The 139,550-nt window shown below is 48.3% G+C and overlaps 3 protein-coding genes and 1 long non-coding RNA gene across 6 annotated transcripts in view; 2 read left to right on the top strand and 2 right to left on the bottom strand.

Moving 5' to 3' along the window:
• The first annotated feature begins 36,588 nt into the window (after positions 1–36,588).
• Positions 36,589–42,830, top strand: LOC144158015 (uncharacterized). Its single transcript, XR_013319940.1, has 3 exons — positions 36,589–37,220; positions 39,666–39,750; positions 42,233–42,830. It is a non-coding gene; the product is annotated as an uncharacterized LOC144158015 (long non-coding RNA).
• Positions 42,831–46,098: 3,268 nt separating this feature from the next.
• LOC144159687 (uncharacterized) lies at positions 46,099–47,607 on the bottom strand. Its single transcript, XM_077691333.1, has 2 exons — positions 47,450–47,607; positions 46,099–46,747 (listed from the first exon to the last, which is right to left on the bottom strand). Exons 1-2 carry the CDS (start codon positions 47,532–47,534, stop codon positions 46,215–46,217), a joined length of 618 nt encoding a protein of 205 aa, XP_077547459.1. The 5' UTR covers positions 47,535–47,607; the 3' UTR covers positions 46,099–46,214.
• Positions 47,608–47,767: 160 nt separating this feature from the next.
• LOC144159686 (protein FAM135A) lies at positions 47,768–121,576 on the top strand. Of its 3 annotated transcripts, none has more exons than XM_077691331.1 (21): positions 47,768–47,882; positions 55,120–55,229; positions 59,029–59,123; positions 62,170–62,309; positions 68,565–68,635; positions 69,314–69,487; positions 73,161–73,263; positions 73,387–73,534; positions 77,156–77,205; positions 78,997–79,068; positions 80,599–80,828; positions 88,565–88,737; positions 89,962–91,711; positions 92,438–92,497; positions 92,554–92,663; positions 94,706–94,797; positions 98,415–98,512; positions 105,397–105,548; positions 106,559–106,669; positions 107,639–107,755; positions 115,150–121,576. In XM_077691331.1, the coding sequence occupies exons 2-21, from the start codon at positions 55,153–55,155 to the stop codon at positions 115,353–115,355; spliced, it is 4,029 nt and encodes a 1,342-aa protein (XP_077547457.1). In that variant the 5' UTR covers positions 47,768–47,882; positions 55,120–55,152; the 3' UTR covers positions 115,356–121,576. The 3 variants fall into 3 exon arrangements, with proteins under 3 accessions (XP_077547457.1, XP_077547456.1, XP_077547458.1); XM_077691330.1 differs by lacking the exon at positions 47,768–47,882 and adding an exon at positions 53,866–54,229; XM_077691332.1 differs by lacking the exons at positions 47,768–47,882; positions 78,997–79,068 and adding an exon at positions 53,866–54,229.
• Positions 121,577–127,899: 6,323 nt separating this feature from the next.
• LOC144159688 (uncharacterized) overlaps positions 127,900–139,550 on the bottom strand; it is a 65,148-nt gene continuing 53,497 nt past the window's right edge. The window contains exons 13-15 of the mRNA XM_077691334.1: positions 138,576–138,686; positions 134,899–135,015; positions 127,900–128,447 (exon numbers count right to left, since the gene is read on the bottom strand). Of these exons, the coding sequence (XP_077547460.1) occupies positions 128,251–128,447; positions 134,899–135,015; positions 138,576–138,686 (425 nt within the window). The 3' untranslated portion in view covers positions 127,900–128,250. The remainder of the gene's footprint in view (positions 128,448–134,898; positions 135,016–138,575; positions 138,687–139,550) is intronic.

Raw genomic sequence — 139,550 nt, forward strand, 5'->3', positions numbered from 1 at the left:
ACACCACGGTTAAAAATGGCCCTTATAAGAGTCGTGTATGAGAGGGTCGAAATTCATTGTAGTTGATGCTGACTTTGCTTCTTAGTAAAGCTTTTAGCTTACGGAATAAAAAATAAAGCAGCGACTTGGACACGAATTTGTGTGGCGATGTCAAAGTTGAGCCATTGTAGATCATTATGGCATGTGCTTCTTTTTTTTTCTGCGGAAGGCTCACCCTTGCAAAAGGCTTCCGTAGAAAGCTCGGATTACATGTGTACGCCCAGCGACTTACTTTATCCTAGATTTTATTGTATACTTTGCATGTCGGGCACCGGGAGGGGGTCCTTATCAAAAGGGCTCTTTGAACAGAGCCCTTTTCACGAGCTGCTTGCCATAACGCGAGACAAATCAAGCACTACAAAAGAAATCAGGACGAAAGGTAAAATTTCGAGAGGATAAAAAGTTTTCAGAAGAAATAGCTTAAGTTTCGCGTCCTTTTATCCTAATTAAAAAGAAATCTATCCCACGACCGTTCTCGAATTCCCGTAATGCAAGTTTTTTTTTTAACATTTTGTTTTCTAAAGACCACTTTGTTACTGTCTAACGTCATAGCACTGCGCTTAGAAGAAAATCATATCACGGTCTATGCCAAAATGTCAGCACACCCTATTTTTTTGTTCACGACTGTTGCTTAGTAGTTTTTTTATATGCGATGAATACTTTAGCAAACCCCGGCGGATTCTTTTGGCACTGTTTCTCTGACAGCGCATTTTCGAAGCCGTTTTTAGATCCCGCCAGACCGTACAATGCTGCAACAAGCATTCCTGCCTCGGCAAAGTGCTTGAACACTAAGTGTGTACACAGGCAAAATCTTTCCAAACTACCAGCACTGGTGGCACAACTCGTGCGGGTCAACATTGTTTAGAGCAAAAAAATCTTTGGCATACTTCCACCATAACTTAATGATGTAAATAAACATTCCAGCGTTCTTTTATCAAAAATTTGCATTAAAGAAGGTTTTAAGAAATTAATCTCGGATTAAAAAAACGTCTTTGGCTAAGCTCAGCTAGCCCTGGATATGCAAAGCGAAAGCTTGGCTTAGCCTGGTTAAGTCTCGGTTTCACTTGACAAACCTTTGATTTAGTTGTAATTCCTACACTATTTGTCCAAAGCCTGCTTTTGTCTTCGGTTGTGGCCCCGCTTCCGCCGTTTTCTGAGCCTATCGGCTCCCTCTTGCTCAGTCTCCGACGCTAGCTTCGCGCGCTTGTAATTCCGGGCCCACCTGCAGTGAAGCAGCTCGCCGGCCGATATCCACAGGGTGGTCAGACACCACTTGCCGACGACGGCTCAAGGCCTCGAGCCCACGCACAACGCTCAGAGAAGACGGCACGGCCTCACTTTCAATCATGGCCAAGCTCGCATGCACGCGGCGAGTCACGTGGTCAGGCGCGGCACGGCTGCGGAGAGCGCATGCGCCAAGCCGGCAGTGGTGGTGACAGCGGCGAACGCAGAATTCGGCGGGGCCATAGAGTTTCTTAGTAAGTATACTAGAGAGGAAACTGCACCTTGTAAGCCATGTCGTCGTAGGGGTTCATGGGAAGACCCCCCTTTTTGGCTTGGGCTTGATTCTTAAGCGGTTTTTGGTATTTGCTTTCTTCACTATGCATTAACACGTTTACGAGATACGAGGAAGCCGAAATACTCCCTGTTCTGTGGTAGCCGTGTTTGGTGAAACAGCAGACAGTGCGTGATCTCACCTGAGGTTGGTCATGCCGCAGTGGAAGGACGACGAAAAGAAGAAACAAAACGTACAGCCGGTAAAACGCTTGTCTATAACAGCGACTTCAACTTCAACCAGCTACATCCGAAAACTGCCGAAACATACTCGTTCCAAACATGTCGGAGGCAAAAGCGAAGGGCTAAGTCTTCAGAATTCCGCAGTAGTTTTATTCAAATCCCGCTCCGGCGGGGCAGGATAGGGCTGAGAGTACGAACGCTGTGTTATAGACAAGCCTTTTACCGGCTGTACCTCGACGAAGACAAGATACGACCACGGGGATACGACAGATACGGGTGCTTGTATGCGTCCTATCTTGTCATCGTGCACGACTGTTTAACGTCACGTTTTCTTTTTTCTTGTTCAACTAGTTGGCGGTCGGTGCACCGGTTCACCCCGAAGGCAACGTTTTAATAGGCACGCTCAAAAAACTGTCCAAACTCTTCAAGCAACTTATTATTTGAAATATTGGTAAAATTAATAAAATCAGAGTTTTTAATGAGTTCCCCCCCCCCCCCCAAATATTAACCTTGTTCGTAACTATAACCTTGGCCTGCGGAATAGCAGGCACAACCGTTCCAGCAAAAAGACGCTTTACTTTTTTTTCCTTAGTTTTAAAACAGCCTGTTTTTATTTTCCACTTACATAATTGCACACTATTCTTAGCGTTTTTGTGGCACTTTGTTTAAATTTGCGGTCACTAAAACGTTTCAATCCAAGCCAATGATGAAACTAAGGCGAGCGCAATGTATAATGGCGGTCCATGACGACACAGACGGCCTTGATGTGAGCCGCATAGACGCTAGCGCCAGATTCCTCTCTAGTGTATATTGTAAGAAACTCTGTGGGCGGGGCTCGGTCTGGTGAGTCACGTGATGAGTTGCCAGGGATACGGCGCAGCTGCGGTCAAATGAATGTCAAATTTACCGCAACGGCGAAACCACTCGACGTGATTAGTAAGGCTTTGCTTTTAAAAAAATGGCTGTGGCTTAACTCAGTTATGCCTGGGTGTGCGTAGCGAGAGGTACGGTTAATGTTATTGTTTAGCTTGGTTCTCTGACTGTACGGCTACATCTTTATCGTTTAGCTTCGTACGTCTGAGAGTATAGGTTTGGTTGTTACCTAAGTTACTGTTCGATACGCCGAGCGCGTTCTTCTTCTGTCCCCGCAGCTCGTTGCCTCCTCCTGGTTTCATTCCGTCTTTGATCCGTGGCCCCGGCACGAGATGCCGAACTAGACGACGAACCATCCTCAACTGAATCCACTCTCCTGGGCGCTTCGTACTGACGACGTTTCTGGAAGCGTGCGGCTCGTTCTTCCTGCGTCTCCTCGGCTCTCTGCCTCCTCATGGTTCGCTCAGACGACGAACCCTGGCTTCTTTCAATCTCTCCGACTCATTTTCCACATCTGACGACGTATCCCACCGAGCCGCCCCTTCTATATATATATATTGTAGTGCCAAAGATTTGCCCACTTAGAGTATGCTATCAGGCACTGCGAAGGACGCACTATGCCCCGTGTGGGTATGCTCTGATACGGTGGCCATGGGCCATAATGGGTACGTAGTGAATGGGGACTGTAAAGACGACGAGGAGGTAGCACCGGCCTCGGAGAGAACGCGCCACGATATCTGATAGCTCGCTGCAACGTGATCATCGCTCCGGCTAGTCTCAGTGCCTACCTGAACACCGTCACCTGGAACGCTACCATTCCCTGCTAATAAACACCTCTTCAATATATATATTTATATATGATGCAACGCGAGCTCCTCCTCTGTTGTTGCACCGCGATTTCACCAGCTCCTCCTCTGACGTCATGCTAGATGGCGCGGCGAGCGGCGCTGCCAGCTGCGGCGGTTTCTAGGCAACCGCTCAGCTCACAGTGCGGCCACCGGCCACAGCGAAGCGGTGAGAATACGGCCATTGTAGCTCTCACAACAAAATCATAACTCATTCGACTCTTCGGAGCAGGGTGACCAATGAAACTAAGGTTACACATAATTTTGAACAAGGGCACTACATCTTCACGGAGGTAGTGCTGGGACTAGCCGTGTTTCTCGACATCATTCAATCTAAGTAGATGATCTCAAATCGGGGGTCGACGAATCCATTTGTGATGGAGAATCGGGGAAGGCACCGCTAAGTGCAGACAGTCTTTGCATGTCCCGCACACGGCCACTTGTCGAGTTAAAATTAGTGTGGGGCCATACAAAAGCAAACAAGTATGCAAGCACACAACGATACAAGCAAACAAACTAACTATATCTAGCTCAATAACCAACAAACGTCCACACATTAAAGCCTCGCGCTTCAAAAGGAACAAATGCGCACACACGAACGCGTCACACAATGGAAAGCCTCGCGCTTGTACATTAAAATGAGGAGATGAGGCCCTTGCTCCCTGAATTTGTCTACGTACAAGAAAAATCCACGAAACATTTGTCTTACAGCTGCGCTGTAAGACAAGAAATACGGCCGTTTCCTGTAACCATTCTATCAGAACGGTTACAAAAGACACACAGATTGTAGCGAGAACCGTTCTATCAGATTGGTTCTCTCTACAACCTGTACGTGTCTCCCTTCCCTACCCCTCCGGTTTTTTTTGCGCTACTTAATAACGATCACAGACGTGCCTTTAACAACCCAGGTTTCACTCTAAAGATCCAGTAGATTTTTCACTAATAAATTGGATCAACGCTCATTATTTTCTTTTTATCACTGTTACGGGGCTGTTTTTTTTTAAGTATCTTCCCTCGAGCGCATAACCATCCTGCGTGGGCGTACTTTGAGAACGTCTGGGAAACTTCCATCAAAGCACCCAGAATCCTATTTGTAAAGGAGCAACACTAAAAAAAAACGTTTGTAGAAACTACGAAACATGTGCGCACGCAGCTGTGCGCCTGTGAACGAGATCGGAAAAAGCCCGTGACAAGTGCATTGGTTTGCAACCAGTAGCTCGCCAAGAAAGAAAAAAATGTGTTTCATAGGTTTCTGAGCGGCGTCGACTCAAAAATGTGTTTCATAGGTTTCTGAGCGGCGTCGACTCAGAGTGCGGCTTGGGCGTCGCTTTCTGTGCTCACCAGGTAGCTGCGCCGTTTCTGCGACCTTCCGCTGATTCTACTTAAGTGACACCTGCTCAAGTTTATATACAACCGGTTTACGGCGCACGATTAGGGCTTTATACGACTTCTCCCGACTTCTTCATCTGTCCGTAAACCAAGATCCGCATGGCGTTTGGTTCATTGTGTGTTGTACCAGGGCAGAGCCGCATTGCTGCTCGGTTATAAAATAAACTCACGTCGATAGAGAATTTGCTGCGAGAGGCAACGCTGGCTGCTGAGCGCCCGACGACGCACTTTACCGGGCGGCAGTTGCGCCAGGATAGTTTCCTGCCCACGAGAGAACCTCAGCTACTCCCAACTGGCGGCGCTGTTCAAATACGCATCAGGGATCCAGTCAGCAGCACGCATGTATAAAATGGAACCTTGAGTCCTCGTTTTTTCTCCTTCATGGACAACAACAAGCCAGGGATTTTTTCCGTGTCGCTGCTTGTTTACGCGGTGTTCTCATTTCAACTTTGGGACCCTCGCAACGTTTCAGGGGCTGGTGAATTCCAAAGGGAGATGTCTGAGATGCCACTGAAAAACAGCGAGCACGTAGCAGAAGACGCGTACGTCGAGACCGTCGTGCGCATCAAAAGAGCCCCTCTCCACCGGTGGCGCTCTTTTCAGCGAGACAGCGGTATACGGGCGCAGTTGGGCGTGGAACGAGAACAGAATGAGCCTGCGTTGGAAGTTTTCTGGCTGTACATGCGCGCTTACTCGCCGCTTGGCACAAACAAAACATGCGTACACGTGGATAGAAAAAACAGTGAAGATGAGTATTTTTTTTCTTCGTGAATGGCTGCGGGGAAACGCTTCGTTCCGTAATATCGGTAGGAAAACGTACCAGTGCCTTCGATCGGCTCACTTCCATAGCACGAACTTGGTTAGCGTCCTTTTGACTTTTTGGTTTCCTTTATTTTCCATCATGCGCTTCATGAGCGCAGCAAAATGAGTCTGGACGGATGACGAGCGCTTTTGTACATGTACAACCCCTTCGTGAGGCTGTTACACCAAGCAACCGGTCAGTATACGTTCTTGGTACGCGAAATAACAAAACATAAAATGTTGTTTTAAGTTGCAGAAGCTTCCCAAAAAATGGTCCCCACCGCGCCCTGCGAAAGTGGATGTCCAGCAAAGCTGTTGTGAACCACTACAAAGGTATGTGATGTTTCTCGTCGTCTCGGCGGCCTTCTTGAGCGCGGTTTCTCTGGCGGCAAATGCTGTGTCCTGCCCAGCCTGACGCATGCGCTCGGTGTCTTGGGCAAGAACTGCTCTATCTAGTGAGACTAGTCCTGCCTAGCCTTCAAACATAATCTGCAAACATAATCTTTACCAGAAACACATGGTGAGGGGTGCCTCATTGTTCACAAGTGCCTTATCATCCATAATGCGGTTTCGATTCTGGTTTTGTGGTTTTTTTTAAACAAATACTGAGCTCCATGCTGTATGCCTGACTAGCCTGACGCATGCGTTCGGCGTCATAGGCGAGGACGTACGGGTCTTGCCTGGGTTTTTTGTTTATGACAAGAAGATTTCCGACCAACTACAACTAAACAGCTTCGCTGTAATATTAAATTCACTATCGAGCGATTTTCAGCTGAAGCTTGTGCGAAAACGCGGCACGGCAAGTGCCCGGCTAATTTTTTACAAGTTTACTGAAATTCACAGCGCCGAAGGTTCGTGAAATTTTTTGCCACAATTTGGGAAAAGGCGACCAAGGGTGGCTTTCTCCGAAGCAAAACCACTATTACCTTTGCGTAAGCTATACTTGTAAACGTGCGACGTAAACCCTCTCGCCAAATGTTTAAAGTGCGTCACAACTTGCGTCATAAAATGCGCCACAAAGGCCACAAAATTTGTGGCGTTTGGCTGCAGACTAGTGAAGGTCACGCTCGTTTCGCAACGTGCAGTGAATATGCCTCCTCGGAAAATGGAGCGTAAATATTACACGCCCTCCAACTATCTGCATTTCACGGGGCGTTATTTTTAAATTTAAACATATTGAATACCAGAGATGTCCCAATGCACAAGCTTAGATCCTGATTCGTCCAGAGCTTCGCTCAAGCAGAGTTTTCCCCCATTTCGACCAGAATTTTCCAGCTGACATGATTGTTTATTTACTTTACGTTCTATTCTTGATAAAAATGTTTCACCTTCCTCATTCAGTTTGGTCTGACGCCAGAGCAGCGCCACTCTTGCTGTGTTATCTGCTTCGACGTCACCTGTTTTCGAAGGGGGAGCTTCTTCATTGCCCCTTCGTATACCTCTTTTTTTTCTCTCCTTTTTTTCCCGGACTGAAAAACACGGTCCAGTTTCAATTCTTTATGTAGGCGCATTCGGCGAACCAAACACGATGGCTTTTCCTTTCTACGATTCCTGTTCCCTCCTTTTCCCAACGGTCGCGGCCGCTATTTCCAACGTTTCGTGTCGTGGGACGACTTAAGTTGTTTGGCACGCTTGCCTCCCGGCCTGTTTATTATTTCTGCGGCGTTTTCGCAATCGCCTGCCTTCGTAAGTGCACCACTTTCGCTTGCAAGTTGGTTTTCTTTTCAATCTACTGGAAACAATGCGGTAAAAAAGCGTCAATAAAAACTTGGGGAAAACGAGATACACCTGAAGCCAAAAGAGGAAACGAAGCAGTATTTTCCCTCGAAGAAGCGCGCTTGCAGGGGGGAGCTTTCACTTTGCTACTTTTGAGCCGCGAGCACGTATCAAAACTTACGGATACGAGAGGCACGCCCTTCCTCCTCCTCCGCGTACCTGGCCTCAGCAAACGGCTCATGCATTTTTCAAGCGTGTATCCACTAGCTTCGGGCGATGGCGAAACCTTAGGCGAGTTGTAACGAAAGTGTGAATTTGATCCAACGGAATCGGGATTGTCCTGAAAAGTGGACGCGTTCAGTCTAGATTAGGAATGCATGGAGCACGTAATGAACCTTTACGGGAATGATAAACAGAGCAAGCAATTGCATAGACTAGCACTGGCAGTTTGGCCCCAAGTGCATCGTGAATGGTTTTTTGTAGAGGTGCCAGGAACTTCGCGTGTTTTCGCCTCCCCTCAACATGTGAAACAAAGTATCGTGGGGAAGATGAGAGAAGAGGGCGAGAGAGAAAGAGAGCGAGTATTGGGTCGAAAAGAAAACAGCGACCACTACGGTATCCCGATGTGGGGTTGCAAAACGTTCCTAGAGAGCATGCGGATGAGTGGGTAAATGTTGGATAAAAAAGAAGGGGGGGGGGGGGGCGTAAGTAAAGCTCTATGGTAAAAATGCAAGGCGGAAGGAGAACATTTTAATATATCCGGCTTTAAAAGTTAAATTTGAGGAGCGCGATCGATCTGCCGAAAGGGTAATAAGTAGCAGTGGGTAATTTCCGGCTAAAGAACAGCCGAAAGGACTAAATAAAACCAGCTGCAACATGATTAGCCAGGCTACAGGTGAAGGGTCAAGTAGACTTCCGATAAACTTCGTCAAAATTTGTTAGGGTATCATAAAAACGTTTCACGTTGAAAGAACACCAATACCAATGACAAAAGAATGTTCCAAGAGCTTGTCAAACAGTGCACGTACTCCAGGAGTGAGTCTGATATCCCTAGTTATCATTCGGCTGTCATTGCAACACCCTATGCAAAGGTGAGACGCCTGTCTTGACAAGGCGGCGGCCATGCTTAGCACATAGAAGCACTGCTGCAATTACCCAGTCGCCAGCAGAGTTAATTGGCAACCTGGCTTCACGTAGAATATGTCATGCATGTTTCCCTACTCTTACTTTCTTCCTATTATCTTTTTTTATCTGATGACCTGAAGAGAATATTACTATGCGATGTTTGAAGCCCAGTCAAAAGCAGCGATGTGTACACCCATTAACTCGCAGGCAAGTGAGTGAGCGAATTCTTGTTGGTGAACGGGCGAACCTAACCTTGCAGAGATCGCCGGCAATCGCCCCGCCGCAGCAGCACAAAACTACGGCTCTCATTTAGGGCACACATGGAGATATACTAGTGATGCCGGGGGTCTGAAGCGGAGACAGGAAACGTGTGAATCCTGTAATGGAAGCAGATCTGCAGTGCTGCTGGTCTGCTCCCATTACAGGATTCACACACCCGTTTCTAAATGCTCTTTTGAATCAGATGGCCGCGACTGTTTGGTACTATGACTTGGCCCGTTTGTGGCACGCACTAGAAAAAAAGAAAATCTTTCACGTGGACCTTGACGTAAGCGCTCCTTTCTTTCTCTTGTGTTTCGTTTTAACATTACTTTGCTTGCTCTGTGCCACTAAAGCATTACCAAAAAGCCGAGGGTTCACTGACAGCCAACCTGTCACTCGCTGGAGAAAAGAAAAACCGGGACACGCTGAACCCTCCCAAGCAAAAACACCCCAGTCGCCCCGCATACGTATTTGCCTGAGCGATATTCAGGATATTATGCAGAACGGCTCAAAATTCACTGGTTTCTTCTTTTTTCCCTACAAAGACGCAGGACGGCAAGGCCCAAATATGAATGCAGAAAGGGGAAAGAAACGCAAACATGTTCGAGCTAAGCCCTTGTAATAACAGAAAATTCCGGGTTTCTGCGCCGAATCGAGCGACGCGGCAGCAGCCTTGGAAGCGGGGCGCAGAGACGAGGCTCGGGTACCTGCGGGAAGGCGACCTGGCCGGAACGGCTCGTGAAGCTACGAGTGGCATGAATGCGCCCTGCCGTCTGCCTCAGAGGTCGGAGCTCTCTGCTGGCGGCAGGGCGGGGGAAGAGAGCCGCGGCCCTTTGTTCCGGCTGCTGCGTGCTTCGGGCCAAATCACGCGCATCGAATATTCCCACTGTGGAAGATGTAGGCAACGCGAAAGAAAGAAAGGAACCGGATAGCTCGCGCACGCCCCTCTGAAATATAGGAACTTCCGGAATTGCGCGCTTGAGCTTTATATTTTAGTTTTCTTCTATAGCAGCTGTCAATGGTACAGCTCAGCATGGTAGGAAAAACAACCATACGCCCGCATTCGTCAGAGACTTCCCGCGTGTGAGGTCAATTTAGGGGATTTCTGGAGAAATTATTTAAAAACACGTGACTTCCTTAATATAAAAGGGCGTCCATCAAGGTGATTCTGATTTCACGCCCCCATCTGATCTGGCAGTAAGATTACAAAATTATGTTCCATGCACCAGCTGCATAATCGGTAAATGAAGCGCCCTGCGGTGACCAATTCTCAGCACGCCCTAAAATTTTGTAAACGCAGACTTCTTCGGTGTCCCTTTCGACTTGAGTCCCTGCGGCTTGAAATCGTGTCCGTGACCTAGTGTCCTACAGGAGAAATGAGGAAGAAAACCTACTGACAGGTACAACGTTGCGTGCAAGGTGTGCTGCTGCTGAGCTAGCGTTTAAGACAGAGGATAACGACGGTCGGAAACCGCAGTGCGCCACGCGAACAGCAGCGGAGGCTCCCTGTCTAAGGCAGAAAGACGTGGGTTCGATCCTGCAGGCCGCGGCGGCGAGAAGCGTAATGGCCGCGTTATTGGATAAGCTGTCGTCGTTGCTGTGGTTTTCGTTGTCCAGTACTGAAAATAGCCGACGCTATTGGCGGTGACAGCGACCACGGACGGCGCTGCGAAGCGCGCCTCCGGAGCCTTACTCCTCCGTGAGGTCGGCTTAGGGAGACTCGCATTTGTCGTCTGCTTCGCTCGGGCTCACTCTCCCTGATGTTTCTTTGCGCTCGGTTGACGTCTGATGCTTGTCCGCACCAGATTTTGCGTGTGCGTAACTTTTTGTCATAATAATAGACTAAAAATCGCATACACTAGCTCAAGGCGTGAGTTAAAGTACAGTTTTGGATACCGCTACGGAACAAACATTGCCGGCGTCGCCCCATACCTGGCGAAGCCGGTCCTGTGCGGAGCGCGAAGAGTCGGAGCTATAGGCTTCAGCTTCTGTCATTAAGCAATCTTTCGAACAAAGGGAAGAGCCAGCTGCTAGTAACCGACAACAGCGAAAATACAAGATCAAAACAAATGCCAGGCCTTCGGGGCTGTCGGTTTCGGCAGAAAGCATTACGATTCCCGGCAATCATATGTAAGGTAAAACAGTTTTCGCAACCTTGCCGAACGCTCGAAAGTATTGTATCACATCACTTTACGTTGTCATGGCATGAAAGTATGCGACGTGCATTATGTGCCGCAAAAACTGTAGGTTGAGTTCCAAATAACCCACTCTATGTATAGGCGCGTGCTGGTTTTATACCAGGCTTGTCACGTCTACGGTAAAGGTACAGCATGTTTTTTCAGACCTGGAGCGATATTTCGGTACATTTCCCACAGCCATATCTTCCCAATATTCAGATATACGTTATAGAAAAACTGCCCTAAGAGTAGGAGGAGCAGGAGGAGGAAGAGGAGAAAATATTGAACAGTAAGATCGAGCTGATTAGTGGGCCGGGTTCTCAGTCCAAGACAAGAGAGTGAGAGCAATTTTCTCCAATTAAAAACACGCCATCCCGATTAGACCAGGATTTGTTCTTTACGCCTCGAAGGGTTGAAAAACAATAAAGAGCTGCTTGGAAATATTCGATTTCTATATTTGTAATATATGTGTTGGAACTTTTTCCCGCGAGGACAAAGAAGTGGTTGTCGTGACTACAACACCTTCGGTAGGGGAAAAGAACTGCATTTACATCACATAACAAGCAGAACACGTCCGATCGCCGCCATCGTTCCTCATCGTCCTCTTCTACTCACATGTGCGACCACTTCTTTGTCCTCGCGGGAAAAAGTTCCAACAACCTCCCCCCACGGTGAAAAAAAAACAGTGATGCGTAGGGGATAGTCGTAGCCCTCGTCTTTGCGCCTGTACTTCCTCCAGCGCTGTGGTTTCCTGTATGGTCCGTGTAATGATTGCAGCGCCGATGACCCCCGTCTTGACGATGACCCCCCTCCCTTCTCGTGGCCTTGCTGGGTCTCCCCATCCGGTGTCGGAATGTTGGGGCGGCCTCCGCCGACGCCAACGAGTCGCACCCCTTTGTTGGGCCTCGCCGGCGGCTTTTGTGCGGCGTCGGGGGAGGCTTTCCTTTCATCTTGACCTTCGGGGACGGCCGGGGGGGAGCGGAGGTCAAAACTCTTTTTGGCATGTGCGCTGCTGTGGGGGAGAGAGAGAGAAAATGACCTTTATTAATAAATCCTGCGAGGGGGGCGGGATTCACCACGCAGGGCTTCACCGCCCCCGCCTACCCTGGGCCTCAAGGGGTACCCAGGACTTGGCTTCAGCTACTAGGGAGCGCTCCCCCAGCAGGAGGGTCTCCCGTTCGCTTCTGCCGGCCCAGGGCTTCCTCGAGCCGCTGGATCGCGTATAGTTGGTCGCCCTCATCCGTCGAGCGGATGCACTTCTCGATGTCCGGTGGTAGCGGGCCGGGGCCCCGCACACCCCGCACAGGTTCGTCACAGTTCCAAAGTATGTGGGCCAGGGTGGCCAGTTCCACCCCGCACACACAGCACACACCGTCGCCGGGAATGTCCGAGCACATGTGCCGGGCCAGTGCCGGCGTCAACACTGTCCCGACTTGTAGCTGTCTGAAGAGCACGCCCTCGTGCCTCCCCAGCCCCCGATGAGGGCCGGGAAGCTCGCGGCGTCCCTCCTTGTACCACGCCAGTATCTCACTGTAGCCGGCTAGGGGCTCCATGTTGTCTTCCGTCCGCAGGGCTTGGGCACGGGGGGGGCGTCGCGCGGTGCACGATTTCTCGCGCGACGGCGTCCGCGCCCTCGTTGCGGTTGGGCGTACCGCCGGGGAGGGCTCCGACGTGGGCCGGGAACCACCTCAGCGTTGTTACGGTCTCCTTTCCTCTCGGGAGGATTCTCGCAGCCGGTCTTCCGACGCGACCGCGGCTGTAGCCTGCCACGGCGGCTCGGGAGTCGCTGAGTATTGTAGTCATCTCTGGGCAGTTTCTTAGCGCCAGCGCTATGGCTGCCTCTTCTGCCTGTTCGCTCGTGGCCGCCCGGACGCTGCCGGCTGCCACCATCTCCCCGTCGGACGCCCTGACCGCCACGATTGCGTAGCGTCCCGGCTTACCGCCGTACGCCGCCGCGTCGACGTAGGCCGCCCGCTGGTCTTCCTTGTGCGCCTCCGCCAGGGCTCTCGCCCTCGCGAGTCTTCTCTCTTCGTTTCGTTCCGGATGCACGTTCCGCGGGAGCGGCGGCACCCTCAGTGATCTTGCTAGCTCTGCGGGCAGGTCCTCGCGATCTTCCCCGGTCGTCGTTGGACTCGCCCCGACGCTCTGCAGTATCATTCTTCCCGTCGCGGTCGTTCCGAGGCGGGCAATCTGCGCCGCCCGTTGGGCCTCCCCGATTTCCTCCAGGGAGTTATGTATGCCCAACTTTGCCAGGGCCGCGTTACTGGTACATTGCAGCAGTCCCAGCGCCGCCTTGTAGGAGCTCCTGATCGCCGCATTGATCTTGTCTCTTTCGTGTCTCCGCCACGCGTGGAAGGCTCCTACGTACGCGACGTGGCTCAGCACAAACGACTGCAGGAGGCGTAGGAGGTTTGCCTCCCGCATGCCGCTGTGCTTCGTGGATACCTGTTTGACGAGACGGGTGGCCACCCCAATCTTCGTCAGGAGCCGTTCCAGGGCCGTGTGATTGTCGCCCCCAGAGTCTAGGTGCATACCCAAGACTCTGAGGCCCTTAACGTGCGGGACTTCTGTACCGTCTGTTGTTCGAAGCACGATTTTCTCGGCCTCCCCTCCGACGGATTTTCTCCAGTATCCGGTCGGTGGCAGGATCAGGAGCTAGGACTTTTGTGGCGAGCAGCGCAGTCCCGTGCCCCGGAGGCAGTCTTCGACCGTGGCGATTGCCTCTTGTAACGAGTCCTCCATGTGCCCGACGGTTCCCCCCGTCGTCCATATCGTGATGTCGTCCGCATATATCGTGTGACGGATCTGCTGCATTTGCGACAGTCTCTCCGCCACGGGGATCATCACTGCGTTGAACAGGAACGGGGAGATTACCGCTCCTTGCGGGGTTCCGACGCTGCCCAGCTTGCGTTCGTCTAGGGTCAGGTGCCCGATCTGCAGGTTAGCCGTCCGGCCCGACAGAAAGGCTCTGATGTAATCGTACGAGCGCTTTCCCAGCCCGAGTTTCTCGATCTGTTGCAGTATCGCCGAGTGCTTCACATTGTCGAAGGCACTCTTTAGATCCAAGCCCAGGACCGCCCTCGCATCGGTCTTGTGGGGGGTCTCGAGCAGATCGTGTTGGAGGAGCAGCATCGCGTCTTGCGTGCTCAGCCGGGCCCGGAAGCCCAGCATGGACGGTGGGTACGCGCCGCTTCTCTCCATGTGCGGTTGCCATCTGTTGTTCAACACGTGCTCCAGTACTTTCCCCACGCACGACGTTAGGGAGATCGGGCGTAGGTTCTCGAGTCCCGGAGCTTTGTTGGGCTTGGGTATAAGTATCGTTTTGGCATGCTTCCATTGTTTGGGTAGCTCGCCTCTCCGCCAGCACTCGTTATAGTAGCCGGTCAGGGCCGTGATGGCTCCGTCACTCAAGTTTCTCAGGGCTTTGTTGCCGATCCCGTCGGGGCCGGCGGCCGACCTGCAGTTCAGCTCCTGTACCGCTCGGCGTACTTCCCACTCTTCTATGTCGGCGTCGAGCGCGGGGTTGTCGGGTCCGCCGTACTCGGGGTGCCGTGCTTGCTCGCCTTCGGGTAGGTATTGGTCGTTGAGGCGTTTCTTTACCTCATCCTCCCCGTGATTCTTGATGGCCACGTGCAGGATCTGCGCGAGTCTGTGCTGCTGGTAAGACTTGCTCGCCGTTTCGTCCCGCAGGCGCCGAAGCAGTTTCCACGTCTTGCCCGCGTGCAGCTGGCCGTCCGCTTCGTTACACACGGCGTGCCACTGCTGCTCGCAAAGCTTCCGGCTGTGGCGCTCGATTTCCCTGCCCAGCTGCGCGATTTTCTTTCGTAGCGCCCTGCTGTGCCTTCTCTGTTTCCACCTGCGCTGCAGAGATTGCCTCGCCTCCATCAGATGCGCGAGTCGGGAGTCCATGTTGGGTATCGACTCGTCGATCTCGATCTCGGTGCTCACACGCTCGACCGCGCTCGCTAGCCCTTCGGTCCACTTTCCTATGTCATCGATGACCGCCGGAGTTTCCTGCCGCCGGAAAGCCTCCCAGTCGGTGATCTTGTGCTTTCGCTTCGGTTCTTCACCCGCCTTGACCCGCAGGGGGATCTCCACTTCTATGATCTGGTGGTCGCTTCCCAGGTTCAACCCCGTGTTTCTCCAGCGGACGTCCCTCGCCTCCGCGAGATAGACGAAGGCGAGGTCCGGCGTGGTGTCCCTGGCCGTAGAGGTGCCGATTCGCGACGGCTGCTGCGGGTCCGAGATCAGCTCGAATTCCGCCGCCTCTGCCTCTTCGAGCAGGTTCCGTCCCTTGGCTGTCGTGCGGGGGTAGCCCAGCTCCTTGTGTGCCGAATTGAAGTCGCCCGCGACCAGCGCCAGCTTGCTTCCGATCTTCTTACGCGTCTTTTGAAAGAGGCTTCGGAACCTCTGGTTTCGGTGTTGTGGGTTACTGTAAGCGTTCACCAGGAAGATGGATTCTTGTTTCCTCCTGCCGATCACCACTTCGGTCGCACACAGCTCCAGCGCCGTGTCGCAGTCCAGGAACTTGTCCAGCTCGACGAGGGTTATGCCCCTGCGAACGAAGGTGCACACCCCCTGAGCCGCTCCCTTGGTGCTGCTCCGGGCGCTGGGTGGCACGGCTTGCACGTTGTAGCCCTGCAACTTCGGAGTTTGTTCCATATGCGTTTCCTGAATCATGATAACGTCCGGTGGCGTTGCCATTGAACGGATGTGTTGTTGCAGTACCGCTTTCCGACACCGGAAACCGTTGGCGTTCCAGTGCCAGATCTTCAACTTGGTGTTATTCTTGTCCATGATCGTTGACCATAGATCTCGTTGATCTGCGGTTGCCTTGGCTGAAAGCCCTTAGTTCCTCTCTCAGGAACTGGACAATGAAATCCTTCATTTCCTCGAATCGCGTTTCCATGCGCTCTTCGAATCTCGCAAATTCCTCTTTCATCTCCTGCTCCAGCCTGCCGATGCGGGCCTTGGTTGTGGCGCCCAGCCTATCGACCCGGTTGGACAGCTCCTCTATTCTCTGATCTTGCTTGTTTAGTCGCTTCTCGATCTTGCGGAATCTCGCACCGCAGTTCAGTTCACCTTGCGAGGCCGGTGCGGTAACCGACACCACCGATGCCGTTTCCTCCTCGCCTCCTTCGTTCATGGTCTCCTCTTCTCCATTCTCGGGTTCCACCTCGGAGATTTTCCTCGCCTTCTTCTGGCGGCTCGCGTCCTCCTCTCCTTGGGTCGCGCTCGTCGCAGCCACCGCCGCTGGCGTCAGCGTGGCCGGTCTTGGCGTCGATCCAAGTCGCCATTCCTCCGGCCTCTGCTGCGTGCTGAGTCTTGCGATCAGCTTCTGCTGTTGTTCGATCGTTGCTTGCAGCTGCCTTATCGTGCTCTCCAGCAGCTCCATTCTCGTTTCCGCGGGCGTCTTGCTCGCTTTCCTGGCCGGCGTCGCCGAGCGTTTCTGCCCCTTGGCAACCTCGGACCAGGCCACTTTGTTGTCACGTGATGAGCTGCGCGCGCCTTCGCGCCGCCCCTTCCGGCTTCCCGAGCGCCCGCGACTGGCGGAACGCTCTTCCCTCGAAGAGGAGCGGCCACGACTCGCGGAACGCCCCCTTTCCTTCTCTTCGGGGAATTGTTTTCGCGTCGGTAGTTCCGGGAGTTCGTCTTTCCTGGAGAACCTGACTTTACCCTCGTTCGCCGCCGGCTTCCTCGCCGCCATCTTGCGCTCGTGCTCCTTCTTCCTGACTTGGTAGGGGGTCTTGAATTTGTTGGGGCAGTTTCCCGTGCCCGTGGGATGCGGGCCTCCGCACAGTTTGCATCGGGGTTTGCACTCCTGCTCGTGCTCTGTACCCGGGTTCGCCTTGCCGCACGCAAAGCATACCGCCACGTACGGTCTCGGGCATACGTCTTTCCGGTGCCCCAACTGACCGCACGTTTTGCAGACCTCTTTGTGCTGGCGGTAAATCCTGCACTTGATCATTGCACCGCAATACTTCACGTAAGGCGGGACTTTGTCCCCCTTGAACAGTACGATCACCGAGAATGAATTCCCAATTCGGTGCGCTTCGAGCGCCGTGCCGTTGTATATGTTGACGATTTTCGTCCGGATCATCTCCGGCGATTCGCTCAGCGGAATGCCGCCGATCACTCCTTTCACAGTATTTTCGGGTGCCGCGGCGTACGCGAACACTTCGTAGTCCTGATCTCCGATTCGGAGACTGCGGATGGCCGCGTAGCGACTCACCCGATCCCCGCTCGGGGTGCTGATCACGATAATATTCTGGGCCACGTTAGGGCAAATCGTGTCCTCGTGCATCACCTCGGGACCGATTCCCGCCGCATTTGCGATCGCCTGTGCCATTACCGGCATCATCGTTTTGCCCACGATCAGACCCCCGCGAGGTCTAACCACAACGGTGCATTCGCCACGTGGCACGCTCGGCATGCGCGCTGCCCGAGCAAACTGTGCGTTAACTTTCTTAATCACTTGTGCCCGAGTTGGCTGGGTTGCCTTCTTACCGGGCTTGGTCGTCGGCGCTTGCTGCGGAGCGCCGGCGATGGTCGTACGCTTCTTGCCGCGCTGGGTAGCCACCACCCAGCCGGCGACGCTCTCTGAAGTCTCGTCGAACGAGGTTCCGGGGACGGAAATTGCCATCCGGCCCGAGCTGCGGTCCAAAACGGGCTGCGGGTCTTGAGCCGGCGTAGTGTCCATGTCGGGAAGGTCTGTCGACGACATTCCACCCGAGGCCGAGCCGCCGCCGCGGTCCGGCGTGGCCGATGTCGACGCTAAGCCTAGCGGGCCGGTTAGGCCTAGCTGGCTCGCCACGTTGACGGGCACTTAAATTGTCAAAAGTCCGTAAAAATCGACCGGACTCACCAAAATTTGGTATTGCCGTGTTCCGGACGTCAAGCTGGAACTGCCTGTAACGTTTTTGGAAAGCTGAGGCCGACTTGTCCGCAGATAATGGAGGGCGCGTGCTACGCCAACGTGCGTTCGTGCTTCGCATCGGCTCCGTCAATGCTGTGGGGGAGGCGGCATTGCTCGCGCCCTGCTCGCACACGCTTCGACGAGTTTGTTCGGAGCTGCGGCCCAGAGTGGTCGACTTGCTCCCGTGGCGGTTTCTGGGCGCCAGAGCCCCACGAATTTCTCGCCAACCGCGCGGCGGTTCGGCACACTTTTGGCCTCCGGGCCCCCACCAGTGATCGCGCCGCAATACCCCCTTGCGCGCTGCGGCGCCTTTTAATTTTAATCCAGTTTTCCTTGTCTTATGTTATGCTTCGTCGTCTCTTGTAAATACGTGTAAATAGACTTCTTTCTCTTCATCACCTACTGGCCTCGTCTCGTCATCGTCTCCTTCACCACCCTCCACGACGACACCAACCACCTTCACCAACGAACCAAACTTTACTGGCGCAGCCGACAGGATCGTGGATATCTTCGTCGCTTCAAGTGACGAGCTCGTGAACGAAGTGTGACCCAAAGGTGACCGCGAGAGTAGAAGAAAAAAGTCGTCTACACGCAAGGACAACGATGAAGCAGGGCGGCTGCGCGCCGCCTACGAGACAACGGATGAATTAGTTTTCCTGCCGGGGAAACTTCACTTCAGCACCTTCCGATCCCCGCGGGACGTGTGGGACTGACGTGTGTGGTGCAGCGGAGCGGCCGTATCATCGACGGTGAGTGGTCCGTCTCTGCACCTTTTCTTTTTTTTTGGTGGGACATCCTCATTGCCAGGGCCCACCATGGCTAGAGATTACGAACTGGAAGCCGAACGCGCAAAAACGCGAGAGCTGGAGCGGCTGGTAAGGTTGGCTGAAGCGGAATTCCTAGCGCGTCCGGGAAACGAGGACGTTGTGCGGCCGTGCTGCAGTTGTGGTCAGACAACACACTCGTCCGCTGACTGCCGCCGTTACCGCTATCTCGATCACGAAGCCAGTACACCCCCTCAGAGGGAACGGTGGGTTGAAGTAGCTGATTCCGAGGTAGGGGAAAGGCCGCGTCTGGTCACTGCGGCAGTGTCCGGAATCTCTAAAAGACGGCCACGCAAGGTGGGTAGCCGGCTGGTGGGGCGGAGGGTCACCACTAAGCCGTTCAAGCTAAAGCTCGACAGTGTCAATGAAATTGCGGCGTTGCGAAGGGTTTTCACCGCTGATAACCTGACCGGGCCAGCGAAATCTGTCTCACTGGCAGGAGATTCCTGTGAAATCGCGACCGCGAGCCCCACTGTTAATCCCACATCGAAGGCTAGTGTCGGCGACACCTCGTCTACACAGCCAAGGGTAGCGGAGTCGACAGGCCAGGCCAAGAGTCAGGCAGGCACGCTTGCCGCGAAGGCACGCGCCGGGAAGGAGGTGGCGGGCTTGGTCAGCGACTGTGCGGGTAAAGCCAAAAAGCCAGGCACCCAGGCGTCTCCGCTGAGATCCACGGCGGTAGGAGTAGAGGCGGTCGGTCAAACAGCCAACGCCCACCTGGGTGCTTCAAAACCTCTGCCGTATCATGACCGGCCCTGCCCAAAGGGTTTGCTCGGGGCAGACGCTACCGCGGACGGCTGCGGGGGTAAAGCTCCTGCAGGCACGGGGGCTGACGGCATAGTAAGGAGACAGGACGGTGGTGCCATGTCGAAAGACCCAGACTTGCACACCATTCAGCTTCCGTCCGCTCAAACTTGTTCTCGCGCCCGGGCATACCCACCAGTGCTCTCTTGCTTTGACAAGCCATTGTACAGGAGAAAAAGAGGCTTGCGTCGTGCACCGGGTGACTTCTTTGGTCCCCCCAGGCGTAGACGAAGCTCAGCAGCGTCGAACGTGGTTGACCACCGCACTGCTCGGAAATCCTTGCCTAATCATGCCCGAGCCTGCTCAAACGGGCTTCCCGTGGCAGTAGCTCCCTCGGACATTTGCGGTTGCGAAAAGACGGCAGGCACCGCGCCGGCGGTATGCAGTGGGTTCGATATGAGAACAAGGGTCGACAAAAGGGCAGCGGAAAACAACTTCGCATGCGCTGGGGGGGACGGGGTCAAACGCGTGCATGAGAAAGGAAGCGTCTTAAAGCTTCGGCTCGTGGTCATGCGTGTGGCTCTGACAGTGGGGACTTCCCCCACGGCTTGCAGAGGCGGATCACCTCACGCCTCCGCGAACTTGGAACATCGCAATTGGTGCAGCAACCAGGTGGACTCTCACCTCGAAGCTGCGCCCGATTAATCTGAGTGCTACTGGCGGAAGGAAAAACTGTGGTGAACGGATTGAACGCTCGTGCGCGGTTCATTCCGCTGCTGTTTTTTCTTGCCTGTGCTTTGGGCGGAGTGTAACGTTCACGCTGCGTTTTGTTGCTTTATTTTGCAGTTGCGTTGTACATTGGGCCGCCGTTTTCTCTTGTTTCTTCCCTTGTTCCCGCGAGTGAGCCCCACGTTTGCCTTTGTTGGTGTATCCCGCACGCGGGTATTTTGCTGGTTGCATGATGTGCCCCTGGAGTGTTATGCACCCTTTTTCTTTGATTTCTTTTGCACCCTTTTTGGTTGATTTCTTTTGCGTAGCCTTTACTGTGCGCTTTGCTCGCAGCGGAAATGTCGCTTGCATGCATGGAGTCCTCAAGGGATATTCCTCGCAGTTTTTTGTGTGTGTTTGTTTGGGTTACAGCGCTGTAATCACTTTGTTTTGGCGCCTGTAGTAGTCCAAGCAGTCCTGACACAGGCTTTTGATAGGGGAGCTGTAATGATTGCAGCGCCGATGACCCCCGTCTTGACGATGACCCCCCTCCCTTCTCGTGGCCTTGCTGGGTCTCCCCATCCGGTGTCGGAATGTTGGGGCGGCCTCCGCCGACGCCAACGAGTCGCAACCCTTTGTTGGGCCTCGCCGGCGGCTTTTGTGCGGCGTCGGGGGAGGCTTTCCTTTCATCTTGACCTTCGGGGACGGCCGGGGGGGAGCGGAGCAAGGCCACGAGAAGGGAGGGGGTCATCGTCAAGACGGGGGTCATCGGCGCTGCAATCATTACAGCTCCCCCATCAGAAGCCTGTGTCAGGACTGTTGGACTACTACAGGCACAAAACACAGTGATTACAGCGGCGTAACCCAACCAAGCAAACAAAAACCGCGAAGAATATCTCTTGAGGACTCAATGCGTGCAAGCGAAATTTTCGCGTGCGAGCAAAGCACAAAGTGAAGTGCTACGCCAAAGAAATCAAATAAACAGGGTGGAAAAGAAATCAAACAACAAGGGTGCATAACACTCCAGGGGCACATCATGCAACCAGCAAAATACCCGCGTGCGGGATACACCAACAAAGGCAAACGTGGGGCTCACTTGCGAGAACAAGGGAAGAAACAAGAGAAAACGGCGGCCCAGTGAACAACGCAACTGCAAAATAAAGCAACAAAACGCAGGGTGAACGTTACACTCCGCCCAAAGCACAGGCAAGAAAAAAACAGCAGCGGAATGAACCGCGCACGGGCGTTCAATCCGTTCACCACAGTTTTTCCTTCCGCCAGTAGCACTCAGATTAATCGGGCGCCGCTTCGAGGTGAGAGTCCACCTGGTTGCTGCACCAATTGCGATGTTCGGAGTTCGCCGAGGCGTGAGGTGATCTGCCTCTGCAAGCCGTGGGGGAAGTCCCCACTGTCAGAGCCGCACGCATGACCACGAGCCGAAGCTTTAAGACGCTTCCTTTCTCATGCACGCGTTTGACACTGTCCCCTCCAGCGCATGCAAAGTGGCTCTCCGCTGCCCCTTTGTCGACCCTTGCTCTCATTTGGGACCCTCGATTTACTGCTCCAGCGTTCGATGCTGTGAAGCTGCGCTTAGAGCTAGGCGACCCCGAAAGCTTGTACAGCGCAACACTGGAGCCATGGTCACAGCTGGTCGACGGCTTGTCAACGCTAATGAGCGCTGGCGGACCTCGCTGAGGACGCGTACCCGCCTGTGCGGACGGCGGCTCAGTGTCGTCCGAGTCCATGTCGCTCGTCGGGGCATCACCTGTCTGCGTTAGCCCTCTGGACACCGCCGCCGCTATGCCTGCCGGGTCTCCGCTACCGCAAATACCCGCGGGAGCTACTGCCGCCGGAAGCCCGTTTGAGCAGGATCGGGCACGCTTCCGCAAAGAACCGCGATCAGTGCGGCGGTCAACCAGGTTCGACGCAGCTGAGCCTCGTCTACTCTTAGGGGTACCAAATATGTCACCCGGCGAATTCCGCAAGCCTCTATTGCTCCCGGATAGTGGCTCGTCGAAGCAAGGGAACACCGGCGGGTATGCCTGGGCGCGAGCACAAGACTGTGCGGACGGGAGCTGCATGGCGCGCAAATCCGGGTTTCTCGCCAGGGCCCCACCGGCCGCTGTTCGTACTCTGCCGTCGGCCGTCGTGCCTGCTGCAGTTTTACCACCGCGAACTTCGGCGGCAGCGTCTGCCCCCAGCGAACCATTTGGGCATGGCCGGTCGTGATACGGCAGAGGTTTTGCAGCACCCAAGCGGGCGTTGACTGTCTGACCGACCGCCGCTACCTCTACCGCTGAAAATCTCCGGGCCTCGCCGGCGGCTTTTGTGCGGCGTCGGGGGAGGCTTTCCTTTCATCTTGACCTTCAGGGACGGCCGGGGGGGAGCGGAGGTCAAAACTCTTTTTGGCATGTGCGCTGCTGTGGGGGAGGCGGCATTGCTCGCGCCCTGCTCGCACACGCTTCGACGAGTTTGTTCGGAGCTGCGGCCCAGAGTGGTCGACTTGCTCCCGTGGCGGTTTCTGGGCGCCAGAGCCCCACGAATTTCTCGCCAACCGCGCGGCGGTTCGGCACATTTTTGGCCTCCGGGCCCCCACCAGTGATCGCGCCGCAATACCCCCTTGCGCGCTGCGGCGCCTTTTAATTTTAATCCAGTTTTCCTTGTCTTATGTTATGCTTCGTCGTCTCTTGTAAATACGTGTAAATAGACTTCTTTCTCTTCATCACCTACTGGCCTCGTCTCGTCATCGTCTCCTTCACCACCCTCCACGACGACACCAACCACCTTCACCAACGAACCAAACTTTACTGTCCGTTTCTAGTCGTTCCGAGCAAACGGTAGCACCGCTGACGGTTCTTCCGCCTGTATTTCCAGGTATGCCGAACAGCAGGAGAAGCCTTCATTCAGTTGCCGTTGCCCAGCTCTTTTCTTCGCGAGTGGAAGCTGTCATGGTCGTGGCGATGACCCCGATGTTTTCCAAGCACACCTTGAGCGACGCGAATCGTTTGTTCCACGTTTGTGCATCGGTACCGAGAGAGCTTATAGGCAAATCTTGCGATGGGGCGAATGTCGTTTTTCGGTCTTGTTTGTTCTTTTAATATTTGCTTCACCCACGTTCCGTAAGTTACCAATTCCTTTGATGCATATACATTCATGTCAGATGGACGCCACAACTGTCTTGGGGATTTTTCGTCAGAAGCGATGGCTACAATTCTGGCTCGGTTTTCGCTTGTTGCCGAATCTTGATTGGACCAGTGAATATTCTCCGCGCAGGCCACTTTATCATTCTTGTTGTCCGGGAAGCAGGAACATAACTTCGCAGTTGGATCCTTCCACCCACGCTTGCTACTGGCTGTTTCATAGTAGGTTGGTCTCTGGACGTCCCACACAACATTAGGACGTAGACCCTTTTCCGCACGTATGTCCGACTCTTCCTGTTCAGCTTTGACTGTAGCTGTCTAACTTCATGGACGTCGGTATCGGGGCTAGAGTTTTCAATGCCCAAGCCTTTGTCCTGGGTTGTAGGCGTTGAAATGCCCAGTGCTCAAACGGAGTTATTTGAAGGGATTTAGGAGGGGGGGGGGGGAGGTCTGGGGCATACCCACATTATGTGGCTCAGGTGGGCTCTTTCTGGGCAGAAGAGACAGGAGGGAGAGTAGAGGGAAGGGTAGATGAGGTGCACTTTAAGCACTAGGAGGGGGGGGGGATGTGCGGCCGTCAAAGCACGTAACAGTTTTTTTGTGTGTGTTGAAGGGGAAAAAACCAGAACATTTCAGTGCGGCGAGACTTCTGCGTGCGTTAAATATCCTCCCATGGCCGAAATTAATCCGTAGCCTTCTACTACGATGTTTTATAGGTGTGTATAACCCCCTAAAATTTCATCTAAAGTCTGAAGGGTGACATTGAACACGGTTGTCGATCTTCAAGTTCACCAAGCGGTAATCGCAGGAACCGTTCACGCGGAGGGGTCGTTCCCGCTTGTTCCTAGCACGAAGCGTGCGTGCACAGCTAGGTCTCCCCGTTAAATATGCCGCGTGCACTGAAGCCCGCCACGCTACCCAGGTGATCACGAAGTAGGACAGCCGCGTATTTAAAAACTTAAATTGGCGCTAACACGCATCAGCCCCGAGCGCCCCGTCTGCAGAATTAGGCACGCCGTAATGGATTACATTCACCTAATGTACACCGAAGTCCCTGACAAACGGCATTTGTGAATTTTGTTCCAGACAGACAGAAGAAAAAAAACTCCTCGAATTCGAGTCGTGACAGCGTGCTCAGCAGCACAGTTTTTTGCCAATGAGCTACCACTGTGGGCATAACTAATAAAGCATTTCTAATGCAATTCGGCAGCTCCACGATATGGCTCCAGAAAAGTTTGATAATGTAATTAAAACGTTATGGACTACGTTTCCCTTTTCATAAAGGATAACTTTTCAAAAGCGCTCTCGCTAAAAGTTGTACTCGGCTCAGAAGCGACGCAGGTGTCCGGTTACTGAAGAAGGGAAACATGGGCCTGCACACAGCGCGAAGAGGTAAAAAAAAAAAAGAATAATGCGAAAACATTTTACGCTTTGTTTTCTGCCTTCCGACATTCTTTGTTTCTTTGGCGCGGTTTGTCCATTCATTTGTTCGAAACCAAGGACCTTTTCAGCGCTTTGTTGTTCGTAGTGCGCTGACAAAGAGCTCGTCAACTAACTTACACGTAGCAGTGCCTGATTCATTCAGGGAGGATCGTGCACATTTCAGAAAGCACTTTTTTTACTGGTGTTGCCTCTTCCACAACATCATGCTCACTGGGGAAGCATTTTAGCTTGCTAGATTGTTACAACGGCGCAAGAAAACAAGGACGAAATAATAAGCGTCCTTGTTTTCTTGCGCCGTATTAACCATCAAGCATAATGTACAAACTCGCCCACAGCAAGCTTTCATCTTATCTTGTTCAAAATACCGCATGCTTTTTCAGCTACCCGGACGGATGTTGGCTCTTCACGACAATTTCGGCGCTGTCATTGGTGCGGTCCTCGAACCTCAAGATGATTCTACCAGCAGCCACAAATCACTCTACTTCGTTGAACACCGTGATTGGGCGCTACAAGGCGCTCAGCACGGGAGCAAGCGAAAGTTGCGACGTAAACCCGTTTCCGGCAGCCACCTTTCTTGTTTTGTCCTTCGGTGCCAGACGACACCACGGGGACGAGCGAATAGCTGCAATGGTCACGGTCAGGCGTTAGTAGTTGCTCGTTGATCGTCAGCCCTGCTCCCTTCTTTGGTATTACAAATGGTATTACAAACTGAGTGACAAATTCCCTTTGAATTGCAGTTTAGAAATGATTAATTTTCTACCCTATTGACCCGGGTGCCAGGAAGAAAACCTGTTGTTCCTGAGTCGCGATTCAGCATGCCTCCCGTGATTTAGCATTAGCTTAATCACACTTGGAAGTACTAAAGATTTATCCAAACATGGGGATGTCTGTTACACGGAGGCTTCGTGAGCGGCTGTAATGGCCTATAGGAGTAGCTACTTCGTGTTATTTGTATTAAAAGCTATGACTGATATAACAACCAGGCACACTTTCGCATGACACCTGCTGAGATCAAACTTCCCCTGGGTAAATGCAGTCTCTTAAGCAGTGTAACGCCACATAAATTGTTTGATAAAGCACCAGTTATGACCGTTCTGTGTAACCATAAACTGTTGTAATGCGCGTTTCTACGAGAGTAGTATAATCTTCCCGTAGAGGTCCACTTGTTGGCAGCATGCGGGAATTTGAAATTGCTTACAACTTTACTGGGAATTAACTAATCATGACAAATAAATGAAACTCTGTGTAATGGCATAACTATGCCATTACACAGAGTTTCATTTATTTGTCATGATTAGTTAATTCCCTTAGCGGCCATTGCGCTTTGATTTTTTTTTTTTCGAATTGGATCGATTGATACAAACATTCGACAGAAAGTTTGGTTGCTGCAAAGAGTGATCCGTTGACGGACCACAGAACACAGAAATTTTTTTGCATGAGCGATGCACAGTTTCGCTGTGGAAAGTTGTAAAGAGTTAACGGATCCCAAGGGCGCAGTATGACTGGCAACCTTATGCATCATTCGCCCATGTTCTGCTAACCTAGACAACTGAAATATTTCGCCATTATTTTCTGGAATCTTTCGAAGCAGGTGGCAGCTGCAGCTTTGTCGTCATATTGTCAGTTTGTCCTCAGAAGTAGCTGCGATTAGCAGCTGACTAATGTTGCTCTTTTTATGGCATTTCACGAAGCATGGTTGCTCAGGAGCTCCATAAAATGTCATCAAGAATGAATTGAGCCATCTTATGGAGGTTGCATCAACATAATAACTGTGCGAAGTACGGAACACCAGAAGAAGTAAACAACACAGGCGAAAACAGAAGTTGCATCAATCAGGTGTTTTGCATCTCAGCGCATCCAGGTGCTTTCCCGCGCATAGCGGCGAAAATGGGCTGATCGAGGGAGCAACTGCCGGCTCACCACGCAAGCCTAGGTCCGCCCGATAACTACAACGATCACCACCACAAGCCTGGGTCGCATTCTCATGCCGGTCTTGCTACAGCCGGCATGCTGAGTACGAAATGTTTTGCGGAATTATTATCTCGCGTTATTTTAGTCAGCTGATCGGTAGGTCAGTCGGTCAGTCAGTCAGTCAGACAGTCAGTCAGTTCATTTTATTTTTAACCTGTGTTTACAGCCAATACCGTTCTCCATAGCGAGCTATACTATTTACGTTCTTTTTTGTGTCTGTCTAACGTAGTCCCTGCCATGTTCTTTTCCCTAGGGCTCGAAATTCCTACACCCTCTTTTCTCTATTTCGCCGAGCATCAGAAGTCTTCAGGCTTCAAGCGCCACCTGTCGGCGCAGTGAAGAGTCTCCTCGTAGCTCAACACGCCGCAGACACAGCGCGCGGCGATCGATTAGCGATATGAGAGTTCTCGAGCGAGCCCGGTTAGCAGTAGCGCCTGGTACCGCGGCCGGCCGCTGCCGGGGCCCGCGGCCGGGGCTCGGGCAACCGAGGGCAGATCGAATCATCACCTGAGCTCGCGTTTTCGATTGTCCGGCTGCGCGCCCTCAACCGGAAGTTGATTTCCTTCGGGTGCGTTACACCATTCGGCCGGAACAATTCGCGGCGCTGGACCGCGCTGAAATGGAACCTGCCGGGGCGCGATGGAGGGCAATAGAGCCAGGTGTGCATGGCAGGGCCCCAGTGTGGGCACGGCGAACTGCGGTGTTTGCATGGTTCGTTCGGTAATCTATTCACCCATCATCTTAACTTAGTGCACGCGTTGGCCACATTGGACCCGCGCGAGCTGCCCACGGTACTATATTGCACACTTTTATCGCAGTAATCATAGGCTGCATCAGTAGTTTTCAGAGTATCCCTCTAGTAAACCCTCTACACTTCTTTCGCTTCATTTTTTAACACGAAGCTTTTCGTGGATGGGCGAAAGGGAAATCCGGAGGTCCCGTGCACGCAGAAAACGCATCCGGCGCAACTCCAGGCGCATTCGCGATAAAACCAGGCTGGAGAGGTATTAGAAGTAAGGGGAGATGTTCAGAATTCGCAGATCGGCTTGGGCGCACCGGAACGAGCGTAACAGTCTCCACCGCAGCAGAGTGCGCGCGCAGCGAGCTGTTGCATGAATCACCGCTCAGAAGGGACGGCGGTGGGGTGGGTGGAACGGCGTTGACATGGCAAACATCGGCCGCACCTTCCCCGCACGCAAAACGCCGGCCGCACGTTCCAGCTTGGCTGGTAATACGGAGTGGATGGGCGCGTTTTTCGTTTTTGCCAGGCTGGACAGTGCAGCAGTTGCAGCTTTAACACTGCCACACAGAATATCCTAGCGACAGTTAACGCCCCTTTTGAACCCGCTAATGAACGTGGCCGCAATGGAAACATGGGCTAGCGGAATAACGTTAGATGACGGCCAAATGGAAACGAGGAGTGTGACTACTGGGACGGCTGCCGATGGAGGGAAGCAAGCACGTTCCCTTTCCAATAAAGGCAGAGAGAGAGGGCGAGAAAGAAAAGTCACTTCAATGAGCTCGAAAGTGGGTGTGAAACCCAAGTCCGGGAATCCCTGTGTTACCCCAGCCGTCTCCGCGCTGGTCACCAGGAGAGCCTACTCCTCCAGCCGACATCTGGTCAACAACGTCTCCAACAGCTCAGGGGAGAAACGGGGTGAGAGATGCGGTAGGTCTGGGTTATTTACGAATTCTAGAAGTAATATTGCGCTCACTATGACCTACAACGCTCAGTAGTGTTCAGGCGAGTATATCGTCAAAGCAGTGACAATGGGCATATACGTTGGTATAAGGCTTCGTTCATTTTTGGGCGTTGTGCTCCTAATGCGTACTTGGTCTTAACCCCGGGTACCAGACAAAGGCTGTACAAAGCGATGAATGCTAGTGAACATTGCAGGTCATAGTGAGCGCGATAGTAAAGTTTGTAGGTGCCCAATTGGTGACAAAATTTATACTGAGCAGTGTACTGTGTGGGCAATAATAAATGCATTATAACTGGTTGTACGAAGGTGCCTGTTTGTAATTATTCCGGATACCTCCACTATGCCACGCCCCATAGCCAATGTGCAGCTTCGGCGCGTTGAACCGTCACAATGCGGAATTTTGAACTTTAGTTGTTTGAAGGGCGGATGACCAGACATAAAATAAACCAAATAAGTGAGTATAGCTAGGATCACTACACACAAAAAAAATTATAATAAATTTTATTTGTTGCGCTTGCCGCGTTTTGGCAGTATGAAGACAAATTACCAGGAACTAAATCATTCCCCATAGACATAGATACCCACGCACCACGAACACGCGCCGGCAGATTGGTGTCCCAGTTTTTTAAACTTGCTGTTATAAATTTTATAGCTGAAATTGTAATTGCGTAGTGCTAGATGTAATTTCTAAAACGTACAGTTCAGTTGTTCCCCTTTGAGATGCGTTACATATGCTTGGCCACTTAGTCTTTGTCCGTCCGTCCGTCCATCCGCACATTCGTTCGTTCATTTTTTTGTTTGGTGGAAGGGGGTTAATAAAGCGCACCAATTGTCTAAAAGATGCTTGCTGGATATTCCGTCGCGCACATGCACGACTGCGGGACTTTCCAGCGGGCCATAGATGAACGAAACTTGCTGGAGGTCTTTCCAGGGCCGGATAAACAGTGCCGAGGGCCCGGTTCATAACCCCCCCCCCCTTCCCCCATCTCTCTTGCTTTACCCTGTCATCATTCTTGAGACTTGACGCTTTTCATAATTCGCTTTAAAGAACACATGCCGTACGTATCTACTTGAGAAATCTCCGGAGTGTTTAAGAATAGTCTACTCTCTCGCAGAGCACGTGGAGAGAAGATAATCATCGGAATTGAACTATACCAGGAGACGAAGAAACATGGGCAGCATTAAGATTTGCCGGGCTAGTTGATTCACGCCGAAAGAAGGCCAAACTGCGCGAGAAGTTAACACGAAAGGGCGGGAACGTCAACACAGAGGCTGCACTTCCTCCTGTACAGACGGGGTAGCACGGCTTCTCCACTCAAGGGGACCGTGAGACTGCTGCTGAGCCCCAAACGGCTCCGGGAAGGTTACGTTTATTTGCACAAGACAACATTTATGAGGATCAGACGATATTCAATTGCAATCCCACTGGTGCTGGTCACTAACTGAACATTTTCGCCTTATGAATGCCTCCAATTCTAAAAAAGTAGTGATTTCAACTTTCCCCGCATACAGCATATATACGTATTGTTGACAGACCTTCGTATGAAGCATTTCACAAGTTAATCCTCCGTATCACATACCCAATGCCTGCGGTATCAATCACAGGATGGATGGTATATTGCCTTTGCCCTTTGTATCAGGCTCATATACTAGCCTGATACTAGCCAGCTTTACTGGACACTATGACCAATATCCCTTTAATCCGACCAGCTCATGTTTATTAGAAAACCCCGGTACTCTAAGTGGGTTGCACTAATCGCATAATTGCTCACGCTCTAACAAGTTGCCACCAGGGATATTAGCTGTGCGGCTATATATTACGAAATATGAATGCGTCGTTATCATAGCACCGAAATTTCGCTAATATGGCACAGAAGAAAATTCGAAATAATCGCTACAAAATTAAAACAAATGATCATTTGTGGATACACGTACTCTAATGATATAGCGCACATGATTCCATTTTGAATTCCCCAAATATTAAACCGGAACATTACAAATTCATTACACTGACCTCACAAGTACATTTTAACGAAAGCAGAGCTTCCTTTTTCAATCAATTTGTGTATTTAACTCCTTTGCTTCGTCAATATTCATCTTGTAAGCCCTTATTTGGTAGCATGAAAGTGCATGTCTGGTAGTATGTGTAGAGAGAGTGAAGAGGCCGACAGCCTTGCTGCAAGATCGAACGACTTCTTCTTCCTTTATTGCGTGCTCACGCGCAATCCCCTCCGCCCGCCCGCTTCGTCGTCCTCTTCTTCTGTAGTTAGGGCGCGTGGTATCTTCCACCGTCCCTTTGCCGCGGTAAACTCAACAGCATGTTCGCTGTTAGGAGGCATGTACATAAATGCGAGGGGGTATGTATTGTTTTTGCTAATTTTTATTTTGCCATATAATTATGTGTACACTGCTTTTCTGCATTGATAAATAAAAAGGCACAAAATCGTGCGAGCTACCGTCACCTCGTGTAGAGGAGGGCGCGGTCACCGTGACTGCATGGCCTATTAAAGCGAAACTACTTTGTATGCCTCACTGATGGCGTATTTCGTCGCCCCGTAGGCACTGCACGAGAGCCAACTCTGCTCGATGGGTGTCACAAACGATGGGGATAACAAGCAAAGGCTCCTCAAGAACAAAACGCTTCCCGTGTTGGGAATCGGAGCTGGGTTCCTCGCGTTGTCAAGCCGACGTCCATCCCGTTGCGCCACTCCGACACGGTCGAAGCAGTCTGGACTTTCGAATTTCACTTCAACTCAGGTAGCATGGGAGGAAGATTCGCGCTTTAACCATCTCTCTCTTATGAAAGGGACTTCGATTTTTTTGCGGTGCTCCCCAGAATTTGTGATGTTGGATGAATATTTGGTTGGGTTTGATTTAGTTTTATGCTGGTGGGTTTATTGTGATTGCTCATGTATACTAGTCACTGTAGCGCCACTGTACAGTTCGGGCAGAAGTACTCAAACATATAAATAATTATGATAATACTTAAATAACAATAATAATGATAATGATGTATATGATTATGCGTACGGTAGCTTATTTTTGCTCCCATAGGGAAAAAATAGTTCCGACGCCACTGCGAAAGGGAGAAACACAGACGACACTAAGAAGTGCAGTCCGCGTCGTATGTGTTTCTCCCATTCGACTTAACCTTTAGCGCCGCTTACCCTATGATATACAATACACAACACCTTCCCTCAAAAATCAGGGAGCGCATTCGTGAGAGAGAGAGAGAAAAACATCTTTATTTGCCCTTCTATAAAAGCTTCTGCGTTGCTGGGGGAAGGAGCTGCTGTTACCAGTCGCCCCCAAGAACTGCATTCGTGAAAGTGGCTTCCTCTGTTTGCTTCACCAATTTGGCAGGGCACGTTTTGGTTTCCTGCGTGCGAGCCCTGCCGAAGTAGACTGTACGCACATCCCTGCATTAAATACGCTACCAATAGTCTGGGTATTTTCTGATTTCATCCAGCAACAAAAATTTGTGCTCTCATTAGGCAGCTGTTCCATACAAACAGTGATATTACGTATATTGTATTGGCCGACTTAGCGTAAGAAATAATTTAAATGTTTTTTTATTTAATAGTTTTAATCATGCGAGGAGCTAAATCTTTTAGAAAAGGTGGCGCCTGTATAAAATGAGGTCGATACCGAACTTTCACAAAAAAATTTAAAAACACTCGAATAAAAAGTCATACACAATGCCATTTTGCACAGACCGTTCAATTTTAAACAGGTAATACATTTAAATTTTCGCAGACAATTGTAATTTTATAAAAGCAGTGCACGCATTCATATTGCACACGACTTTTCTAGTATTAACCTTCGGCATAAATTTACATTTTTACAAAACTTTTCTACTTAAACAGTGCACAAAATTTCAGTTTCGCAAAAATTCAACCTTGCCGGTCTGTACGAGATTTCGGCGCACGTTAAAGATCCCCAGGTGGTCAAAATTAATCCGGAGCTCTCCACTACGTCGCGCCTCATCGCCTGCATTGCGTCGGCGCGTTAAACCCTACAATCAATCAAAAATTACGTATTACCATATGTTCTCTTTGTATTCATCTTTTCAGAAAAGAAGTAAGGGTGTGTGCTATGGGGTACCTACCTTCATAATAACGATCATTCACACTTAGACGGAACACGGGAGTGCGTGGCTGCACTCAGCAGTGCCAACCTCTGCGTTGGTGGTGAGCCGGAAAACATATTGTGCTTTTTTTTTTGCTTTGCTTTTGAACAGCGCATGCTTGCGCCTTCTATGGGGAGAGGCACCAAAATCACGTACGTCTAACAACGAAGATGGTTGAACGTGAAGCTTTCTCGTGATGGATTCTTTGGTTGTCGTCCGAGTTTGGATTGAGTCTCGACCACGTCGAAATGGAGCAATCGGACAGACGCCGGCTTCACGACGCGAGGGACGCAAGTTCCATCCCGGCCACAGGAACGTTCTCGCCTTCCACTTCACCCACGATCACTCATCATCATCGTCAGAGAAAGTTGGCTTTCCTGCAGGACGTTATCGCGTTACAGACGCCATCATTGAGAACACTACAGCTTCGCTTTAGTAATGCACATTGTTTTTTCCCAGAACTTATTGACATTATCAGGCGAAAAGATATTTCTATCAAACGAGTGAATAGCGCGTCAGCGTATTCCTTTGCTACCAATGCCAGGCTCAAAAAATGAACTGTAGTTTAAACCAGGTGGCTTGAAGTTATGACCACGGCTAGGCTGCTGCGACGTGTTCTGCAGAACGTGGTCAATGCTCGGGTCACATGTGGGGACGCACGTCGTAGGGGTGATCTGTTCTTGCTTTACTGCACCAATCGTTGATGGCACAAAAGCACTAAACCATTTCAGCGCCGCAGGGTTTGTTCTCGTCGCTTACGGCCTCGGCGATGTCAATAGCGTTAGCGCCGGCAGCACGCGAGTAGCAGACGACGCGCGGCCGCCCCGATGACGTGATACCACGGCCGCTGGATGAAAGGCACACACGTTCAGCGGCCGTGCACACCGGGTGATACTCTCCGGTGCAACGTCTCCCTCCTGCGCGGTTAGGATGCTCTGTTAGTAGCTGCAGCCACGCACTCCTGTGTTCCCTCTAAGTATGATTGCCATAGTACTTTTTTACCCGCGTTTTCCTGCCTTTTGCTGGGATACTTGATGAGGTCCTTCAACAAATCCCAGTCCGGCTGCTGTCTGTGTCCATCGGCTGGGCCAGCTCCGTCACTCTACCCGATGCATGGTTTTGGGCGGGTGCAACATTTTTACCCCAGACTGAAGAACTGTCAGCTGACTTCAGGATTATGCACATTATGCAACGAACAGCATTTTCGAAGCATTCATTATAAAAATAGGTAATCTCTGTTTCCATCGGGGGAAATCAGCAGGAGGTTTAAACTTTTTCAAACTAAACCACGAAATCTGCCAATTTTTTTCCAGCCCTTTGAGGGGGGGCAGGGGGGGGGGGTCATTGGATCCCTTTGAACCATGAATAATCCACCCCATGCTGTCTCCGGCATTTCCGTCAAAACCTTCAGGGCACCGAATATTGCCGCAGGTTCAACGTCCGGGGCAGCTCTCTCAATTCATGGGTCGTGGTGCGGTCATACACACACTCCAGCATGTTGGGTTATACCACACACACGCGCGCACTCCCTTGCCCCCTCGTTTTTAAAGCAAAGCTTTCTACCTCTACCCCCCAAGGGTTTTTTCGCGACCGTTGGTGTCACCAGAAAACTCCCGCGAACAAATAAAAGAATTCACTGGAACCACCAGGAATCGAACCTGGAACTACTGGTATAACAAAGTGGGAGCTTGTTGTCTTACCGATTTAGCTACGAGCCCACGCAGAAACTTCGAAGAAAGGAGGTGCACTCACCAAGAACACTAACGTGTTTACCCTCTGCATCCTCGGTGAATGCAACGTGATAGCTTCACGCGACATCTCGCGCTGCTTTGCGCTCCATCCACGGCACGTCTAGCGGCCCTCGCATGTGCTAGGAGTTACAAAAATTAATGGAAGCTCACGCCAACGCATGAAATCTCTCTTCTAGTACGCCAATGTGCTAAAGCCTGTGGCCTCCACTATTCACGTAAAAAATCACAGCTCCTCGTTGTCCTCCCTGGCGCCAAACGACACACCAAGGGACACATTAGAATACCCTTTGATGGCCATGCCATCACTCCAAGCCACAGTATCATGATCCTGGGCCTACATCTCCAGGCCAACACCAAGCGTGGCGTATCTTTGCAGCGCCTCAAACACAGCATCAATCAAATCATGCACATGATCAAGCGAGTTGCCACCAAGAAGCCAGGCCTCAAGGAATCCGATACGTTTCGATTAAATTCAAGCATTTCTCTTCTCGAGAATCACTTACGTCTACCCCTGCTTTTATTCTCGGTGAGGAGGACATAAAGATGCTTTATATAATGATTAGAAAGGCGGTTGAGCAGGCCCTTCGTCTTCCCATGAGTGTGTCCACAGAGACGCTGCTTAGCACGGGGCTCCACAATACGGTGGAAGAGATGGTAGAGGGCCATCTTTCTAACCAGAAGTTTCGACCGAGCATAACTGGTCGTCGCATCCTTCACTAGGTTGGCCGGGCAGGACAGAATGTCACTCCGCTTGATATACTCCTGGAAGTTTGGCGACCCCTTATGAAAATGAACTTTTCCTTTCTGTTTACTTTGTGTCTCCTGCATGTTGACTGTGTGGCCTTTCTTTTGACTTTTCCTTTGTGTTACCTCTAGGACATAAGCAGGCTGTGTACTTTTTATAGACTGCCGGATAAACAGCCATGATGTTTTACCTTTATATGTACTATGGTAAAGACAAAGTTTAAATTTCTATACGAAGATTTTATTTCGGATGAGAGGTATAAAACTTTCAAAATGACTTGCTTTCTTCTCTTTCTGAGTTCCGCAATGCTATTGCCCATGTGTGTACTCAAGGCAAAATGAAGTCAAAAGACTTTGGCCTGTTTCCCCTGTGTTGCCTCTAGGACAAAGGCTGTAAGATAGAACTTGAATTTGCTGTCTTAATTCTTCTGTGTGCCGTAATGTTGCGTATGTATGTACTGAAGGCAAAATGAAGTCAAAAGACTGACTTATGTCTTTTGTGTTGCCTCTAGGACACTGGGAGGAAGGATAACTATTTGTTCTTTTTCTGAAGATTGTGCTTCCTCAAGTAAACATAAAGTCGAGCATGTAAGCCTTAATTATACTCGAAAGGTTAAGTTTTTCGGCTTGGCTAGAGATGGTAAGAAACAATGCCGATGGTTTGTGGAAATTCTGCAGCACTGTATACGTTATTTCGTGCTAGTAAGGTCTGATAAATTCGCAGAATTAATATTACCAACTGGTACGTTTGTATGAAACAGTGCCGTAAGAAGGATACATATTGAACGAGGCTGTTCGAAGTGCCTCGTCCCTCCCATTACGAAAAAAAAGTGGGAGGGAGAAGAATATACAGACCAGAAAAAGTAAAAAGAACACAAAAAGCCGAATAGAAAACGAAGCAATGAAAACAAAAACAACCTAAAAAGTGGCTTCCGATTGTCCTAGTCTGTGTTTTCCTTCAGGGTCGTTGTAAAATGGCTTATCCTTGCAACTAAATGCTGAAGCGGTGTACTGTTTATTGGGGTAGAGCTTGCGGTAGAAATATATTGCGACAGAAAAAAAAGGACACCGCCAGACGAGAGCAACAAGAGCAACAACAATGTCAAAATATAACCTAAGGCAGAAAACCTTCACTTAAAACACGGTGTAAAAAAAAAAAAAACGTCACTGAGCGGGTTTCGAACCACCGTCCTTTCAATCAGTAGGCGAGTACTTAACCTCCAAGCTACCAAAACAGTACACAATTAGGTCGTAAACCTAGGTGTAAATACTTGAGCTCACATAGTCTTGCTAAGCCTCCATTTGAGTGAATTGTTTGCCTGCGTGGATTTGACGCACGGTGCTTTTGTGTGCGTGCGTGAGTGCGTGCGTGCATGCGTGTGCGTGCGCGCGCTCGCGCGTGTGTGTGTGTGTGTGTGTGTGTGTGTGTGTGTGTGTGTGTGTGCGTGTGTGCGTGTGCGCGTGTGCGCGTGTGTTTGCGTTTGTCTGCGGGGAATAATTTTTTTATCCGGCCGTTCTGTTTGTGAAAAGCCCACAAACAGTGAAGGGTGAATGCTTGGACGCTGAACAAAACACAAAACAGTCAATCTAGATGTAGATGACGATGATAATAACTTCGTTTGTTAATCCATTTTTATTCGCTTTTGAGTAGCAACAACTTACGACAACAAAAGACGTTGCTCGCATCAAGAAAATATACTGCCATTATATATATGTTTGCTATTATCAACTTTAACAAAATACTATAATGGCGTCTGCCTAGTTTGCTTCAGGGGTGATGATGAAGGAAGAAAGTAACTGCTAAAACTCTATGACTGCTAGATAGCCAACTGTAGTAATAAGTCTAGTCTAGGCTAGCATATATGCAGTCATTGTTATAGGTGCGCAAGAAAAGACGTGGTTTGTTCGTTGTGCGTGGTTTTGGTGGTTTGTTTTCGATTTGCTGGTGTTACGTGAATTACTACGTGCTCCTCCTGCCGTAATATTACGTGTTAGTGCTCTTGTGCCACCTGAAACATCGTGAGTGCTGGCAAAGCGTCTGTGTCGTCGCCGTACTGCGCTGCTGTAGCAAACGCACATCGAGGTCGCCATTTGACAAGTTGTGCGTGCCTACGTGAATCAAGAGTCTCTACTGCAAGTACCAGTCTGTCGACGCGACGTGTGAAAAATGCTGCGTGTTCTGCCGTAAGTGATTGTTTATCGTGGTGCATGTTAAAATTTTATTACGCGTTGCCGCAGTGCTGTTTTGTTAAACGTGTTGAGTATATTCCTTGGTGTTCGGCTCGCCGCGCTTCTTTTATTGTAAATTACCGGCTGCGTCGGCGCGGTCATAATGAGCTTCCAGGAGCGGCGGCCAGTATGCTGTGTGAGTGATCGACCCCCTTGCCATTGCCGGCAACGAAAATATTATGCTGACGGCCCAGCGGCCGCCGCTTGGCTTGGGTGGATTCGACGCTAAAGCTTGTTGCATGAAAAAAAAAAGAAAAAAAAGAAAGAAAGAAAACTGTGTTAATGGTTGTAAAACAAAACGCCCACTCCCCGATTTCTTTTTTTTTTAGGAGGCAGTTGACCCACAGTATATTTTTTTACAGGACGTAGGCAGCTTAGCAATGTTCTAACGGGTAGTTTTCGTTTACGGGTAAAGAAATGCAAGGAGGCTGCATTACATTTGTAGTTATAATACGTAAGAGTTGCATATACGTTGAATTTTCAACATTTAAGCATTGCTAGCAACTTTATAAGTAGTACCACATGCACAAGGTCTTTAGGCAGTGAACATTTGACCAGATAATTGTTTAGACGTCGCAGCTTGAAAACATGCTGTTCCAGCCTGCATTGCTGGTGCAGTCACAGGGCAGCTTTCACTGTTTTAATGCAAGAAATTTTTCCACCTTCCTAAGCTCATCCAGCATCGTCATGATGAGACAGAAATTCTTGTGTGGTGTGACATTATTTGTAGCTGGCTTGCATAAATTGTGTTGACCGTAACATGTTGAGCATGGGTTAAACGTGTTTATTCTTACAAATATGCATGTGATGGGGATACAATCACGGTGCGAAAAAGATTAAACAGGGCGTGGGCTTGCCACCGTGCTCCTTCGCCATCCTGTTTTTTCGTTTCGTCAGCATTTCAACTTGCCTACCCCTTGGAGGTATTGGCACGCTGAGACGTTTACCATGTGCCTCAGAGAGAATTTTAATGGCGCCATGAAGACAAAATACAAGTTTGTGTTATTCGAAAGATTTCGTGTGGTATGGTGCCCCCAGCACTTGTCCAAATGCAAACGATGCTTTATTCACTGAGAAATTCATTAATTGAAGCTAAAATTTTGGTTTTCCCGCTAAATCGTGCATTTTCAGGGTCTGCAATGACATCACAGGAACCGACCGCTCTGCAGCCGATTGGGAAACCTTCTTTACCGTTAGTTAACCTAGATGGTGCCACCATACCGTGGCAAGCCGCTTTCTGCTTTTGTTTTGTTTTTACCGTATTTAAACGTGGCTTGTTTTTGTTCAGCGAGAAAATAATCGTTTCGTGAAACATAGTGCTCGCTCCACAAATATGGTCACGTAAGACACCGTTGCTTGTGTCAATCGGCCATTGTTGTCCGAGACAACCCCAAAGCCCCGCAGTCCTGTGCAGCTAAACCAAGCATAGTGCGTGCAGTACCAACAGCAGTACGCATCGGTACTTCTATGCTTATGTGGGCTTTCCTAACCTTTACTGTTGGTCCCACCATTCTTACTACTGTAAAAAGAATGTGCCCTAAATTGAAGCGCAAATAGTTCGTTCGGCAAGCTTATAGCCTCTGCCTAATTCGCGTTTGCTGTTGCCGCCCTCCGCTAACTACAGAGCTGGCTGGTATGACATAGGTTCTGTTGCGGGAAATGAGCTAGTGGGTCGCATGGCCATTTCCTTTGTTCCTAATTTGTAGCTTATTTGAGTGGAGTTTATGTTAAAAATGGTGTCAGCATGATTCTAGCAATGGAACCCTTTGAATGAACCAAACTTGTGTTTTCTCTTCATGGCTCCTTTAAAAGCCGTAACCACGTTTCACACCCTCTGGACCAGAGAATATGCTTGCACAGTGGAAATCTGGGGCCACAGATTTCTACCACCTAGGGATATTTAATAGGCTTAGTTTAACATTAATTCAGTGTAAGGATGCTTCTGTTCCTTTAAAGTATGGCTGAAAGCCTTGTAAGGATTGTAATGTATGTACAGTGCTCACGGATTGAAACGCGACACTGCAAGCGCGTGGCCTGCGCTACATGCAGCGCCGCCAGTGGACGCCCGTGGAAGCTAGGTGTTGCATTGTGGTATACCACGAGGATGAGAGTGTTTTGACCATAAGCTTGCTGCTTCCGGTTGCCAATAAGTGGGGCAGTGGTTCCCCGCAGCGACAGCGGCGTCCATGGACGGCGCTGCATGTATTGGCGGCCACGCGCTCGCAGTGTTGCGTTTCAATCAGTGAGCACTGTACTTATTTTTTAGCTTGAAAGAACTGAAGGGGCCTTTTTTGCACCTACAAAAAAGAAATTCTGTCATGTCCTGTCAGAGCGAGTATTTCACGGCATTATACCGCATATTTACGGCTTGTTTACTACTTGAACTTCCATTTTTTACAGGGCCAGGTGTTTGACATGGAGGATGTACGTTGTGAGCTACCAGAAGGATTGGCTGCCTCCTGTTTCTGTCTATCCTGCACGACCTGTAAGTGGAGTTCATTACGGCTGTGAAATGCATGAAAATCTCGATTTTGAAGGCTGAGAGAACATGAAAACATAGAAAACCATTGTGGCATTCTTGTGGTACCTTAGTGATATTAAGACATAAGAACATTGCAGAGATGGGGCAAAAAATAAGGAACCGATGAGGGTGAGAAACTTCCTGGCACCTTTCTTATTTTTTTTGTCGCATCAGGGCTGCGTCCTTGCTCCATGAATTAATTAATAACGACTGTGTCACCCTTGTTCACTGTGGTAGTTGCGTGGTACCCACAGACAGTGTGTGGGGATTTTTCTTCTACCGCCTATTACAGATGAACTAGATCTTTAGACCTCTACTCAAAAGTCATATTATGGATTACATTACATGAGTGAAACAATTCCATGCACCCAGAAATAGAATTTAGGTGAATTCACTTCAATGCCCTAGATGCAACTTGTGCCTAGCAGTGAAAAGGGTGTATTGCGTGCCTTTTTGCCACTGTGTTTCATGTAGTGTAATGAGTCTCACTGGCCATCGTAGCCCCCCCCCCGCCGAACAGCTACTTACTCTAGCAAATATAATGATGGTCCTAATTGTAGAAGGGTACCCGCCGCGGTGGCTCAGTGGCTAAGGCATTGCGCTGCTGAGCACGAGGTCGCGGGTTCGATTCCCGGCCGCGGCGGCTGCTTTTCTGATGGAGGCGAAAAGCAAAAAAATCCGTGTGTACGAGATTTCGCCGCACGATAAAGATCCCCAGGTGGTCAAAATTAATCCGGAGCCCTCCACTACGGCGCACCTCATCGCCTGCGTTGCGTCGGCGCGTTAAACCCTACAATCAATCAATTGTAGAAGGGTACTCAGCAATTGAAGAAAGAGCTGTGGGGGGTTCTGGTTTGTGTATCAGACTTTGTTTGGAATATTGTTATGTAGCCACGGATAATGCAGGGTTTTTGTAAAAATATAGATTATCGGAGCAAACTTGTGCTCCGCAGTAAACATAAAAAAACACAAACCTCGAAGGAGTCAGCAAAGGGACGTGCATGGATGAGCGTTGGCGAATTGAATGCTGCAGGGTTTCTTTTGCACTCATTCATTTAGATCGAGAACATTTTCAATAAAAAACAGGAAAAGCTAGGATAGGGATCTCAAAGCAACAAACACCCTTTCCATATCAAACAGGACTGCTGGTGCAGCATACAAAGGAAAAAGGGGAAAAAGACGGTTCCCTTAAAAAAGGATAAGATTGCAGGGTGTGGCCAGGTGCTTGTAACAAAACATTTTGTAAACAAATCAAATGGCGTGGTTGGGGGCAATATTATGATGTTTATAGTAGGAAAAACCTGCATTATTTCCGAACAGTATGAATGCTCTGTGTGCAAACATATGCAAAAATGCTTGTGTGTTTTTAGCATTTGAGTGCACGTTACAGAGTAGTCGGCTCAAGTTACTGCGGTAGCTTTCCTCATTGCTGGTAAGCATAAACCCTGAAATTAAATTTGCTGTATTCGACCGCTTTAACCCTTTCACTGTCACTGATGTCCTGGTTTGTCTTCGAATTTCTCCTCCACGTTGTCACTGACACACCGGTGCGTTTTCTGTTGTGCGTTGAAAAATTCGTGCCATGGTGCTAAGTTGGCGCACCTGCACTGTTTGTGCTATCTGTCAAATCTTTCTAGTAGCTTGTATTTTCACAAAGTACAGAGCGACCACGCCCAGCTTTCGCTGCTTGGGGGTCACTCCGTGCACTGTACATCTGTTGGGATGAGTGACCACGTGGCACGCGTGCAATGATGGGTGCAAGTGTGCTATCCACCACGTTTTTCTAGGGTTGTTTTTTATTTCTGTTCCTGTGTCTGCTACCCATCGACACAAGGAAATATAAGAAGTGAGGAGCCAACCTAGAGGTTGGTCAGTTCATGGTGATGTACATTTTGCTTTTTGTAAGCAAGCACAGACAAACAAACTAGACAATGCAAGTGCTGTCTCGTAAACGAAATGCACAATAAAACTGCTGCCTTTATAGGTTCCAAAGAACGCGTAGACACAAGCAACTACTCATGATGACGACTGATCAATGCCTGTCTTAGCATGTTCATGCAATGTTATGTTGCCTTCCCTGCCCCCCCCCCCCCGCCATATTGCTTTGTTCCCACAGTGCTGCTGCAATAATCTCATCTCAAATGTTCTTGCGAGGCTGTATAAATGCCCGTCATGAGGAGGCCATGAATCTAAACAGTACTTAGTTCTGGGTGCGTTGCCTATGTAACAGTATGTCATATTTGATGTTCGTAAGCTCATTAGTTAATTTATGTGGTCTAAATTTTGTGGCTAATTTTGCAACCTAGAAGTTGTACCTTCTCTTTCAGGATACTTGGTTCAGTTTTGTATGGGAACACTCCTTTATATTTATAAGCATAACCAGCAAATGTTTGAGACGTGTTTGTTTAAACCCCTTCATATGCGATCAATGCGTTTGTCATTTCAGGTTCAAGCGTGGCAGTGGCTATCCCGTCCTGTGAGGGGTAAAGATGAGGCGACACCTGGTGTGGCCGGCGGCAGCAGCACGTATGGATCCAACCTGAATAAAATAGTCAGGTTTGCAAGAGTCGTGTGATTCATGTGATTTTCGTCAGCTTGCTCTTACAGAAACAGCTGCAGCATGAAACAGTGACTGTGGAGCTGGCTGACATTTTCTACATGCAGCTGGCTGTTGGGCACTGTTATTTGACAGCATGCAAAGGGCACTCAAAAGGTGGAAGCTTGTGGGATACGTAGAGGACGGAAACATAAAGGATTCTTGGAGGACGCAGAAAGTCGGTGGCGAAATTTCAATACAGGGGACACACAAGGGACGAATGCGGTCTGTTGCCTTCAAGACATATAGGGGACACACAAAGGCCGTATGGTGTCTGTGTTGCCTTTGGGAGATAGACTGGACGCATGGAGGACGGAAACACACGGGACACTTGGAGTACGCAGAAAGTCGGTGGCGAAATTCCAACACAGAGGAAACACACAGGACGCACGCAGTCTGTTTCCTTCGGGACGCAGACTGTCTTTTGACTGGACATAGAAATTTTCATAAGGGACAAGAACTATAGATGCTTAGAAATACGAACCCCTCACACGACGAGAGTCGCCGACAAACACGGGCTCAAGCGCTCAACACCACCCTCGGCGGGGATCATGCAGTTATCTACACAGACACCTCAAAACATCGAAGGCAGCGGTACGGCATCATCGTTGCCAAATCCAGAACTAACCTCCTTCACTTTACCCTGACCTTTACAAAGAACAAAAAACTACCCTACGACTGATACAATCCAGTTCCTTCCCACACCCGACGCGTCTTCACCTAATGTACCCGAATCACTACAACACTGAATGTAAATTTTGCTCTGAAGTAGAAACACTCCGCTACATAATCGGGGTGTGCAACTTTAGCCCTCAGAACCCTCTTCTCTTTCCGTAAACTACCTAACAAGAGCAATGGAAGATGCTGCTATCCAGCCCCTCTCTGCCTACCCAGAATCAGCTCGTGAACAGAGCACAGACGGCGCCAACTGCATATGGGCTCCAGTGAAGAAGGAACCACTCCCCTGGGCAGCGCTCTGGGCCATTCAGAAATCCGAATAGAAGTATTTTCTCCTTCTTCTCTTCCTCCTCCACCTCCTTCGTATCTGCAGCCGATATCGCCGCCTCCGTCCCCGGCCGCAGCGACGGAGAAGTGAGATCTGCTAACACCTGCTACCTTTTATTTCATAAAAAAAATTTCCACTCATGCCCTTCACCAATACAACACAACAAGCCACCGTTCATCCATCATGCATTGATTTAACCTTACCAAGAATATCTCTTTGAAGTAATAAAGGGTGTGGTTAAGTGCATTTCACTTCTCTCTGGTTTCCCTAATGTAGAGCGACGTGATTGAATTTAAGTGAAGTCGCATGGGTAATTGTTTTGGGTGCCGGTTACAGCTTTGCTTTCCAACCACATTCACAGGGTGTATTGGCGCGATTTTTTTAACGTGCTAGCGTTATTAGGCTCATTTCTCGATTGTGCCGTGGACTGCCAGTCGTCCGCTATCAGCCGTGCTCATCAAACGTGCGCGGAAGCACGTCTTCAGTTCTAAAAGGAAACTATGACTGAGGCAGCCAGATACGAAGGATCACCGGAATCAGGACTTTCGAGCAGTGGCAATTAGATCGTGGAACGGATGAAAATGATACTTCGGCCGAGGCAAAAGAAAGGGTACGTGAACTGAGCTGGCGCTGCGCCTGCATACCCAAGTTCGTTCACGCCGTGTGTAGGCGCACGCTGGGCAGACATGGGCGCCAGCCGTGCCCGCAACTTATACGCCATCACCAAAGCGCAGCTACGACGACCTAAAATGATGCCAGCACCGACATAGTGTCACCTAGCTTAAAAAGGGGGAAAACGAATAACTCCAGGTTCTCAACAACTTAGGAAAGCCTACATTGTAACTAGAAACGAACTAAAATGTGCACCAATAAGAAAAAAAAACGAGTATATGGCGTCTAATTACAAGAACTTCAAAATAATAATTTTCGAGGTAGTGTCACCCGCGCAAGCTCCATACGGCAAACAGTGATTGGCGCCATGTGGGAAATATAATAAACTCTCAAAAATCAGCCAGCATGTGATTCCCGAAAAAAGTGACGTAAGGATCATAAACATGTCACTACAGAGAAGCGGCAGAGCCGACCTCACAACCGCCAAAGTAGAGGAAATCTTTGAACATTTCGCCCACACTGTAATACGCCTGTACAAGGGAAGTGAAGGAGTGACCGAGAAAATAATAAAACTTGTGCAGTCACTGATCATGAGCCGGATATCATACAGACTGCAGTACCAGAAACTACTTACCTGCACTGAAGGAAGCCAAATAAACAGGCTCATCAGGGCAGCCCTAACCTCCCTATTTTCACAATCACCGCAAGGGCCTTTAAATTGAGTCTTATACCTTTGAAGAAATCAGAGAAGCCACTCTCCAGCACAAAATGAGCGTCTGGGAAAAACAAAATGGGGACCGGTCATGCAAAATATGTCACACCTCAAAAAAAAAGAAAGAAAGAAGCTGGACACCACGATAGATATGCCACCGATCCGACAACTTTCCTTAAAATCGCTCCCCCCCCCCCCCCCCCCCCACTGAAAAACATGCATCCAACCTACGCAAGGACAGGGGACAAGCCAGGACCTAATTCCATTAAGGAAAGTTTGAAAACCATGAAAACCATTTTTTGTATTTCGTGCTTTTTGTTGTGTGCAACGTTGGTATAAAACTACAATGAAATTTAGCGATGTTGGTTGCGGAACTTTAGTTAACAAAGAAAAAATACTACTGTACAGACAACACCGTTTCTATACAACTACTTTTGGTTTCGCGTGACAATATACACGCGCCACTTTTTTATATATTTTGGTTCATAATAACTAGGACACCCTGTATATGTCAACACATGCATAATTATCAGAATAGCCGAAGCACTAATGACTGGTAGAGCTAATCTTTTGTTTACGTTTCAGACCAAAGTAAACAAACGTCTCAACTCTGTCTTCCGAAGTTCAATTAGACGCCGAGCTTTCCTGCCACACTATGCTTATAGATTTCTTCCGAATTTTCTTTAATTTTTTTTTCGAAAGCGAGATGTTGTAACATGCAAGGCATTTCTGTGTCTGTGGCACTGCTTCAGGGCCCATTCAATAATTTCACGGAGGCCTTGTCGACATTGCACGGCTTTCTGCAGCCCAAACGAAATTGAAAAAAAAAAAAAAAAAAGGAGGAGCGGGGGGTGGCTAGCATTGCGAGTTACTTATGTGTGTAATACCAGAGTCCTTCAATGCGTTTGAAGGACTCTGGTAATACTCACAAGTCGACGTTTCGCAGCTTTAGAAATTTCGATGGGCTTTGATAGCGTTTCTTGGAAATGCCACTTGCTATGAGATGGGCACCGAATGTGCTTGTCCAATCAACGCCCCGCGCGTGCTATTGCTGTGCTATAAGTGATGAACGAAGCCGCTACCCGTCGCTTAGTGTGTATCCACACCGTTCTGTACGGTTTTCAATCACGGTGTTAAATGCCCTGTGTATGCAGTACTTGAATTCGAACCGCAGGACGCCCAGATGCAAAGCCGAGGAAAACTGCGAGCAGATATGACGCAACGAGTACGAAGGGAACGTTATCGTGCGTGCCTGTTTGCCTTTGGAGAACGCAGCGGTTCCGATAACGAGGGCTACCGCTGCCGTGGCTACCTAAACAGTTGTGTACTTTCGCGGAAGGGGAGACCGTCATATTGGGGATAAAATAACGACACTGCCCAGACGAATAACGTTGTAAAAGACGTTTATTGGCACGAAACACACAACTTGGTTAATGTAAAAGAGCGTGCCATATGAACTCGCTTAAAATGGTGAAAATAGGTTCCTAGAAATTTTTTACTAATCAGTGCCGCACTGCCGTGAACGGTGGTAGTTCATGCGAAGACACCGGTCGATGCGGGACGTACCGGCTTGCTGCCGTCGAGGCCGGCCGCCAGTCTTCTTCCCTCGTGTAGCCCAAAGTGAACGGGACGTTGCTGTGGGCGAGAAAAGCTGGCCGCTTGGTACCCTCAAGTGGAGAGCTGTCCAGGGATCGCTTGGCGATTCTGGACGCTTCGTCGCTATGTTGCTGCAAGTTCTGTAACACGGCGGAGGAGGTGTAACGATTTGCCGCGTAGGCGGGCGGGTAGTAGGTGGGGTCGGGCCCGAAAAGGTCTGCAGAAGCGTAGTCGCCTTGAACGTCGTAGTCGTCCGTGCTTCCCGACATAAGATCGTCGACGACGTTGTGGTAGTACATTCCTTGAGCAGGAGCTAGTTCGTCTCGTGGCTGCTGCGAGCCGAGTTCTTCGAAAACATTCGCATCCGTGGTGTACGAATGGGGCTGAGAAGCTGCCGTGGTGTCTGGGGCGAAGACATCCAGCCTTGACGGCTCCGCGCCTGCATGAAGACAAGTTGCGGATAAACAACTCGCCTAAAACCTGGAATCATCTTAAAGCAACACCGTACGATGCTGTACTCCCCTTTCCGTACAGCGGGCGGAAGTTCACTTAAACGTTTACTTCCGACGGCGCAGATACATTTTGCGCCCCTGAATGAGCAAATTTCCTCTGCCGAATACCAGAGAATCAGCCCTAGGACGCCCCGTGCGTAGCAGCCGCTGCCCTCGGAAAAAAAAAAAAAAATGCTTGCTCAGGTAGCATTTGCGCATGTGCACTCACGTTACCCGATATTTCTCGACGCGTTATCATTTTCCGGGCGTGACGTTATGAGGCAAGGTTAATTAACACTGGGCAGCTAAGACATCGACGACGTTAACGAACAACTTAACGCACACATGACCAAGTCGTTGCAGCGGGGACTAGTCGTATAGTGAGTGAGCTTCGATCTTCGAGGGCGGAAGTATACACGCTTTCCGAACAAAATTTAAAAAAAAACTGATCTAGCGGAAGAACAATGCAATGAAGCAAGTACGAAACAGTCAAGCAGCACCAAATTTCTAATCGCATGGCATTCAAAGCAGATATTATCGAAAATTTTTTGGGCTTAATTCGGCAGTCATAGCTCCTATCATACGGCCGGCCATAAAAATCGCGAAAAACAAACGTATAGCAAACCCGAAATTAAAGCAGTGAAACTTACCCCGATTAAAAGAGGAAGGCCTCGCCACTGCGATTCCCAAACACGCTAACAGAACCAAAGGCTGAACTACAGCTGCGTATAACATTCTTGCTTGGCGGGGAATAGTCTAGGCGATCCAAACACCCAGCGTCCGACCAGCGCAGCCTCCGAGCCGAACTGCTATCTCTGCAGGAGCTTCTGCGACCGTCAGGCGATGGCGGCGGTTTTGTGATGCGCCCCCCTCGCAACACTTGCTTATATGGGCCTTTGTGGCCCGTCCAATGGGTTCGAGACTGTGATCAGCGATTCATCGATAAGGGAAAGCTGGCAAGTGGGCCTCACACAGTCAGCCTTGTGAGTCGACACTTTTCCGTCTCGTGCGTCGCTTGCCATTGACTGCGTGTTTCTGCTTCCGTCGACACTCGCTATCACGTGAGCACTTGACTCATTCCACGTGAGTAGTTGTACTGGGTACACAGAGTAGGGCATATTCTATCTTTGCACTGGGAAAATTGATTTCGTACTTCAGACACTCCTTCGAGCTAGTTTTGTGATCTTCGAATATGTTGCGTTGTCCTGCGCATGTCTCTCCCGTTCTCGGTTTTTTATCGCTAGCCAGCATATCTTGACGTGCGGGTAACCGACTAGCTAAACTTTCCCTTGAGAAGACGTTTTACGCTTTTAAGCAACACCTGGGCTACATGGCTATGTTTTCTCTCTTTCCATGACTGCTATGCGACGCTCCTTAACTTTGGATAAATTTAGGCCCCGTGGGAATTGGAATTTCGCGCTCGCAAGCGACAGCACTTGTAAATTGAATGCTTTCAAAGCCCATGTGCGCAAAATTTTGACCACCGTGGGATCAAAGTATTTTTTGAGCTACGACATGCCCCAGAGCTAGGCAAAGAAAACTGGCTAGGTGTATTTCCAGCTGGTTCTATCTGGACATTGACGGCTCCAGGTGTAAACACAAGTGGAGCCGGCTTCATAACCCCGGGTCCTCTTAACTGGCGTGCAATGCAGTCATTGCGGGCATGCAGCTGGCGAAGAAAGCCGATCATGGCGACGTCCCGTGTGAAAATGAATTTCGTTTCTCTCTCAAAAGCGAAACAGGCTCGTTCGTTCAAAAACGGACGAGAGTCGTTGATCAACTGATGACAACATAGTATGCGCGTGCTGCCCCTCCCGCAAAGGGAAAATTGGCACCCACCTGAAATTCAACAATAAGATTGATTATGAGGTTTCACGTGCCGAAGCTACACCTGGGTACTGGAGGTGCGCCGTAGTGGAGGGCTCCGGATTAATTTTGACCACCTGCAGGGGATCTTTAACGTGCGCCGAAATCTCGCCACACGGATGTTTTCGCTTTTCGCCTCCATCTGGAAAATTCGACCACAAAGGATTGTTACGCAGCTTTAAATTGTCTAAGGAATGTTTTATGGTTTATTTAGGTGCAATTACCACATCCAAGTTGAGCATAAAATACTGCGATGGTTTGGCTCTTTAATTTGGAAAGTATTTTCTGCTTGAGGCAGCGGGTCACGAGCGTTTCCGCATTTGAGTATAATGCGAATGCCATTCGGTATTCAAACGTACGTTCGACGAAAATTCGTCTGCTTGGGCACTGTACGAAGAAGCAGTAATGCAGCCACTGCAAGTCGAAAAGTTCAAGGACGTTTCGGCACCCGCACGGGTTCCGCAACGTCTTTGATCATTTTGAATTTGTCAATGACTGCATTATTTCTAATACCATTGAGTTATCTCCTAGGGCTCACATTTCGTTCCCATATTAAGGACTTTTTTCTCTCGATTTTTATGTACTTATAATAATGAAATGGATCAAAATCAACTGCGTACAACACCGAAGAGCAGGGTAAAACGCTAGGTATACTTGTCTTTGTCTTGAACAAAAGTACGATTACCATTAGGGGTGTTTCGCTTTTTCCTAGGGGGAGGGGGTTGAAAGGGGGTAAGGCGGGTCTTCCCCTAAGCATGGTTTTACAGCGAAGCTGTTAGCCTCTTGTTGGTCGGAAAATTTCGTGTCGTAAACAAGAAACCCAGGCAGGATCCAGCAGTTCTCGCCCAGGACGCCAAGCGCATGCGTCAGGCTATGAAGGACCAGCGCTCGCCGCCAGAGAAGCCCAGCGCAGTCTTTCTTTGCAATCATACGTGTGGCATGGAGATCAGTATTCTTAAAATACCCACAAAACAAGCATCGAAACCGCACGATAGATGATAAGGCGACTGTGAACAATGGGACCCCCCAATGTGTTCCTGCTAAAAACTAGGTCTGCAGCTGTTCGCCAAAATGGGGGAGAGCGTCATTCGAAGGCGAGCGCATGCGTCAGGCTCTGCCGCCAGAGAAACCCAGCGCCAGTGACTGGCCCATCGAGATGACGAGGAACATGTCGTACCCTCACACATCAGCATGTGTAGTGGTTTACAAAAGCTTCGCTGGACATCCACTTTCGCAGGGCGGGATGGCGGCCATTTTTTTTCCATCTTGCAAGGACTTTCCCGAAAACTGGTAGACTATGCCTATCGTGCCCGCCGCCTCCTATAGTTCATTACAGAATCTGCATGCGGCGCGCACTGTGGAGGCTACATTGCTGTTAACAGCCCGCCCACTGAGCGAGAATAGGCGCCGGGGCCTGGCGGTTCCACCTGGCCAGAGGGGAGAAGGAAACCTTTCAAGGCCCCCTCCTTCACAGTGAGTGGGGCGTGCTCAGTGTCGATCGCAATGTAGCCTCCACAGTGCTGCATGCAGCTTCTGAAATGAGACATGCTCCTAGTTGCGATGTTGTTGTTGTTGTTGCGCCTTTAGGTATATCGAGGAGGAAAAAAAAAGAAGACAGCTAGGATAGACAGAGAGAGAGAGAGAATGAAACGAAAAATATAGTTGGTACCGAGCTCAGTAATGCTCGGAGTCGGACTTGTTGGTGCAACATCTCTTGGAAGAAAATTGCGCTGGGTATTGCTCACAAAGACGGGCATCAAAAACGTACACTTTGACGTAAAGACGGAACACACTTGACGTGCATATGCTTTTGCCTCGTTTAGAATGAAATCAGCTGTCAGCATTAACGTCAGTCAGTGTCTTCACGTCAAAGAGTGCGTTTTTTTTGTGTGTGTGTGAGGCCGTCTTTGGGGGCAATACCCAGCGCAATTTCCTTCCAAAAGATGGTGGAGATCAATGACACAAAATCGTTCCATAATTGTGCGTCCATATATATGTACAAGACGCCGGAGCATACGCTTCACAAACATTTCTTTTTTTCTTGCAGTTCAGAGCATAGATTGGATTGGAAAAACATTTATTGTGCCTGTGGTTGAAGTCCAAGTTAAGATTTCAGACTTGGCCAGTGTCGTCCTCGCTGTCGCCACCAGGGTTAGAGGCCGTTACCGCCCGTTACCGGGCTGCGAAGTCTCCTGCCTGGCCAACGCCACGATGACCCGCTGGACGGCCTCGAGTTGGAGGTCTTGGTTGCCAGATCGCTTAGCCTCTTCAAAGGCGGGCGGAAGTCTTCCTGATGTAGAATCTTCTGGGAAGTTCAGACAGTCCCAGACGATGTGCTCAAGAGTCGCAGGGGCGTTGCGACACACCCTGCACGTACCGTCGGGGTGTGCCTCCGGAAAAATCTTGTGCATGAAAGCCGCGCTCATGACCGTTCGTGTTTGGAGCTGCCTATATATGACTGCCTGCTCCCTGCTCAGCCCTTTACAGGGCGGCGGGAGCAAGCGTCTGGCGAGCCGATAGGCCTTGGTTGTCTCGTTGAAGCTGGTCATTCGGTCTCTTGTACTGAACCACAAGTGATCACCACTTGACCCGGCGCGGTCCGTTAGTTCGCGCGCGCGGGTGTGTGCGGTTTCGTTATGGTTGGCGTTGGTGTCCGACACTTCCCCTGCGTGTGCCGGAAACCACTTTATTCTTGCCCTTTCCCGGTGTCTCGGTATCTCGTTTAAAATCTTCGTCTCAGCAGCAGAGACCCTGCCTCGGGCTCCCCCCAGCGAGGGGACCCGCTTGATTCCCCTCTGAACATATTAGTGTGAAACTCTATGCTCTGATTCTTTTTGTCGATGATGCCCAGGAACTCAAAGAATCAGAGCATAGAGTTTCATACTAATATGTTCAGAGGGGAATCAAGCGGGTCCCCTCGCTGGGGGGAGGTGTAGACTGCGCCTTGGGTTGTACTGGATACAAAATTATAGAGGACACGCAAACGAAGAGTTCGGTCGCAATGCTACAAACTGGCACTGCGACCGCGGAAAGGTTCTATTTTGTTCATTCTCGTCCTTTCTTTTTTTGTATGTGTTGCATATAAGTGCATGTGCATTCGTATATGAAACCGTAGGGGCTGGAACTATCACGGCTACCTCGGAGTACGCATGCGAGCAACACGTTCCAGACCGCTCGACCAACGGAGAAGCAGACGGAAGGGTGTGGTTTCTGGTGTACATAATTCACCAACGCCGTACGGGGTCGGACGTAACGCAGCAACCTACGTGTTGTTTTTTAATTGGCACCGCGTATCGTAAAACGGACCATTGCGAAAAGGTTGCAGGTTCATAGGGTGTCTGCATACTTTGGCTCCACCAGCCGTAACGTTTTTTTTTTTTCTGTGATGTTAAAACACTGTCGGACCTAAGTATAATTTCAAAAATTGCACGCCTCGGTCCGAGTCACCCTAGTTGAAACTGGGTTCGTTATTCCGGGAAGGGGCTAAACGGGAAAATACGGAACGGGAAGGTCGTTTTGTACCGGGTTGAAGCGGCACGGAACAAACGAGAATGTTCAAATGGGAACGGGTTCAAATAGGAACAGGCGAAATGGGAAAGGGCGAAAAGGGAAGGTCGTTTTGCGCCGGGTTGAAACGGGAGGGAACAAGCGGGAAGGGTGAAATGGGAATGTGTTCAAACGGGAACCTCCCTTAGCTGCCGACTCCTTTGCGCAAACCGTAGAATTTGCGCGGCGACGGCGTTGCCGCTTTCGGGCGAGCTCCCGTTGACGTTCGAGCCGACACAAAGTTGATTTCCCACCGGGGGAACTGGGTTTACTTTTTTAATGTTTATAACAAAAATTGTGGTTGATTCCTCTGTCATAGGAATCGGTAAAACACGAAAGTGAAAGGTGCAGCGAAATTTGCAGCTGAGCATGATTTGCAGGTCGGTGGCTATCTTGTGGGTGGGCTTGGCGAGCGACGTCCTGCTGGCGGGTTGCTTTGGCAAAGTTGTACTGGCGTCATTTCCGAGATGGATATGACGTCAGTGAAATCTTGGTGTTAAAATATAAAACCCGAAAACTAACAACCCTGAATATAACGTACTCTTTGGTTCTAAAGGTTGCTTCCCCGCAAGAAGACCCTATGTGCAGGAGTGCACCCTTTACAGGCCGCTTGCTTCGTTGTACTGGCGTCACTTCCGTGACGGATATGACGTCACTCAAATGTTTGTGTACCGGGGTGTGAAACACTTTTGTATTAAAAAAATGAAGGAAGCTCACACTAACGAATTTAAGGTAGCGGAGCTGTACGCAACCTTCACGACCATCACGAAGGTTTAAGTCCACGATTGCAGCCTATTTTCTTCTTCTTCGCTACCGCAACGTCCTTTACTTCATAATTTTTACTGTTAGTGTGAGCTTCTTCCATTTTTTTTAATTTTGAAGTGTTGATCATTGGACATCACCTTGGAGGAGCGTACGCTATGACGTGTCTTTCTTGTTCCGAGTAAGTGCTGCCACGATTACGGCTAAGCTGGAGTCTTATATCGTTCCGAGCAAATGTTGCCACGATTACGGTGAACGCTGGAGTTCTTTTTTTTTTTTTTTTTTTTGCCAATCTCCACACATCTTCGTAAGTGTGAAGGCTTGGCCTGACAAACGTGCCCGGGGACGCTGAGAGGCCGCCGCGAGGCTCGCGCACCCACGAGCGCTCGGCATTTTCTTTGATTTTTTTTTTAATTCCTTGCCGCGCGGGCGCCGCAATCTTGGCCAGTCTCCCTAAGTGGGCATGCTTGACTTGACAAACGTGCGCAGGTGACGCTGGGCGGTTATCGCGAGGCACGCACACATGAGCGCTAGTATGTTAACTTCCGGGCGGAAGTTAACATACTGGCCGCGAGGCCCTCGCTCACGTGCGCGAGCTCACGTGCACTCGGCAATTTCTTGGCATTTTTTGAACCGCGGACACGAAAAATTACGATTTGCTAAACAATTGTCAATGGAAAATTTTTGTACAAACAATTAAGTTGCATTTCTTACGCCACCCCATTTAGTAGGCATGAATAAAAATTATGAAAACTAATCTAGGAGTGAAGTTTAGAGCAATTGAATCCTGTGAATGCATGCATATGATCGGAAAACAAACACAGAGAATCCAGCCCGTTACTCAAGAACCGCCATGTTCCTATGCACGTTAGCTGATACAGTTGTCCGGTTGTCCAGCCTCTACAGCTGCAGTGACCCTGCCTGCTGTTTGAAAATGGCCGCTTTGTGCGATGCTATCAGAAACATTCGCACCGTTTGGTACTTTGTAAAGCAGGGTTGTCCTCCCGTACGGCCTGTAAAATTTGTGTCGTAGGTCCGAGTTGGTGTCTAAACTTCTTGGCTGTGTGGTTTGAGTGCTGTGCGCGCCACAGGAAGACGGAAGCCATGTCTGTTTCGGCGCCGGTCACTTTCGCAAGCTCTTGGCTTAGGCTTAAATCACTTTCGGCTGCTCTCCAGGGCAACGGTTCGTACTGCGAGCGCTTTCATGTGGCACGGCAAGAAATTTATATGGCTACCGTTCGTTGAGACTACTCGTCGTAAGTTCTTGACTCCGCATTTCCGCTCTGTATGTCCGTCCGGCGCACTTGTCGCCCTTGCTTTCGCGCAGTCTCCTACTGTTCATTTAATTGTTGTTCGTTTCCCTCGTTTCCTTTATTTCGGTACATGGCAAAATCTCTTATTATACGTTACATCTCACGAAATGTATTGTGTGTCAAGTCGTACACCACTTCCTGTGGCCAATCAAGCTGTTGTGCGCGTTTGGTAATGTACTGATTGAGTAACGTTGTCACCGGATGTTTCGGTGGTCACACCGAAAGCCACTAAATAAGTTTAGCTCTTAGTGGCGTGTTTTGTGGCTCTGGTCGTGCCGTTTCAGGTCGTATAATTATTATTGCTGTTTTACGGCATGCTGAACTGTTCGTGCATACTAGCGTAAGCGAAGTACGACGGCTTTTGTATGAAATACGGGCACAATTTTATCTCTGGGATCGTTTGAAACATATTGACCGGACACGCGTCTTCGCACTTGAGAAACGTTACTCCCATCCTGTGATCTCGTAAAGCTCTAATTTGGTGACCATAGCTTGCGTTCTTTTTCTTGATGTTATACTGCATGGAGCAAAATTAATTGTGGTATTAGTTATGTTCGCCTTGCTCGACAACTCGATACCGATAAAAAGTTACAATTCCAAAGCACCTGTCTTGTACCTTCCTATGGAACAAATGTGTCGTTGGAGTTGAGGTGCTTCCTTTGTTTTTCAACAGAACGAAAGAAAATTTCTGCAGAACAAATTTTCACCCATTCACGTATTTCCTGCGGAATGACGACTTTGGTGCCTTGTTGCGACACATACTTAATTCCTAGTGAGTTGAGTATCTTGCTTTCTCATGTGTTCAATTGCTGGGTTTCTTCTTTTGTGTCCAGAAATTAAACCTCAATGGTATAGGAAACCACGGTATGGCTGAACTGCAAGCAACGTTGGAGTTCTCCGTCGAGCTTTTTAAGTTCAGCAATGTTGACCTGTTTCAGCGAGGGTAAGTCTCTTGAATCTAAAGACAAATCTCAGGTTGCTCCCCTGGCATTACTGTACTGTTACATTGTGTGTGTGTTGTGCACCTTCCCTGAAGCTACCATAATCCATTTTTGTACTTCCTCAGTACAAAGTTCCGAATGGTCTGCATTCTGGTAACAACCAATGAAGACGAAGAAAGAGATGCGCACACAATGGAGCTGTTTTCTCAACCACGTGCTAGGGAGGGGCATGCAGTTACTTGTTTAGTGTTACTGCCACAGTTATTTTTTTTTTTTTTTCAAGGCTGCATGTGGCATGTGTATTTTTGCAGCCATTCGATGTGGCCAGTGCTGGATTTTTTGACTCGTGAGGCACATGAGGCCTTTGCCTTAATATGCCCTCCAGGCTTGACTGTCCGAAACAGTACTTCCGCTTATTCAGTGCCAAGCGGGCTACCAATCCTCAGTGGAGTACCTAAGTCTTTAAGTTGTGGTGAAGTGATGGCACAACCTGAAAAAAGGCTTTAGATTTAGGTGCCCTCATCAGGAGCTGCCGTGGAGTATTTGGGCAGTCTGTAATGAATGGGGACAATGTGCATTGCACCTTGGTTGGTCAGCGTTGTAGACCATGAAATACGAGCACAGTGTTCTGGGTAGAACCAGTTCTTTTAAATGAAGGGGTGGCCACCGTCTGCATATACGTTCTTCCCGCTCACTTTTTGTACTCTAGTAGCATCGTCATAATTGATAAAATGCACCCGTTTTAAATATCGCCACTGGCAGCATCTCAAGAAGCAACAGCAATGTGTGCCTGGCAATTGCATTAGTTGAACATGCCATACAGGTGGGAACTAGAGACTGAATTCAAATATTTCCGTACAAAACGGCTTCCCTGTGATAGTGTGGCTTTTTGGTAAAAGGAAAATGGTTGCGCCTAATGAGCGGTACAGCGGCGTGTGGTGCATTGTCGGGAATTCTTTCCGTGTAATCCCTTTGGTGCATGAATCCCTTTTGGCGCTGTGGCCATGTGGGGGCAAAGAACGTCGGGCGGTAAAAAAACAATTCTGCGCCCTCTGCTGTTACTGCTCCACCGCGTAGCCCAGGGCATGGGAAATCATAATTGAAACTTTTGGAAGTTTGCTGCTGTATCTTTTTTTCCTTTGCCCCTTTCTGTGTAAAGATATTTGGTTAACTGCCCAGCAATATTCTCATGTGACTGCTTTGAATTGAATGTGTATTACAGTAGCTGGTACTAGTTGAAGCCCTTTTTTGTTTGAAAGGGCCATGAAGACAAAATGAAAGCTTGCTTCATACACGTGATTGCCTTGTTCGGTAGCACTGGCACCACTTTTAACGTAAGCTTCACTCAAATAAGCTATATAACGAGGAAAACAGATTGTAGGCATGCAACTGACAAGCTACTTTTTCGCACTGAACCTATCATGTAGTTCATTGTGATTGGCTCGCAAAATCCAACAGAAATTAAACAAGGGTTATGGTCTTGCTGAATGAGCTTTTTTTTGCTTAAATTTTGTGCACATGCTTTTTATAGAAGTAAGAATGGTGGGGTAGACAATGAAAGTTATTGAATGAACGCGTAAGCATAGAAGCAGTTAGGGCGGTACCTTGCCGGCCGACTAACGCAGTTGTTGGGCTTGTCTGATACAACACTGGCCAACCGACATAAGTGGAACGGCCGCATGCATGACCCTGTTTGTCGAGTCATATCTGATGTTTCACGAAACAATTACAGTAATACCTAGTTAACTTTAAGTAGTAAAAACCAAGAAATATTTTTAGATAAGCGGATTTTCAAAATAAGCAAAGTTGCGCGAATCGCCATGAAATATCGAGTGCTTTGCAAAAAAGGCGCTACTATTTACTTACCTGTCGTGCTGGCTGCAACAGGAGTTCTCCGAAGAAAGGCTACGCTCCATTCAATTTTAAAGATGATAGTCTTTCTTGGGCTACTTAAACCCAGAAATTTTGGTCTGTCTGTATGTCTGTCTGTCTGTCCGTCTGTCTGTCTGTCTGTCTGTCTGTGACTCGATTCAGCCACCAGGCCAAAGTAAACTGCTTACTGCGCAATAGTCTTATATAGTCACAGCTAAATGTGCCCGTCTAATTCCGCTGTAATGTTCATACTTGTCAATATTGTTGAAGAACAACAAGACATTACGCATATATAAGACAACAAATTAATAGAGAAGTGATATTTGCAGCGTTCCTTTATAAAAAATCGTACATGTTTGATTTTGGCGAGATTAAATATTTCATCAACTGAAGAAAAAAATATCACTGCGCCGTCGCCTGCTGTCGCCCGCGCCATATAGCTTCAGGCGGCATTTGAAGAAATCAAGTGGCAACAGTTACGAAAGGTTCCACTAGATAGATTCCCCATTCCGCTTGGAACGCACGTGGGCTAGGGAAACGCAGTTCTATAAACGTTGAAGTAGGGTGCCTCGATTCACGCGCGTCTTTGCCGTACGGCAGCGTTGGCATCGAGACACCCAGTTTGGAGCAGTGGAACGCGGGAAATTTAAAATGATTTAAGCAAACCTTTGGCGTCTTTACCTTGGGAGGAGCGCGACGCAAGAGGAACAACATGATAGGTGAGCGGGAAAGCGAAGGGAGGCATTTACTTGGCAAAACTTGATAAAGGCTATCGTCTTTTGACGTCATTTGCAACAAAAGGAGCAGATGCGCGGCCAATTTTTTTTTTTTTTTTCCATCGCAAAAGGAATTTGCGCTCTCCATTGGGTTTTCCCCCGCACGACACACCTCTATCTTCTAGTACACTGCACCTCTGCCGCTGTGCGCATGTCTCTACCGTCACATGACGCACCACAAGGTTGCTTGACAGTTGATAGGCCTCTAGGCTCAGAATTAACGTTCGGGGAAAACATCGGCTTTGGGGTAGGCGCGGCTAAACGAGAAAAAAATCAAGGGACTTAGGTGTGGCACCATCGCGTGAATCTTGCGAAACAGTCCTCGGCGGTGAAATTTTCGTTCCGCTCTCAGTTAAGATTTCGACATATCCGCAGTTTGGCCTGAAACTACTTCGAAATAAAGGGCAACAAATACATGGGACGTATAGGAAATGGTTCGGTGCCGTGGAAAATTTTGACTTCGCCGATGTTTCGATTCGGGTTAATGAGGTGTTACTGTGCTATCAACTGCAACAAAAATACGTCAGGTTACAAGTCCGGTCAGAAGGAGAGGGCGAAGAGCGGTCCTGGAGCGGCATTGTTGTGCCATCTAGGAATGTAGATGATAAACGAGGCAACGAAGTGGACATCTGTGAGATGGTGGCAGTGCCGGTCGGCATACCATCCTTAGGTTTTACCTGCCTACCCTGGATTACTTATGTCACAAAACATACGATGCAGCAAAAGAATTGAGATTTTAGCCTCAATTGTATAATTTCTCAGTGAATAATGCATTGTTTGCTGCTGGACAAATGCTGAGTGTACTAATATAACACCAAATATTTTCAATAAAACACACATTTTCTCTTCGTAGCCCTTTAAACTTATACACCTAGTCTGAGTTGGCAAGATTTTGCTTTTAAATGTCAACATGTTCAAAAATAATACTGGGCATTCAATTGTCAGTTAAGTTGTTGCCCCTGCTTTTGAGATTGCAGCACTTGCTACTTTATGTGAGCTGTTTTTCTGCAGTTTACCATAGCGAATTTCATTTCAGTGATGCTATAATGGCTGCCTACCCAAAGAGGGCCGCAAAGACATCCTTGTGTGTTGACTGCAGAGCGATGACTAGTGCTTGTGCTGATGGCCCGCTGTGGCCTCTGTGCCCTTCCAGCTACTACCAGATACGGACGTGTCTCAGGGTGCCCCCGAGGCTCCCGGCCAAAGTGGAGGTCAGCCTGCCAAGAAACACCGTGATTCAAGGCTATGGTATGACTCTTTGTTTTCTTCACTTGATGTAGCACCGGTTGTGGGTGAAGTGGAGTAAAAAGCGTGCTGTGCAGTATTTGTCAAAGCTTTCTAGGTCAAGGAGAAACTGCACAGGCCCTAAAAAATTCAATGTACAAGCTTACGTTCTGAGCGAGGCTGAAATGTTTTATGCCAGAAAGCTAGAGGAAACACCTTTCCTTCTCACTATCATAAAATATTTTTGCCACAGTTAAAGGCAAAGCTTATTCTTTGAATTCTGTGTAATCCAGAAGGCTTATGTTTGGCCTAGAAAATTTTGACAAGGGGTGCACATCCCCTAAGCTACTTGTAGATGTTATCTGGTTCAACACAAAATGGACTAGTCGGGTGCAACGTACCATTTTTGTGAGAAACTTGCCCATGCCAAGCAGCTTAAGAGCATGTTCAGGGACCTGCAGTTGTGAAAATGTTTTTACTTGAGCAGAATACGAGTTCTCAAGGGGCTTCTGATGTTGAGCATTTGTTTCTGAGCAGTAACAAAAATGGGAAATAGAGGAGTGTAAAAGGTTGGAAAATGATGCTCTGTCCTTAGTAGCCTTCTGTCTACAAAGGATGCGTACGTGACTCCGGAGTGTCAAAGCATGATGGAAACAGGATAGGAGCTGCAAAGCAACAAACAAGAAGATTTTTCTGGTTTCTGTTTATGTTAAGAATCCTCTTTCACATTTTGCTGAAAGATGTGCATGTTATCGTCTTGTAGCTTGCAGGCACGATATACTCTGATGTGTTCTAATGCAGTGTGAGGTGTCATGACAGGTCAACATAGTTTATGGCAATACACCTTCTCTTGTATAGGGCATCGTCTCCTCCCTTTCTTCCTTCGAAAACGCACATCTACTTTGTAGGTGGTGCTAACAACTTTACCTAGTCCTTTTGAATGTTTTGCTGGTATTGATTACCCACAGTGCAGGCTAATTAAGATCTGTGGTATAAATGATTTGCACTTCAGGGATGAAACTACTGCCAAGGTACTAACTAGTTTAGTGGATAAGCTGAAAACAAATGCATTCGTAGCCAAGTTCAGCCTGTGGAACTTTACCTTTTAAGTGCGAATGCACTTTATAAGCGACCCCAAACCATCCACCGCCGGCGGCGGCGGCGGCGGCGTCGTCGGCGGCGTCCGCAGTGCTCCTCTATATTTAAAAAAGAAACAGCATCCGGCGCCAGGTTTCGATCCGAGGACTTTGCGGCCGCAGCGCGACGCACTACCGACTAAGCCACGGAAGCCACGCTGATATCAGTGTGAGTAACGCGCCTTATATCTTTAACGCATTCAAACTACGTCGTCAGCGGCGTGCGTTGGCGACTCAGCGGCGTTATAGCGGCTTGATAACTGCGTGGTGTACACGTGATACTACAAACCCGATGGAAGAGATGGAAGAGAAGGCGGTGAGGCGGTGGGCTGCGGGGGCCGAGCGCAAGCGCCGCAAGCGGGCCGACAACCGTGCATTCGCACTTTCACATTCTCCCCCTCGGGGAAATGCGGGGGAATTTTTTATTATGCACCAGGTAATCATAGTCATTCCGAATGGCAAGCCATGACTGACTGTCAAAGAAATGGCAAATTCTTGAATTTAACTCTTTTGCGACCGCCGGAAAATTGACAGATATTTAGGGGCAACAAAACATTTTTTTTTCTGCAAAAAAAATTGGTTAGACACTAATTACAGGAACGCAAAATGCAGATTATTTAACGGCCTTTCCAATAACGGCAGTTTTTTAAATGTTTTCATATATCATAGTTGGGAAAAAAAATAACATCAACATTTTTGTCAAGTTGTCAAAAAAAATTATAAAAAAGGAGTTGTGTATATCAAACCACCGGCAGTAGAAAACAATTAGAATATACATTTTGTTGGGAAACATTTCCACACCCAGGTGATTCAAATGCGTGCCAAAAATCACGTTGTTGCAAAAATGAAAACAAAGCTGATTTTGAAAGGCCATTTTCTGATCCAACTCCAAACAGCTTTACTTTTTTGAGCAACGCCTGGAACGCTATGAAAAGGCGTTCCCAAAGTATCGTTCTAATTGAACGATTTTGAATATGTGTGGTCGCGAAAGAGTTAGGGTGGCTCAAAAACAAGATATATTCAATTTTGGTTTGGGTTCTGGAATGTTTGCACACATTCAGCATTTTCTGAGTGGGGCACCTGTCATTTCGAGCATGGACTCAATGCACTTGTACTGAGGAATTTTTGGAATTTGTGTCAGCCCGAAATTTGTATCACCTATGATTGTGTCAGTGAAATTCCTTTGTGTCTAGGGTGACGCTTTCTTTGAAGCAATATTCATTGGTAAAAAGAAGTGATGTTAGGCTGGTATCATCTTCATGGCATGGTGATTTGCCAGTGAGATCATCACAAACAGTATTCGACACAAGTGATGAAATAACCTGGTTTTTGGCTGAAGGTTGCAAGCTGAAGGTTGCAAGCAAAGAAATTTCGACAGTTGCAAGTGCAGTCTGTTAGTAGTGAAAAATAATTTTAGTTTTATTCGCCAAGATGTGGGTCACGCAATTTTAACCCCAAGAGTGAATTTTGGGCTGTTCTAGTGTGGGGTGGATTTGGAGAAAGCCTTCTTCTGTTTCCTGTGCTTTGGCACTTTTTTCTGGACACCATGTTGCCTTTTGTGCTTGCCTCCATTTTCTCAAAAGTGATTGTTTGATTATGGCTTTTTTTAATGAATTCAAACAAACTATGTGAATGTTTTCTTCAGTGTTTCTTTCATTTGCTATGGACCTGTGTATTTGTTGTAGATAGAGGGGAAGGCCGGGAAGAGTGCACTGTTTCAGAAAAGAGGAGTTAATGAGATCTGCTAATCCACTAAAAGGCCCATTTGCAATCTGCCAAGTAGCACATTGTTTGCTGGCATTTAGTGGCAGTGTAGCAATTTGGCATCTGCTAGGCGCATGCTTGTGCACTGGGGCATGAGTCCACACTATTGAAGGGGGGCGAGGCTGTGAGCTGAGTGGGTTCACAATCGCCTCCCTCCTTTTCCCTGCCAGCTCTGCCCGTGGTGTTTCCTGCCTGCGTCGTCAATGGCACGGCTGTCAGCAAGACCTTTCAGATCCTGTACAAGAATGAAGAGGTCCACCTGAACGACACCGTGACGTTCAAGGTTCACACTCTGGTGGATGCTCACAGGGTCTGTTGCTCTCTTGCCTGGGGGGATCCTTTGAGGGTGCCGGGAAGACAATGCAACACTTTGCTTCGAGTAGGCAATTTTGTGCGACAGAGAATGTTAATTAACAATGTGTGTTTATATTGCAAATTTCAAATATCCCGCTTCCTTAAAAAATGCTGCAGGCTCTGCAACGTACTGCAGGGATCAGCCATAAATAAATGGGCAGTCGGCTTGCTGGCTTGATGCCGAGTGGCGTAGTTGGACTGGTTTGTGTTGAACAACTTGGGCGCACTTGACACGGGAATCCTCAGAGCTCCTTTGAGGTGACAGCAGGAGGATTACTTACTGACAGTTGTTAATATCAAGTGCTGTGGCACTGTTACAGGAGCCCTCCGGATTGTCTTCAGCTCTGGGGGTACCTGCCATTACATCGTGTTATTTTCGGGGTGTCGAACCGGAACCGAACTGAACCAAAAACTGAAACCGACCCGGTAGTTTTGCCGGAACAGAACCCGAACCCAAACCACTTTTTTTAAATGCTGAACCCGAACTGGAACTGAACTGAAAAAATAAATAATGGCTACCGGATTACGGCAAAACAGTTTGCTACCCGCTGTTGGTATTAGGCAGTCAATGCCATTCAGGCCTTTTTCTTTCACATACCATCAGCCTTGTACCTTTTCATGCACTTGTCCCTCCGGAGCAAAAAACGAGAACGTCAACATTTCGAGATTTCGACGCACCTTAAATATGCCCAAGTGGTTTAAATCACTCTGCCGCCCTGAAGCATAAGATGCAGCTGGGAGCAGAGGTGCAGCATCAGGACACCAAACGCGGTAATATTTTTGAAAGTGTGTTTCGAAGTATATAAACAACAAAAAAGAAAAGTCACCTCACATGGTTTTAAATTAGTATATGCAGAACAAGCAAAATCGAATAAGCAAAACACTAAAACGTGGATATTGATGTATGCACATCCTTTCCTTTGTCTGACCTTTCAAAACCAAATGTGTCATCAATGCAAAGGAGGCGAGTGCCATGGTTCCTGGTACAGTTGAACCCCTTTATAAGAGACACGTACCGGGGAGCAGTTTCTGTCTCTTATACGAGATGTCTCTTATAAACAGGGTACCATGTTTTCACTTACTAATCAGACCCTAGTTCAATGTGGGCACTTGTATTACTACAATAAGCTCAAAAGAACGTTACAGCATGTTTCAAAAGATTCATTCTAATTATTGTTTGGTCCCAGAATTTATGAAACTTTGTTTGCTTCATGACTGTATTTACACTGTTTTTTACAACCGATTCTACAAGCTTTTTTTCCTTTCCTTGTTTCTGGAAGATGAATCATAGGTGTTGAGTTAACAAGCCTGATGAATAGCCAGAGCGCACAGCTTCTTCCACTGTGTGCTCAGGCTATTCATTACGCTTGCAGGGCTCAACGTCTGCAGTGCTTCTGATTGGGAGCTACGTGAGTAGGAGAGCCCGCATGTGTGATCGCGCTCCATCCAATGAATGGCAGTAAGCTTCAGCTACTTCTGTCAGTTGCATTTCCATTGGCAGGTCTTCTCATTGTCATTTCATAGCTGACTGAACCACTTTGTGTTTGCTGAAGTTAAAATAAATAGCGACTGCACCTGTCTGTTGTCCACCTGTGTTTCCACAATGGAAGCAACTGCAATTAGTGACTGGTGGCACTGCATCTGAAGTTAAAATGTCTGTTAGAAGCGAGAGTATTGATTAAACTTCAAGGATGACTTGTCCCTTATAACCAATCTTCTACATCCAATGTCTGTTATAAAAGAGGTCGATTTAATGGGAAAGATAGGGCAGCCAACCATGTGGGTGAATAGTGTCTCTTATACCCATTTGTCTCTTACATCAGTGTCTCTTATAACGAGGTTCAGCTGTATAATCATTCATTTTTCAGGACAGTAGAACGGACAAGTTCGCTTTTTTAACAGGTAAAAATAATAATGGGTGTAGCAGGGAAAACTGTTAGCTTATGGTGAGTGCTTATTCCTTTTTCAAGAAACTGCGTTCGTCAACCTTCCAGACACTGTTTCGTCTTGGAAGAAAAACAGCACTAAAGCAGATAACGCATGCATGAAAGGCAGGCCTGTCCCACACTGTCCCGTCCAAACAGCACTCGTCCTTCATGCTTGTACTGCAGTTTGCAGCCCTGGTTTGTTTTTGTGGGGGTGGGGCACTTTTACACACTTCCCCTCTTGCTAATCTACTGCTACTGCTACTCATTCTTGAGGGGGAGTACTGCTGTCGACGAGTTAAAGACCTGAAAGTTCAATCTCGTGCTTCCCTCATCAAATTAGTAGGGGTGTGCGAATATCAATTTTTTAATATCGAAGCGAATTCGAATAATAAAAACAAAGTTCGAATCGAATCGAATATTTTTCGAATATTTTTCGAATACGAATACTTATTGTTTTTTGTAAAATTAAAGTTTTCACCATCTAGAGACACAAAAAGTGCAACTTTATTGCACAACAAATCATACAAAGTAAAATTAGGAATTACACAATACCATTGCACTCAACAGGTTAAGGTCTGCACTCACTTAAATGTTAACATGGAGAAAGGTTAACTGCTCGACATGTTCGGGGAGCAGTGACAACCTCCTGCTCCTCACGACTCCACCAGATACCGAAAGCAGCCGCTCACTTGAGACACTAGTGGCTGGCATGCCCGAGCCCGTGCACATTGCCGCGCGCTGATACAGTAAAATCTCGATGATACTAATCTCGCGGGACCGCGAAAAATATTCGTATCATCCGAAATTCGTATGAACCAACGCAGACCAAAACATTGAGCGCTGAAAATAGTTTTCGTTTATTTCTTCTCTTACTTTCGCGTGAAGAAATTCATGATTTTTTCTGCTTTTTTTAACCCCCATGTCGCAAAGCAGTCCTTTCTGGAGCACGTGAAGCTTCGCGCTCGTCTCCTCACTCGCTGTGCCCAAGCTCGCTACACGCCGCAACAGTCAAGTGTGAACCGCATGGTGCGTTTTTGCACGCGATTCGCTCGCCTCGGCTCTGCGAGCGCTGTATTTTCACGCCCGCATCGACGATTTCGCGCCCGCAGTAGCGCCTACATCGGTCAGAAAATGACCCACGACGCGAGCGGCAGAACGGAGGAGCCTGACTACTTGCGATGAGATCGAGACAGCCGGCTTGGCTCTGCCGGAGATGGTTAGGCTTAGCACACCGGCAAATATTTTACGGGCGCTTTCTAGCGGCGTAGATGATGTTTTATAGTACCGTTTTCGCGTGCATTATCAGCTCCTTTACCGCATTAGCAACTTCGTGTCTCCCTTGAGCCGCATTTTAAAGAGCGGTTAGAAACGGTCGCTTGAGCGCCCGCGGCACTTCACGGCTGGAGCCGACGCCATGTTGACGCCGCTGGCCGCGCCGCGCACAGCGTGGGGGTGGTTTTCCGGCGGTGTCAGCGCGCGTTGGGCGTGTGCAGAGCGTTTTCGCGAGCAGAAAACAACAGCCCGGCCGTTTCTGAGAAAGTGACAAACAGGTTCGGCAGTCGGGTGCCTCGCCGGCTCGTTCATATCTTCCGCCGGGCCGCCCAGGTCCGTTCGTAACAGCCGAAATTTTTCCCATTGCGAACAATGCAATTTCGCCGGGACTTTTCGGAAATTCGTATCATCCCGAAATTCGCACCCCCAGAATCGTATCATCGAGAGTCCACTGTAACTACGAATAAACACCGATACAGTCTGCGAAAGCACGTACCATTCGCCGTGTATATGCTTCGCGATTTTGCTGCTGAGACACGCTCTGAATTTTTTTTTTTTTTAGTTTTGGGTGGTTCGAATATTTCGAACCATAAAAGTGTCGTTCGAATCGAATCGAATACCAAAAAATTCGAATCGAATATTCGAAGTTTCGAATATTCGCACACCCCTACAAATTAGCCTTTCAGTTTGTAATGGCATAATCTTTTATAAGATTCCGCAATGTAGCTGACAGAACGGTGGGGGGGAGTCAGGCGGAACGATCACATATCCATTGTGCCGCACACACCTGTAATAGCTATGGCAAAATGTATTCCAGTGATTTGCACTATAATACAATAACTGACTGTTAACTAAAGCTTACTCTTAGCGAAATTCCCTCAAAAAGTGACAGCTAATAAATTATTCTAGGTGACCAAATAATTTACTTGTAGCATTTATGTGGCTGCTGTAGGATATTTTCTTATGCTACAACTGATAAGAAACGTACACCGCTAGTATACTGGTATTTAAATGCGCCAGTACACAGGCCTAACTCTAGGCCTAACTCTAAACTTTGATGGTTAACGTGATGGGTGATCTCATAGGGAACATATCAATTTCATCAAAAAAAGAAAGGGTACAAAATATATCCAACCATCACATTTCTCGGCGGTGGCCTTGTGTAGTCCCTAGGACAGCATAAGGTCTGGGCAAGAAAGTAGCTAGTAAATTGTCGCTACTTGCTCTGCTTTCCTAATATCTCGCCGAATTTTTTAAAGTTTGCTTTGAAATTGCACCACTGTTATTGGGAAACCGCAACATCTTTACTTTTTGTTTGTATTTTGTTTTTATTGTGTTAAATTATGAAATCTTTCTTTCTCACTAGCTTATAATTCAACTCATCGAACCAATTTGTAAACTGGTTCAAGCTTCCGAACCGGTTGGCGAACTGGTTCAGTACATTATTTAGTTAATTTAAACCAGAACTGAACCAGAATGAGATGAATTCGCCTAACCCGAACCGTAACCGAACCGGTATTTTTTTCGGTTCGACACACTGGTTAATTCTCCATCTGCTTTGGCTCTGCAGTCATTAGTTTGTCATCAGAAAATTGCACTATACTTCAATCAGCTAAAACAGCAAGCCCATAATAGCACTTTTATTTGCTGTGGTTGCTTTGCTCAGTCTTGGTCATCGCAAAAATTTGTCCCTGTGGAATCCAGGGCAAAGTGTGGGAAACAAGCTGGTGTAACATTGCTTCTGTTTTTCTTGTTGTCTAGCTTAATTTATTGGAGCTTTCGTTGTGATTGGTGTGTTCATTGTTACTCCAGTGCAGCAATGTTTGAAGTGAAACAAGATGAAATGTTGTCTTTGGGGTCCCATGAGCATATGGGAACTTCTGGGCAATTTACAAGTGGGAGCATACTGTGAAGCACTGGGTATTGATTCCTAATTTAAACCATGTCACTGAGACTACGCCCAGTTGATGATGAAAAAGATTCTTTTTTTTTTCAGAGACAGCAAACGAAAATGGATGCTAGCTGGGGAAAAGTGAACTTGATGATGGTGTCATGAGTTTGCAGCATTCAACCCTAGGAAGCTTTTAATGTCCTAGAGTCTGTTTCATTGTTTGGACCCATAAATATGTATACAGGAGCTCAAAAGTACCTAATTAAAAGAGTTAAGCTCGGCTAAACTGCTAAAGTGTGTGTATTTTTTAGGTCCAGTGCTTTCGGTGGGGAGGTGGGTGGGCAAGTGCTTCACTTTTTGAGCCTCATCACATGATGTATGTAGAAGAGGCATCATTGAGTTTCTCAAGTTGCCATAAATTTTCGTGAACTCTCTATTTGCATGACGTAAGGGAAAGCTGCGGTTGAATTTTTGACCGCGCGAACACTCTACTTTGTATAGCCCTACCAAAAAGATTGCAAGGTACATAATGTGGCCTCTGAAATACACACATGCATGCCCCAAGCGACCAGCAAAAATTGGCTCTCTCTAAAGGGAAATTGAGAGAAGCGCGACATTACAGCCAGGCAGATGTGAGAGTGGGGAATGTCACTTCTGCTTCATGGCTGTTTGCGCAATCTGCCGGAAGGTGCAGTGCTGTCTCCTATGCATTTTGGAAAAAGGTTCACAGCGCGGCTCCCGCGCTGTGAACCTTTTTCCAAAATGAATTACCAATACGCCCAAGCTTCCACTCTACTGAGTCTCCTATGCAGCCATTTTATGCGCTTCTAATTGAGTAAGCCGGCATTTCACGGGTCTACGAGTCATGTCTCGGTTGGTGGAACATTCGTGCGTTGAAAGTAAATTTGGCTGAGGTAAAATTTTGGTGCTGTTGGCCTTCAACATGTAAATTTTTGGAGGCAGAAGTTTTAGAGCAGAAAAGCTGCAACGAAAGAGACATTTCATTGTATTTGCAGATAAAAAATTGCATCTTTGTGCTCTTCAACTGTAAACATTTTTTTTTGCATGAGTTGAGTTGAAGTTTGCTTCAACTATGTTATATATTCTTACTGACTTGCAGGTTCGGGACACACTGGCAAAGACTGATTTCCAACTTTCTGTTGAGCTTTGGTTCACAGATCAGAACTTCGGGCAAGTACTGCTTTGCTAACTCTGGGGGCTGTCTCTTTAATCTGTGTAGCCTAAGTGAAAATCCTTTGGTAACTTTCCATCTGTTTTCCAACTGTTGGCATATGTTTGATGGGGATTGCGCAAAATAAGAAAATCTGAAGCATGACCTTTCAAGCATTGGTTCGCAGTATGGCAACTATGTGCCATTAATAGAAAAGTCACGAAATGCAATGCATCATGAAAGTCTGCGACCGAAAGCAGAGCTGACGTTAGAGCTGTGAAACAGTGTCCGGGTGCCTTTGTAATTTCTACAAATTTTGCCACAATCAGCGAGTGCATTTTAGCTTCCTGAACACTGCTTGTGCCGAACATGGGTGGTGGAAAAGGATGAATTATTGTGATAAATAAGAGTAGTTGTAGAGTACTACGAGTACGCATCAGAAGTTCTTGGCATTATTATTTCTACATAAAAAAAAAGTTGGTTTTCAGGAAACCTTTCTCTAATCACTTATGCTGACGTCAACTTGACAACTGATGGAACATTTCAAGTTGCAACAACAAACAAGCATAACCGAAATGAGGGCAGGGAAAAGGGGGGAGTATATGTCGCATGCCGAAAGTGCATTGAAATCCGGCTGATATTTGACTGGGTTTGTGCAAAAGTTGCCTTGCCGAAAGAGTGTGGATGTGGCCCAGCAGCCCGGACCACCACAAGACGATCCAGTGTGTGAGCTCACGGCTCCTGACGCTGCACATGGACCCCGGCCGCGGCCTCCACCACCACATCCCGGTGCTGTTCGACTACTTCCACCTGTGCGCGGTCTCCATCACCATTCATGCCTCCCTGCTCGCCCTCTGCCAGCCCTACCTCAGGCAAGTGCTGTCTGCTCTGTGTGTGTGCCCGCTGGGTGGTCTTGGGGGTGGCTGCCATGTCTCTCCTCGCGCTGAGCACACAGGTCAGCCCTCTCCTCACAGGGCTAACATAGCTGCTGACTTGCCACATGGCACGAGGTTGGAGTGCACGGGGGATCTGGGCAAGTGCAGGGTCAGTTGGGCTGCGGACGCATAGTGTTGAAGGCCCTGTGTCGCAGGAAAGCCAGCGCTGTCGTCGACGTTGACTATGGGTGCCAAACCTTGTAGTGCCTCATAGCGACTCCCACTGAATCCTCCTGGGTTGTAAGGCACGGCCCCAACAGATGGCGTGTGAGGAAGAGCGGAAAGATTTCACCACTCGTGGGCACCGTTAGGTGGTACGATGACATCAGCGCTACCGTGTAATGCACAGTAGGAAGTGATAATATGGTGCAGACGGTGCAGATAATATGGTGCCAATAACGCTATCGTGCTCTGTGCTTAAAGGGGCCAGGAAGACAAAATACAAGTCTGGTTCTTTAGAAGGGGCTCCTTTGTCCCGATAACAATAGCAATTTTATCTCATCTTCAAACGAGTAATCGAGGTATTAAAGAAAAGAGGTTACGCAGTGGCGACACCCTAGCCACTTTCTGGCGGTTTCGCTATGAGTTCACAGAAACTGGTTTGTGCGGTTGGCAGCCGCCGACCTAAGCCACCGTCCAGAAACATGACTAGGCGATTGTAGGGGGGCCTCTAGTGTCGTGTGATTGTGTCGCTTGGATGCTGACGTCCAGTTGAGACGTTGATAAAAAAAGTTCTTGTGCTGGCCCATATTGCGCCACCCCTGCCCATAACATGTCACAGGGGCGGGAAATTTAAATGTTTTGCAGCAGTTTTTGCGTTTTCTCCTTTAAAGAAACGTCTTTGGGGTGGGGTGGAGCTGAGTGAGTTGTCGTAAGCCATATCAGTATAACTGAAAAAAGCTGTAATATGTCATCATGGCTCCTTTAAAGGCACAGAAGTGGGGCTGCCTTTCCTTATACAATGGGGCAACCTATTTGTGAGATTTTTGACGCCTCACAGTAAACGTGACCGAGGGCGCGCTGCAGGGCAATACTTCCTCCTTTCCCATCATCCCACAGCAGTCAGTGTTGCCGCACAGAAAAGAATGCAAAGCGGAGCATTGCGCGCAACTGCAGATCTTGGGTAGATAGAAGCAAACAATTATTTCTTTGTGAAATTTGAGGGCTTTCCCACACATATAATCAGTTTATCACATCAGACTGCTACAGATGTTAAGTGAAAAAAGACATAAGGCGAAGTCGAATGTGGTTGCGCCAACTTTTCCTGTGCTGGTCAACCTAATAGTTGAGAGAACAACCATCTGAAATGTGTTGAAGCGGTCTACTTGAAATTTTTAATTTTGTTTACACATTCACTTCCTGGCTCGTCCGGATTTCCACCAGGAATAATAGCAGAGGCTGACAAAAGATGGAGGCAGTCGCCATGGTTCATTCCATAGTAAAAATACTGGCCTCTTATGTACATTTGGCGATGGCAAAGCTGATATGTGGAACTGTGAGGGCAGTTACATTGCACGCAGTGAGCAAGGATATGACCTTTTCAAGGGTGCAATATGTCTGAGTAATCTTTCAGGAAAAGAGCAGTGTATATATGACTGAGACCTGCGCTGCGGTGAAAATTATAGATTTAAAAATAGAGTGCTAAAGTTTTTGCGCTTCTGGAATGTTCCATGCCGGCGTTCCTTCGGGCTTTTCAAACAGGACTGAGAGGTATTTGAGAATGCAGCACTGAGTGCTAACGTTGCATGAGTGAACTTGGCGGTACTAACGCTTTCTCTCTCTCTCTCTCTCACCCTCTCACCCTCTTTGTCACCCCTTAGGAAGGGTCCTGTCTTGACACCATCTCAACCGGGGTAAGGGCTAAGCGGCATGCTCTCACGTTTCTCCTCCGCTGTTATATCGCACCGTCCGTTGTCCCTACCGCTTGTCATGTTCGGGGGCTGTGTGTACATGCCTACACTCAGGTAAAAAGAAAGCTGGTTCTGTTGACCTGAGCCAAATTATGTATTGAACTAGGCAAATAAAAGGTGTATGGTTGTCCTTCTATAAATGCAATACATAGAACCCGCCTCACTCTAACCTCATGCTTGCTGCGGAAGCTTTTATGCCCGGCAGTTGGCTTACTTTTGGATGGCTGGTGAGCATATATGCTCACCAGCCATATAGTACAGTAAAATCTCGGGCATATGAATTTCACGGAGTCGCGCGAAACATTTGTATCACCCACAATTCGTATCATCAAAACATACACAAAATGAAAGATAAATATATTTATTTGCGGGAGGAAAAATTTTTATATCCATCTGCATTTGTTTTTTTACTAATATCTTCAACGATTGACTTCTGGACGACGTCAAAAGTGTGTGCAAGTGATTTCACAAACCTAACTCCTTGGCAAGGTCAGTGCGTTTCATTTTTTGGTCTTGGTCCACCTTATGAAGAATATCCAGCTTTTCCTTAAATGATAAGGGCTTTCGTTTTTGTGACATGTGGTGATCAACCAAGCTTCCTAGACCAGCAAACGGTAGCAAGCGTGCAATTATGTGGTGTGAACCTCCCTGAGGCGAAAAACGCAAGCAAACAAAGGTCGATAATGGACAGATAGAGAGAGGGAAGATGACAAGTGTCCTGTATTAAAAAAAAAAAAAAAAAAGAAGTGAGGGTCAGGCCCACACGACGTGGGGTGTGGGTGGGGGGCATGCTACTCTCACTGCACAGAAAACAAGTCAGTGGGCTGTCGAATGCAGACTGGCTTGAGTGGGCTCAAGGATGCTTTCTACCTTCCTTCCCTCAGTGCGCCAAGCATGGTTCACTCCTCTCGATGGAGGGCCCAGTGAGAGAACACGCAGCCGTGTGATGTAGCCAGTTGGGCTTGGCAAACTTGGATCCTGCACAGATCGCGCTGTCTCTGCCAGCTCGGGCAGCTTGCGTGCTGTGGTTGGTCCGCGACCGGCGGCTGTTGACGATGCGTTCGTACAATCCGAAATGCCATGGAAACGCGTTCAGAACAGCCAACGCTTTTTGCATTGTAAGCCTTTTGGCTGGGGATAGTTACGAATTCGTATCACACTGAAATTCTTACCAGCCGTGATCGTATCACCAGGGTTTTACTATATTGTTGTGCCTCTGTGGAGCATGGAAGTTTCAGCGCACACACTTTGAACACCCACAGACAAGTGACGGGTCAAAGTGCTGCTTACCATGATGGCGATAGCAATAGCTGAAGTAGGGGAGCTGGCAAATGCGCTCAATTAGTTAACGTAGTTTCTTTCAGCACAATAAAAAGATTTTAAAAATTTGTTGCGCGTCAGCCAAATGTAACCAAGTTTTGTAGGACAGCAATGTAGGACAAGACGCAGTGAGTATGTGGCATGTCCAAATAACCACTCTCAAGAACCCTTGAGCTTGTTCTCAGCATGAATCAAGGCTTCTTGCAGTGCATTATTCGTGTCTGCTGCGTGTACATGCTACAGTGTTGTATTTCCATGTGAAGGTGTAACTTTGTGAACTGGTGAAATCGGTCAGGAAATGGCTTTGCTGGCTTGTTATTGCCAAGTGGGCGTGGTGTCTGTAAGGCTGAACGCCTTCCTGCCCCCTTTTCCCGGTGCAGTTTTGCCAGGACAGGAAAAGCGCAGTGGTTCTCGGGCAGCCCGAGGCTCTCCTCTCGCCGCTCCATGTCGTCCAGCCTGGAGAGCGTGTTCTTTGGCCCACAGGTGAGCCACGGGGGGTTCCGCACGGGCAGCTCCTGTTTCCCCTTGTCGCCTGCACTGCCTGGTGGTTGACGCTGTTCTGACTCGTGGCTGCCACGCCCTCTCCTCCTCCTCCCCACGTGGCAGACGAGCGGGCGGCTGCTGGCGCGCCTCCAGCGGGCCTGCCTGGTGCACTGGGACCTGTGCTCGCTGCTGCTGACGGCCTACGGCAGCCTGCAGCGCCGACTCTCCGAGGCCATGCGCCTCCTGCCCCCCTGGCAGCAGCTGCACCTGGGTGCGTGCCATTCCCTGGCAGCCGGCTTTGGGGCCAAGTTACTGAGGGCGCGAAACTACCTATAGGGCCCCCCATGTATCAAAAACTGGTCCCCCTGCGCTGGGGGCAAACAGGGATAGGCATGGTGCAAGTTGACTAGCCTGCCATTGATTGTTGGCAGACGGCTGAAGTGGTATGCTCAAGTGCTTGTGGCTGCTGCTGCCGTAAGTCATAAAAGAGAAACCGTGGAAGCATGAGTGGGCATTACCTCATTTGGAAAGCAAGCTTTATTTTGTCAGGTTGCGTTAGTAAGCAAACGTTTAGCAAAGTTCAGTTTCGGGCCCTCGGGGTGCCGCGTCCGCGCGCTGGGCCCTCAGCCACAAAGAAGCAGGGCTGCCCACACAGCCCGTGTTCTAAAGCGGAGTTTCGCTGCTGGTGTGCATTGAGGACCTCTGCCCGATGGGCTGACCCCACACCGGGTTTGTGAGCGACGCATCCCTGCATCGGACCGTTCTCTCTGTCTTAGCTGCCAGCAGTGGGGGAATGAATTTGGATGGCTGAGGTGCTTCGGAGATTCCGGTCTCTGACTGTGTAGATGTGTGCTCACACTGGGCAGCTGGGGCACACATGGGGCCAACATGTCGGGCTGGCTGCTTCCTGGCTCTGATAGCAGGCACACAAAAATAGCGTTACCTTTAACTTCACACTGTGTTAGTCTAGGCATTTTTTTTTTACTTGATCAGCTGCAGATGAGTGCCATGTTGTGCAGACTGCTGCTGGAGCTTTAAAGGGACACTGAAGTGAATTTGTCAAGCTCCCGTTTTTGCTTGCACTCTGTAGACTGGCTCAAATTAGCACACTTTTCATTGTTTATCCGGTTGACAAATCGGTAATTATTTTACAAAGTGCGAAAGAAGAGAAACTACCATGCGCGGTTTGCGGCGGCCGCACAAACTAAGCTGTGACGTTAGGAGGAGGGGGCGCCGTGATTGGACGATGCCCAAGGTTAGCAATCAAACAAGTTTCGGTTTCGGTTTCGGTCTGTAAAACAACATGTTTGACATTCGATGGCGTCGTTGGATGGGCATTCTCAATTTCCCAGTTATCGTAGTACTGCACTTCTGCCATGTTGTCGGCTGTAAAATGCATAAGATAAGCCTCCCAGGACGGCTTAGAATCGTAGCATTCACTAGCCGAGGCCTACGCAGTGCATGAACGCCCTCCGCGTCCCCGCAGGCGCTCAAATGCCATGCGCTTTTCCCCTATATTTGGAGCTTGCCTCACTCATGCCTGTATCTTAAAAAGCGTGTTCGCACCAGGCGAAGGGTCTGTTGATTCTGGCCTGTGCCCACTGCCCGCAAGCAGTCGGTGCTTATGGCAACAGCACGCCAACGAGAACTCGCTAGCGCGGCAGTGCCAGCCTGCGCGAGTTCTGTGGACTAGTTCGTGGAGCAATGAACGTTGCGGCCAAAAAAAAGGTGAACTCAGTATACAAAACATCGGCGAAAAACGAAAAAGTTAAGTCATAAAAAAAAAGCATGTACCCACGGCGATTCGAACTTGTGACTGGCAAAACACTTGCGGTGACATACCTAGCGCACCAGACGACTAGGCCACAGGGGGCCGCTGGCGGTAATGGAAAATATCAGGTATATAATGTATAACCAGTTTACACTTTTATTTAGTTTTAGTATTTCAAGCAGCTTAGGTGACTAGTTGTTGTATTGCGCTCGTGCAGTAAGCGTCCCCCGAGTTTTCACAATAGCTCACGTCTAGCAATTGCATTTCGTAGGCGGGAAAGCGTTCGCAGATGTGTAGTCGTGCTCCTGACCGCTCTGCTTGTTCGCCCAGCGCAAAAAAGTGCTTCCCGCACCCTAGTTTTACGCTGTACGGTAAAAATATCAGTTGATTTTATTTCCTTAGTACCTATATTGACTTCGCTCACTCTTCTCCCCCTTCAAGAGGCCTTATATTTTCCTACTGGCGTACCAGTCAGCGAAGCGTCGCATGTGCGCTTGTGCAGCGCTTGTGTGAAGCGACCTTGACTTGGAGCTAGATACAGTGTACAAACTAACGAAGTAAAGAAAGGCGCATTCTTCCATTCCCAAACGTGTTGTGGCTTAGTTTCAACTGATCGAACGAATTGCGACGACCCGTCGGCGGCCGGCGGACTAAACGGTGGACCGACTGACTCGGTCGCGAAAGGTTGGCGAGCCGTGCAGTAGCGCAGCCAATTGTCAGCTCCTCTCCTGCTGACGTCACACGAAAACGCCACAGAAAATGGGCGAGCGTAAAGAGAGGAGGACAGCATTTTCGAATTGATTTTTCTACTAAATAAATTCGCGTAAACGCACACAGAGTGGTCGAAACAGGGCCCAGGGACTCCGGACTACAGTTTGCGCTCGTAATCCCGCATTGTTTACAAATCACTTCAGTGTCCCTTTAAGTTAGTAAAAGAAAGTAACATGTGCTGCACTACTTGCAACAGTGCAGCCATTGCAAAGAATAAAATAACTCTATTGTTTAAACTTTGTAAGGAGGTAAAAAAAGCAAGAGAGAGATGACATTTGGATCGTAGTAATTTGGTCTCACTCAAAAGTGACACTCAGTGGCATTTTGTTAGAATGCGGAAGGCGACAGAGCACAAGGAAGAGGTCCAAGTGAAAAACCTGCTGCAGTTTTCCACCATTGAAATGAGGCTGTGCCAGTCAGCTTGCACTGGTGTGGTGATTGCACTGGTATGGTAATTCGCAGAGAACTGCATCTCCCCCCTGCCTGCACCAGGCACCTTGGGGATTCTGCTGTGTCTAGCACTGGAGTACAAAGAAGTGAACTTTGTGAAAACAGAACATATAAAGAAGCAACTGGCCAGCCACCAGGCCTTAATAAAATGGAAATTCTTTTAGAAATGAATATAACCAGAAGGTTTTAAAAAATTGTGGAAGTATCCAAAGATGTCTTGAGTGAGTTGCTCAAATTTAAAATACTAATAGTTTTTTTATACGTCTGGTTTTCTAGTAGGCACTTGGCTGAATACATAGAGGCCCCTCAAGCCGTAGCAGCTCTTTTAAGTTTTGTGAACTTAATTTACCATTAGGTACCAAGCGCTTCTGACAGTTAGGTTCAAACTCATCATAGATGTCCAGGGATTTGGTTCAATTTTTATTGTTTTCGCATGCATGGCTGTGCCATTTCTGTCCAAAGGGCATTTCCTGACTTATTATTCAGTCAGAAAATGCGTACAGGGAGGGAAAATTTGAAAGGCCCACTGGCAAGAAACAGTGAACGGTTGCATTGGAACCAAGGCACAAATGGTATCGATGAAAGAAAAAAAAAAAAAAAACGTGATGGAAGGAAGTGCTCTCAATTCATTATCATTGGTTCATTGGTGTTCCAAGTGAGCATGAGAGAACAAGCTTGGGGTCTTCCTGTAAATATGTAGCTAATGCAGTGCAGCTTAACCTTTTTAATGCGTGTTTTGCAGTGTACTGGCCCATGCAGGGTTGACACTAATTTGACATACAACGGCCAACTTGCCAACTTCACCTCGACATTTGCCCTTTCAGTGTCACCTCAGTGCGCTTTTGGGCCTAGCCCTGGTTGTGTGACCCCCTCTACCATTATTGCCTTTTCTTCTTGCAGACTCGCTGGATCTCTCCTCCTGCCTAGAAGGGCTTAGCAATGTTGCTAAGGTAAGCCTTGCATCTGCTGGTCTCGTGGAAACCATTGCATCCTTGTAAGCCCATAGGCGCTGGGAACTGCATGCATCTCTTATTGAGCCCCTGGCGCCAGGGTGCTTGGAAAGGGCCGATTCTAAATGTGCAGTGGCTTTAAAACCACGAGTGTCCATTGTTACCAGCTTAGAAACTGCTGAGGGATACTTTGACATCCACGTGAAATTCAGCCATACAACAATAAGGAATGCTACACAGCTCTTTCAGAAACGTTGCAGTCGAAGAAAAAATTTTCCCGGTCCCAGACAAGGAAGCAATTGAAAGAATGGTGAAAAATGGAAGGCATTGTTGGTATTGGAAATATAAATACCTCATTTCAAGAGGAAAAAGTTTGCTGCAGCAGTTTGAAAGAGGCAACACGAAGGGCATGCAAAACAAATCATTGAACCACGCACTGTTTGAAAACCCTTGCAAATTTAACATAGCGGTAAATGTCCTCATGTCCTGCAAAGCATGCTTTCCGCACTGGGCGAACAGAGTAGAACCATGGGCCTGAAAATTAATATGCAGAAAACTAAAGTAATGATCAATCACCTGGGGACAGCACAGCAGTTTGAGATACGTGGCGAGGCAGTGGAAGTGGTAAGCGAATATATCTACTTAGGCCAAGTTGTGACCCCAGATCCCAACCATGAAGCAGAGATAATTAGAAGGATCAGAATGGGGTGGGGTGCATATGGCAGACATTCTCAGATAATGAATAGCAGCCTACGATTGTCGCTGAAGAAGAAAGTGTATGACAGCTGCATCTTACCGGTACTCACCTACGGGGCAGAAACTTGGAGGCTCACTAAGAGGGTTCAACTTAAATTGATAACGACTCAGCGGGCAATGGAGCGGAAAATGATAGGTGTAACATTAAGGGACATGAAGAGAGCGGAGTGGGTCAGGGAACAAACGCGTGTTAAGGACATATTAGTAGAAATTAAGAAGAAGAAGAAAAAATAGACGTGGGCAGGGCACGTAATGCGAAGGCAAGATAACCGTTGGTCATTAGGGGTAACAGAGTGGATCCCTAGAGAAGGCAAGCGTTGCAGGGGGCGGGCAGATGAGATCAAGAAGTTTGCGGGGATAAATTGGTCACAGTTGGCACAGGACCGAGATAATTGGAGAATCATGGGAGAGGCCTTTGCCCTGCAGTGGGCGTAGATAGGCTGGTGATGATGATGATGATGAAATGTCCTCATTAAAAGAGAATTAACTTGAGCGTGCCTGTGATGGCACCAGTATGGTATTTAGGCCCAGACTGTTTTCAGGAATGCTTTGACACAATTTCTTTGTGTGTTCCGGGAGCAGCATTTACTGACTGCTAGAACTCATTTGCTGACTCCAGTAAGGCTTTCTGTATCTGTGTCAGGCTGGCATAAGCTCCCCGTGCACCCCTTCCCATCACTGTCCATTCATACCTCACAGTCGACCCTTGTCAATTCGATCTCGTGATTTTATCGCTTAACTCTTCTGTATTCCAAAGCTGCATAAAAATGTTGAATTTCTTTATCTTGATCTGCTGCTGGACACAACCAAGCTCGAGCAATTCCACCTGGGTCAGCCTGATGAAAGTCTGCATTATTTGCTGCATTACAAAGGACACAGTGGTAACTCACACATTGTTCGACAAAGATTCTGCAGTGGTTTGCAAGTGCCTTGCTTACGGTCATGCTGGGTGCATCGAGTTGGTGGTTGGGGTCTTTACTCTGTTTCCTCTCTCTCTTCCCCCCACCCTTGTGTTTCTACCCCTTCTGGTGGCAGGACTGCTTTCACCATGTTAAGAACAAGGACATGTCTCCTCCCCAGTGGGACAAAATCTTTGCTCACATCACGGTAATGACAGCGCCCTTCTTGACCTCTTTTGGCTTCGCTTCCGATTCTCGTTGACAAATAGAGTTCTGGTGGGAGCAGGCTTTGTTTCCGGTTTTTTTCCTTTCTTTCTTTTTCTTTTTTAAATGGGTAGCGTCCTTTAGCTAGTGGCCTGCGGTTTTGGGGGAACCAGCTCAAGTTCTGGTCCTCGTTTTCTTGGGCTGCAAAAGCGCCATCTACGGGCCAGTACCTGGATGCTAAAATTTGGATAAGTCTTGCTGAATTTAAAAGAAAACTTCCATGATAGCAAGGATTAAGATGAAGTACGTGTAGACAAAACTGTTCTAAACTACGTATCACCACATGTGGCATGGCTCGCACATCACCATTACTGAGCGCACAGGTAGCCTTGGGCACATTGAAGGTGAAGCCCTGCTTCCCAGTGCTCTTCTCATTAAAAGCACACCTTTAATCCACTGTCACAAAAATAGGCTAGGAAAAGGGGCCAAAAAAAAGACAAGTAATCATGCCATTTGTTTCAGGGGCCAGGAATCCGCTATTTTTTGGTGCAGTAAAAGGGCACCAGTTGGCATGCCATTACGGAAGTCAATACATTGGAATGGAGGAACCTGCAAATAAAGTTGCACACTATATGACAATAAGCCCCAAATTTTTTATTTCTGAATGTTTGTCAGCACTGGGTTGAAGTAATTCCCAGGCGTTAGTTTTACTGGGCTTTAGCTGTCAAGTATTGCAGTCCATAACATTTTTAAAACTCCTTCATTTAGGTGTCAATTCTTAGGCTGTGCAAATTAGGGGGAAGGGGAGGGTGATCAGTATTTCCTTCTGGCCCAAGTATTCAGAATAGTTGGTTCTGTCGAGAAAGTAGAGTGGACAGGCACCTATCTTGCGACCACACAAAAAAATCTAGTGCAAATCAAACGGTGAAAAGTATGCCGATAATTTACAGTCGCATGCGACAGGTAAGCATGGAATTTCAGTTTCACACTTAGCGCTGTATGCAAGGAAGCTCTTTACTCTCCCATGATCACTTGGCCATGTCTGAAAGTTGGTGCCCGATGCTCAACTTGAAAATCTTGCAGTGGCTTCTCAGCATGTGTCAACTTCTCAAGCGCCACAAGTTTTAAATATGTTTAAAAGGTGACCGAGAGATTTTGGACTGAATCTGCTTATTAATTATTTCAGCGACGCCAAACAAACTAGGTGAGAAAAAGTAAATGATGTCACACATTCAGCACAATCTCACTACTGCAAGTATCTATTGAGCATGGCACAAGTCTTTTCTAGGATTTTTCGGATTGGCTGTGCTTTTCAATTACTGCAGCGGCAGCAAGCTAGGTGAGAAAAATCAGACGATGTCACGCATTCAGCGCCATCTCCTTGCAAAATGTGTACCTGTGCCTTGGCGTCACGAGTGTGTCGCTTCATAGGAGTGATTCCCATTGTTGTGCCGGAGCCTAGTGGAAGAGCAGGAGGGGTGACGTGGGTGTGCACCAGGGGAGGAGTGAGCCTTGCCCCCGTGGCTGTGCGCAGCGTGCCGAGAGCGAGGAAGACTTCCTGGCGACGGCCCACGGGGACGTGGCGCAGCTGTGCGGGGCGCTCATCGTGCTGTGGAAGCAGTTCCTCGAGGTGGTGGTGGGCCAGGAGAAGGTGCGCCAGCAGCTGGCACGCCAGCGCCACCTGCAGCGGGTCAAGCGCTTCGCCGAGGCCTACTTCGTCATTGAGCGGCCCCGCATCGCCGCCCTCTCGGCCAACGACGCCAGGTGCCGCTCCTTCCTGCTTCTGCTTGGGCCGATGGGGGCTGGTTGGGAAGACGTGCCCACACCTCGTTCATCCCTAGTGAGGAGCATGGCCTCTAGGGGTGTGTGAATGCCAGGCAGCAACTTCTGAATGGAATATCGAATCGAATGAGGAAAAAAGGCCGAATATTGAAGCGAAAATCAAATACAGTGGAATCTCGATTATACGATTCTGGGTGATACAAATTTCGGGATGATACGAATTTCTGAGAAGTCCGGGTGAAATTGCATTGTTTGCGATGGGCAAAATTTCGGCTGTTACAAATGGACCTGCGTAGCTCTGTGGGTGATACGAATGAGCCAGCGAGGCTCCCGACCACTGAGCAAGCAAGTGACAGCGACGTACGGGCTCTCTCTCCCCTCTTTGTTACTGTTTCTATGGGAGCAGCTGAGCTGTTGTTGTGTGAGCGCCCATGGCGTGGCGAGACTACTGCGGCCGTGCCGCCGGGGAGAAGAACGCCTTGATGGCCTTGGGCAGGCAGTGACATCACTCAGTTGCTGGTGTCTCATTGGCCTTGGGTAGGGGACCGCCCCTTCAGAACGCGCTGCTCCTCCCCGTTGCTGTCGTATGCTCATGGTGGATGTTCGGTTGCTGAGACGCATGTGCAAGGTTTTTACTGTGAACGGGCCTCTCCCAACCAAATCAACCAAGCTGCTGTCAGCTATGTCGCGCAAGAGGAAAGCCCTTTCCTTCAAGGAGGAGCTGGAGATTCTGAATAAAGCTGACAGCGAACAGAGAAGGAAGCGCAGCGACTTCGCAAAAGAGCTTGGCCTGCCGCCGTCGACGTTGTGCACCAATGTTGCAAAACGTTCAGCACTTCAGTGTGAACGTCAAGCAGGCCAAGACAACCCAGCATGTCAAGTTTGAAGACATCCTCCTGACGGGGTTCAGGAAGTAACCGCGGCTGGAGTGAATATCGACACAACAATGCTGTGGGAGAAAGCCAATGACGTCGCCCTTTCGCTTGGAATTGAAAGCTTTCAGTCCTCTGGTGGGTGGGTTCACCGTTCCAAGCAGCAGCATGGTCTTGTATATAGAACCGTGTGCAGCGAAGGAAAGAAGGTGGACGACTCAGTGGCGAGCGACTGGATGGCCGACACTCTGCCGGCGCCTCTATTGGAGTACTAAGCACGGGACGTATTTAACGCAGATGAGGCGGGAAGTGAAAGCGTGAGTTCCCTAGACAGTTTCGGTGTGCAGTGAGCTTGGGCACTGTTACTGAGGAAGACGAGTGCAAAGTTTTATGCGCTCCAGAAAGGACTGCTCGGTGACATGGAGGTTAAAAAAAGCACAAAAAAATGGGCTCACGAGAAAATAAGAGAAATAAATGAAAACTTTTTTTAGTGCTCAGTTTTTTTGGTTTGTGTTGGCTCATACGAATTCCGCATAATAAGAATATTTTTCGTGGTCCTGCAAGATTCGTATCATCGAGATTCTACTGTATCAATGTTTTTTTGTTGTTGTTGCAGTCCTCGATGTTTCATAGGTTTTTGTGCAAAAACAGAGGCTACTTCGCATGTTTAGGAGTCATGACGTTCTTTTTCAACCTGAAAAACACACTTTTCAATTATTCGCAGCAGTTCAGTTGCCAAATTACAGGAGGTGGTATAGGGTAGACCGCTTATAACTTATGTCGCGGGAGCCGCAAAAATCCGCACTATAAGCGGTACCGCGCTATAACCAAAACGTGCGCGAATTCAACCAAATCGCCACCTACCTCTCAAGTCATCCTAAATTTTTTATCACCCAAACGCACAGCGCCTAAAAACGAAGGAAGGGTCTTTATTTCGTATTATTTTTAACATCAGCCACTGCTGCCGGGTCCCACATTGCAAAAGCGCGGTCTTACAAACGGCGAGTGCAGCTTTAACTTCCGTTGTGTTTGTGTTTTGAAAGACCATGGCTGTGTTTTTTGCGTCTATGAAGATGCCGCAGGACATGATAAGAAAGGCCAGCGGGATTTTTTTTTTTTTTACCCCACCTTGTGTTCACGATGCCGAAGGCGGCTGCTTATCAGCGCAACGTACTGGTGATGGAAATCTTCGCGCGGCTCGCTTGTTCAGGAAGAGCGGTGGCTTATCTGCACAACGTTCTAAAGCGTGAACCGCTTGGAGCGATTTCTCACGAAAACACACGCCGCAGGCGTGGCGACGCCGGTGCGGATACAACTGACGTAATGTGTGCGGCGCGGTAAGAGGCGGCAACATGGCGTCGGCACTGGCAGTGAAGTGGTGCAGGCAGCTCCAGCGACCACTTCTAACCGCTCGCTGAAATGCCGCACGAGGCGCAAGCGAAGATGCTCATGCAAGAAAAGAGCTGATAATGTGACCGCAAAGTGGAATGTAAACTGCCATCCACGCTGCTTGTGAAAGCACCCATCAAAAAATACCGCCGTGGTAAGCCTAAACTAAAGTCCCTTCATCTGATGGAGGGACTTTAGCCTAAACACCTCTGGCGTGGCTAGCCGGCTCGGAGCGCTTCGAATCTCCCGCCATTAGGTGCGCGTCTTTCCATTGGTGCAAGTCGTCAGGCTCCTCCCACTGCCACGCGAAGAAGCCACCGCCAGCACGGAATCGTAGACGCGAGCATGAAAAAAACGCACGCGCAACGCCGATGTGCACAATTCGTGTGCGAAAACGGCCGTGCGGTTCACGATTAATAGAAACAACTTGCCACGTGCGGACGGGGAGCCGGTTGTTATCTTCCGAGGTGCATCAAGCAAGGACAGCTGTGGTTATCAAGTACGCGCGAACTAAAGGGTGCCTATTTTTTGCTTCCGTGTCGAAGTTAGAGGAGAGCAAGGGGTGCGCGCTGTGTCAGATGGTCGATTTCATCATTTCTTTTTTTCTTTTGCTACCCTAAAACGATGCCCCTAGCTGCGCCGGTCGATGAGCAGACCCGCCGAAAAACCGCACTATAAACAGTATTGTGCTTCGGCCAACCGCATCTTAAGCGGTATGCTTATGCATTGAGTTCTATGGGAGGCAAACCGGTGGTCACAAAAACCCGCTTTGTATCCGGTCCCGCACTATAAGCGGTTACGTTATAAATGGTCTACACTGTACTTCAGGAATCCGGAGCAGACACAATACTCATTTTAAAAATGACTCTTGCTTTGGAATTGCTGTACTGCAGCCGTAAGTTACCACTAGACAGCGCCTCGTAACTCCAAAGCAAGCACTTTCCAGGCATGAACAGTGTGACGCGAAAATGCGGCACATCCACAATCGTGGAGCACAGTATGGCACCTTGGAAGCACATGGGAAGCGGGAAGCGGAAACAATATTGTCACGTAGCCAAGGACGACGGAGGTCTTAATCAAGCAACAAAGGTTTATTGGAGCGAACTTGTGCTCTGCAAGAACTCGAAGAAAATACAGGCGGCATAGAAGCAGCCAACGAAGTGGCAAGCGCAGACTGGCGACGGCGAAGTTCCTCATATGCAAAGCGGCACTTTTCAGGCTTGAGTGTTAACCCCAACAAACGAATGGCCTCAGGTACAGACTTCAACCTTGCAAGGTGTTCGTCGAAAGTTCCAGTGAATACCACGTCATCGTCAAGGTATATGAGGCAGGTGTGCCATTTTAGGCCAGCTAGCATAGTGTCCATAACTCTTTGAAACATTGCTGATGCCGTGTGCAGCCGCAACGGCATCACTTTGAACTCGTATGGGCCGTCTGGGGTTATGAATGCAGTCTTCTCTCAAGCTCTCTCGTCTGCTTCTAATTGCCAGTAGCCTGTCTTCAGATCCATTGATGAGAAGTACTTTGCGTAGCAGAGTTGCTCGAAGGCGTCGTCGATTCGTGGCAGGGGGTACAACACGTTAGAGCAGTGCACGGACCACAATTTCTAGGCTCAGCCTGACCTGGCCCGATAGAGACACGGCCCAGGCCCGGCTTGGGCCCGAGAAATTTATAAAAATGAGCCCGAGCCTGGCCCGAGTCTGACGAATTTTTTAAATCTGAGCCCGAGCCCGGCCCGAACCCGGCAGAGTGTTGTTAAATATCATCCCTAGTCCGACAGGATATTAACATGAACTTGAAGAAGTTTGCTGTTAACCTAAAAAGTGTAAGAACAAAGGAAATACGACTACTTTAGATTTAAATTTCCTTTAAACTTGGACCGAACTTTGTACAACTTATCCTCACTCAGAAGCTGTATTTTCAGTAGTTGTGTAACTTCATTTGCCACTTCATTTGCCAACCTTCGAAATCAAGGCACAGCCGAGGATACCTTAAATAATTCCGAGTAAGTGGATTTTTTTATTATTGCAATTCTTCAACAGATATTGCACCTTTCGTTCTTCCATTCCTTGCTGAAATTTGATCAGACGATGCGTCCGGTTTCACCATTTGATTTTTGTCTTTTCTTCTAGTTACGTTGGCAGCATGGTTTTATCGGTGCTTCTGTTCTTTCTTGCCTTTAGTCATGTCTCTAAAAAATTCTTGCACGTAAAAATCATGGGCTCTGCTTAGAAAGTTGGTTCTTCAAACTCTGCACACACTGCGAAATCCAGGTCATGTTTGTTATATTTGTTTTAGTTTGAAAAGGAGAGAGAAAATACAATCATGTTGTAGTCTGTGGCTGGAGTGCCCTCATTTTCTGGCCCGCCCTCTCCCAGTAAGCTGATGGGACCCAGACATTTCTTTTATTGATGTGAAGGCTTTCTAACTGCAATAGTCTTTTTATCATATCTTTTAACGGTGCGGTAGGGAATTAGCACTTCCTTAAGTTTTTTTGTTTTCACTTCACCTGAAATGTCAACAAGAAAACTTTCTCTTGCCAACAATTTAGAATATGCGGCACAGGATAGCCGGGCCTCAGGAACTGCCCGGGCCGGATCGAACCGGCAAGCCCGATAAAATTTTGGTTGAGGCCCGAGCCCGGCCCGGGCCCGAGAAAATGCACGCTACCTGGCCCAAGCTCAGTCCGCGGGCCGGGTTGGGCTTGGGCTTTCGGGCCGGCCTAGGCATGTGCACTGCAATAGTACTTGACCTTTTTGGTGATCTTGTTTAGTCAGCCGGTAGTCAACGCAGAGCCTTAATGTGTCGTCATTTTTATTCACAAGTACGACGGGCGCAGCCCAGGCTTTTTGATGGCTGTATAATGTGATCGCTGAGCATGTCTTCCACTTCTGTTCGGATGGCTTCCCGCCTGTGTGTAGACACACAGTACGGGGACTGTCGGATAGGCCGGGCTCCATCCTCAGCTATGATTTGGTGCTTTGCTTAGAGGTGTCTGACGTAGTTTTGAGTTCGATGAGAAACACTCGCTGTAGTGGCGCAGCAAAGCCAATAATTTCTCCTGTTTTGCTTGTGGTAGCACTGGGTTCACATTGAAAAGATGCAGGAGCTTGAAGGCATCTTCGGGTGCACGTTCAAAGTCGGCGACTGCATCACTTGCTTCGTGCATTGGCATTGCTTCAAGGAACGCGATTGTAGCACCCTTGTTTAAATTCTGGTACTCCTCGTGGGATTTTTTTTGCTCCAAGTGCATAATGCCTCTTGCGACGAAGACGCTGCGCCGTGGTCACGAAGCAATCTTAGATCACTGTCCACTACAGCGTCGACATCAAGGACAGCATCTTTGCAGTAGATAGTGATCATCAAGCTTGCTCGGGGGGTGCTGGGTGATGTAATCATTGGTGATCTTTACAGAAGCACGGTGTTCAGGGCTTGGCTTTTGCGTCATTGCGTGATTGGCAGAGAAGCTTACTACGGGCTTTGCCTTCAAGTCAATAATCACACCGTTGCCCGTCAAGAAGTCCATCCCGAGAATCACGTCACGGGAGCATGTTGGCAATATGATGAACGCAGCAGGGTATGTGGTGCCATTTATGGTGACGCGCGACGTACAGGTTCCACTTGGCGTGACGAGGTGACCTCCTGCTGCGTGTATGTGCAGACCGTCCCATCTGGTGATAACTTTCTTCAGCTTAGACGCAGTTGATCCGCTCATGACTGAGTAGTCGGCTCTCGTGTCTATAAGGGCGACTACATCAAAGCTGTCGATGGACAGCTGTACGTCGGACGCCGCCTTCCTCGAGTTTCAGGTGCATCGGGGCGTCGTATCTTGGCTTGTGCGCGTTGACGGTCGGGCACTATGAGTCGTCGTTATCGTCCTCTTCTCAAGGGCAGGCTCGGTTGTGTCGAGTACACATTGCAGCGTCTGGCTGCCGTCATGTTCGGGAGTCACGTCAGAGTTAGGCACGGTTTTGTTTGTGTCGTAAACCTTGGTATTCGGTGTGTCGCTGCGTCATTGGAGGGTTTTCAATTTTTCGCCGTAGAGTAACTTTACCTCCAGAAGCTGCTGCTTTCAGTTGCCTCTTCGTAGGCTAGGGGACCGTCCACATTGCAAGTCAGCGCTGCTGTGGTGGCTTAGCAATGAGTATAAATAGGGTGATGGGAAACAGTTGAAATGAGGTGGGCCACGGCTGGTCTGAAACAGGTACTCGTCGATCTCACTTGGTCGTTGGCTGGGGAGGGGGCACGGTGCGTCAACGGAGAACCTCGGAGGCCGAGTTGTTTGTAGGGGTAGCAATGGTAAATGTGGCCAGCTTTCCCGCAGTGGTAGCGCAGCAGATGGTGGTGGGGATTCGCCACGTGTCAGTCTTCCTTGGCGTTGGGTTTTGGACCACAGAGGGTCGGCCGGGCGACAGTGGGTGGCTGACGACAAGTTGGAGCTGGGCGGGGTCAATGAACAGCATCTGCGTAGGCCCTAGCTTGCGGTTGACGGGGTGCTTTCAACGGTGTACAAGTCCCCAGTGCGTGTTTAACTTCTCGGATAACGTCACTTAATGAAGCGATTTTAGGTTGATGCATCGTAGGGAAAAGTTTCTGCGGCTCCTCCCTTACTACTGCATGGATCGTCTCACATAGCATATCAGAGTTAATGCCACTGTCGTTGATCTCCGTTATGAGGACATTTAGTGGGCAGTCGTACTGCCTTGTACGAAATTTCAATCTAACAAAGTAAATCACGAATATTACCGACTTCATTACATCGAGGTTTGATTGTATATAAATTTTAAGGCAGCATTTTCAGCAACTTTTGGATGCCAGTGTTCTGAGCACATTGTAGGCAGGCTTTGTCCCTGAATTAATAAACGTCAAGGAAACAAAATTCACACGTACAGCACCCATGCATTTGCTGCTGTACGAGTAGAGCCAGGGTTGCAAATGACCCAGATGACTCTCCAGCCGTACCTGTCTAGCACCAACCTACTTTTTTTCCCTCTAATCAAGGTTTCAAAAGGAGGCCATGACGAAGATGAATGCTCCCCCTCTAGCGAAGCATACAGAACCCCTGCTGGGAAAAGTCTACAATAAGTGGGCAGTTGTGGTATATAATTCCAGCTTTGGAAAGGGTGCGTTGCGATTATATTTCTAGTGCTGACAACTTGGGGGTTTATTTTTCATGCCTGCACTGTGCCACAAAATTTTGAACGTGGTGCTGGTCTGGGCGTGGGGGGGGGCCCAGTACAGTTTTGTTTGTACAACCTGTGGGCACCCACCCTCCTGTAGACTACCAAATGTAAATTTCCATTGTAAGGAACATGTGAGGCATCGACGCTTGCAAAAGTATGTTTATTCTGATGCTCCACGGGCATTTGGAATCTCCTCAGAGGTTGTGCCGCGTAGTATGCTCGTCAGCTGCCGGAGTGTGGCCCTGTGAGTGAATGAATGTTTGGTCCCGTGCAGCACCCAGCTGTTCTACGAGGTGACAGATGCCCTGCGGCGCTCGGAGTACCTGGCCCTGCTGCCCCCCCTGGAGGTGGAGTGCCCCGAGCTGGACGGGGACAGCAACAACCTGCCAGTCATCTACGAAGAGCACTACCAGGACTTGCGCACCAGCCCCCAGGGATGCGGATCGCGTGAGTGTTCCCAGCTCAGCTCTGGACCGCTCCACTGCAGGCGAGCAGAGCCGACTGCAGGAGGCGGTTCTTGGCCACACGAATAGCACGTTGCCTGGCGTCTGTTGCTGTATGTATGCGAGGGGAGGGCATGAGGAGAGGGGAGAGGTGGCGGCATGTTTTAGGAATCCCAAGTAAATTCCAAGTGTGACAGCACTGCCTAGCATGGCACACGGCTCAGAAATGTGGCTGGGATGGCCCTCTCTAGAAATAGCTGCACTGAGGGTGCGCCAAAATAGCGCATGGGCAAGCCAAAAAGGAAGAAATGCTTTTGGAGAGTACTGTGCCTGACGAGCCAAATAAGAACAACCAACGGCTAGCTGTCACATCTCAAAAAGCTGAGTATGCTGTGACGTTGTGGAACATGTGGGGCTCTTGGGGGCGACCAAGCCAGTTCTCTGGCATGGGTCAACCACGTGGGCCCCCGCATCCACGCCAGCCCAGCAAGGTTCGCCGATACGAGAACACAGACGGCAGTAGCGCCCAAGCACAGCCGTTTATTTGGGAACTCTCAAAGCGTGGGAGCACGAATCAGGCCATCCAATCGTGATCGCAGACAGGAGGCAGGCACTCACGGCATGGGACAACAACAGTCCCCACCTGAGATGCATGTCTGCCACGGCCGCGCTGTTGCGCCGATCTCACCCAGACCGGCTCTCCGATCTGACTCCCTAACGCGAGCACCCGTTCGCGCAGTTAGCGAGCGTACGGAGCGGCGGTGCCATCTCTCGGGCACAGCCAAACTAGCGACACGCCGGACTGGTTTCAGTGCATTGCGTCTCTCCCCAAAGCGCGCACCGGCTCGGGATCGCGGGTTGCGGTTCTCCACGATTCCCGTAACGTGCATAGCACCCATCCTCTGCAAAATCCAGGTTTTTGTGTTCCCCAGAGAGTTTGTCTCAATGCCCAAGTGTAATGTACATGGCACGTGTTCTTATTTACCGTCTGCAGCTTTCTGACCTTATCACCAATTGTTTATCAGTGGCGAGGAAAGGATGAGAAAAACTTGTGTATAGTGTATATAGTGTGTGTATAGCACAGGGGGCAGTGGGGAGAAAGCATCACATTATGAATAGCACCTCAAACTTATGGAATCTGGCCATCAGAAGTCTGCCGTATTTAGCATAAAGGGGACATCTTCAGCCCACATTGGTTATCGTTGCACCCTGTGTTTTATTTTTTCAGAGTCCTGCTTGAACCTGAGTGACATCTCGCTGCAGTTTGAAGACAGACGCTCCTCCATTGCAAGCACTGCTAAACCCTCGGACAAGGCTGCCTCGGCCGCCTCCAAATTATTGCTGGGCCCAAAACCTGCACCCCTACGGCACGGCTCACCGACGCTGTCTGCAGACGCGGACTTGGGCTCTCCGACGTCCACCTCTTCGACATCCTCCGCAGACGCCCCCGATGCCGCCCCCCGCCCGAGCAAGGGAAGCACTTCCTCATCGCGAGCCAAGGTGAAGTTAAAAGCACGCACCGCCAGCCTGCTGCGCCAGCTGAAGCGGCCACACGTCAACAATTCGTCCGTCACGCTACTGGCCTTCAAGCGCCTCGATGCTCTGCGAAATCGGGGGGCCGACGGAACTGCGTCGGCTTCGCAGATGAAACACTCGCAGAGCTCTGTTGCAGTGATGTCGGCGAACCTCTCGTTGCCGCGAACCAGCGCCCCTTCCCAGTCTCACCTGCTCAATAGCGAATCGATGCCGGATCTGACCACTCAGCTGGGCCCCACGCAGGCTGTGCCATCCGTCCCGCCCGCTCCACCACCTCCGAGGACGCGAGTTGCGAGCGACAGCCTCAACACCAACTTCGACTCACTGTTTGTCAGCGACCCTCACGTGGCGCGCAAGGCGGTTTCGGAGTCGTGTTCGTGCGTGCGAGTGCCGTCGCATCTCCGAACGGCCTTGGCTCGAGACATCGCAGCTGCGAAAGACAGGCGTTCCACTCTGTCCTGCCACGTCGGCTTCGACGCGTGCCGCACTGCTGCACCGCTTGGGAACTCGCGCGACTCAAGAAGGGAGTCACTGGGTGTCCCCGATTCTCGGAGAGACTCGCAGGGGGTCCCCGATTCGAGGCGTGAGTCCTTTGGGATACCAGACTCGAGGCGAGAATCTCTTAACATCCCTGATTCGAGGAGGGACTCACTGGACGAAGTCTTCCTCTGTGCCGGCACTGGGCCCTCGAGCAAGTCCACTTCTGGTTACGAAAGTGCGGACACGTCGTCCGACGTCGTCACAATTGCACCTATACCCGAGGCAGCGGCAGTATCACCGCAGGATGGGGGAACCTCGCTGCCACCGCTTCCACCACCACAGTTTAGAGATTGCCCGAAGGGCGGCGAGGAAAAGAACGAAGACGCAAAACCCTGCCCTTCACCGTCACCACATAAGGGAACAAATAAAGTGAACTGTTCTGCCTCGCCCGACCAGCGGCATTCACCTGTGGCGAAGCACGAGAAGAGCGCTTCAAACGGTGTTCTTGTGGGAAAGTCCCAGGAGCCTGCCAACCCTCCCATGATGGCGTGTGAGGGCACGGTGTTCTTCCCCAAGCCGCCCGCTGAGTTTGCGAGCGACCCTGCTCCGCAGGCGGCACCGGCTGCTGCCTCGGAGAGCGTTGATGACGAAGAGGACCCGCCGGAAGACCCCAATATGATCCAGAACGGGGTCGAGCGGGAAGTGTGCCTCGACCCGTCTGCAGGGGAGGCCAGGCGGCAGTACGAGGAGTGCCGATCCTACCTGGAGACCAAGTGCACCTTAATTGAGATGCTGACGGACCCTAAGGACGAGTACAACGCAGCGTTGGAGAGTGTGCTGGGGTCTTCGCGGAACTTTTGGCAGCAGACGGCAGTCGACAGGGACAGCAGTGGGGGCGACAGTGAGGCTGAGGACGGCGTCTGCGTGCGTAGGCCATCGGCGGTGAATGCTGATGTTGTCAGGTGCGTGTGTCATCTGCCAATGCTTCCTTTGCTGTTTCTTCAGTTTTGGAGCTAGCAACTGACACGTTTAATCGGAAAAACACATTCATATTATACACACAACCAAAGCCACTGTCATCACAACTTGTACATTACAATTTACCAGCTTCCACAAATGCGGGGAACAACGACCAAAGCACTGCATTCAATCAGACCGCACGTGTACAAACCCATAAAAATGTTACGGCACACTCCATCAGGCTTTTTCCAAAAAAGCCGACTCAGCGCCTGATAGCGTCTGATATGCTTTTTTGGAAAAAAAGCTGATGGAGTGTGCCGTGACGTTTTAATGGGTTTGTACACGTGCAGTCTGATTGTACGCAGTGCTTTGGTTGTTGTTCCCCGCATTTGTGGAAGCTGGTAAATTGTAATGTACAAGTTATGATGACGGTGGCTTTGGTTGTGTGTATGTAAGTGTTTTTACGAATAAACGTTTCTGTTGTCTTGCCCAAGTTTTGTTTTGCGCTTTCCCCACCATGCACCATTTCATAGCAGTGATGCAACATTCAAGAGGATAGCAATTTTGTTTGTTTGTAATGCTACAACAGGTGGGACTTGAATAATCCGATGGCAGCTTTTCTTCACAAGGGGCACCATTGTAAAGTTAATTTTACGGGTTTTAAAGTGCTCTGGAGCCTGGCCGAAAAGGGCCACGTGGCCGTCTTCTGTTCTCTGCCCCTGCTGCAGCTTTGTGAAGGCCAAGGAGGAGTTCCGTGCTCAGCTCAGCATGCCCTGGCTTTGGTACAGGTGCGTACTGCTGGCTTGCCCTTTGCCCTTCTGAAGCGGTTGTGCCCGCCTTGCAGCGACCTGCCTGCCCTGGCGTCAGCCGTCCCCTACTTCCAGTGTGATAACGACCTGCGAGCGTTCAGCCCGGAGGGACTTCACCTTGTGATATGCGTGCACGGCTTGGACGGTGAGTGGCTGGGGCTGGCTCTGGATGTGCAGCAGACGGGAGGGGCCCCGTCCTGTTCATACTCTCCCACGTGGAATGGGGCACATGGGGAGTGAGGTACGGAGGTGGTTGGTTAGCCGTTGTGTAATGCTGCCACTTGTGCAGATGTACCGTATTTTCCGGTGTATAAGTCGCGGCTTTTTTCCAAAATTTTCGCTGGTGCGTCTTATCCACCGGTGCGACTTATGTATGGAATAAATCCGGTTCGCGGCGGCCACGCGGGACCAGCGCACGTTAAGAGACACAGCTCTATGGTCTAAATGAATCCGAAGCCCACTGCTAAGGCGTTTCTCATAGCCCATATGTCGCTTCGGGACGTTAAACCAAAAAATTTGCAGCTTTTTCTAGTCAAAAACAATGATAATGGCCTGCGACAACCGCGCGCCACTTTCTGCCATGCGCAGTACCTACAGTTCCAAATAAATTCAAAGTAACATCAAACTAAGTTGCAAAAACAAAACGCAGCTTATAAATTATACAGAGTTACTTTGGAAGATGTAAATGTGCTGATAATTTTTAAAATGACAGCTTGCTGATAAGTTTCGATTTTCGGGCAGCTTTCGTTCGCGTCACTTCCGTCCGCCATGACACCTTTATTGCGCTCTTTTACGACAGCACGCAAGACACGCGCGACGTTTGGAGAGGTGGCCAAGTGGGTATCCGACTCTTGCGACTCCATTTCTACAAAAACGGTGTAGCCAGGTTCATAAAGGCCGGAGTGATCCGGTCCGCAAGTGGTGACGATGTTGGCGAAGACGACATCAGTGAGTCGTAGGACGACAGCGATGCGCCGGCGAAACTTCCACTTGAAGTTGCTGAATTATTTGTTAGCGAGTCGCAGGAAGAAGACTGATTGTTTTGCCTAAACGCCGTCTGTGGGTATACGCCATCTGTGTGTATCAAACAATTTTTGAGAAGTTAGTTCTGTCTAGACTTTGGACGGTATATGCACATTTCTAGCCCTCCTTACCGGGGGATGCGTGCATAGGTGGCGGCCGCCGCAACCATGTACTTTCGCCGCACTTTCTAACAATCTGATTCGCTATGAGTTTACCTAATTAACAGGTGCATCTTGTACACCGGTGCGTCTTATACACCGGTGCGACTTATATACATTTTTTTGCGGAAAAACGGTCATTTTGAGGGGGGTGCGACTTATACAAAGGTGCGACTTATAGACCGGAAAATACGGTAATCGGCCTGCTCTCTGATGCCAGTGGGTGAAGAGGCTGACAGCCGTTGCCTGCAACTTTCAGTGGACCTATTGGTAAAGTTAACTGCAGCGTCATTCATCGTGAGGAGTGTGCCACGTGAAGGGTGTGGGACCGTAATTTGCTGACAGCACTCTTACCATTGCTGTGAGCCGAGGCACAAAGATGTCTGCACCTGGCCTTTTTGGCACCGTGTGCCTGTGAAATGGGGAACAGTAATGTCAGCTTTAATGAATTGCTGATTGTGCAGTGTTCCCATTTGCTTGGCTGTCGTTGCAAGTGTTCCATAAAGCTGCAGTGGGCATGGGGCTTGACACTGTGTATTTCCTCTGAGCTGCTCCAATGCCAATGCGTAGTACCACGCAAAAGTACCGTATCTACAGCCGCAGACGGTCATCTGCCCGTCATGGGTGTTACTTCAATGGGTTTTATTTATAAGTACGCGCACTTTGTACCTTGAAGTCATATCCTTTGCCAGCCACGAATTTCAACAGAGAAAAACAAAGGCCTGAGGGTCAACCTGAGCAGTCTTAACACAGAGAGCAAGCCCACGCCAGGCAAGTCTAAGAAAGCAATTCCTTGTATTACAACTTATGCACCAGCCAAAGTGTGAAAGAAATAAAAGTTCAACTCATTTAATCCTTACTGTTATCTGTGAAGCTGGTGCTGACATTTGCACCTTTCAGTATTCGCTTGGTGCAACAAAATGAAAACCAGTGCAGTGCTTTTTGAATTGTTCTTGCGCCCACTGATTGTTTGTGCCTGTCTGCAATGCCTTGCATTCTAATGCAGGAAACAGTGCTGATCTCAGACTAGTGCGCACATACCTTGAGCTGGGCCTGCCAATGGTGAACTTTGAGTTCCTCATGTCCGAAAGAAATCAGGTGGGTGCCAGCTTCGCACTGTTGCGTTGGCCCATGAAACAATTTTTACTAAGTGTGAAAAGGCTGCACCCGGAGTTTGTTTATAAGAGACCCGTCTATGTCCAAAGTGGTGTCGATGTTCTCATTGTGACACAGCACAGCTACTGGGTAATTACAAACACGGAAGTTTGAACACTTTTATTGTTTTGTTGCTGTCTTTTCCACTTTGTATTGTTGAGCGAGGATTGATTCTATGGATTTTTTTTGTTGTTGTCTGCCATTATTAGATATTAAACAACCGAAATTATCATGGTCATCATTTTAATAGAGAGGATCACCCAGAATGACATATGTAAACCACCATAACTTTGTCAACTGTCAATGTTAGTGCAGTGCAGTTGTTGGCATTGCATGACGGCCAGAGGTGCAACAGTGCAAGAATGCTTGCCAGCTTTGTAGTCAAAAGTAACTCTAAAGCAGAGCCAACGTTGTCTGCCAATTGAAACAGGGCTGTAAGGTTTGTGCGGTGCATTTGTAGCCAACCTGACGCTGTCTACATTGCTTTATAACCAGAGGTGATGGTGTTTGTAGCATCACATTTGCTTTCAGGGAGGCAAGCATTTATAAAGTAATTGCAGGGTAGTAAATGCAGTGAAGCAGCAACTGTGTGCACAGCTAGTGTTTTCTGTGGCTGAAGGGAGACTGAAATAATAAGCCCATAAAGCCTTGGGACACTGTGTTATCCTTGCGACTGTGCAAAGCTTCACTCATTGGGGATCATGTTTTTGACATTGAACTGCCTGGTGTTTCAGTAGCCAAAGCATAAGCTTGCTGAGCCCCTCATTGTGGTGCATTTGGCAGTGATGCTACCGCTGCGCCAATTGCGCCAAACTGCGCCAAAGTGCTCTGGCTGCTACATCCTGCTACATTTCCTCTAAGTTTGGCGCTTCTGCGCCCAACCTGCGCCAAAGGGTGTACGTCCCCCTTTCAGAAACGAAACTAACTACTTTAGGTTCCCCATTGAAGCGACATCGCGGTGTACCTGTTTTCAGGACGCAATCCGAGCCAAGCCAAGGCGAACTGGCCGTTGTTGCGAATCTTGCGATAACGGCGATGATGCGTTTTGCGGCTGGCGCCTCGTAGGCGTTGTGAAATCTCCCCATCTCCCCCTGTATAGAGGGGTAGATGGGGAGATTAACAGTCTCCCCATCTCACGGAATTAACAGTCTCGGGTATACCCGAGACTTAATTCCGTGCAGTGCGCTTCGCACCTATTGGGCGGGCGAGACCGGCTGCCGCCGTCGCGACCGTCCGCCTCGCGGTCTTCGGGCCGCAATATGCGTCGTGATGTGCGTGCCGTACCCGTGTGCGTGCCGTACCCGTGAAGCTCGGCAACAACGTCAGGCTTCGTGAAATTGCCGTACTCGCTCGCCAACGCGCCCCGACAGCGTACGCGTCGACCGGGGGCCTGCGGAGTTGTGCTGGTAGAAAAGTAGGCAAGAGATGAGGACGCAGGAGTTGTAGTTACAGTGGAATCTGGATGATACGATTCTGGGTAATACGAATTTCGGGATGATACGAGTTTCTGATTAGTCCCGGCGAAATTGCACTGTTTGAAATGGGAAGAATTTCGGCTCTTACGAACGGACCTGCAGTGCCCGGCGAATGATAAGAACGAGTCGGCGAGGCGCCCGACTGCCGATCGAGCAAGCTACGGCGACGTACGGGCTCTCTGCCCTCTTTGCCGCTCTTTCTCCAGGAACGGTCAAGCTGTTTTCTGCTCGCGAAAACGCGCCGCGCACTCCACAGGCACGCTGACGCCGCCGCGAAACCACCCGCACGCTGCGCAGGGCGCGGCCGGCCGCGGCAACATGGCGGCGGTTTCGGTCGCAGAAGTGGTGCGGGACGCTCAAGAGACCGCTTCTAACCGCTCTTTAAAATGCCGCTCAAAGCACACGCGAAGTTTCTTGTGCGGTAAATGAGCTAATAATGTGAGCGAAAACGGTGCCATAAAACATCATCCGCGCCGCTAGTGAAAGCGCCCATGAAATATCTGTCGGGGTGCTAAGCCTAAACATCTCCGCCGGAGCCAGCCGGCTGTCTCGGGGGCTCTGTAACTGCCGCCATGAGGCGCACGCCTTCCCATTGGCGCAATTCGTCAGGCTCCTCCCACTGCCACGCGCGTCGCGCGTAATTTTCTGACCGCGGGCGCCGACGCGCACGAATCGCGTGCAAAAACGCTCCTGTAGTGAGTGAGCTTGGGCAGCGCGAGTGCGGAGATGAGTCCAGAAAGGACCGCTCGGCGACATGGAGGTTTAAAAAAAGCAGAAAAACGTCACGGATTTCATCACGCGAAAGTAAAAGAAATAATTGAAAACTTGTTTTAGTGCTTAATTTTTTGGTCTGTGTTGTTCACACGAATTTCGGATGATACGAATATTTTTCGCGGTGCCGCGAAATTCATATCATCGAGGTTTTGCTGTAAACAGATGAGAATTTACAAAGTGCAGGGGGGAGAAAATAGTATGCAAGGGCAGGAAACGGTGACATAGTTGTGGCCGTGCACCGGCGAGCGAGTACGGCACGCAATGACGACGCCCGTCTTAGATTTCACGTAGAGTTCATAGAGGCATAGAATTCACATACGTGGAAATTGAAGGTGAAATGCGTGCATGTGGCCTCGCAGGGAATTAACATAGTCTCGGGGTTATGGGGTGGGGGGTACTAATGGGCTACCTGCGGCAAACTTGTCGGGAAGGGGCAAGATTCAGCCTGCTGCATGTTGGTTGCCAGATATGGCTGCCCGCTGCCTTTGTTAACAATAGCGCTGCTAGCGGTGGCTTGTCGTTTTAGACCCTTACGGTGGCAGCGCTGATGCTCATGTGCAACACGGGGAGGAGCGTGATGTTCAAGTATGCAGTCAAAGCCGTGGCGCTACTGATGTAGCCTTCCCACGATAGTCTTCCAATAGTGCTCGATTTTACACAGCATGTTCGTTGTGATGAGCAATTTTTAGTTTGTTCATAGTAAGTCTTCTATTGTGTAAAAATGAGAGCTTGTTTTTTTTTTAATTTTTGTTGTGCAGACTGCTGAAAAAAGTTTAATGCAGACATTCTTCAGGAGACTGATGAAAATGGGGACAAAATATCCATGTTCTGGGTTCTTTTAATTTTGATTATCCGTGAAGGGCGGGCTTTTAGCGATTATCTATCTCATGAATGCAATACGTGTCTTAAAATTGCTTCTATCAACACCTGCTCCGAAAGCTGGTTTTGCTGCTCCGAAACGCATTTTTGCCTGCTCCAAAAGCTGCTCCAAAGCGGCCTAAGCCGGTAGCATCACTGATTTGGTGTTAAATGCCAGGTGAGTGTTTCTGGCCACGGTGTCTCAGTATAACGTATATACTCGTATAAGGGCCACCCTTACACGAGTATGGCACCGGCCTAAGCAACATCGGCGGCGGAGAACCAGCCAGTGCCATCTAGCAGCTACGATTAAAATTTTGGTTTCTGGCACAACTTTTGAATTTTTTTTTTTCAAGAATTTTCCCCTCCAAAGTGGGGGTGCGTCCATTACACGAGGGTGGCCCTTACACAAGTATATACAATAATGTGTTCCTCATTTTTTTTTTATTACAGGGGGAAACGTTTGAAGACTTTGAAACCATGACAGATCGCCTTGTCTCTGAGATTAGTTACCACATTGAGGTGTTCGCTCTGAAGCCAGCCAAAATCAGGTAGGTAGGCCTTTGCCTTTGCCTGGTAGCGTTCCTAAGCTTGGTGTTTCGGTTCTGGGTACATAGACGTGTGGTTTTGTGTGACAAGAAATTCTATTCTTTGTTGCCCGTTTGCATTCCATGCATTGTGGTTTAAACAAAATTCAGATTAGTCTGCAGGAACAACTCTGCAATTCCCAGAACATTACATTCCAACTGCGCCACAATGAATGCTGCTCTAAAAATATTTCTGCTATACAACAAAGGACCTTTAGGTCCCCCATTTATCACCCATAGGAGTTGAATCGCGTTTGCAGGGAAAAACTCTGTGGACTGTTCTGCTGCAACAAAATTTTCTTGAAGGAGAGAGCATTTCCTGTTCATTTCAGAACTAAGATTCAGAAAACCACTTGTGGTGTGTAAATATTCGAAACATTTGATTATCCAAGTGGATCAGGTGACATGTAATGTGAAGCACTGTGTAAGATACATTTTTAGGTGTGGACACAGCAGCCTATAAATCTGTCAAATAGAGTTGGTGGCACCGTGGCGCCGCACGTAGACCTTTGATCGAAAGGACATCTGGTGGCAGAACTCCTAACTAAGCTTCGCAGCGTCCTAGGCTTCAAGTGGCTTGACCAACGACTGTCGGAAGCACAGTAATTCGCAGGCACCAGAGGTGTGTGTGTAAAACAACGTTGTTTGTGTGAGCTCACCGTGTGAGTTCACACAACGTGATCGTAATGCGTAATTTATTGGATTGTTTAAAACAGCTGCGAGAGTTTCGGCGTCCTAAGTTCACTTTGGCGCACGCGCAGCTCCTCTGAACATTCTACTCCGGCAGTGACTTTGACAACATCAATTCGCCTCCGCTGCTTCTTGTGTAAACTTACCCCAGTTGTGCAACATCATTTATGATGAAGAAACATCAGCGTACCCGCAGCTAGTTTAATCCATTTCAGAAACTGGGCTACTTTCCTTGTATGTCGGACGTTGTCCCGGCAGCGGACGCTTTCTTTTTGCCGCTGCTTGTACTAAGTAGCTGGGGGCTGTAGCCAACGGTAAAATCGGCAGCACTGTATCGTTTGCGAGCGCGCACCTCTTCGACGTTCAGTAGTACTTCCCGTCCAAGCTCCGAAAAATACCCTTTCGCAACTGCACTCTCAGAGAAATGCTGACTGCAAGTAGCATATCATTTTCTGCTAGGGATGGCTGCAGAGCACGCATTCATTTGTTTAGGATCGCAGGGAATGTTAACCCTTTGAGGGTTTTTGCCGTACGTGTACTGCGGCGGTTTTCCGTCCCACAAGGTCTTTGCCGTACGGGCACGATTTCGAGCATCCGTTTGAAATTTCGCGCCATATTAACGATGCATGCTCCCTGGGAGGTGCTGCCACCTCCTGGGACTTACAAGAAGTGTTTGAAATTTGATTGTGCTACCTTCTTGCGGTGAAAAACAGAACTCTCTGGCTTCGGCGCATTACGGCGTCTGTACGTGTCAACGCGTTTCGTGGTTTCAGTTTCGCCACATGATCGCATCGGAGGCGCGCGAAACTTGATCGGCGCTCGCTATCAGGGGCGGTGGAAGTTGATTTCGATCTATATTGGCGCTGCTCTTATCTTGTTTATTACCCACGCTCACTAGGTATTCTTGCCCTCCTTGCTTGGAACTGAATAACCTAATCGGAGACTCCGTTGCGGGGGCGGCGGAAGTTGATTTCTATCTATATTGGCGCTGCTATTAGCTTGTTTATCACCGGCGCGCATGAGTTATTCTCGCTCTCCTTGTTTACTGGGTTGCCTTCGAGTTCTTCAGATGCACGGCAAAGCGGTGATATGGCCCAACGAACTGCCCGCTCTGATGACACCGACCGCGATGACTCTTCTGACTCTGAGTTTGCTCCTTTCACCGAGTCTGAATCGGAAGACAGTCTTGACAGCTCATTTTCGGACATGCGCTTTATGCGTGCAGACTGCGATAAGGCACTGTGCGTAGACCCGTGTTTCAAGCCACACTCTGAAATACTATTGAACATTTTTCAGTTCTAAGTGATGCTGACCCCAAAATACTGTTCCTGATAATTTTTTACCATTTAATCCTGACTTTAGAGATTTTGTACATTCCAAATCCGCAATAAACTAATTTGACCACCAGGGAAAGTTTTTTTCATAAAAAGTCGACCCTCAAAGGGTTAAATAATGTCATGTTTTCTTGGCAGCCGTTGCAGTACGTACTCAATAAAGCATTTGCACCCCACTTATACGTTGTGAAAGAATAAATCTCACTTTTGTGAGTGCTCAACGACTACCGTGGCGCACGTTCCCTTAGGTTTAGTATGTTATACCTTCTTTTGATTGTAGCCGACTCAAAGCACATGCCTAGAAAAAGTTGAAACACTTGGGAGAGCGCAGAGGCTTTCGCACGGCTTTCTTCAAATTATCGTCTGCACCACAGCCGCGGCGAGCAGACATTGAGCAGACGACCGGTTGCGGAAGCTGCCGAGAAGGCCCGACAAGGAGCCGAAAAGATCCGAACACCTCCGAGTAGCCGGAACTTAGCTTCTTTTCTCTGCCTCAAGAGGGTGCTGCCGTCAACGGTCTCAGTGGCATCAGTTTGGTGACTTTATTAAAACGACGAGTACACGGCTGTTTTGCAAGCTGTGTCCTCACCTAATAGTATATCTTACACCATGATGTGAAGTGTATTTTCCTGTTGTATTTTGAATGTACTATTATGAGCAGTATGAAAGGGAACACAGGAACGCGTAGAAAACACCCTCAGACCCAGCTATGAGTGATATGCAGTGGCCGCCGTCGGAAACTAAGTGGAAAGGGGGGCGCTGTTCTAACAACTGTTCCCATTCCCGCCATACATCTCATCGGCTGTCGGACGGCACCATATTACTGGCGAAATGACATAAGCTGCTGCTTTCTAGAAATGCCAGTGTGTAGGGAGTGCCAGCAGTTAGTGAAAGAGCACCCTCCTTTCCCCTTTTGTTTTTCACAGTGCCATCCGTGTATCGCTCCGAGTCTGTTTTGAGGCTGTTTTCCATTCGTTCCTGTGTTCCCTTTCATATTGCTCATAATAGTACTATGACTGTAAACATTGTCTGTCTGAAGTATATTGAATTGAAAAATAAATTGATAATGGTACTACTCAAAAGCTTCAAACATTTTGGAAGTATACTACATACACTCTGTATGAACTATTTTCTTGTTTCATTTTAATAATTTTGTTTAATTTCGTATTTCCAGCATATGTTGCTGCATTCATTATCATGTAAGGGGGGGGGGGGGGGGGTCTGTGGGCTTCCGTAGAGTTGCTTCTATCGGCAGCTTTTGCCCACGGTATCCTTCATCATCTGATGAAAAATAAGGCCTTATTACTATTTTCATGTTTCGAAAATGTTGCAGCCAAATGAGAATTGGCAAAGCAGCAGTTCACCAAATGAAAATGCACAATTATAAAATGTGGGCCATAAATTTGCAAAACTGAAGTCATTAGAAGCCTGATTTGTTACAAGTCCCGGTTACCAGAGACAGGGGCAGCCTTGTTTTCTGAATGGCTTTTTAGAATTAGCGAATGCATTGGTAATATTTAGGGATGGGCGAATACTCAGTGTTGTTGAATAGTCAGTCGAATTGCCCTCTATTCATTTATTCGCTTCAATCTGAATGGAGCTATTCAATTTTTTCGGATTATTCGCCGCTTCCGAATAGGCAGCCAAAAGCCAAGCTTTTCAATCGAGCCTTCCGAGATATCATCCCAGGCTTGTCGCAAGACTCCGCCAACGCGGACATTTTTATCATCAGTGCCAATGTTGGGTTGCCTAGAGGTCTGATGAGCTCTCGGCCGCCATCACACTTTCTGTTCAAAGGTGGCACTAAAACGACACCACTGCCGACATAGCAGCACCAAGCAGGGGCACTTGTACAGCCGATGTAGTATGGAATTAGTGGAGCACTGTTCAAAATGGTGGCCTGTAACTTGCGCTTTGGTTGGCTTCGGCTGCGGACACTAGTGGCTACAATACTTTTCTTTTTTTTTTAAGCGGAGCTTCTATACTCGGTAACAAGTTAAGAACGGCAATAGCTCATGTACAGTATCACTCCGCCTAAGCAACGGACTCGGATGTCAACGGGCGCGCGCGTTTTGAAAGGACATTGCTATGAATGCGTGATATCGTCGGCCTTTTCTCACGTAGCTTGTTTGTCGCCGCTGAAGTAGTTTATAAGCATATTAAGTCTTTCATTACCGCGGGAAATTGACCAATTTTGAAGGGTCTAACAACACATTTTTTTGTGCTATACATATTGGTTAGGCACACATTGCAGTGACATAAAATGCAGATTATTCCACGCGCTTTCCAACGACACCAGTTTTAATGTTTTCCTAAATAATGATTCCGAAAAAAATTATCGAATTCGAAATTTTTGTCCACGCATCGAACAAAATAAGAAAAAAGTAAGTTGTGTATAATAAACCACCAGTAGTAGAAAAAATTCAGAATATACATTTTGTAGGTAGACATTTCAAAAACCCGTCCTAGAAAAAAAATTGAGTTGCGCTGTACAATTTGTCAGATACAAAAGAAAATGTTAGCCCACGTGGTGCCCGTGCCATGTGGTGAAGGCCAACCTCTATTTCAAGTTTTGCTATTTTCGATAGTTCTCTAGAAGAAATCTGGTGGTTTGACATTATTAAAGGCCCAAATTAGCCTCCACGTGATGTAAAAACACCTTGTCAATGATTATGACCAGCACAATATTGAAGGCAAGCAAGCGATGTGAAAAAATCCGCTTGGAGTTGAGAATCAAACTCTTCGGTGGATGCTTGTTGACGTTCTGATGATCACTTATCCGTCAGAACTTTCATTTGCGGTTTATTATCATGTTCTGACTCACTATGGTAGCCCTGCTTGCAGGAATAAGGTACGATGCGCTAGAATCATGCCCAGCAAGCTTTCACCAAGCCGCCGTTGGGCTGTGAAGCGAGTTGAGCACTACGAGCCTACTACATTGCAGCGCCACCTAACAATTTCGAAAAGAAACAAATACAAGGCTGTTGGAGACTTTGTCACAATAGACAGTACTACGAAGAAGCGACACTAGACCTCCGGAAAAACCCTCCTATGAAACCGAAACTGGCCGGTGAACAGCTGGTGGTGTTCAAGGCCAATTGGAAGCGTATCCTCGTCTGAACTGATACCCGACGACTTGGTGTTACCATTTGACTTTCAGCGGAAGCTCTTATCGCAGAAACAAGGCATAGATAAAGTGGAAGCACGAGCGGCATGCTTGTTTTGAGGAGCAGTAGCGGGCAACGGAGGCGCCATGGCAAATGAGCTTGTAGTTGGGTAACTGCGTAGTAGCGCCAAATATGAATTTCGCAATGCGAAAACGAAAACGAAACTGCTGTGCTGGAAACTGGTTTAAAATGTCAGGCACACTTGCTAGACATGCGGGGGACCATCAGAAATAAGCTTTGGGAGAATAAAGCTGCCCTTTGGCTGCCAAAGATCATTAGTGAATAGCTGGGGCCATTTTCAAGTAATTATCACCTCTCAACGCTGTCGGATTACAAAGCTGACCCCATTATTTGGTATTTGACTTGCCACGAGCCTTTTGGCAAAAAACGTATTATGGTAATGCAGCCTAACCACGATCTGCATCCTTTTTTCTCAAGTGCAGCAGCCACGCCCCCTTCCTCAAAAACACATGCATCTCAGCTCGCAAAAAACGCCGCCAAAAATCTCGATGTCGCCGGAGCGGGAAAATTTAAACTGATTCTAAAAGGGCAGTGCCTAGACTAACCACTGGCCGCATTAGGTGTATGAGAAACGACTACAACATGTCGAAATAGGCAATATAAATCATCGATCACCGGTGATCGATTTGAATAGGCGTGGTAACGAAAGAGTTAAGTAAAAAAATCACAAAAATGGCTCGTACCATGTTCAAAATATTCCCAGAAACGCACTACTTGCGCCATGCGGAGTAACATGCGGCTGCGGTGATGAGGCACAGAGGCAACTTCCGTTGCCATTCTTAAGTTGCACCCGAGTATAGGTGGCTCTAAAAGCTTTGGAGCCAACTGTGTGTCACTATTCTATTTTGGCGGCAACTAATTGCATTTCAATAGAAATCTTCTAATCTGGGTGGACCCATCACTTTTGTATTTACATTCTTTTCAGTATCTGCTTAGCATTTCGTAAATTAGAATCTAATAAATGCGGCAGTTCACTGCATGAGCTGTGACAGACAAGTGACATATATTTGGGCTCCCCAGTGCTCCCACGATATGAAAACCCTCTGGAGTGGTCGAGCAAGCATGGCGGCCGACTTTACACAGCGCTGGCCGAGGTGGCACCAAAGTACCTTTCAGTTTCTGCCACGCAGGCGAGGGGTGAGAGGGCATTTTCGACAGCAGGAAATGTCAGCAGCCGGCGGGAGCTGCTTCTCCCGAAGCATGTGATGTGAAGCAACTGGTATTTCGTCACCAAGACTCGTGAATACAGTGAGGGGGAGCTGTGCGCGTAATTTCCGAATAAATACTCAACTGGTAAGGGATTCGCAAAATGCTGTGCCCACGGGAGTTCTAATTCTTAGTCGGGGTCGCACTTTGCTAATCTTTCTTTGTATTTTGTGATGTGTACTTTTTGAGCTACGTATTTGATTCGAAATTATTTGACCAAATCACTATTCGCTTCGAATTCACTCCGAACCCCAAGTTGACTATCCGCCCATCCCTAGTCATTTTCTTTTCTGCGTGCTAGGTACACAATTTTGCTGCAAGTAAATTGCATTATCACAAACTAGAGCGCTGTTTTTTACGACTTCGTTGTACTGTAGAGGTTGAGCTGCTTGCTGAGCGGGCCCGTGTTCTGCTCTCCCCCTCTGCCCAGCTTCATCGGCCACTCCCTGGGGAACATCATCATCCGCAGCGCCCTGACGCGGCCGCAGATGAAGCCCTACTTGAGCCAGCTGTGCACTTTCCTGTCGCTCTCGGGGCCCCACCTGGGGACCCTGTTCAACAACAGCGGTCTAGTCAACATGGGTCAGTCTTCTTCCTCTTGTGAAGCTTCTTACCAAGATTAAATGAACAGTTCTCTCTAGCACACTTGGCGGCACAGTACAGGTGGTATTCGTTGAAAAGTTTAGCGGTCAATTCCTTCGCTTGGCAGCACTGGAAACGCCACAGACATGGCCGATGCACCACGGACATGGTGCGGCTTGGGTCACTGCGCCCGCACGCCGAAGAAAAAAAAAACACTGGCGTGCATTGTCTGCTCCGTTTCAATCCGGTCCTCAACGGTGGCGTCAACAGAGATGTTATTAATCACACTCACATTGGACTTGAGGCAATACTGTTCGCTCAGTGAGGTAGAGTTTGTAACGTGCAACACAGTCATGTGCTTAGCACGGACAAGTACCGCCATCCCGCGGAGCCCGAAGTAACAAGTGACGGCGCACTCACGTAGTTGCCTGCATGCACACCTCTCCAGTGAATACAAGCAATAGCTGTCTGTTTTGTTGAGAGGTTTTCAAATGCTAATCTTATTCACTCTTTCTCGCATGCACCCAATTTTTGGGACAAAAAAAAAACTGCAAGCTTTAACGGCATATGATTTCTGAAAACAAAAAAAAAAAATGTGCAAGCATCTTTTTATTTTTAACTGGGAACCAGCTGTTTATTCACCGAAGCTTCGTTCACTCCTACAAAAAGGACCCTGTACATAATGTCACGTGTAACTACTGAGGCCATGCAACAAATGCTGCTATATATTTCTAGCGAAGCCAGGCACACACATCCCAGCATTTCTTGCTTTTACGTCCCCAAAATACGGTGCACTGCACCAAGCTTTCATGTAACTGGTAGAACTGACTTGTCCTGCCTGCAACCCCGTTTTGCTAAGGTTGTGCTTCCAGATGTGTTGCACATTTCTTTTAAAAGTGTGCCAAAGTTCAGCTTTTAAATAAGTAGGGGTAGTGTACACAGGAAGCACATTGTGCTTGCCATTAGCCTGGGGTGTCTCATTCCACTGCTGTGTCTTTTGTGCCCTGTAGGTATGTGGTTTATGCAGAAGTGGAAGAAGTCTGGGTCCCTTCTCCAGCTTGCCATGAAGGACACGGCCGATGTTCGGCAGTCTTTTCTCTACAAGCTGAGCCAGAAGCCTGGTTGGTGCAGTTTGTTTATACTACTAACCGCCATGCTTTATCTGTGTACATTGCTACTATTTGATAAGTACAACCTTGGAATGTTACTATCTATAGTAGTACAGGAGAAGCCAGGGGGTTAAAATAATTTTGTACAAGCAGTTGGTTCAGTGCTGACTCGAACCACGTAGAAGGATCAGACGTGGAATCAGTGGAGGTTCAGTGCATGCAAGAGGCACTAGCAAGTAATAAACAGTGACTTGCCTACCTTCATTCATTTTATGTGCTTTGACTACTGGAGTGGGCGGCACATGGAACTGTCAGAATGAAAGGTACCCCTGTGGTGGATCCATGGCTATGACGTTGTACTAATGAGCCCGAGGGTGTGACTGCTATCCTATCTGTGGCAGCCTTTGTTCTCACACAGCAGAAACGAAGAAACTGTATTTTAGCTTTGCAGCTTAAGATTTTTTTGTTTTTTTGACGCCTCCACAAGAAAAAGAGCTGACACAGCCAGGTTCCCCACATCGTTGTGTTCACCAACACAGCACCTTAGCCACTGATCCACCATGGCTGGTATCTTGTGATTCTGACAGGTGCTCATTCCACCTACTTTAGCATCCTTGAGATTTGAGCGTGCAAGAAAGGCTCCAGATGCAGTCTCAATTAATCCCTAGCTCTGTGCCTCATAGCCCAGGTGTACTAACTTGGGCGCGTAAAACCACAAACCTTCCTTTTTGAAATTACAGTATGAATTTAGAAGCTTCACAGATGAAGCATTTTTTAAAAAAATTGAGAATCCAGCTCGGAATTTCAGCTAATACCTCTACTAGTATCTAGGTTTGAGTTTATCTTTTTACCGCAGCTCATCTCGTTTAAATAGCAGCAGTTGTGAGCAAGGGCTTGAGGACCACAGTGTGTTTTCGTAAGGCGTCAGTGTGGGCTCCCTGTAATGTCGTCTCGTTTCCGTCTCCCCTTGCTGCCCCTCAGGCCTGGAATTCTTCAAGCACGTCTTGCTCTTTGGCTCCCTGCAAGACCGTTACGTCCCCATCCACTCTGCGAGGATAGAGCTCTGCAAAGCAGCGGCCAAGGACACCACACCGATAGGTACCGGTGCACATCCCTCCTTTGCCTCGCACTCGCCGTGTCACTTCACGCCAAGGCCGTCGGGTGCCGGCCGTCTCGCATGGAGGCGGGCTCGCCTGTATGACGGCGGGGGCTTGCCTGGTCTGGTCTGGCCCCCTGCTGTGCCATCTGCAGATGGGGGTTGCAGTGGAGAAAAAGGCCCGCTGGATGCAAGGGCAAACGTGACATCCACATGAACGGCTGTCGCACGGCGGCAGTAGAGCTTGCTCGTTGACTCCTTCGTGACTGCGGCAAAATGGCCGATTTTGAGTGCTTCCACAAAACATTTCTTTTTTCTCTTGAGCATTTCGACACATTTAGCATTGCTATTCAAGGAATGATAGCTTATAGATTGCTCTTTCAAAACACATAACAGCAGTTATGTGAAAGGTACAAACAAGTATTTACGCTTTATTGGTCAAATAAACAGAAGAAAGTGCACAAAAAAAGTATACACGCAGCACATATACGCGATTATACTGAGCCTGAAAATTATTTTAGGAATTATAAGATATGCGAGTTGTTTCTGCATTCCTAAGCTATCATTAAATATATACATGAACACTGTACACCAAGTGTTCGATCTTTGCGGGCCCACCAACGTAGCGGCCCTGACGGCTGTGCCACTCCGCGAAGCCACTCGAGAGTACATCGGTCTCTAAAATATGCATCCAAACATACCTGTTTGTGTTCTGACACAAAATCATTATCACTTCAGTGGTAAAAGCAAGAAAAAAATCCAGCACTCTTCAGAAGGTGTGTGCAGCGCTCAGTAGCGTTAATCTGACGTGAGAGCCAGGCTATCTTGAAGGTGATAATGTGATACGGCGCGATGAATTTGGCAAAGTATTCCCACCACTCATTGTCCAGACCCTACACCTGAAAGCAAAACCACAGTCATAAGATAGAAAGAACGTTTTATTTATAAATACAGAGTGAAGTCAAAAATGAATTTTACCTGTCAGCACCTGTCGAAGTCTGAGGCCGTTGAATGGGATCGTCTTCATCAGAACAAAAATCTGATGAATCCACACCGTTGCTGGGGTCATCGCTGCTGCTGAGGTAAAAAAAATCAGCAGCAGCAGCGGCCGAAGTTGCTGAAAGAGCTGTCCGCTTTTTCAGAGCGCGCAGTGAAACAGGACGCCATTTTTGCCCAACTCACCACTACCTTGGGTTTAAATTTCACTCTTGATGCAGTCTCCGCATGCGAAATGTAGACAAAGAAAAATTAAATCAAAAATAGAGTTGCCAATAAAAATGCCAGATGGTGTTAGTTGTCTGCGAAGCACCGTTTTTAGCTTTCACGGGAGGTTTCAAAATCATCATTCACCCGTGAACGATGGCCTATAGCGCGGTCATGAAAGACTAAAGCTTCGCAGCTAAGCTTCGCACTTAAAGGGACCCAGAAAAGCTTTTTGTAAAAGCTACAAAAGGCCTTTATTGTCGCGTAGTACAGTCGAATCCCACTACAACGAAATTGACGGGACGTGCGAAAAATTTCGTTGAAGCGAAAATTCGTTGAGGCGAAATCTGCCCCAACACACCAAGAAAGGCCAGAAAAATAGCCCCGTGCGTTTCCGCAACATTGGCAGCATAATACAATGTTTAGAAAAAGGAGTGACGCGCAATAACTCATGTTTATTCGGATAACAAACATACCAATGGTTATCTGTTTTTTCACCACCCAAAGAACGCGTTACGGAGGGGGGTGAAGATATGCAGGCGGAAAACGTATCGCTGTACAACAAGGAGTGTCGACCTAGCAGATTAATTGCAGATAGCTGCTAGGCCGTGGGAAGCCCCCCTCTCGCTTGTGGCAGGAGCAGTGCCGTTATCTTATTCTCTGACAGGGCACGGCAGCTACTGACCTTGGCAGGCAAGACGCGCGCGCTTGCATTTAACATGACCGCGCGCTCGCGACTAAGATAGGATGACTAGGCTTCAAGACCAAACGCGCAAACATGATTTTCGCTCTTGGCTATGAAGAATGGTAGAAGGAAAACGACAAGGACAGCTGCTCACAACGCATACATGACGGCACCGCGCCAGCAGCGGAGCACATTCATGCAATTTCAACTGGATACGGATTGGCTGTAGCTCTGGGGCTCCGCCTTGGCGAAGCGGGCCTGCGCCTCGTGTAAAGACGGCCAGCCACATCGTTATCACCATCAAGCAATGGCGTGCGCCTATGAGTTATTTTTTGTTTTGTTTTGGGTGGCGGTGTGGTCGCAACGCGCATTTTCGGTGAAACTAAGCGTCCTGAATGTATAAAAAGTTACAGATAGCTGGCGCTATGCTTATTTTATTGTAAAATAATTGTTCAAACCCAGCCCAAATCATCGAAAATTTCGTTGAAGCGAAAGCAAGCCTGACAAATGGTTCGTTGTGGCGAGGACTTTGTTGCATTGACTTCTATGGCTAGCTGACGGGGAATTGGAAATATTTCGTTGAAGCGGAAATTTTGTTGAAGCGGCGTTCGTTGTAGCGGGGTTCGACTGTACCAATATAGCGATGCAATGCCATCGGAATTATTGATTTACATTCAGTATTAGCTGCGCCAGAAGCAATTAAGTGCACCTCTCCCCCCTTGCCGATCGATTCCTCCTCCCTCTCTGTTTCTTTCAAAGCAGCTGGAAACACTGGGAATAGCCATGTGACATCGCGATGCTCAACTTCCGTTCTCCGCTAGCATTCCTGCGCCTAGGCACGCGTCAATCGCTGCAGACCCGCCTTTGCCTCGGGATCGCGCAGGAAGGAGGAAGAGCAACCGCAAGCCAATGGCAGTGACGTTGCCGGCGACCGACGATCGGCCGAATCAGGGGGGCGCCTTGCCGTTGCGTCAGCCGCGATCGCCATTGCATCAGCCGCGGTCAACGTTGCGTCAGCCGCGGTCGGCTCGCTGCGGCGGCGCGCTCATCGACTGAGAAAGGCGATCTTCAAAATTTGTTTACAAATTATCCGTACAATGTATGGGGCTCACACTTGGCTCGAAAATCCCCCGTTATGTGTTCTACCACCTGAATGCATTTGATTGCCACCTTCACAAAGCTTTTCTGGGTCCCTTTAACTCTTTCCTTATGGCGCCATAGGCCATCAGACACAGAGTTCCGATGATTTCAAACGTCCCGCAAACGCTACAAATGGGCAACTAACGCCATCTGGCATATTTATTGGCAACTTTTTTCAATTTCATTATTGTTTGTCTTCATTTCTTGTGCGGAGATTGCATCGAGAGTGAAATTTAAACCCGCGATAGTGGCGAGTTGCTAAAAAATGACGTCCTGTTTCACTGTGCACTCCGCAAAAGCAGACAGGTCTGGCAGGAACGGCAGCTGCAGCCGCTGTTTTTTATTGCCCCAGCAGCAGTGATGATTCCAGCAATGATGTGGGTTGATCAGATTTTAGTTCTGATAAAGACGATCCCATTCAACGGCCTCAGACTTCGACAAGTCCTGAAGGTAAGGTTCGTTTTTGACTTTGCGCTGTATTTATAAACAAAATGCGCGTCTTATCTGATGACTGCGGTTTTGCTTTCATGTATAGGGTCTGGACAACGTGCGGTGAAAATATTTTGCCAAATACACCACGCCGTATCGCATTATCACCTTCAAGATGGCTTGGCTCTCATGTCGGAGTAGCACTGTAGAGCGATGTGCGCCGCTTCTCAAGAACGCTGGATTTTTTTCTCTTGTTTTTTATCACTGAAGTGATAAAGGTTTTGTGTGAGAACACAAACACTTATGCTTGGATACATATTTTAGAGAGACCAACCTACTCTTGAGTGGCTTCGAGGAGTGGCACAGCTGTCAGGGCTGCTAGGTTGGCGGGCCCACAAAAATCCAACACTTGGTGTACAGCCTTCATGTATGCATTTAATGATAGCTTAGGACAGTAGAAACAACTAGTACATCTTAGAATTCCTAAAATAATTTTTAGGCTCAGTACAATCACCTGTGTACATTGTGTGTATACTATTTTGTGCATTTTTTCTGTTTATCTGACCAAAACTTTAAATAATTGTACCTTGCACAAAACTGCTGTTATGTGTTTGAAAGAGCAATCTATAAGCTAAAATTTCATGCATAGCAATGCTAATTGTGTTCAGTAGCTTAAGAGAAAAAATAGTTTGCATTCAAAATCGGCTATTTTTCTGCTTAACGAAAGAGTTAAGAAAAAATTGGCCCTGGTGCGGGATTTAAACGCGGGACCATTTATTTCACACACTCATATAAATCTCTTTGAAGGATGTCCGGTTAAACAAATCACAGTATTTACATGCGAAAAACCCCGCACCCCTTCCCCCCCACACACACACACACTTTTCTTTTTGAGAATTTACACTTGCATTACCTTGCATAAGAAATGCAGCAAGAATAAAAAAGGTACTGTTCAATTTTTTTTTTATCTTGGCAAGATTGCTGATGCTGTTGACGATCGTAGTGACTCACTATCATGCCACAGTACTGGCAGAAATGGTAAAAAGGTTTCTAACTAAAACATCTGAATACATAGTAGCCGGCAACGCGAGCACGAATGCTGCGACTCACAACTTTAGAAATGGTGTGTTTGCGGAACGCTGTCTGCTGAATGCAAACCCAATCTTCTTGCGTATAGTGCCGTAGAAGCGCTGTGGCAAGCAACCTAAGCAACAAATGTACTTTGCACTGTTTGTTTCTACAATGCTTTGTGCTGTTCTACAACTTCGCCATTTCTTTACACGTTTTTGTTCAGCAGTGCTCCTGTCTTTTTTTGTGCTTATGGTGCGTGGTGTACAATGGGCTGGTGCGTGATCTGCACAGCCAGTTTTAAATTGAAGGTGGTGGAGCGTGCGTTGAAGCATGGAAACCACATGACTGGATGGCACTTCAGCATTGACCCAGTGCATGTTCGCTACTGGCAAAAACAAGAAGAGCTTTGGGCAACGCGATTTAGATCAAGGGTGAAATAAAGTATCTTCTGTCCCAGATCGACAACACGGACCAGACGGCAATAAACCTTGGTGTGCTTTGGCACCATGGTCGAAGCGAAGGGTGCAAAGGGTGTGCAAGTAAGGGTGACGGGTGCAGAGAAGCAGCAGTGCACTGTTAATACTGGCAGTGATGGCTGATGGCAGGAAGCTGCCGCCATTTGTCGTCTTCAAAAAGAAGACAATTCCCAAAAGCACGCTTCCCACTGGCATCCATGACTGCGCTCAGGAGAAGTGCTGGATGTCGGCAGAGCGGAGGTTTGACTGGCTCAAGACATTCTGGGGACGGCGACCGGGGGTTCTGTTTCGGCCATCACTGCTCATTGTGAACGGTTTCCGCGGCCATCATGAGGAGGGTGTCTGGCACTGAATTGAGGAAATGCGCACAGGCATCACATGATTCCGGGTGGCCTGACTTCCGTGCTGCAACCGCTCGATGTCTCAATGAAGAAGCCTTTTAAGAACAACGTGCGGCAGCCGTCCGCAGAGTGGAGGGCTGAGGGGAATCATGACCTGACCCCAGCTGGGAGAATAAGGACTCCGTCCATCGGCATGCTCTGCCGATGGATACTGAAGGCATGGAGAGCGATCCCCTCCGAGCTTGTCATCTGCGGCTTCAAAAAAACTGGAATTTTCAACATCCCGACCGCTCATGGGCAGCCGGCAACTTTTTCTCCTCGCTATCATGACTGCACTGCCACGCTGTGTAGGGCAGTCGACACCCCCCATGCAAAAATGATCCTGGCCCACCCGCCTCACTTGCTGAGGCAGCCAATCACAGGTGAACTGTTGCCATGTTTTTGTCATTCGTTGTGTTTGCATCGTTTGCGCATTGTGGGTTTTTTTCTGGAGTGTAGCCGTGGTGGCCAGCGGTAGTGTCACTAAATGAATTCTGACTTAGTGGCGCTAGTTAGCTCGAAGCGGCAGAATTTCCCTTTCCCCTTAAAGGAGTTTCCCAGGCAGATGTTACTAAAGACACCATCTGAAACTGCTCCAGACGTGCCTGCTTGTGTGTGCTGTTGGTGACTTTGAAAACACTGAGGAGTGCAACGAAGCCATCACCAATCATGCGGAAGCGTGGAGCGAGCTGTGGGAAAGTTTGTGAGTGTGGATGGTGGTGTCGCGACCACGGGAGAGTTTGGAAGGCTACATTGCCCCCACCGTACCGGGTGCAAGTGAAAGCAAGGAGTACAGCAACAACGATCCTTTGCCCACAACCAACCAGTGAGGTGATCGGTGCACTTGCTCTAGTTCGGCGCTCATTCGTGAATGTGAAATGTTGCGGCCTCAGCTGTTCCGATTCTTTAAACAATGTGGAAAAGTGCGTACCGTCGTAGGCAGCGAAGTTGTTCAAGCACAAGACGATATAGGATTATCTCGTGCAGTCGTCGTAGGCAGCGAAGGTGTTCAAGCACAAGACGATATAGGATTATCTCGTGCAGTTTCATCAATAAAGTGTTTGTATAAACGGTATGTGCTTTTTTGACGTCCAGTTCCTTAGCCTATTTATATCGAATTATGCCCTATATCGGACTGATAGGTGTTTTTTTTTTTTTTTGTGTTTGTGTAAGTTCAATATAACTGGGTTTGACTGTACTGATCAAACCCTTGTTTCAACTGCTTAGTGTGGTCCCGTTAAGTTGTATTTATGCCTCCCCAGTTCTCACTACTTATGCATTCTACATCTACATCTTTTTTGTCCTGTTAGTGGTTTTATAGTGTGTGTTTAAGTTGTCACGTATAATAAGTATGCTGTTCTTTTTGTATTTGTTTTGTTGTTGAACGGAGGCTATAATTCCGAACAATATTGGGATTTGTTTGTGCAATAAACTTAAATTAAGAAATATATACACACACGCCCACCCACACTCGTGTGGAACAATCACATGAGAGGGTATTTACAGTGTCCTCACAGTCTATGAGACCAGTGCGACAAAAGAATTGTCAACAGCGTTATTTTTTCCCAACATGCTACTTGCCCATGGGCCAAGAAGTCCACATAGAGAAATGTGGGTGGACAGGTACAGGCCCCGAGAAGTGTGTTTCATGTGGTCTCATAACCAGGCCACATGAAAAGAGTAAGATTGAGGCCCTTGTGAGCTCCTCAGGTTGCACACAGAGTGGTGGAAGTGTAATGAAGCTTAAAAAGAAAGGTTCTGTGTGTAAACCTGGATTGAGTCTAATCTTAAGCATAGGACTGCTTTGTCACACTTACACAGGAAATCCAGAATCTGCAGACAATCAGCTGTAGCATAAGTCTGGCTGGGAATGGTCAAGGGCAAATGCTGAGAGCAGGCCAAGAAATGGCTCCCAGTCTTCTTCTTGCGTAAGAGCAAATCAGTCCCTCCCAGGGTCCAGCCATTTTGGGCTAGGGAAGCAGCTGAACTGTTGCTCGACACTGTGTGTGCAGGGGCGGCCTACCGGGAGATGGTGAACCACCTTCTGCGGCCGCTGGCCAGCCGGCCGGACATCAGCCTGGTGCGCTACGACGTGCACCACGCTCTGCCCAGCTCGGCCAACTCGCTCATCGGCCGGGCAGCCCACATCGCCGTGCTCGACTCGGAGCTCTTCATCGAGAAGTTCATGGTCGTCACGGGCCTCAAGTACTTCGCCTGAGCTGGCACAGACAGTCATTGGTCAGTGTCAAGGCTGGCAGGGCCCATTGAAATGGCAGCTTTGATATCCCAAAACGGCTCTGCACACTTTGTGTTGCCTGTAGGTTCAAGCAAAGCAGGCACATTTAGTGGGGGAACAGTTTGGCTGTGCCGCTGGCTTGAAATTAGGATTAGTGGGCTCAGTTTCCAAATCCGCAGATCCCTGCATGAGGTGACTCCATGTGAGGAGAACTGTACTCAGCCTGCGAGAATTACCAGATACGAGGACCATAACTCTTGCCAAGACAGTGCACTTGTTATAAAGCCAGTAGCTTTGATGTGAACCACCAGTGACAAAAAAAAATGCTGTACTGGGCCGCAGTGACATAATCATATGAACCGTCCGGGGATTGTGCTGTTTGGCAGCCCGATGGGTTGTCCTTGAGTTGCCGTTCTTGTGTGAAGTATTGGTTGGTCGTTTTGAGGCAAGGTGTAAGGAAGCATGGCAGGCCTTTGAAAGCTTGAACAGGGCTGCAGTGGTGAACTGCTCGCCCTCCCATTGCAGTACCCACTATGCATCGCGTGGCTTTTCAAGGAAATGTGCTGACTTCAAACATGGCACTAGGTGAACACTATGTCACACTTTAGCTAGTCATTTATTGCCAGGCGTGTTGTCCAATTGTTCTGCCTAGATTGCCCCAAGTTTTACGTTTTGACATTGCTTGGGTCAGCATAAAAAAGTAAAAGGAAAAAATTGCTTTGTTTGATTGCGAAAGGGGCCTTACATACCATGTTTCCTCCTCCTTTCTAACATTCACAAAAAGAAGGAACATCGTAACAAACTATTTATTGGCGCCTTTCGGACAACTTTTTGCCACTCTTCAACCACCACAATGTACCATGTATTCATGTAAGGTGCGCACATTCCCGAATGCTGTCGCTGAAAAAAAGAAAAGAACAAAGCAAATTGCAGCCAAGGTTTGTCACGGGATGGCAGTCATTATAGCTCAGAACAGAGGCACAGTATTATGTTTGCCACTCTATCTTCGGCACCGGGCAATGTTTGCAAATTTTTTTTCGCAATCTCTGACCAGACCACATGTGGAGTGCCACAGAGGTGCGTAAGCCTGCAAGCTTGCGAACTTCGTGCCAGTTAGCTCTTTCAGATGGCAAACTTGGGGAACCTGTGTGGGAGGGATCACTGATCATGCAGCCATGGTTTTCCTTCCAATTTCAGTCAGAGTGGGCACTTAAATGTGGGCTTTCACTTTGCACCCAAATCTAACGGGCATCCAGAGTACAGTGAATGTAGGCAGTAATTGTGCAGAAAAGCGTATGCGTGGGAACAATGTGCACCTTTCTCGACAAGGAAGAATTGGATCTGAGAAAAAAGAGGTCTGATATTTGGGGCAAAAGAGCATGTTTCAGTGTGCCCCGCATTCAGTGTTGCTTTCGCTGCCTGGCTTTGAAGGCTGCCCTGGTGCGCTATCACGGGGCGCGCAACCCCACTCATTTTCACTCATTGGTAACCACTGCCTTGTGTCCGCTTGCCTCTTTTTTTTCCTCCTTGTTTTAGCTTCTCAAGCACATGTTTGTGTGTGCGAGGCTTGGGGAGGGAGGCGACGAGTAATTGTGCTGCCAAAGAGTCTCGACGAGCAGTTCTGTGCAAGGTCTTGAAGGATTCCAAATGCTGAGCATTTCAGTGCAGGTTGAGTTGAATAGTGTCCCATTATTTTCCTGAGAACTGGTGCACAGCACACGGAGCAGCCTGCAATAAGCAAAAGGGTTTTTACTTGTAACATAACCAGTAATAGTGGTTAAGGCATCAAATCACATGGTTCTGGCCACCATTGTTAGGTAGTTGTAGGAACCACGCAACAAAGGTGGTACTTCACACTGTTGGGCCTGGTTTGACGTAGTAACACATTAAAGAAGGTGCGTATTTTCTTTCATAGTTTTTCTGCACTGTCTTAACAGCATCTCGAGAAACTCATTTAGTGCACATTATTTGGGGCAGTGCTTGCGCTGTTCTTTGTTTATTTTTAAACTGCTTTGTTTTGGAAGCAGGAGTGCAAACCTTGCTGAGCAGTCTTCAACTCGTGAAAATCGTGCTGCGTGTTTCCCAGTGGGCAAGTGTAGGATTTTGTTTTTGGAGTTCCTACTCATTTTAATGGGGAGTATACCTCCGAGGAAAGTTTTCTTTTTCTGCAAAGGGCGAGGTATGGTTCGAATAAAGCTTAGTACTACGTGTTGTTGGGCTAATTGTTCGAATTTTCACTGGCCTGAAGCACTTGGATTATGTTCCTTTAACAAGTGGTTCTTTTTTTTTTTTTTTTTTTATATTTCGAAGGTATATTTCCGATCCTTTTTTGTTGATTTTGTCTGTTATCATGCACCAACGTTGCTTGAGTGCATTATTTATTTCCTGTTTTCTTTGTTTAAGTAGTAATTAGGGGCGTGTTTTATTTGTGCAGTGTATATTTCCTGTTATTATTTAAATGCACTAAGTGCACACTTTATTTTTATGGTGTTTTTACGAAAACGCGAATGTACAGTGCATCCAATACTGAAATTGTCTGCTCTTCTACAAGAACCGAAGCTGCGTACCATAGACTGGTGCTTCTGGAACGCTCTTGTGAGCTGTGTCACTTTAGTACCACTCTTGAGCCACTATGTTTCGTGCAGCACTGAAAACTGGTTTCACAAACTTTGGTTTTGCCTTGACCGCAGTTTCATTTATGGGACCTTTTTTTTTTTATCTATTGTTTACTGTAGAGGTTACAGTTTGCGATCAAATGCATGCAGCTGCTTTTTACCTCACCAAAAAGAATGTGTTCATTGCATCACATTCACTGCCTTTCGTGCCTGCCAAGGGCCTTGAGATCATGCTGCATGCAACTGCTGTGAACTGTGCGTGTTCATGTGGTGGCCATTCGAAAATAATCCACCCATGTCCAGTGTACGCGCTGTCTTAATTGGTGAGTTTTTTCTCTCTCTCTGGCCTTAAATCGTCTTATTTTTATCGGGGCATCGATGGTGCTTTGTCTTCCTCAGTGTAAACAATGTTGCTGCAGTAGTTGCACCACACTTGTAGAAGTTACACTTCCTTTTTTCTTTTTTAACTGGTTGTATAGCTTTGTTGAATCCTGTTTTTGTGGTGTTATTCTGATTTGTGCCAGGCCTTTGTGCCAGCTTGTTTTTAATCTATATTGTAACATGTTTGTATGTGCCTTGTTTTTAGGACTATCTGTTTTTTGTTGATAAGTTTCGTTCAGTATTGATTTCACTGTATCGCGTTTTTTATAAACTAGCATTGCGTTTTTATAAGCTTTGCAAACTGATAGTTTAGCTAGATAACCTGAACAGGGTTCCGGTATTACGTGGGTTGCCTGCTGTTGAGTTTCACAAGTACCAAATGTGCAGAAAAATCTTGTTTTGTTATTAATAACAAACTTTAACCCTTTCTTGCTCTCTAGGCTGTTTTCTGTTTCACACATCATTTTGCGAGTTGTGCCAACCCTGTTTTTCCCCAGATGCGTTGCCAAATATATTTATTTTCGTGGCTGCAGAGGGTGTGCCAATTGCTTCTATTGTATCCACATTTTATTTGGTGTCCTCAACTGAAGCTGTTCAGTATTTGTCCCATTCTTAGAGGCTACTTTGTTGGAGCTTTAAGTCTTGCAGCACAGTACTTTTTCTTAAGGCATTGTGAGGTGCTGTCATGAGATACCTGCTCCAGCTGCAAGCTTCGCGCTGTGTTTTAGCTTGTTGTGGGACAACTAAAGAGGAAACTACTGGTCTGAACGAACATGCTTAGAGCTGCCTTGATGCAGCCACATTTAAGTTATCGCCAAAGTGGATTGTGAAGAATTTGGTGTCATCCTATGCTGTCATTGCTGTCAAGCATTGTCGGTTCCTTTCCTGCATGGCAGTGCATAAATGCTCTGGGCAGGTGGGAAGGGTGTCAAAGCAGGGCCAGGTGCACGGCAGGAAGCCAGCCATGTCACCTGTCAGTAGCTGACATATCTTGCGGCACAGAATAGTTCTGTTTGCTGCACACCCTTGTTCCGCGTGTCTCCTTCTGTTGTGTTCCCCATGACATGTGGATATCCTGCCTGATTGTGAAAGGCCTGCCTAACGAGTCACAGCGAGCTTAGTTCAACAGCGGGCCCTGAGGTGACAACTTTTCTTCCCGTGCAATCTTTGTCCACACTGGCTAGACTAGACTTGTCTGCCCACCTCGAGTACAACGTGCAAAGGGTACAGAGAAGGGGGTGTTGGAAAATTGCAACACTGTCGGGTCCTGTGTGAAAGGGGAAAGGTTAAGCAGCTGCTGTTGGGCACAATGCTGTGTTGTGCTGACCTTTGAGCCGGTGAAGACATCAGTTCGGAGTGCCTTGGCAGCCCCAGTGGTGGTGAGTGTTGACTGCATAGGGGACAGTTTTGCTACTCCCAGTGCAGCATCTGTGGCAGCAGAGAAAAGGTGGCAGGTGTGGTAGTCTACTGCACTTGGACTTTTGAGATGCTGCAGTCTAGAATAAGTACCACTTTCTTACCAATACTGCTGTGGCAATACAGTTGCGTCGGAGCACCCGTACTTTTACCACAAGAGCACCCACACTTAGCGGGGTCTTTTGTACCAAAGTTTCGAGCTCCGGAATGGTTGTGTACCACTCCCCTCCCCTTATTAACCACCTCTCCATCATTGCATGTGTGTGTGATGCCTGTCAAACCAAAGTTTCATGTGCCATTTTTCTTTCTCGATTGCAATCACAATTGCCAACTTGCGGAGCTACAACTTGCTGCCCCCTTCCCCTTCTTTTTTCTTTTTGCCAGGTAACGTTCCCTAGTCGTATTTACGCACAAATGGTAAGAGAAAAGTGCCATTCGGTACGATCAAACCGAAGCAGCATGGTTGGTGACCACTGCTGGCTTGCATAGGATGCAAAGCATAAAAGGAGTATCGTGTACATCGTGTCTCAGGCATATGTGTGTGTCCAACGTTCTGTGCACTTGTTGCGCTTCATTAAATGAATGTTTATGGAGAAAACAAAGTCTTCTGTTTTGTGTGTCTTCTGTAGTAGCGCTACAAAATCGGGTCGGAAGAACTGAATGCCCTTTGCACGTGTAACATCAGTGAAGTCGTTCAAGATCATCATCGGAATGCTAGGGTACACTTCAGCAGCATTTTCAGAGGTGTTTACACACTTTAGACGGCCTGTTACGAAAGCTCCTAGCATTGGCACTATCCCCACCACTAAGGAGCTGGTGTGTGCGCGAGGCCGCTTGTCATCGTAGTCTTAGCACAGTGCGCCAGAACACATGCCAAGAGATATAAACATTGCAATGGTGATAACTTCGGTAGAATTCTATTGCGTTTCTCGATGCCGGTGACAGGCTGTCGGACGACTTGGGCGGCCCCCGGGTGCCAGCCAGAAAGTTTGGCCAGATGTGGTTACCACATCCGTCGTCCGCGGCAACTCAGATACAAGTGAGCCACCAAAAGTAACAGAAGCACCTGCAGGCGCATGTGCAGATTAAGGTCGTAGAAAATGTCTATTCCGCTGAGCATTGCCTGCAAAGTTGCTAGACGTGAGATAAATGTTTTACCAGCAGTGAAGAAATTCCCAGCGAGGCGGGGGTCGTTTGTACGGGTTGGACAAACCGTCCCGGACACCTGCACCGGCGCCATTGCTCCTGACAGCAAGCGGTGCGTGCTTTTCACCCACCGTTGTATCTTTTGGCCTTGGTCATACTTCACTGCACTTTGTGCCTGCTGTGAAAACCAGGGAAGTTGGAGCACTCTTAAGGGGACATTAAAGGCTGAATGATATTTTGTTTTAACTGAGAGATCTTACGTTCCGTTGCTTTCTCAGCTTTTGTTCGACAAGCAATGATGCGTTATTTGCCGTGAAATAAGTACAAATAAAGGTGGCCTTTCTCTTACCCGCTTCCCTTTCATTTTTTCGCAGCCGTTGTGTCACAAAATAGCAGCGAATCCTTGGCAGGGCTGGGCAGAATCACGATAGTATCTCGGAGATACTTTTGAGTATTTCTATCTCAGTATTGAAATACATTTGAAAAAGGTATTTGTATCTCAGTAGTGAAATACTTTTACGGTGTATCAAACATATCGGGATACTCTGTCACGTACGAGTATCGTTATTTTTAGCATTTTCATTAGTATTTTCACACCCATATTTCAAAATTCGTTTGGCCTCAAACGAAGTTACAAAAGCTTCAGATTTTGAAAGCTTGCTCTGGCGGGCTGCGGAAACTTGGGGACCACAAAAGGGCTTGTGCGCTGAGGTGTAATCAGCTGCGATGAACCACAGCTTCTACTACTTGACAATGCAGACTCTACTACCTGACAATGAAGCATCTACCGGCGGTGCGTATTCGATTCGGAATATTTCGGAGCTTGCCGTTCACAATTTTTCTTTGTGCATTTGTAAACAAGACCGTGGAGGTTGGACTTGTTCGGAGCTCACGAGAGAGACGACCGACCCGTTCAGCAGCAAGAATGGAACCCCTTTATTACAGAAGCGTCGGAGCACGCGCTCCACGTCAGGCACTCTCGCGCGCTCGCTCCCACGTGTCAGAGTGGCCAGCGGCCCCTACATCTCCCCTCTTAGACTATAACCAAGGGGTACACTCTATAAGTTCCGTCTTTGCGGGGGCCGGACCACTCGGCCAGATCTCGTGCAATAGCTGCCTGGAGACCGCGCCGAATCAGGAACAGAAACTGTCCCAGAAGTTGGCGAAGTTGGCGATCTTCCCGTACTCTCTTCCTCTTCGTGTCCCGTCCACTCTTCTCCCTCGTGTGACGTGGAGTCCTGCGTCGCGTTGGGCTGGAACCGTACCAAGTGGCGGCGCTTTCTTTGCACGACGCCCCTTGGTGTTTCGACCACGAATGAGCGAGGCCTTTGAGCTGTGCTGAGGAGTGTCGCTGGGCAATTTAGATCCTTCACCCATACACGGTCACCTGCTGTTAACTCTTTCGTTACCACGCCTATTCAAATCGATCACCGGTGATCGATGATTTATATTGCCTATTTCGACATGTTGTAGTCGTTTCTCGTACACCTAATGCAGCCAGTGATTAGTCTAGGCATTGCACTTTTAGAATCAGTTTAAATTTTCCCGCTCCGGCGACATTGAGATTTTTGGCGGCGTTGTTTGCGAGCTGAGGTGCGCGTGTTTTTGACGAAGGGGGCGTGGCTGCTGCACTTGAGAAAAAAGGATGCAGGTCGTGGTTAGGCTGCATTACCATAATATTTCTTTTGTCAGAAGGTTCCTGGCAAGTCAAATACCAAATAATGGGGTCAGCTTTGTAATCCGACAGCGTTGAGAGGTGATAATTACTTGAAAATGGCCCCAGCTATTCACTAATGATCTTCGGTTCGGACAAAGGGCAGCTTTATTCTCCCAAAGCTTATTTCTGATGGTCCCCCGCATGTCTAGCAAATGTGCCTGACATTTTCAACCAGTTTCCAGCAGTTTCGGTTTCGTTTTCGCATTGCGAAATTCATATTTGGCGCTACTACGCAGTTACCCAACTACAAGCTCATTTGCCATGGCGCCTCCGTTGCCCGCTACTGCTCCTCAAAACAAGCATGCCGCTCGCGCTTCCACTTTATCTACCCCTTGCTTCTGCGATAAGAGCTTCCGCAGAAAGTCAAACGATAACACCAAGTCGTCGGGTATCGGTTCAGACGAGGAGAACGCTTCCAATTGGCCTTGAACACCGCCAGCTGTTCACCGGCCAGTTTCGGTTTCATACGAGGGTATTTCCGGAAGTCTAGTGTCGCTTCTTAGTAGTACTGTTTATTCTGACAAAGTTTCCAACAGCCTTGTATTTGTTTCTTTTCGAAATTGTTAGGTGGCGCTGCAATGTAGTAGGCTCGTAGTGCCGAACTCGCTTCACAGCCCGACGGCGGCTTGGTGAAAGCTTGGTGGGCATGATTCTAGCGCATCGTACCTTATTCCTGCAAGCAGGGCTACCATAGTGAGTCAGAACATGATATTAAAACGCATATGAAAGTTCTGACTGATGAGCGATCATCAGAACGTCAACAAGCATCCACCAAAGAGTTTGGTTCTCAACTGCAAGCGAAGTTTTTCACATCGCTTGCTTGCCTTCAATATTGTGCCGGTCATAATCATTGACAAGGTGTTTTTACATCACGTGGAGGCTAATTTGGGCCTTTAATAATGTCAAACCACCAGATTTCTTCTAGAGAACTATCCAAAATAGCAAAACTTGAAATAGAGGTTGGGCTTCACCACATGGCATGGGCACCACGTGGGCTAACATTTTCTTTTATATCTGACAAATTGTACTGCGCAACTCAATTTTTTTTCTAGGAGGGGTTTTTGAAATGTCTACCAACAAAATGTATATTCTAAATTTTTTCTACTACTGGTCGTTTATCATACACAACTTCCTTTTTCTTACTTTCTTCGACGCGCAGACAAAAATTTCGAATTCGATAATTTTTTTCGCAATCATTTTTTAGGAAAACCTTATTAAAACTGATGTCGTTGGAAAGCGCGTGGAATAATCTGCATTTTATGTCACTGCAATGTGTGCCTAACCAATATGTATAGCACAAAAAAATGTTTTGTTAGACCCTTCAAAATTGGTCAATTTCCCGCGGTAACGAAAGAGTTAAAGGTGGCAACGGACTAGCGCGGTGTCGAGAGTTGAACGCCTTGGCTTGTTGGGCTTTATAGGCAGCATCCCTATTCTTGAACTCCCGATGACTTGGGGTGTGGACTCGGGCGTTCTGGAAGACTCGGAAGCCGCGTCTGAAGATTGCGTCCCATCAGAAGCTGGGCTGGGGAAAATCCGGGTGGTCCCGGTGTATCACGATAGGATAGGAGTTCCAGGTACGGGTCATCGCTTTTTTCCAGAAGGTACTTTACCGTCCGTACCATGCGTTCCGCCTCGCCATTGCTTTGCGGGTACCGCGGGCTGCTGGTTTCATGGTGAAAACCGTACGTTTGAGCAAACTTGGCAAACTTGTTTGATGAAAATTGGGGTCCATTGTCTGTCCGAACGACATCAGGGATCCCGTGCCACGCGAAGCAACTCTTGGCCGCGTTTATCATAGTCGTGGAAGTGAGGGACACTACTTCTGGAAACCGCGAGTAGTAATCTACGACGACAACGTGTTCACGGCTTTTGCATTGGAATAGGTCGATCGCAAGATGTTGCCACGGACGATCCGGTGTCGCTGTAGGCATGAGTGGTTCGGGGTTCACCACTCTGTTGGTTGCGCACTGTTCGCAGCTTGTAACCATGTGTTCAATGTGCATGTTGCACCCAGGCCACCAGACACTTTCTCTTGCTCGTTCCTTGCACCGGCGAAGTCCTTGATGTCCATCATGAAGAAGGGCCAGCAAATTGGCTCGCAACGCCCGAGGGATAACTAGGCGGCGGTCTAAAAGTATAATCCCATTGAAAGTGCTCAATCTTGCCCTTTCCTTCCAAAATGGCACGAGGTGAACTGGAACCTTGCTCTTGTCTGGCCAGCCATTTTCTATGAAACCACTGACTGCGAGGCATTCCTCGTCGTGTAGCTGGGCTTGTCGAATCTCTTCAAGGCGGCTTGCTACTGGTGCTGAGAGGCCTTTGTAGACATCCCCAATAAAGTGTCCAACAGCATTTACTAATTTGGGGGGAGCGGTATCGCAGGGAGCTCTGGACAGCGTGTCTGCAGTTGCCAGCAACTTCCCCGGCACGTACTTTACTTGAAATTGGTAGCGCATCAACTTTATGCGCATGCGCTGAATCCTTGGTGGTAGCTGATCGAGGTCTTTATGTCCGAGAAGAGCTACAACGGGTTGATGGTCAGACTCCACCGTGAAGAAGAGACCACGCAGGTACTGGTCGAACCGTGTTATAGCCCATGTTATCGCCAGTGTCTCCTTCTCTGTCTGGCTGTAGCGGGCTTCTGTTGGAGTCAAAGATCTCGAAGCGAAGGCGACAGCGCGTCGAGCCCCACAGGGTTGACTTTGGAGAAGCACGGTGCCGATACCATACGAACTTGCATCCGCCGAGACCACGGTTGGAAACGACGGGTCATATAGAGCTATGCAACAGTCTGAGCTGAGCATCTCCTTACCTTCTTAAATGCGGTATCTTGATCCACACCCCAGGTCCAGTGACTGTTTTTATTAAGTAAAACTCGGATGGGCGCAGTCATGGTTGCGAGGTGCGGAAGGAAGCGACCAACGTGATTGACCATACCGAGTAGCCTGTGTACTCCGCTGGTATCCGTTGGTGGCGGAAGACTTTGAATCGCCTTGACTTTGTCTGGGTCTGGTGACACTCCGTTCTCGTTGACGACAACCCCAAGGAAACGGAGAGACTTGACTCCGAACTCACATTTCTTCCTGTTGAGCGTGACCCCGGCCTCGTCTAGGTGTTTCATGGTGGCTTGAAGTCTTTTGTCATGTTCCTGACGGTCTTTCCCGAATACCAAAATGTCGTCGATCATGTTGACAGCTCCCGGAAGACCCTCCAGGATTTGAGACATCAGGCGCTGGAAGAATTCCGGAGCGGAAGCGATACCGAAAGGAAGGCGACGATAGCAATACCGACCGAAGGGTGTGATGAAGGTAGCTCTTCACTTTCAGGGCAAAGCTTCACCTGATGGAATCCTGATGTGGCGTCTAACTTGGAGAAGACGTGTGCGTCCTTCAGCTGACCTAACACAGAGTCCACAGTTGGAAGAACATAGCGTTCCCGTTGGACATACTGGTGCTCCGACGCTTCTGGAATAAAGGGGTTCCATTCTTGCTGATGAACGGGTCGGTCGTCTCTCGCGCGCTCGCTCCCACGTGTCAGAGTGGCCAGCGGCCCCTACAGGACTTGTGTTCTTTTTTTTGCTGGCATATAGTGTCTTTCTTGCTGATAGCTTATCAGGCTACACCGCCTTTGGGAAGGGGGGGGGGGGGGGGGAGGGAGGGAGGGTGAGTGCACAGGTTGTGGCTTGTTGTGTGCGAAGTATTTGTCAAATTAATAAAATGATTTACTGTACTTGCCGTGGTTGTGTGAGCTGACAGCATGTTTGTTGGTGACATCTTGACCTACACGAGTGGTGTGGATGATAATTTTTGTCTACAATAATATTATTAAGACTCGTACATAATAAAATAAAGGAACAATGAAAACTGAACCGTTAAAAAGGTGTACTTAAAATTCACGGAGGCAATCCTCAGATGCCCACTTTAGGAGGTTCTGAAAACATCCTGAGGCTGGACAGTAGGATCACTTGAGTACCTTTTGAGGACCTTAAAGGGACCCAGAAAAGCTTTGTGAAGGTGGCAATCAAATGCATTCAGGTGGTAGAACACACAACGGGGGATTTCTGAGCCAATTGTGAGCCCCATACGTTGTACAGATAATTTGTAAAAAAAATTTGAAGATAGCCTTTCTCAGCCGATGAGCGCGACGCCGCAGCGAGCCGATCGCTGCTGACGCAACGGCGATCGCGGCTGACGCAAGGGCAAGCCGCCCACTGATTCGCCCAATCGCCGGCGAAGTCGGCCGCCGGCAACGTCACTGCCATTGGCTTCCGGCTGCTTTTCCTCCTTCCTGCGCGATCCCGAGGCAAAGGCGGGTCCGCAGCGATTGACACGTGCCTAGGCGCAGGAATGTAGCTAGCGCAGAACGGAAGTCGAGGGTCGCGATGTCACATGGCTATTCCCAGTGTTTCCAGCTACTTTGAAAGACGCAGAGAGGGTGGAGGAATCGATCGGCAAGGGGGCCCGGTACATTTAATTGCTTCTGGCGCGCAGCTAATACTGAATGTTAGATCAATCATTCCGACGGCATTGCATCGCTATATTGGTGCTACGCCACAATACAGGCCTCTCGTAACTTCTACAAAAGGCTTTTCTGGGTCCTTTTAAGTTGACGTCCTCAGGACGTCATAATGTCCTCAGTTGGACGTGCTTAAATCATCCCGAGGATGCATTTCTGTCTGCATCGCAGTGTATAAAAGCTATAGTCTGTGTTTTTTAGATACGATAAGCACACGGAAAGCTTTTATTTACGTTTATTTCACGTGCTCAACCACTTACGAACTGTTTATCTATAGATGCTTCTCTGTTGAGCTCTCACCGTTCACTTTTGTGACGTCACAAACCGTGGTACCCAAAAGCATACGGGGCGTCCACTGCTAATTACGAGAATGGTGTATTTAGATTCTCGGCACCGTAATCTACCACCCTTAAGTGTCCCTTTAACATAACGGGTGTGGGAAACCACTACGTGGCAAATCCATGGATCTTCCCCTGATAACAAACAAGCGAAAATGTAAACAAATGAAATGGTGGCATGGTCAGGTAACCGTTCATTTTCTCAAAGCAAACATCAAATGACATAAACACAGAAAAAATTGAGTTTTATTGATTACATCCAGGAAACCATTTGGCATACCACACAACGTACAAACCTCGAGTTATTGAACGGTATACTTTCATAAAATTACTATATTTTCATACTAAAAGTAAATTTGTATGCATCAGGAGCGCAGCTAGCCATCAGGCGTTCAGATAAAAAAAAAACTGCGTTAAATTTTCCGACGCAAGACGAATCGACTCTCCGTAATTCCACAATTTTCTGAAATCGTCGCATGAATCTGCAACTTATTCTTTAAAGATAGATTTCTCTCCGCCAGATTGGCAGCAATAATTCGTATCCTTATCGTGAATATTTGTCTTCCTTGGAGTAGTCCCCAGAGAGAAAGTTGCTCTGTCACGGATCCCTCAGGCACACAAAAGCGCTGGGAAGACAAGCGTCGGCTTCATGATCTGCGCACGACGGCCACAACAGCGAAGCGAGCGACGAGTTCTGTTATCAACAACACGTGCGCAATATATGTTCGGCTGTAGCATCTCGCACGTCAGAGCAGGTGCCTGGCACAAGCGATGCTGGCGATTTTCTCGGCGAGTATCTCGCAGTCGAGTGGTGCGATGTGCACGTTCGTGGAGACGAGCGAAGGCCGGTAGGGCACGTGTACCTCGAGTCTAACCAGGTTGATCTCCGGCTTGTCCATCAGAGGATTCAGGATGTTGCGCTGCATCTCCCGGTAGGCCACACCTGCATGCAGTGCAGTGCGTTTCCCGTCTGCTCTCCCAAAGTGCAGCCAACTTTGTAGAGCACTGCACGGGCCGGATTTTAAGGCCCGAGCCCGGCCCGAGCCCGCTTTGTGAAGCCCGAGCCCAACCCGGGCCCGTAACACCTAGCCCGGACCCGGCCCGGGCCCGGGCATTCGTAAGTGAGCCTGGCCCGGGCCCGGCCACCCGGGCCCGGCCGCCCGGGCCCGTCGTCTCAAGCCCAGGCCCGGCCCGGGCCCGGTTATTTATTTTTGAGCCTAGGGAGGGCCCGCACGTGTGATCAGGCCCGGTCTTTGGCGCTGAAGAAAATTTGTTTATTATATTTGGTTCTGTGTCTTCGTAGCGGATAATCAGACGGAGAATCTAGTCTGTACAATCACGTCATGAAGGGAAACGCAAAAAATAAGGGTTAAAAAGACCACGTAGTTTAGCTTACAACGTCTGCAGTTCACGTCACATCGACGTCATAATAGCTCGTATTCGTGCACGAGAGACACCATCACCTTTAGTTGTCTCGGCCACAAGTTGGTATTGCTAAAATTTTTTGATCCACATTTGAATCCACGAGTATGTACGTGCGTTGAAATATTTCACCTCCAGTGGTTGCTAAGCGGTGGTTTCTTTATCACGCGAGTTCGATTCCCCGCCGCGGTAGCCGCATTTCGATTGGCGCGACATCTAAAACACGTGTACATAGACATAGGCGCACAGCTCCAGGTTGTATGAATTAATTCCTTCCCCGCTAGGGCATTCCTTGTTACCGCATCTTTGTTATGTTGTACACTAAAATATAAAATCTTGATGCAGTACATGAAATGTCATTAAAATCACAGCGTTGTGACTATCAGACCTAACAAAACACGTTTTTAAAATAATGCGTACAAGTAACATCAAGAAGCGCGCAAAAATAAACTAAGAATATTCATTCTAATGGTCTTTTCTACACTTCACGTCGGAACTATTAACGGCCTGGCCTATGAGTTCAAGCCCGAGCCCGGCCCGTGCCCACAGCGTTGAGCCCGAGCCCGGCCCTGGCCCGCGACTTGAGCCCGGGCCCGCCGATAATCGACTTCGGGCGCGGGCCCGGGATTTTGGGCCGGCCCGGGCCCGTGCAGTGCTCTAAGCCAAAGCGCTGAAGGTCAGCTGATAGCCTGTGAGACTAGCAGCAACGGTTTTATAGCCCCCACCCCCCCACTATACAGAATTCACTGAGACCACACCACTTTTCCTATTAAATCTGGTTTCAGTGCTTGTGAGGTCTTCGATGGCATATTCTTGACCAGTCATCCCTTTAGTGTCTGGTGTGCCAAGCTAACATTTTGCGAGGCTAACACTTAACCCTTTCAGGGTCAATGACGCACAGTTGGCCAATTTTTTAATAGCGTGCTCGAGCGGCGATTTTTCAGTCTTATGACGCTTTTAGGAAGGAACAGCATAGCAGACGATGGGCCTGTTTGCAACTTGGCTTCCGACCTGTTTGCAACACGACCTGTTCGCAACTTGATTTCCGTCATACGCTGCTGACGCATGAAAAGACGCCGCTGCCGAACGCTAGTTACAGATTTGGCCGACTGTACATGTACGTCCCCTGCAAACACACATGACGTACATGTACGTCAACGCTTTTATGTTTAAGAAGCACTCCTTTTTCGACCATTTCTCACGCTTGGCACGTGCTGCCACACTGCGGAAATACGTGAAATTTCTTTCTTGCGCGGATGGCTCTTTTCTTTTTTATGCTTTACTACAGCGGTGCGCCGGCTATCGCTCACGAATCCGGTCACGTGCGGGTGCACGGCAGATAGTTTCGGTTTCGTCCTCCTGGCGCTTTCTTCTTCTTGCGCCCGCGAAACTGATCCGTTTCTTGCGCGTCTCCCCTTCTTGCGCCCCCGAAACTATTTTAGAATTTTTCTTGTGTTACTTATGAAGAAACTACGTGTATGTAACAACACAAACGATTTTTTGTCACTTTATGGTCACCCTAAAAAGTTACACATTTTTCTCGAAATAGATTCGCCCGAAGAATTAAAATCAGCAACAAAAAATCGACCTGGGGCGGGGGTCGCATTTGGCAAAAAACTGCGGTTGATTCCTCTGTCATAGGAATCAATAAAACATGAAGGGAAATGTGCAGCTGAGCGTGATTTGCGAGTCTGGCGCTGTCTTGTGGGTGTGCTTGGCGAGCGACGTCCTGCTGGCGGGTCGCTTCGGCAAAGGTGTACTGGCATCATTTCCGTAACGGATATGACGTCAGTGAAAGCTTGGGGTATCCCGGCATAAAACACCTTCGTGTTAAAATATAAAACCCGAAAACGAACAATCCTAAGTATAGCGTACTTTTTAGTACTAAAGGTCGCTTCCCCGCAAGAAGACCCTGTGTGCAGGGGTGCACCCTTTACAGCCCGCTTGCTTCGCTGTACTGGCATCACTTCCGTGACGGATATGACGTAAGCGAAATCTTGGTGTATCCGGGAATAAAACACTTTCGTGTTAAAAAATTGTAAGTTAAGTGTCACCTCATAGGAGAAGCCGAAAAGAAAAATAATTGTAAAGAGCGCATCACAGTCTGCTTTCACATTTATTTTACTTTATTATTTTTTGCAGCATGTTTTCTTGGTGCAACGCATGCAATCGCCTTTCTATTTTCCCGCACTTTGTGCTAGGAGTGGCCTCGTCCTTCATGCCAGCATCGCTATAAAAAATTTACAACAATTTACAGCCTGAATGGCTGGCTGCGGAATGCGTCATTGACGTCTTGTAATCTTAATCGCTGAAACAAGCCACCATTTCCTTGCGGTCTTGTTAGCACGTAGTTATTCTAGATGTTTTCTTTTTGTGGGGGTCGGTGGCTTGACGCGCGGTAAAAGCAGGTGTTAACAACTCAAGCAGTGCGGTGATGTTTACGCAAATTGAATTTTATAAAGAGAAGCAATGAAGAACATATAATCTTTTTTTTTTCAAAAAATTACGCCCCACACCACCGCGATGTGTAAAATGGCTCTGCTGGTCAGGTGGCAAACATCGGTGCAACATGTCAGTGCGTCGCCGCCCACGAAAATCGATTAAGGGCAGGATAAAGTTCACTGTGCGGGCGCAGTGCTCGCTGAAATGACGTATGACCACCGGGAAACATAACTGGGTGATTCTAGCTAAACCTCTGGTTCCGTTTGATTGTATCACTCGAATGGTGAAGGGCAGCTGACACTGTGCTTTTAGTGCTGGCCCGCATTATGTCACTCCTGCCCATAATGTCACTAGCGAGAAATTTCAAGGTAAATATTTCTGGCGATTTTTTTTTCGTTAAAACGTATTTCGGGACTAGGATGAGGCTGAGTGAGTAAAATAGCCCATCTTTTTTACTAGCGTTGGGTGGGATCCCTGCTTTCAGCGGGGCTTATAAGTCGACCAAACCGACTTGCGCATGAACTAAAGATATTACCACCAACCAGTGTTGCCAACCACTTTTGACCGCAGCTCGCCATGGCGCACATGAAAAATTCCTACACCACCCTACACAATACTTTTTGGTGGCCCTACACTCCGCCCTACGCTAACAAACGACTATTTTGCAGCATGTATGACAATTTACGTGTAATTTTTGTGTTGACTTTAGATAATTTTGTAATTTCCATTTTTATTAATACGTTTACAGAGAAGATGTACATGCTCCTGTTTCACAATATAGCGTACGGGGAAAAATTGGCGTGGAACAGAGATTTTTCGTCTCCAGAGGTAATGTTTTGAGCTACTTCTTGTTGATGCAGTTAACGCTTGGCCGTTTTTCTTTTTTTTGCCTTCAAGACATGTGCACCCTAAAATGCTTCCGGAGCGGCGTTTCGGCCGGTGTCTTTCCCGTGTAAGTACGCGAACATCATCGGTCGCCCATTGACGCGTGCGCGGGAGAGAGAGAGCGAGAATCAACTTTTATCGAGCCCAACAAGGCCAAATTGGCCAGTGCATGCAGGCACCGGATGGGGTGGAACCCTCTTCTCGGGTCCCATGTGCGTCTAGCAGCTCCTGGCCCCTGGCTGCCAGCGCGAGCTGGATCGTCCGGTCGGGGCTAGACAACAAGTTTCCCATTGCTCGGGGGGGGGGGTCAGGTGGGGGTATAGGGGTGGGGGGCGGGCGAATCTCAAGAGTCTCGCACTCGGCCAGGACGTGTGCCAGAGTGCCTTGTCTGTCCTTGCAGAACGGGGGAAGGGGAAGGAAGGAAGGAAGTAAACTTTATTTTCCTGAGCACCCTTAGTCCAGGGCGCCGTCTTGGGAAGACGTGGCCATGGCTTCCTCCGCTCTGGACGTCAGCAGGAGCTGTGTCGCAGCGCTGGGGTCAGCCAGACTTGCCTCCCAGGATGCGAGAGTTGGATTCGGGATGGGGGTCAACTTTGGATGTCGATCACAGGCCCATATTGTGTGGAATATGTTTGGGTAGCCTCCGCAGAACGAGCAAGTAGGGGTGCCGGGTAAATTTTGGTTTCACGGGCAACCAAGCTTCACGTGCTCACCCATTCAGAACCATTCTGAGAGAATGGTTACCGAAAATAGCTTTAATTTAAAGATAGGAGTCAAATGCGAGATATGAACTTTCTACAAAACGTTGTGCGCGGCAATATTGACTGTGGTGAACTTTTGACGTCGTTACAATCTGGGAAAACCTTGAAGTGTTCTTATGCATTCTATCCAAACTTTCGTTTGCCCTGTCCAATGACGCGTCTACAACAAGCCTACAATGCCATGTTTGTTACAACCGACATATTTTGCTGACATGTTGCGACTTTGCAATTTGCCCCTCTATGTTATCTCGTTTTTTGTCTTTCATAAGCACCACCCGCTGGTTACTGTGTATCTTTAAAGTTTTTCCTCCGTGTTCTTTATTGTATTTTACCGTATTTTTCAAGACAAGGTGTATACTGTCCCAAAGGCCACTCGGATGTTTACAGATACCAAATAAAGCCCTATCCATCAATCTAACTCTTATTTAAACAAAACTACCCCGAAACAAATTATGTAAAGAATCTAAAAGCACTCGATAATCATTTAATTTGCATTGTTACGTAGTTCAGAGTGAAACTGTAAATATTGGTAAATTGCTTTCGGCTGTCAATAGATGATTTCTACGAGAGAGAAACGCGTTTCCGTGTGTTTTCCCGCTACAATAAAACTAGTCCTTCCAAGTTTCGTTCAGCTAATTAACCGCGAAGTATGCTCGATCGCAAATTACAAATAAACGTCACTCCTTGGACTGTTCCCAGCTTAGCTGGTCGTCATTCTTCGCAGACTGGAATTGGTCACTGAGTTTTTTTTATTAATTCACCATCGGTTTCCGAACCACTGATTACCTATACCTCATGTTTACGGTGAGCAGATAGTAAATCCGTGACGTCATCAGTGCTGCCATATAATTCGCAGTTCTGGAGTTTCCTATTATTACAGTACACTTCATATTAGTATACATGCACTCTACCATCATGCTGCGAACAGTGGGCGTCCCATTCTCATGTACGGACAAGCTCATTCACGGAGAGCTACGCCCCCCTTTTCCCTCTCCGGAAAACGGTCCGGCAGCGGACAGGAAGGCGCACGAAGAATACAGGGCGGGTTTCGGAGAGGGAAAAATTCGCGCAGAAACGCTTCGCTCTACCCTGTCTCAAAACCCTGTTTAACTGCTCCTATTGAACAGTATTCCGCTCTGACGGGACCCCGTTTAGACAGGACCCCATTTAGACGGGACCCCGCTTCAACCAGACCCGTTTAAGCTGAACCTATATGACAGACCCGTTTAAAACCCGTTAATGAGTAGTCTCACCAACAGGTATACACTTTTTGTTCGTCTTTCATTAGTCCCCTTTTCTATGCATCTGACAGCAATGTGAAATGTGATGAATGTATTTGTGTTTACAAGCAGAACAAGGTTTTTTTCGTCATCGACAAAGGCAGTATGCCTGCCGCTTTCCTTATTTGCTTCTGAACTGTACCGGCAAGCCAGCTAGATTTAAGCTTTTTTGATAGTCTGCTGGTGCACCTTGTCCACTGAATCTGCTTTGACGAAATGTTCAAACATCATCGCAGCAGAACAAAATATGATCGCACATGTGTTTAGCCCTTGATGCATGCCGCTCGCGCCCTGTCATTCTCTGATGAGTCTGATTATCTGCCTGGTTTTCTGTCGCCATCTGTCTGCTGATCGAGCTGCATAAACCCAATCCAGCAGCCAAAGTTGGCATTGCAACCTTAAAACCCTTTAGATGAAGGAATAACTTCGTTCGTTAGTGGTTTAATTTCACTTCGAATTGCAAGTCCAACAACGAAACTCAGAATCGGTCTACGCCTGGCGGAAAAATGGCTGAACGGCTCTACGGCCCTACGACGAGAGAAAAATTCCAAAAACACCCTTCATGTTGGGCGAAAACCCTGCAGTTGGCAGCACTGCCACCCACCCATTGTGGTGTTGTCCTTGGCGATGTGCTTGGCGAGCTTGATGTGCGCCGAATGAAGCGGCACGATGTAGTCCTCCGACGAGCCCAGCAGCAGAATGTTCTTGAAGTTCGTCAGGCCTGCACCCGCGGCGCGTAGGACACGGATGCTCTGAGAAACGGGGGAACTGACTTTGCGCCACGGCAGAAGCGAGGACACACATGCACTGATTTTTAAGTGCTTCAGTGTTTTGTTTGTAAGCCAGTTGTTTCGCAATGCGGCAGAAATGCAACGGAAACTTCTTCAAAAATTATTTCTCGAAATTGTTAGTCTCCATTGAGGATTACACACTGGGTACACCTAGTTACTACATGCTCGCTACAAATTGATTCTGGGAGTAAACCACGCCGCATTTTTGAATAATATCTGGCGTAAGCTGCATTGGAGAGCGATACCAGCGATGATGTCACCATGTGAATTCGGGTGCCATCGTACCTACCAAACTAAGCTTGTGTACTCAACTAATGTAAGCATCATAAGGAACGGTCTATAAAATTAAGGTGACGGAAGGAACTGTTTGAGGGCTCAACAGATACAAAGCATATACCGGCTCATTAGCGTAAAGGGTGTTAAAGGAGCCATGAAGAGAAAACACAAGTTTGGTTCATTCAAAAGATTGTCTCGTTAGAATCGTACTGACACCACTTTTAACGTAAACTTCGCTCAAATAAGCTACATAATTAGGAAAAACGGGAATGGCCATGCGACCCACCAGCTCATTTCCCGCAACAGAACCTATGTCGTCACATGAGCTAAGCTCTGCGATTGGCGGAGGCTGGCAGAAGCAGACGCAAATTAGGTAGAACTTACAAACTAGACGAACGAGCGATTTGCGCTTAAATTTAGGGCACATTCTTTACAAAGCAATAAAAATGATGGGACAAACAGTGGAAGTTACGAAAGCACATGTAAACATAGAAGTACTGATGCGTTCTGCTGTTCGTACTGCGCACAGCATGCTTGGTTTAGCTGCACAGCACTACGGGGCTTGGGGTTGTCTCAGACGACACTGGTCGATTGACGCAAGCAACGGTGTCTTACGTGACCCCATTTGTCGAGCGAGCACTGTTTCAGGGAACGAATATTTTCTCCCAGAACAAAAACAAGCCAGGTTTAAATGCGGGCAAAAACAAACCAAACGCTTGCCACGGTATGGTGGCGCCATCTAGGTTACGGAACGTAAAGAAACGCGGGAACAAACCAACACCGCTGTACAGGGTGGAGACAACCTTCGAACGGTCCCGTGCCGCCGCAATTGGGCCCACGGGCTCAGCGCGTTATTCTTTTCGTTTCCCACGAGACCTAGCAACGCGAAACAGACAATATGATTCAAACTTCTTCAGTAAACCGCGTTGCGGCGATAATTTTAGCGCGGTTTTGACACAATGACTTGCTTCGGCGGCGAGCGAGCAACCAAAAATGGCGGCGCCAGCGTATACGTGTCTCTACCCTGTACGGCGGATGCGTGAATGAAGGTATTCTAGGCTGCAGAGCGGTCGGTTTCAGTGATGTCACTTGGGACCACGAAAACGCACGATTGAGCGGGAAAATCGAAATTTTAACCTAAATTGTTTAATTTCTCAGTGAATAAAGCACCGTTTGTATCCGGACAAGCGCTGGGGGCACTATAAAACACGAAATCTTTCGAATAAAACCAACTTGCATTTTCTCTTCATGGTGATTGTTTCTTACGATGAAAGCTGTTAACCTGGTTGTCCCATGCTTTCGCACCGTGGTGCGCCACAGGTGCACACACAAAAGAATAAATAAAAAAAGAAAACTCCCACAAATAATGTCAATGTCGTCGTCGTATTCGTCGATGCAGTTGATTGACCAAGAAGCTACACGTACACCATCGCAACTGCCGCCATCTCCTTGTCAACGCCAGCGAAATTGCAGGATTGCCAGAGGCGAAAATAAAAATTATGAACTATCTAGCATCAAATTCACATTTTAGAACAAAAATTGTTGTCACTGTCATTGACGTAAACAGCATCCGCTTCGTTGACGTTTAGGAACAACGCAATATGAGTGTGTGAAATGTCAAACTCGGTATTTCGTCGCCACACCCGATGTTTAGCTTATGGTGTGAGGAGGATAGGGAAAGGGAAAAGGGCTTTCTAACACAGTTTGCTTCAAAAAACACGTGAGTGAATGAGCCGAACAAGTCTACAACGTGGTTTCTATTCCTTATCCCCAAGAAGTGAATAGAAGGTGCGTCAACACGAGATTGAAACAGCTTGTGTCGTTGTTTGGCTAGTCAATTCCTTCGAACTTGGCCATGCATGGAAAGAGTGTAGCTGCCAGTCTGTGCCCAAGCTGGGACACGAAGGTGTTGGCCCCTCAGCATTAAAAAAAACATTGGGAAATCATGGAGGTATTTCACATTACCAGGATGAAAGACGTCTAGCAGTATCATAAGCCCTCATTCGTGCTTGGTGCCCTTGAAATTAGTTTTATATAGCGATCCGTGGGACAACTCCCATCTTGCCGGGTTTTTTTTTTCGCGAATTTCAGCTGTTCAAACTTGCAATTATGGTCATCACCGGCTTTGTGAATGAATCTGCCAGTTGAGTGTCAGTGTCATCCTGTTTTGTTGTTCCTTTTGTATTCCGTCGGTTGTGCTGTGATTAAGTCATATTTTAACAATGTTTCAAATTCTCTTTACTATCACATAAACGTTTCCTGTTTGAACTACTCAAGTTTTCGGGTGCACGAACTTGAAATTTTCCAGCACACTCACAATTGTTCGCTGTTCAGCTTCGACTAAAATCTAAATGCTGCAAATTTTGCCTAGTCCTAAGACAAACAACTACCAGTCATTTGTCAAATTACAGAGAATTTCAAATTGGGTAATTTCCGCCTTTCTTTTTATGAGTTGAAGGTGTAACGTTAAGATGCTAGCAGAAATAAATTCAAATTTCTCAATTATTTAAATTATAGTCATCAATGAATGATGCTTGTTACTTCGTGTTTTACTTGAAGCGCATGAAATTATGCGCGCACAATGAAGTATAAATATACCACGAACAGGTTCGAAAGCTATTTTCTGCTACTTTCTGATTACATATCATGCATGCCTTTACACTCACGACCTCCAGTGTTAGCACGCAAAGCTTGTCTTGAAATTAAAAAAATATTTAGGGCAATTTTCACCTGAAAGGAATTGATGAACATGTAGAATGTCTTCTCCGGTGAATGAGGGCGTATTTTTGCACACTTAAACCACACACAGACGTGCACTACGTGTTCCTATCGGTATAGACCATATTTGAAAGCTTCCACACTTTCAAGCCAAGAGAAGTGGTTCCCTTATCTTACTCCTCCTCCCCACAGTTTTTCGAAAAACTCTTTTCGAACCCCACGTACACTTCTACAGTATAGTTAAAAATTACTATTTATTCAGCCTCTCCACCGTGCCAACCTTCCCTGAAGCTTCCAAGCTGGTAAGGGCGGAAGGCTAAAATGGGTGGTGAACTAAGGAAAATCAACCTTCTCAGTCATCCTTGGGGAAGAAAACTTGCATTTGAGAAAGAGGAATTTTGAGTGGCTCTCCGCTGTAGTAGTGAGGTTGGTGGCGGTAGGATACCTGTGCGGCGACATTTTTGCTGCCGTGCTGCCCGCTTGTCGGTGTGCATACCTTTGTCCTTGCTCAGGCGGTAGAGGTACGTCTTGCGTATGTCCGGGCTGTCTGTGAGCATCATCTGTTTCAACGAGTCGGCGCTTTCGAATCGATGGATATACCACAGCCCTGGTGACGGGTGGTCCGAGAGTGCATCGAGGAAAAATAGGTACAAGCGCCTAGTTAGAGATGCTGATCTTTAAAAATTATTCATACCTGAATGTTGGGCTGTGGAGTGGCTCCAGCTTTTTGAGCTTTTAAAGCACCCGTTACTTTAATGCCAAGCATTGTTTTGCTGGTAATTCCGGTTTCAACGGCGCGACTATCCGGCTTTGTGGCCTCCTATTACAAGTGCGCTCGAATATATTGCCGAATATGTAGAACAGCTGTGTGACCATAAAAACGCTACACACACACGTACACGCGCTCTCTCACAGATACACTGCACGCACCACTCACCCTCACCTGACTCGTGCTATACACAGGATTTCTTGTCTGTACGGATACAGGAATCCTTATTTGTGGATGCATATAAGCGAGTAATTCTTGTGGGCCAAAGGAGGCCAACTGCACTCAAAATTTTGACCTCCTGAAAGCACTATTGCCGTATAGTCTGCCGAAAATGACAGCAAGATGCAAAATTTGGCAGCTGAAATTCTCGCGTGGACGCCGCAAGCGGTCAGCGAAAATCGGCACTTCTGAAACCGAAATCGAGAAGAGCGCGGCCATTGAAGTGACGCTGCAGCCATAGAGAAACTGTATGGTTGCAGCCGTCGAGCAAGTAGCCGGGCGGTCAGCAGCTCGGGAGCAAGCCTGCGCGCAAGCTGTACGCACGCACGGGGCAGCACACGGGTTATAGCGTTCGCAGCAGATCTCGGCCGGTTTTCCAGCTGCGTGGCTGGCCAGATGAAGAAGCCCCCGTCGGCTGGAGCGTCACAGGCGTGTCACGGCTGTTTACGCGATCCTCCGGCAGGTGCAGCGTGGTCTGCAGCG

This window comes from Haemaphysalis longicornis, unplaced genomic scaffold (assembly GCF_048455015.1).
Source record: "Haemaphysalis longicornis isolate Haplotype H1 unplaced genomic scaffold, Haemaphysalis longicornis Haplotype H1 scaffold_10, whole genome shotgun sequence".
Lineage (NCBI taxonomy): Eukaryota > Metazoa > Arthropoda > Arachnida > Ixodida > Ixodidae > Haemaphysalis > Haemaphysalis longicornis.

Excerpts from the sequence above, each read along its gene's own strand:
- LOC144159686 (XM_077691331.1), top strand. The coding sequence starts at position 55,153 with ATGGCTGAACTGCAAGCAACGTTGGAGTTCTCCGTCGAGCTTTTTAAG. Across the intron at positions 79,069-80,598 it reads AAATCTTTGCTCACATCACG|CGTGCCGAGAGCGAGGAAGA; the intron begins GTAATGACAGCG and ends GGCTGTGCGCAG. Across the intron at positions 91,712-92,437 it reads GTGAATGCTGATGTTGTCAG|CTTTGTGAAGGCCAAGGAGG; the intron begins GTGCGTGTGTCA and ends CCCCTGCTGCAG.
- LOC144159687 (XM_077691333.1), bottom strand. The coding sequence starts at position 47,534 with ATGTTATACGCAGCTGTAGTTCAGCCTTTGGTTCTGTTAGCGTGTTTG. Across the intron at positions 46,748-47,449 it reads GCCTTCCTCTTTTAATCGGG|GCGCGGAGCCGTCAAGGCTG; the intron begins GTAAGTTTCACT and ends GTCTTCATGCAG.